Source organism: Xiphias gladius, chromosome 13 (assembly GCF_016859285.1).
Source record: "Xiphias gladius isolate SHS-SW01 ecotype Sanya breed wild chromosome 13, ASM1685928v1, whole genome shotgun sequence".
Taxonomy (NCBI): Eukaryota; Metazoa; Chordata; class Actinopteri; order Istiophoriformes; family Xiphiidae; genus Xiphias; species Xiphias gladius.
In genome coordinates this window covers 13,958,713-14,102,891 of record NC_053412.1, presented here as the reverse complement: position 1 = coordinate 14,102,891, position 144,179 = coordinate 13,958,713, and the positions used below count along the sequence as shown (strand labels likewise).

General features: G+C 39.5%; 6 protein-coding genes and 1 long non-coding RNA gene across 9 annotated transcripts; 3 read left to right on the top strand and 4 right to left on the bottom strand.

Moving 5' to 3' along the window:
* Nucleotides 1-36,497: 36,497 nt before the first annotated feature.
* LOC120798134 (chloride intracellular channel protein 4) lies at nt 36,498-40,561 on the bottom strand. Its single transcript, XM_040142198.1, has 5 exons — nt 40,472-40,561; nt 38,921-39,046; nt 38,005-38,111; nt 37,158-37,339; nt 36,498-36,994 (listed from the first exon to the last, which is right to left on the bottom strand). The coding sequence occupies exons 1-5, from the start codon at nt 40,525-40,527 to the stop codon at nt 36,833-36,835; spliced, it is 633 nt and encodes a 210-aa protein (XP_039998132.1). The 5' UTR covers nt 40,528-40,561; the 3' UTR covers nt 36,498-36,832.
* A 15,022-nt stretch (nt 40,562-55,583) lies between these two features.
* Nucleotides 55,584-82,240, top strand: LOC120798013 (calcipressin-1-like). Of its 2 annotated transcripts, none has more exons than XM_040141908.1 (5): nt 55,584-56,223; nt 56,372-56,523; nt 76,826-76,999; nt 78,236-78,395; nt 80,211-82,240. In XM_040141908.1, the coding sequence occupies exons 2-5, from the start codon at nt 56,401-56,403 to the stop codon at nt 80,393-80,395; spliced, it is 642 nt and encodes a 213-aa protein (XP_039997842.1). In that variant the 5' UTR covers nt 55,584-56,223; nt 56,372-56,400; the 3' UTR covers nt 80,396-82,240. The 2 variants fall into 2 exon arrangements, with proteins under 2 accessions (XP_039997842.1, XP_039997843.1); XM_040141909.1 differs by lacking the exon at nt 55,584-56,223 and adding an exon at nt 72,905-73,693 and having other exon boundaries at nt 56,434-56,523.
* Nucleotides 82,241-91,434: 9,194 nt separating this feature from the next.
* LOC120798307 (CD59B glycoprotein-like) lies at nt 91,435-92,398 on the bottom strand. The gene is made up of 4 exons (XM_040142519.1): nt 92,363-92,398; nt 92,132-92,201; nt 91,758-91,883; nt 91,435-91,589 (listed from the first exon to the last, which is right to left on the bottom strand). Exons 2-4 carry the CDS (start codon nt 92,178-92,180, stop codon nt 91,483-91,485), a joined length of 282 nt encoding a protein of 93 aa, XP_039998453.1. The 5' UTR covers nt 92,181-92,201; nt 92,363-92,398; the 3' UTR covers nt 91,435-91,482.
* Nucleotides 92,399-94,556: 2,158 nt separating this feature from the next.
* On the bottom strand, nt 94,557-95,518 carry LOC120798299 (CD59B glycoprotein-like). The gene is made up of 4 exons (XM_040142508.1): nt 95,465-95,518; nt 95,234-95,303; nt 94,909-95,034; nt 94,557-94,740 (listed from the first exon to the last, which is right to left on the bottom strand). The coding sequence occupies exons 2-4, from the start codon at nt 95,280-95,282 to the stop codon at nt 94,634-94,636; spliced, it is 282 nt and encodes a 93-aa protein (XP_039998442.1). The 5' UTR covers nt 95,283-95,303; nt 95,465-95,518; the 3' UTR covers nt 94,557-94,633.
* Nucleotides 95,519-99,725: 4,207 nt separating this feature from the next.
* On the top strand, nt 99,726-113,589 carry LOC120797997. Of its 2 annotated transcripts, none has more exons than XR_005708607.1 (3): nt 99,726-99,900; nt 100,616-100,830; nt 113,533-113,589. It is a non-coding gene; the product is annotated as an uncharacterized LOC120797997 (long non-coding RNA). The 2 variants fall into 2 exon arrangements; XR_005708606.1 differs by lacking the exon at nt 113,533-113,589 and adding an exon at nt 107,038-107,852.
* On the bottom strand, nt 109,460-138,219 carry arhgap1 (Rho GTPase activating protein 1). Its single transcript, XM_040141869.1, has 13 exons — nt 137,932-138,219; nt 127,445-127,683; nt 126,676-126,774; nt 126,322-126,409; nt 123,322-123,453; nt 121,746-121,832; nt 119,284-119,382; nt 118,906-119,013; nt 117,714-117,787; nt 117,486-117,563; nt 117,218-117,346; nt 115,854-115,957; nt 109,460-115,764 (listed from the first exon to the last, which is right to left on the bottom strand). The coding sequence occupies exons 2-13, from the start codon at nt 127,566-127,568 to the stop codon at nt 115,597-115,599; spliced, it is 1,290 nt and encodes a 429-aa protein (XP_039997803.1). The 5' UTR covers nt 127,569-127,683; nt 137,932-138,219; the 3' UTR covers nt 109,460-115,596.
* Nucleotides 138,148-141,412, top strand: arl6ip6 (ADP-ribosylation factor-like 6 interacting protein 6). The gene is made up of 4 exons (XM_040141871.1): nt 138,148-138,941; nt 139,537-139,590; nt 140,171-140,297; nt 140,450-141,412. The coding sequence occupies exons 1-4, from the start codon at nt 138,668-138,670 to the stop codon at nt 140,541-140,543; spliced, it is 549 nt and encodes a 182-aa protein (XP_039997805.1). The 5' UTR covers nt 138,148-138,667; the 3' UTR covers nt 140,544-141,412.
* The last annotated feature ends 2,767 nt before the right edge of the window (nt 141,413-144,179 follow it).

Below are 144,179 nucleotides of genomic sequence, written 5' to 3'. Positions count from 1 at the left end.
TAACAGTTTGCGTTTATAAATTATCCTTAAAAGTAAGCTTTCTGAGACAAAAACCTCTCCAGACGGGAGGGAACTAGTGTGACTATCTAGGTCATCTTCCTAGTCTATTAAAGTCCTTGACAACAATAATGATATTGTGGTATGCTGCTGATACTCGGCTGTTAATCAGAATATTTCAGATTAAGTGGGTCCCAAAAACCAACCAGTGTAGTATTGATCAGTTCTACAACAAAAATGTAACAGTTGCAATTTACAATAAAAAGCCAGGTTGAACTCTATCTATTGGGGTTCAGCCTGTGCCATGTCATCTGTCTGCTACTTGACAAAAAGCAGAAAACAGAAATGTGAGACATTCTATTTATCTTCTGTGGTGTCTCTAAGCACATTTGCAATTTACAGTTACAGTCACACTTCTAACAAGGAAATTAAAAATAGGAACTGGCAGACAAAAAAAAAAGAGCCCCACCCCCCACCCACCCACACACACACACACACACACACATACACACACACATACACACACACACATACACACACACACATACACGCACACTTTCCACTTATCTCATGTTTTAAATGGGAGCTGGCAAACATTTGGACATCCCTCGCTCTCTCCCTTTCTCTCTCAGTCATCTTCTATCTCGCACACCCTCAATCTCTCTCAATTACTCCCCCCACCACACCACACCCCCATCTCCATCTGTGAGAGATTCAATTGGATTGGAAGCCGATCAATCACGGTGAGTATCGAGCTGTGATTGGATTTGGCCAGGGCTGACGAGGTGAGGTAGGTGGGCAGAGGGGGGGCTGGTTTGATTTTAGCTCTGCTTCAATGAATGTAGATCTGATGTATTATTGCTATGGACATACAGACAGGGATGGCTGTGTGTGCGTGTGTGTGTGTGTGTGTGTGCGTGTGTGTGTGTGTGTGTGTGTGTGTGTGCGTGTTTGTGTATGTGGCAGGGTGTATGGTGTGTGTGATTGTGGATGACATGTGTCACGGTTTGAGGTTTTGAAGCCGTGCCAACTCTGACTGATGTCTGCAGAAGTCCAGCTCTGCCTATCTGTCATATAGAGATGTACTGTACTCTCCCGGTTCTCATGTTACATTTCACATTTCAAGAAAGAAGCTAATATGATCAAGAATGAGTGTGACCGCAGAACTGTAAGATGGATATTCTACATTACATACTTTTCAAGAAAACTGAAAAGGGGAACAAAAGTTAGAAAAATCATTATAGCTTGATAATAAATTAGAGCCTTACACAGGTACATTGCAGTAAATTTTCTTGCTAGTGATTTTCTGTTTGCCACAAATTGCACATTGTCATAACAACTGAGCCAACTCTATCCACAGATGAAGACTGTCAGATGTGGTAGCAAGCTCCAGAAAAAGGGTAGCAAGTAGACCCCGAGTTCAGATTATTTTGTCAAACTACTATTTCCAAGTTTAAAACAAAAATGAATTCTTGACCTTGGAAACCGCAGTACAACAATCGAACCACAATGTCCAAGCTGTCCCAGAGCTTTCAATGATTTCACATGACCTTTCTCAATGGTTGCCCAGTTGTCACAGAATTGTAGATGATCAGACATCAATTTTTCTGAGCACTTTCGGGACTTTTCATCAGTCGTGTATAATTTGAACATCTAAATTTCCTTGGTCAACCTGAGCCATGGATTGGGCAAACTCAATCTGCTGATGAGGACCATGGAATGTGGTTGAAAGCACCAGAATAAGTAAGTAAGTCGGCCTTGAGTTGAGATTCCAAGGTCAAGAATGACATGTCGAGCTTAAAGACAAAATAGGTCTTTTTGGTTTAAAAAGACCCACTTACTAGTTTTTCTCGAGCTTTCAACAGCATCTCACAGCCTTCATCAGTGAATGGAGTTTACTCGGTTGTTGGCTGGGAAAGAAGCCGGGGAAAGAGCTGGAAAGTTACGATTTCCAAGGTCAAGAAGTCCAAGAAAACTGTATGTCATTTGTCACTGTCTACTTGTTTATAGGTTTAAAGAGGAAGATTATAGTGACAGCAAAAAGAAACCACATTAACTATTGGTAGAAGAAATAATACAAACCTCAAGTCTTTGGTGTCAAATTTATCCGCATTGACATCCTCCTCAATTGACTGATCATACACAGAGAAATCAGTTTTTCTATTGGCAATTCCAGATACGGTTATTCAGACAAGACAGCCGCATCCTCAACAATGTTGACAAAAAGAAGAGGAGACTAACATGGAACCACAATAACAAGGACAGTATGGTCTGTTCTGCATTAGAGTTCAGTGTTATAGTCTTGATCAAAAATACAGTTACAACATGTAAAATACTGCTCCAGTTATATAGTAAAACAAGCTCGCTACTGTTTTTAATATATCTTTTTACAGCGGACGTCAGGGATCAGACCATGGAGCTGCTCAAACTAAAATGTCTGCTCTGCCAGAAATCCCTCCATCAGTAAATTAATCAGGCAAATTCATACAACTCAAACTTTTTGTTCAAAAAAACTTTTTGAAACTATGGTTCCAAAAGTTTTTAAAAAATCTGAAAGTCTTTTCAGTGAAATGTTGGCAATGTAACAAAAGAGTAAGGTCATACCCATAGAGACTCATCACACTCCTGTGAGACATTCTAATCTGCTCTTTAAATTTTCCATGCTGGACATTTTGACACTACTTTCACATGGGAAAGATCTTAAACTAAATCTGAAAGTCTTAATTTCAATGAAACTAAAAACAAAAAAAATCTCAGAACTCCCCAGATAGGTTTAGACAGGATTTAACCAGTCACATGTGTTTTAAGGAAATACAATCGAGTTTTAAACAAAAGGGGAAAACAATTCTCTTGTAATCTCTGAAGTGTACTGTACTGAGAAATTCTGAAGAAATGTCTTTATTGACAAGCCCATACACCTGCTGAGGCAATCTGACATAATCATGTGGCCGATATACATTGGAGGAATGGGGGGTTCTTTTTTTCATGATCTTGCCCTGATACCTTAATACAACACTACCGCCACTGAGTGTAACTCTGGGTCGGTCATTTCTCTCTTCCTGCATTCTTTCCCCCTTTCTCTCTGTCACTGTGTGGAAGTCTGCATTCCAAGCAAACAGAGATTTATCCTCCTTATAAAAACTCTCAGAAATGACAACCCACATGCACACGCACACGGACACACACACACACAAATGAGATTCCTTACCAGTGTATATGAATGATTGCTGCATTAGGTCTGTGGAGAACCTCTTCTATGACAGTTATGATGCTAAAAGATCTCTCCCTCTCTCTCTCACACACACAAACACACACACACCAAAAGAATTCACTTTAAACGCCATTAAAAGTGCAATTACAGTTCAGGAAAATTAAAACCAGATGGATTATTAGACCATTATTTTTTTTTCACAAAAATCATATTATTGTACACGCGTGCATGAGACATATACATATTTTAGCAGTTCTGACACCAGTGGCAAGCCGTAGCCACAGATAATGCTGTAAGAATCTGGTCAATACTAATTCACTTACCCTAACCTGCTTAGCACTGACCAGTTACTCTGCATGTGTGCATTTGTGTCTGTGTAAGTGAGAGAGGAAGGAGTGTGTTTGGATGTTTTCCTTTTCTGTGTAAGTGTATGTGTATGGGTGTATGTGACAAAGTATGAGTATATATGTGTGTCTATGTGTGTGTGTGCCTAACAACCTGAATGTGTCTATTTTGTATGTGTGTGTGTGTGTGTGCGTGTGTGTGTGTGTGTGTGTGTGTGTGTGTGTGTGTGTGTGTGTGTGTGTGTGTGTGTGTGTGTGTGTGTGTGTGTAACCCATTTAGTGCTCCCCATACATATTTCTTTGTGTAACATGAGGAGCAGCTGTAGACCAGATCAATAGAAATGTTTCTTTGTTAATGAAGATGTGTGTCCTGTTTGTGTGTGTGTGTGTGTGTGTGTGTGTGTGTGTGTGTGTGTGTGTGTGTGTGTGTGTGTGTGTGTGTGTGTGTATCCAGTGTGTATGTTGGGTGGTGTGGGGGGTGGCACTTAAGCTGACCACTGTGTCTGACCACAGTGGTCAGTCAGTGGACGATTTATACAGCCCACAAAAATTCACCACCAACGCACACACACAGACACACACATACACAGGCATGCAGTGTTGTCATTCCAGGTCAAGGGCATCTACCTGAAGTACAATCCCTTAATATTATTCTACCAGTATAGTAACAATAATATACAAGTATAACATAAAATACAAAATAACAATGTAATGGAAATTATTATCTTGTGTTTTCTTTTTTTGACATTTTGTGTCACAGATTGTTAACTTCTTCGATATATATTATTTTAAATTTTTGAATTTATATAGTTAAGGCTGGAAAGAAACTTTTAATAATATAATAGTATGCAAGATGTATATTCATATTGGAAAGACTCTATACTTATGTCAAAGTATTACACAAAAATTTAAGTAAACTAAACCTCCTGGTTCTTGTAGTGCCCCCAAAGTTTCCAAATCTCAACATTTCCCCCCAGCTCATTGATGATGCTTTGAAATTCAACTGCACAGATGAGTGAAAGTGGTGTCAGGGCTTCAGAGGAGTAAGAGGCATAGTTAATGAAGATATCAGTTATGTGTGTCTGTATAAAGACATGAGTAAAAACCAGACAATAAAGAAAAATATGAGAAATAAGTACTTGGAGTTTCTGTAAAGTTTCGGAACATATACAAGGTGGGTTTCCATCCACCTATTTTTATGCACATTTGCAATTTCCATATAAAAAACCTGATCGGAACAGCCTGAAATTTTTACAAATCTCAAAATATCGCAAAAACGTTTCCACATCAGGCTGACGTGGAGAAGTTGGTGTATCAACAGAAGCAAAATTCAACAAAGCGCAATGAAAACAAACTTACCAAATAAATCATGACATACACAAATCATGTGACTTAAAATCATAGAATCACACACACAGCGCACACTTTCTGGCAATCTCTCCTCAAAGGCATGTTGGTAAAGCAGTATGGATTCTGTTCACTCAAATATACAGCTTAATACAATACAGCTTTAATATGAATTGTAAAAGGTATATAACAGGATCAGCAAAGTACACGCAATCCATAGTTTTAATACAGCTTTCTGAAAATAGTTGTAATATTTAACAAGATCTTACTTTCAAGATGTGAGTCTTCTATAAGCTTCTAAACTAACCAAGAACTTTATTAGCAGTTTTTAATATTACCCGTAAGCCTGCTTATTCTTGCAATTATCCCATCAGCAAATCACGTGGCAGCATTGCAACACATAAAGTAGTGCAATACAGCAGTTCTGGGGATGGAAACGTCTTGTTGATGAGAGAGGTCAGAGGAGAATGGCCAGATTGGTTGGAGCAGACAGAAAGGCTACGGTAACTCAGATGACCACTCTTTACAACTGTGGTGAGCAGAAAAGCAGCGCAGAATGAACAACACGTCCAACCTTGAGGTGGATAGACCACAAGAGCAGAAAACCGTGTTAGGTTCCACTCCTGTCAGCTAAGAACGGAAATCTGAGGCTGTAGTGGGCACAGGTTCACCAAAACTGGGCAGCTGAAGACTGGAAAAATGTGGCCTTGTCGGCCTTATGTCAACAGTCCAGGCTGGTGGTGGTGGTGTAATGGTGTGAGGAATGTTTTCTTGGCACACTCTTTTCCCCTTAATAAATTTGAATGGCACAGCCTGTCTGAGTATTGTTGCTGACCATGTGCAGCCCTTCATGGCCACAGTCTCCCATCTTCTAATGGCTACTTCCAGGGGGATAATACACCATGTCACAAGGCAAAAGTCGTCTCAAGCTGGTTTCATGAACAAGACAGTCAGTTTAGTGAACTTCAGTGGCCTCCCCAGTCACCAGATCTGAATCCAGTAGAACACCTTTGGTACGTGGTAGAACAGGAGATTGACAGCATGAATGTGCAGCTGACAAATCTGCAGAAATGTGTGATGCAATCATGTCAACATGGAGCAGAATCTCGAAGGAATGTTTCCAACATCTTGTGGAATCCAGGCCACAAAGAACGCAGGCTGTTTTGTATGCGAAAGGAGGCCCTACCCAGTATTAGTATGGTTTTCCTAATAAAATGCTCTGTGTTTGTATATCCAGACAGACTGGCAGGGAGGTGAAAGAGCGGATGGGATTTGTTTTTGACTTCCAAACAACTTGATTCCCTTCCTCTATATCATCATCATATCTCTTACTGACAGTCTGTGCAGCTTCATTAGCATATCTAATTCATACATCACTCATATAAAATGATGAGTATGCATGAATACTCTGGGTCAATATTTCATTTATGCTCTATTTGCACAATCACTGTGTTTGTGTGAGAATGCAAGATGTGTAGGTGTAATTTGTGTATACTGTGTATATGTATATGCAGTCATGTAGGTGTGTGTGGGTGTGATAAGGACAGTTAATGATTAAAGTATGATTAGATTTGGATCAGGGAAACTGTGGATGTGCTAATTGCAGCAGGCTGGAGTTCAGAGTTTAAAGACCAAAGTCACACTTGGTCTCACCAGCACCAATTTATCCACACCATAAATCTTACATATAGCAACTGTTTGCTGATCATTGATACATCAGTTATTATTTCTTTCATAAAAAGAAGAAGGCAAGAAATATTTATACCCACAGTTTGCACTGGGCAAGAGTTTTGTAAAAATACAGCAAAACACATCTTATCTTATTCAGAACCACAAACATCAAACACCATGGTGGCACCAATAAAAACACCATGGGGAATTACCAGAGTGATTAGGATACATCACGTGGGAACTATATATATATATATATGTCTCAAAAATGCTGTGCCAATTCATGCAATACTTGTTGAGATACTTCAGTCTGGACCAAAGCAGTGGACTGGCTAGCCAGTTGTCATTCCCTAGAGCCCTGCCGTTAATGTGGCTAAAAAAAATCAAGTAGCTCTTTGTGGCCCTGGAAAGAGGTGGACCACCATTTTAAAATTTGTGTTCCACACATGCTAAGGTTGCAGACCTAATTGAGTGTATTAGGCCTCTTCAACTGTAATTATTTGGTTCATGGTGGATCCCGAAACAAAGAAAGTTCTGAACCAAGCAGTTTGCGATGAATATTACTACACCCTTAGCAGTTAAAAAGACAGGCCCGTTTGTCTATTCATCCAAGGTAAAGTAATTGAGAAATTTTGATATCCATTGTTTGAATTTTCATGGACCCAAATATCAGTGAGATATAAGCAAGAGTAAAGGGGACTGATGAGGCGAGAGTAGTCTTCTACTGTCCTCTCCTCCTTTTCTTCCCTCCATCCATCCATACTTCCCTTACATGATGTACAACTGTGGTTGTAATGTGTATGTATGTGTGCGTGGGACAGTCTCCATTGATCCCCTGTCATCCTGATCACATTACAACCCCCCTCCGATTAGATCTACATTTTTAATTTTCCTCCATGGATGACAAAAAAGACATGAGCGCAGGATGGAGTGATGGAGGAATGAGAGGAGAATTCTAGATGCGGATGAATATGGAGACTTGAATGGGTCATTGGAGGTCAGCTGGGTGGGACGAGAGAGACAAATGAACAGAGGGGTGGCAGTCTGGATAGACAGCATATCTTAGCATTCGCTGACTTCAAAGCCTCCCACCGGTAGTTTTGCATGCACTATTTTCCAAAGTAAACCATTTGTTTTTAGACTGATTTCCTACCCTCTAGTAATGATTACTCTCAGTTCATTTCAATTCACTTTTAAGATCAACTTGCATACATTTGAAACTTGCTTACAGGTAATCCAGCACAGTGAACATTTAATAACGTTTGTCTTTTTTTTTAAGTTTAAGTTCTGCTATCGCTGTGTGTTCTATCCAGAACATACACACAAGCACTAACTAAACTTATCTTGTCAAACTTAAAGAGATACTTTTTTGATTTTCTTAAATGTCCAAATTTAAGAATTTGGTCACTATAGCAAATTCCAGAAATGCATCTTCAACCAATCTAAAATCTTTTGTCTACAGCTGCTGGTGGTTTCACAAGGTGCTTTCAGATAGTGTGTGAGCGCTTACTGCTGCGTCTGCCACATGGCAGCGTTCTACCTTTTGAATCGCCGTCAGCAGGGGAGTTGCTGCCCACCATTGTGATGCTCGACCATATCTGTAACTTTACAAACGATCTGACATTCATACCCAATTCACACCGCCATTGGTCATCTCTGAGATGAGAAAGGAGCCAAGGCAGGTGCATTTGTTAAGGTGTTTAGCACCTTTCAACAACAAGGCAATTCAAAGTGCTTTACATAAGACATAAAAGGCAATAGGACATAGTAGAAGACACATATGAACAGAATTTCAAAATAGTGAAAAAAAATTACAAGATAAAACAAGCAAAGTAGAATAAAAATAAACCAAAAACTAAATAGAATAATCAAAGGTCACGGTGCAGTGTGAGAGAATGAATAGCCTAAAATTGAATTTAATTAAAGGCAGAAGCAAAGAAGTTTTAATCGTTAAGTATATGTGGTGCATAGAAACTAACTGCTGCTTCTCCAAGTTTAGCTTTGACCATGGAGACACTAAGCAGAGCTCCAGACTGCTTGAGAAGTTTGGACAACCATAACATAGCAGCAGTTCAGAGCAAAAACCTGACGATTGTTCCCTATGCTCTCCATTTCAGAATGGATTTCCAATCGTGTTCTTAAAACTTTGTTTTGCTTAAGAGTAAGCAAAAAAAAGTTTGCATTTTATTTTCAACACTATCATTAGCTTTTTTAATTCAAGTTTACTATCTTACACTAACCAGGAAGCTGGTAAGTTCATATAAGACTCATTGTAGCCTAAAAAATGACATCAATAAAAACAATGAATGAAAAAATTGCACCTTGGCAACTTTACAACATACAGAAATCCAGCCTGCATGTATGAGCATATTTATCGTATTTGTGTTTTTACTGGTTTGTTTGTGTGTTTGTTTTTTTCATTGTTTCTATGTAGAAATGAGCTTAGATTGCAGTTTTGGGTCGGAGCAACAGACTGCGTGAAGCAGCGCCAGCCTGTGCTGATTTTAATGGCAGAACTCTGAGAGACAGATGGTTGTGGGCTGAGCTGTGAAGGACACATCTAAAGTACACCATCTCTCTGGGGTAAACACATTTCACTTTAATGTTATTAATAATCATATTTATTATCATTACAGTCTGCGGCCACTCTAACCCCCCCCCCAACATACACACCAGCACATACAAGTAGGGGCAGCAGACACAGTAACTGATATAGATTACAACACTCGTCACTCCTTGAAGAATAAGAGTCACAACCTTGGATCAAATGTCATTAAGGAGCTGGAAGTCTCTCTCCATTTTTGTCTTACATCCTCTTAACCTCTTCTTCTTTTCTCCTTTTCTGCACATCATGCTTTTTTGTACTTGTTTAAGTATGCTAAGCCCGCATTTATTAAAGGTGGATGCCTTGAATGTCATTGTACTCAATAATGATGACAGTAATGATATTCAAACACTGTTGTAAAAGGCTATAAAGGAAAAAAAAGACTTCCAATATAGGGTTGAATTAAAAGGCAATGAAAGCAAACCAACAATCTTAAGTCTTGGAAACCTGACAGAGAAGTGATTGCTTCTTTTTTGTAGCCACAGTAGGGGCATGGTTTATGGATTGCAATGACATCAGGCCACCACTTTGCTCTAGATTGAAATATCTCAACAACTACTACATGGATTTTCATAAAATCTGGACCAGAAATTCAGTCCAGAGTCTTGTGTTTCCCTCAGGATGAACTGTAATAACTTTGGTTATCCTCTGACTTTTCATCTAGCACCATCATCAGGTCAAAATTGTAATGTGTCCTATACTTTAGTTTATGACCAAATACCTGCAAAACTAACAACATTCTACATCAACTTGAACTCGATCAACCTCGGCTGTACTTTGTGTTTAGCATTAATTAGTGGATTTAATTAGCATGATACAAAGTTAAGCTAGTAAACATTATACCTGCTAAACATCAGCATGTTAGAATTGTCATTGTGAGCATATTACCATGCTGAAGGATTAGGATTTAGTTTAGAGTACTGCTGTGTCGATGTACAGTCTCAAAGAGCCCCTAGCATGGCTATAGACTTTAGTCTTGATCATTTAGCCTTTGGAACAGATAGCGGGAATCTTTGGTTTTTTTATCTGGAGCTCTAAACAGCCATCTCTTACATGTAGGCTTTGGTACAGTCATTAGAAATATGTTTGGTTTTTTTTCCAATGAGTTGGGAAAGTTGTTTAGTGTTTCCACAGAATGATCCTACAAATAATATGATTGATATGAAATAGTAAAATGATAAATGGCTGCATTTATATATCCCTTTTATCCAAAGCGCTTTACAATTTGGCTTTGCAATTTGGGGTTCGATGCCTTGCCCAAAGACACATCAAGATATGGACAGGAGGAGTTGAGGATTGAACTGCTAACCCCATGATCTGAGGACGGCCAGCTTTAGCTCCTGATACCCTTTAATTAGATCTACCAACTAAACTTGGAATTGTAGTTTCGATTTGGAGATGTGATGACCATGGCCTAGGCATAAAGTGGAACTGATGCCCTTGACTTACTATATCTACAATATATATGTATGCTTCTTCTCATGAAGTGTTTACAGCCATAACTTGTAAATAACTTTTCCAGTTACTATAACAGAACACAAAGGTGCAAAATTAAAGAGATGAGAAACAATTTCCCCAATGCATCTTGACCCCAAGAAGTTCAATCTGATACTAATGGCTATGGCAGGTATATAGTGGAGAACACTATATACTTGTAGTTTACTTGAGTATTTCCATCTTCTGCTAGTTTATATTTCTACTTGACTAAAATTTAGAGGGAAATGTTGTACTTTTTTCTCCACTGCATTCATCTGACATAGTTAATAGTTACTTTTAAGATTAAGATTTTGCTTAAAATATATAAATGCTATAAACAATATACTTTTTGACTTGTCACCTCTTACAATAACGTTGTTTCTCTGGGGGGGCCTCTTGTCACACTTCAGATGTCTACGAGTTGTTTGGAGTTCCACCAAAGACACATTTCCCCTCTAAGCTTCTCAAATGGCTTTATTTAAATAAAAGTTTCAGGCTCAAAGATGCTGAAGAAAAGAAAGCCAAAAGGAAATTCTCCAACATTCGCCAACATTAAAAAAAAGTTTACAGAAAAGTCCAAAAAAAGAATTAATCTCCCATTAATCTCCCATTGTGCATCTGACTACAGAAGCCTGTACCTACATTCATATTTACACATCGTAACATGCCTATTTAGGCGACTTTTTTTCAGTTGTGTACTTTGGAATTAGTGTATTACAGCTTCACTCAACTTCAATTCATTTCTCGTCACTTTACTTCACTTCATTGACACTTCTTGGAATACTGACTTTGTAGCAGGCATTGAAAGTACAACAAAACATACACGCATACGTATATACATCAACACAAAAGTGAATAAAATTACCAAAAAACGACCTTCACTGCGTAAAAAGCGTACAAACATTCAAAAAAATGCAGTGACAACTTTTCTTTCACATCTTTTTCTTCCTTCACCCTAGCTCTATCTCACTTTATTTCACAGTATCCTTACTCCTCCCTACAGATAATCTGTTGCTCTTCCTCTCCTCTCCCTCCCCTCCCTCTGCCTTTCTCCTCTTCCTTATTTCTCCATCTGTCTCATCCTGGCAAGGCCATTAACTCATAAATCCAATACAGGCCACCTCAACACTATCTGTCTTCTGCCGATGGAGAGCAGGATGGGACGGAGGGAGCAGAGAGGAGGATCAATGGCTCCCCTGACTGTCAGTCCACTCGTTTTCACATCCATCTACCCATCGCCCCCCCCCCCCCCTCCGCCTCCTCTCCCCTCTCTCCCTCCATCCCTTTTTTTTCTTGTTTTGTTCCAAACCCAGTGGAGTGTTGACCGGGAGACCAAATGCTGACACAGCATCTCCACACACCTGTAAATATTATCAGCATGACTCAAGCGTTGCAGCATTTAACTCACAAGAAAGAAAATTACAAACTCAAAATCACTTCAACCTGCTAATCCACCATGTTATGACAAATTCAACTGTGAATGACAAACATCAAACACACAACATGACAGAACTACTGGTTATATATGTACTGTAACTCATGTTCTTTTAAATTGTGAATTTAGATGGACTGGCACAAAATTGGGTACAGATGTTCATGATTCCAAGAGGATGGATCCTCATGACTCTAATGGCGGTTCCCTGACTCTTCCTTTAGCACCACCAGCGTGAGCGTGAACATGGGAAAACATGGTCAACATCGCTCTGTATCACAAAGTAAATGAAAGAGCATAAAAACAAGTGCTGTGGGAAGTATGTAACACCCAATCACATACGGTACATCCATCCAGCGTTGTGGTGGTGACACCAGTGGGTGAAATCTGACACTGAACTATAAATCAAACGTACACTGTAAATTTGATTTATGGTATTTATATAGTATATATTATAGATTATATTTATATTTATAAACTCCTGTTAACCCCTTGCATCAAGCTTAAATCCAGCTCTAATCTTATCTTATATAATTGTGATACTGTTTCTGATACATTATTGTGATACTTGTGATGTGTAGATTTTTATACACAAGATGTGATTTTAAGATTATTAGGTTAGCGAAGGAGTGTGTACAATGAGGGTCCCTGAAAAGATAGTCGCACTGGTGTGAGTGGGTGTTTGCAAGCTTTACATAAAAGTATTCGGACTGACGGAAGGTGAAGAGTAGCTTATGGACAAATGCAGTATCTGTGTATGTGTGTGTGTGTGTGTGTGTGTGGCCGGCGACTGCGTTTCAAGTACCTGAGGAGAGACAATGATTGCTTGGGTTGCCTCCACTTGTCTGCAGGCACAAGGAAATATTGTTATACACACGGAGAGGACGGTCAATGGCCTGTGGCTTTGGCTCGTACACACACACGCGCGCACACACACTCAAACACACGCTCACACAGTGTGGTTAGAGTGTTTCAGCCCCGAGTGAACCACACTGGCCTCTGGTGAGCCACAGAATCCATGAGGTGTAGAGTGACAAGCTCCTTCTCCCTCTCTTCCACACACACACACATATATATATGCAGAGTCTCATTTATTTTTCTCATAAACTCATATTTACACTTTCAAACGCACAGAAATGCAAACATGTAGCCTCATACTGACTGAGTACATATACATGCACTGTGATAGCCCGGTTACCGTAAAATCCATGATTCTGGAACCATAGCTTACTTTATTTTAAAGTATTAGGGTAATGTAATGTAGTGTAATGACTGTAATGAGAGAATATATCTACATTTTACACACAGTCAAAAGTGCAAGGACCCTTACGGACCCTTGGAAAACCTACTCAAACCCTATGTGCTAAATTAATTTTAAAAAAAGAATGAAAAAGGACCTGAGGATAATCAGACCAGATCGAAGTAAACCCAAGTCCAAAACGTGGTGGCCCAAGTCCCAAGACGTGCGACAGTGACGACAGGTCTGACTCGTTAGACTGAGCATAATTTGGACCAGGTCTGACTCACATTCCCGGTTGGAACAGCAACAGTGGAAACCGACTTATTTAGACTTCCAGAGATGTCACTTTCAGTGTGACTAGGAACTTAGTTAATTCATATGCTGTATTACTGTGTGTAACAATCTTTCCTTTCATCCTGCCCCACTGCTTTCACATTTCCTGTCTGAAGTCTTTGAAATGCTCATGCTCACATGTAAAAAACGCTGATTAGATATTGGGTTATGTATATACATGAATATGTATATACATGGCCAAGAAAACAGTATTCTCCAGGAGAAATTTAGCAGGTGAAATCAGGTTTCTCTAATCCCCCGCCCTGATTACAGAAACCAAGTTCCTCATATACTTGGCGATTGACACACATACAACTGCTCAGACGCGATTAGCCGTTGACTTGGGAGCTGCATGAACCAAGTCCAGTCAGTTTAAGGTGGAAACAAACATGACTCTAAATGAATGATGACGTTGATCCGCTAGATGTGGAAATAAGCAACCATTTGCTTCCAACTTTATGAAGTATTATAATATGTCAGATGTTTTTTCTCAGCTGCCAAAGAAATTGGTGAAAAGCCCAGGTTCAATGTTTAAGTGACGGGGCCCTGAATGCTGGCTCACTGGCATGGCTAAATGAGCCACGTCAATGGAATGGAACCATCATTAATGTAATTTATCACATCTACTGCTGTGAAAGGCCTCAGGTTTGCTCACTTTTAATTTGACCTCCAAATAAAGTGGTGCAGATAATCTGGATAAACTGCTGATGATGTGTCTGAGAGTCTGAATATTCATGTTTCTTGTTTCATTGGACCCCATGTTAGGCAGTCAGCATTAGCCTGTCTGCTGACACTGCATGAAAAACTAACCTTTCTTTGTAAAGAATGAGATCATGAACATTTTTTTTTCTTTCTAACGTAACTGGCCACCGGCCACGCACACATAGAGACACACAGAGACACACACACACACATACACACACACACACACACACATTGCTTTCTCTCTACAGGCTACTCTTCACCTTCCATCAATCGAAATGCTTTTATCTAACAAAATGCAACACAGCCATCACAGCCATAACATCAGTTGCATTAAGGTACAAATGCAAACACACAAGCACACACACACACACACACTTTTACAGTATCATTTTAATCAAAGCAGGAATGCACATCCACAGTCTCTCTCTGTCTTACACACACGCACACAAAAATACATTGTCATATCAAACACACTGATGCGCTCGCAAAAGCAATCCACACTTTATCTTATTCTCTATATCGCTCTTGGTCCCTGGCACGCACACACCTACGCACATACACTCACACACACACAGTCAGGTCGTGCCCTTCTCGTATTTCCTTTGACACATGGTAATAGATTCCGCTGTAGCTCTACGCCTCGGCTAAGTGGCCTCACCTTTCACTGAAAACAAATCACTCTCTCACTCTCCCATTCACAAACACACACACACACACACACACACACACACACACACACACACACACACACACACACACACACACACACACTTCTTCTCCACCACCAGCTCTCTCTTTCTACACACTCTCTTCCTTTCTTTCCATTTTCTCTTTCACCCTCTCTCTCCTCTTCATCCTCATCTCTGACCTTCCTCCTCTCTCTCTTTCATCCCTCTCCCATGGGTGCTCTCCTCTTCCTCTCAGTCACTCAGCCCCCCATCCTTTTTTCCATCCTATCGCTCCTTTTCTATCCTCTCCTCTTTTTCTCACTCTCTTTAACCTGCATTTCTGTCACAGATAAGGTTATAAGAGTCACTGAAATTATTCATTTGTAATTTTTTTCTATTAATAAAACAAATGAATACTTATATGTTAAATAAATTGCACAGTGCTGACAAAGTCTATTTTTCAGTTGTTGTAACTGTATTAGAGTAGTAGTATATTTAGTAGTAATAATAGTATTGTGTGTACACGATAGACAAATGTGTATTACTTACTCATTGTGTTGGATTTTCTCATTGTTTTTATCTGTTTATACGTCTGGGAAACACTCTGTAAATTAGTTTTTTTCAAAAGACTTGTATCCATAAAGATTATTATAAAAGTAATTATGGTCATTACCATTATCGTCATAGCTGTACCATACAGATTGTACAGTTGTATTGAATTTTTCTATTGCTGTCATCGTCAATCTTAATTTTATTTGTAATTTATATTGCATTTTAATTAATAGCTCTTGAGAAACAATTGTTTTTTATTCATAATTTATTTTGAAATGTTATCTTAATATAGTTCAAGAAATGCTTGATAGTTATTTTCTTGTTTTATTTGGATGGTATTTTGGAGTATTATGTTCTTCTTTTTAATCACTTTGTAAAAACAATTATCTTCTTTGATTGTGATTTTTGGACATCTTTATTAGCCTTCTTCTTCTTTATTAGACTTCTTTGTCCCATCAATCAATCATCCGTCGCACAAATTCCCTTTATTCTAGTTTTGAGAAATGTTTCCATTGTTTTCCCCTTTTTCGGTCCCCGTATCTTAAAGTATCCAGCTCTCCATTCAGTTAAATCTTCAAACCCAAGTCTCATTTATTTTAATGCCTGCACCATTTCATCGAGTAAAAACAAATTGAAAGTTAGTGTAACAAAAAAATAAAAATGGAAATTGCCTTATTAATTATAATCACATTTAGTATTTGTTGATAGAGACCTCAAACTTTGATTGATGTCCAGCCATAACATATTTTAGGGAGAATTTTGGCTATAAAAAATAGCCAAATTTTTTTTTTTTTACATGTTTAGAGTCTACGGTGTGAAGGAGTTTTCTGTATTTTTTAAGACCTGAGTAGTGACTGCAGGCTTCCCCTCGGGTTGCATGTCCAACTCTTCTTGTATATACTGTAGCCTGAGAGGTGAAACCCAAGGCAAACGAAGGGTCAACTAAAGTTACAGTCGTGAGTACGTGGTAATAATTGAAGGCGACTCAGATTGGTGGATCAACATTTTTATCACCTCAATTGAACTTTGGTGAGATTTTAGTGCATCACTAACTCAACTATAAAAGTGAGGGGGGGAAAAACTGGATTTGGAAAGTCCAGTGTCACCCAGTGGGAATGACACCCTTTGGTACTGTGTATGGAAATACATTTTCACGTTGCGCAGGCCATGTATGGTACCTACAAACACACAAAACTAAAACAGTGATTAACAACAATAAACTTCATTTATGTGGCACTTTTCTCGACCAAGTGCTTAACAGCAATAAAAAAAATAAAAATACTTATACTGTACAAATACTGCACTTATTTTCAATATATGATAAACTAACAGAAGTTTTTAAAATGATAAAAGAAAACTAAAAAGTGTCTTTATTTGTCATTGAATTTGAACAGATGTGTATTTTTTCTAAAAGATTAATAGATTAATTTGATATCTTACCTGTTTCTTATTCATCTGCAAGCTGCTTCCTGTCAGATTGTTTTCCTTCTTTGTTTACGTAGACTTTCAGAGTAAAATGATGGAAGAGAGGCAAAAAGGTGGACCGGAAAAGGCTGATATTATTATCATTATTATTATTATTACTATGATTGTATTTGTTTATTTTTTATTTTTATTAAGAACAGGTCTGGTCGATAAGGGCAGTTTGACTGACTTCATGTTTATTGTATAGTTGATCAGTACTCAGTAGATGATGGTTTATTTTTCTAAGTTTTCTTGTATGTCAAGATGTTCGGATTTCCAGTAGAATCCAATAGCATTCGTAAAAATTCAAATATCCTATTACACTTTATGTCACCTCTGTAGGATAAAAATGTTGATTTTTGGTTCATGTATTTATTTCAATACCACTGAAAATCTTACACTTTTCTGTTGTATTTCCGAAGTCTAGAAGGACCAAACTTTTTCAGATTGCCCACATTTCTTGACATGTAAATTGTCATAAAAAAATTTATTAAATATCAAAGATGGAGCACTCCATTTTTTATAGATGGCAATGAAATAATTTTATCGTGAAAAAGCTTATCAACGTCGTAGATATACTGTACATCCACAGGCTATCACATCATTTGCAAAATCATGTTGTTTTTATTTTTTATTTTACTTTGTTGTTTTATTTTTTTATTCAAATCCCGAGGAAGCAGAACTATGTCCATTGACCTTTTGTAGGGTCTCGAAGTAAATATGGATTCATGTAAGGTTGAATATCTCAGCAATTGTATTATATTTATTGTATTTAAGAAAGAATTCATAAATAAATTAATTAATGCAGCTTGACGACCCCACTGTACTGTGCATCATCTGCTTCATGGTCAGGGATTGACCACGCTAAACGTCTGTAGCTCTGAGGCGAAATATAGAGGGAGACTGCCCTCTAGCGGTAACTCAATAATGTGGAGGAGGCTGCGGCCTTTTTTGAGCACAGCTGGAAATATAAAAGGAAAGATCTGTACTGTACTGTATGATTCAAGCTTAATGCTCACTGTTTGTAGTGGTAGTATAAAGAGTGACAAAGTCTGTGATAGGAGGAGGAGGTTGGAATGAGTGGATGGATGGATGGGTTGACAAAACACAGGATTTTCACACAAGAGATCGGTGTTCGTTTCCTGAGTGAAACCAATCCGCTGTCCTAAATATTTACATAGTTTGAAGTAAATACTGACTACTTTTAAGATCACCCTTCTAATACTATTGTGTTCATGGACCGACTGTCTGCCGATGACTCAAACTCTGTTCATGTCTTCCCAGAATTTTGGGCTGGCCTTACTTTACCTGAAAGCTTGTCATTTGTATTTTATGTCCCCAATTGTTCAAAGGTTGTTTTATTACCTTCTACAAGAGGACACACTTCAGAGCTGTTTACAGTACAAGGTCTTCTTGTACCAAGAATCACTTAGAAAAAATGGGCCCAGTAATAGAAAGAAAAACTAGAGAAAATGTGAATGAGTTGCTGATGATAGAAAACTTTGTGTCAACAGTTTGTTTGTCCCTTTTCTGTTTCGACTTGACAAAGCCAGATTCATAAAGAAATGGTTTTGCCCAGTTTGATGTGGAAGAAGTTGACCACATCCAGCATCTTTGGGATAAACTGAAATGCTGACTGTGAGCCCGGTCTTATCACCCAACATCAGTGACCGGCTTCAACCTGGAAAATCTGAGATCATAAGAGTGGAGGCATATTATTTTCCTCCAGAAAAGGAAATGCCACTGGTTGAAAGGGAAACAGCCACAAATATGTTGACCATTGAAATGACTAATAAAAGCTCTGTGTTTGCTTATTTTGCTGGCCTTTCCTTTCTTTTCTGCGTCTGGATGAGGCAGAGAGATGGAAGCAGGAGACATATATCCAATTGAAAGAACCAAACTCATCAACAGTATAATGTAACGTATGCAGAGATAATCCAGAGAAAAAGCTTTAGTTTATCCTATGTGAATGTGACAAATCAGATCTGAGCTCTCTAGGTAATACTAGTCCCATTTTAGGTTTATCTTGTGCAGTTAGTTTTTCATTTTATTTGTCCAGGTTTTGACATAGCTCTCTCTGAAAGACTGGTCTCCACCTCAATACACCTGAGGTGCCTTTCTAGAAACAATTTTTCACTTAGATAACCCTCACGCCTCAAAAGGGACAATTGTCATTGCAAAAACTGTTTATAAAAGAAATAGTCCCAATAAAAACTGACAGTGAAATCTTTGGCTTTAGCAGTGGTCCCCAACCTGAGGGTCAAAACCCCACAAGGGGTTGCAAGATAAAGTTGAGGGGATGGAGATGATTATCTGTGCAGGGGGGGGGTCCCAAGAAAAACATCAGCATCACTCTTTTTTAGCAAATGCCCAATGTTTACATTAAATCACAAATCCCTCCAGTAGCCGTGCAATTACGACTTTTGTTAGTAAGGAGCAAAGGAAAAGGAGGAAATAGCATGACACTCTTATAGAGTGACAAAGTCCACAGAGGGAGGACGTCAAGGTGGATGCACTTCCATCACCAGGATTTTTACCCAACCACACAAGTAGTTATTGATGTAACCCAAATCAAGATCTTTCCCTAACCCTAACCAAATCCTTTTTCAGCCTAAATGTAAACAAACTTTCTATATGTGTTGTTCTAGAGGGCAGTTACAACCATTTTTTGCCATGGAGGACTTGGAAAAAACACATCTAATACACAAAACGATGTCTACTTTTTCTGATTTTCAATTCATCTTTTCCCTTTTCTTGTGGATAACAGAATAATTTTCCTCTGCTTTTCTTTCTTTAAGTGAACTGGTCACAAAAAGACAGTGACAAGGCGTTGCCGGCCAGAGGCTTTGGCCAAGGCGTTGCCAGCCAAAACGGGTTGGGAACCACTGATCCAGAGTAACCAGGACATGGTTTCTGCATGGAAACATCTGTTCCTGTTAAATTAATTAAATGTCATTTTGATGAAATCTCAAAGGTTTATATCTCAGAATCTGTTCAAGTTAAACCAAAAGTATCTGCATGAATAGAAGCCGCCAGTGGGAGGTGAGAAATATGTTTTTCTGCACTTTTTTATTATAAAGGGCTTCAATGTACCTGAGAATACTGCAAAAATCGAGTTCTTACAAGAGGCTGCTGACAGGAAAGCGGCAGATTCTGAAGGTCTTTTTTTTTTTGAAGGGAAAAGCAAAGGATTAACAAAGGAAAGAAATAGATAATGAAAAAGAAAAAGAGGGATGTGTAGAGGCTGAGAGACAGACAGACTGGGGTTGTAGAACAGAGAAGATGGATGAGCTGGAAGAAAGAAGAAAATCTTTATTTACCCCAAACCCTCAAACTCCCTCACTTCCTGTCGCTCTCCTCTCATACATGTGGATACACACACACACACGCACACACACACACACACACACACACACACACACACACACACACACACACACACACACACACACACACACACACACACACAGTGTATTAGCTTCAATGCTCTGCAGACAGACAGAGAGCAGTAATGAATGAGTGGATGTTCTTAAGCTGAATTCTCTTCACCCAGCAACTGACAAACACGCACACACTCTGACACACACCTCATATCAGTCTTACTCTTTGCAATGTTCAGTATTTTGTCGTCTCAACCCCTCCTTCACAAGGGCTTCCAAATTCATTCATCTTAATTCAACCCTCCATCACATGTGTTGGATGTGGGTGGGTATTTGTGTTGGTTATTGGGAAGGTGGTGTTCCACCGTCATTCCGTCAACTTCCTGTCTGTGGGATTAGTCGTCACAATGAACAACAAAGGAAAAGGCAAAAACCTTCTCTTGGTCTTTTGTCATTTGGACACGACTTCTCGGCCTTTCTGTGCCCTTTGATGTGCATACCACGCTTCTTTTTACAGTCTGTGTGTGTGTGTGTGTGTGTGTGTGTGTGTGTGTGTGTGTGTGTGTGTGTGTGTGTGTGTGTGTGTGTGTGTACATGAGTTTGCCATGTCGTTTTCTGTGTTTGAATGTTGTATTTGTGAGTCTTGTGTGTCTGTGTGTTTGTGTGTTTGTGTGTGTGTGTGTGTGTGTGTGTGTGTGTGTGTGTGTGTGTGTGTGTGTGTGTGTGTGTGTGTGCAGTCAGTACGGCTCCAGGCCCTCATGCGTCAGAGGGCCTTTCTCTTTCTGTGGCCCCTGAGCAAACATATTAAGAACTACCTTATCACTGCTTATACAGCCAGGGCCACACACAAAACACATACACGTTAAATACAAGCCTAAATACACACCACATTCACAAAAAGATAGATTTGACTCCAAATACACAAAGCTCGCCGCCAAACTCCCAAAATGTCACAGGTCCATCGAGAGGTGGGAAGAGGCAGTGCTGAAAAGCCTTTCTCGCCAGTCATTGGTTGATCCTTAGCCATCAGTCAAATGTTGAGGGGCAAATTCTGGTTTATAAACACAAGGTTGGTCGGGTGCATTAGGCAGAGGAACACTTCCGACACAGTCTTGACAAGCCTTCTTCAAGAGGCGCATCCATGAAAAATGAACAAATTTTCTTATACAAATAAAAAGAAAGATATTTAGCTGTAAAGTTGTTGAGAAGACGTGGAGCTGAAGTAGACGAATACCAATGTCTGGTTGAAAAACAGAAGAAAAACTTCTTGACCTATCACAACTGAAGAGGATTCTCATTGTATCCAATTTTTTTTAATATTTTGAAATCAACATACTTCAAAGAACAAGTAACTAAAAGAAGTCAGAAGATCAGAAAAGGAGGGCTAAACAAGCTGCTTGATTTGAGATCAACAGACCAACTTTAAAATCATAGCTACTGTCCAAACCATCTGCAAGATCTCCAACATCGGCTGAAAGGTTGACAAATCGGACGGATAAGTTGAGTGTAAGGAGAAACAACACAGATTGAGAACCTGCATACAAGACGTCTTCTAGGAAAAGAACCCTGATTCTGAGGTCGAAACTTCAGAAGAAACTTAATTCATTGTTAGTGACAATAGGTCTGTGCTACGCAAATAACTTGCAGTTGTTTTCAAGTGCTCAATTACAGCCGCAATGCTTTACAGAGAAGCAGCACTGCCAGTGATGAAGGTTGCCGTGATGATGCTGATGATTCTTGGGATGGGAGTGGAGACAGCACCCACTGAAAGAGGTAAGGCAGCTGTTGAGATAAAAGGCAAGAGTTGCTAATTCTGATGACACAGGTGGTCTTAGCTGGATAGAAACACTATTATGCTTTTCACTGTGGTAAATGAGATTAGTGTTGCTGGTAGACCCTACCCTACTGCAAAACAAAACACTAATATTGGATGATTCTGACAAACCTAAGAATTGTGTTCAATGAAAATGTATTGTAAAGTTCAGTGCCTACATTTTCAAAAACATTTTTTAACAATATCTTGAACAGCAACAGCGGCATCGTCAAAGTTAGGGAAAGATCCTGGTTATAGCAAATACAGTGTGGTTAAGTCATGGTTAAGGTTAGACAATCAAAACAGTTAAGGTTAGGTTAGTTAAAGATTGTGGTTGCGGTTTGAAAAGACAATAATAAATTGTTGGTCTTTGACAGCACACAAACTCCAGTATCAAAAGTTTGTGTCCAGTCAAAATTTTATTCATAACCACTCATAACAAGCAAGTATTTAGTTGCCTAACACTAGCCATACTTTAAAATTAAATATATTTGCCATAACCACAGTCTTTCAGTTACCTTAACCATAGTGCAGATATTGTTGAATTTGAAAACATTGTCAGTGAACATAAACCATGGTCCATCCTTGCAGAATCATCCAATATCATTGGTCTTTTCTGGCAGTGGGGTTTTCTTAGCTATCAATTATCAACCATCAACCCCAACTATCTTTTCATCTTTTTTTTCAAGTATTTTTGCCTTTATTAGATAACAGGCAGACTTCACAACAAATGAGGGAGGAAAGAGATGGGAAAGACATGCTAAAGAGGTTCCTGGCTGGACTGAAACCAGGGACATTGGAATTACATGGTCAGCATCTTAAGCCCCTTGACCCTGAACAGCAACAATCTTAAACTGATTTGTCAACAGGGGTTCATCAAAAATGAAAATTAAAAAATAATTAAGTATACGGCAGAAAATATTTGCTGATTAAAGCAATGTGTACCAGACACGAGTTCCACAACATAACTTGCTCTGAAGCTCAGTTTTTTGCTGAAATTTCACTGAAATAGTTGTAAATTTGCTGTTTTCAAAATCTAATTCAATTTCAATGTAATTCAAAAAAAATTATGTAAATGTCTTCAGAGTAAAAGCAATTTTTTCTGAGTTGTGTTAAAAACAGGCATGTTGTTTGTTTCGTATATGATAATAGTAAATGATCCAATCAAATCTTGAACTCATGTTATTACTCCATCTCAAATTATATCATTGTAGCATTACCACAATGATGCGTGTTTAGCTAGTAACTGCGGTGGCTATGGCTAGACCTGCGTACTAGCTTAAAAACAACCAGGCTAACACAGTGATTTATGTAGCTGGATGGGCCTTAAAATTTCTATCAAAGATAAGAATTTGATTTTATATGTTAGAGAGAGTAAACATTTCCACCACTTGTTTAGAATAGTCTGAAATTCCACATATTCAGTTACTGTACATTAAAGGTGTTGCTGTACATTAATGTATTTCTATTGCTCATGGAAGAACAGAGCACTTTCCTAAATTACAGTAAGTATGACCTTCTGATATAACCTAACATAGCCTGACATACATGTATTATTTTAGAGTAAATGCTAATATGTGCTAATGCTAATAGGTCCTACAGCTAAAACTGGCACATAATCTGTGCAACTATAGAACAAGATTAAAAGGGGGTCTGCAAATTATTCCAAACTCAATGCCCATGTGCAGAACATGGTTTGAATCAACCACTGTTAACTGATCAAAAATACTGATCCATACTGTATCTGTGACATATTTGTCATTCACTTCCGAATATCTTTTGGCCAGAGATGAATAATATACAGTAGACTTAAAAGGGACAGAGAAAAGTATGGGATTTTGGACATGTTAGAAAGTTGTGTTCATGTTATTACGCATATTTAAAATACAGGTTGAACAGATGTGGCTTAAACTGGATTGTTAGTGCTCAAAACATCATTAGACGACAACTTGAAAGCAACAAGTTTAGATGTTGGTGCTAAGTTAAATTATTAAAAAGAGGTTTGCTGTTATTGAATTACTTTTTGGTCCAGCATGACCTGTTGACCATGACCATGATATTTCTTTCATTCCTAATAAAAGAACACAATGCAGTTCTCTCACTCTGTGTGTGTGTGTGTGTGTGTGTGTGTGTGTGTGTGTGTGTGTGTGTGTGTGTGTGTGTGTGTGTGTGTGTGTGTTTGTTAATGTGTGACACTGAGCTCCATTGTTACAAAAGCACAAAAGTAATTATGCACACACGTAAACACAACTCATACATCTCTTGAGTCACCGTTGAAGGTCCCATGGCAACTCTTCTAGCAACCAGCAAAGTAGTGGCATCCTACAAACATAGTGCCCGTGTGCACTGTGTGTGTGTGTGTGTGTGTGTGTGTGTGTGTGTGTAGGACTATTTGGGGGGGCATTTGCATGTAGAGTCTAGACCAGACTAAGAAAAGACTGAGACTGAAAATCTGAAGATGTCAGCAAATTAAAGAGACTGACGTCAGACAATCTGAGTTAGTGAAAGGGAATGGATTCCTCTTGGAACCATACACTGTAGAAACACATGCAAAAAACCTAGTATACTCTACTAAACTATATCTCTAGACCAGGTAGTGAGCTGCCACTACCATGCATATACAGTGCAGACTCTCCATTATTAAGGGTTAAATCTTTAGGTCTGCTAGCTGTATGTCAAAAATTTATGTCTTTTAAAGTTACGGTTCAAAAAAATTGTCAGAAAGGTACCCGCCAAAGTAATAGCTGAGGTCTGGCAACATTGGGACATTGATTAATAGAAGTCTGGCAGGTAAAGAAACATGTGCAGTCAGACACAGACAGGTTGTAAGCAAGTCAACACAGGTCCCACTGAAAGTGAGTGCAACAGAGATGTCATTAATATTCTCTAAACTATGATGGATGTTTTTATTAAACAGTTATTACGTTTATTCACCCATCGGAGTGTGTAGTGATGTCTCCGTGTTACCAGATCTAAACAATTACTTGGTGACAACACGGTGACCAAAACAATACTAAAAATTTAATTCCCCAGCAATGTCACTATATTTTTTCCTTCTGTGAAACCTCCAGATCCTCCTCCCAGTCTCATTCATGCATCAGCTGTACCAGAGAGGTCTCCAGCGCTAAATCTGAGCCAATATCTGAAACAGTGGCTCCTGAGTACCAAAGCGGCTGGAGGGGATGGGACAACAATCGCTGCTGACATCGGGCCGCGGAGATTGAGGATCAACCCTGTGACAGCTGGAGCAGACAAACAAGCCCAGATGCTGAAGCTGATCTCAGCCCTGGAGAGGCTGCACAGGACATTTAACAGCACGCTGAACTCACGGATCACCATCATGCCACGAGGTACTGGAAATATCGACATGTTAGGTTTACTTACCGATGGCATTCTGAAACTCCATGAAAGAGTTTATGGATGCCGGTGACAGAAGAATATAAAACTTAAACGTAAGTTCAGATAAAACCAGGGGAAAGATGTGAAAAGTTGCAGAACGATGCTTGAGACTTGTTGCAAGTTAATTCAATATAAATGTTTCTGGCTTTAGAGTATTTTAGCTTTTATTCATTCAAGGAAGTTTCACTGAGTCAAAATGTCATAACTCTGACATTTGTACTTCCCACTTGGCTGTATTCAAAATCTGGGTCACTGGGGGTTGAAATCTTGCACTGTGCAGAGGGTCGGTAAACACCCTGGCCAGGTTTATCAATGAATCATCACATTCACGTTCACTTTTGCAACATTTAGTGTCTCTTTGTCTTCACATGAACCCAGGACTTACCAATTTGCTGGGACTTTTTTTTTCCTTAAAGCCTGTTTTGTTTTTCATTACAGCAAATGGCAAAAATTCAGGAAGAAAAAGTAAAGTGGTAAGTTCATGTAAAAAATTTGCACTCATATTATTTTGCACCCATACTTTGCCTTGATTTTTTATTTTTATTTTTCGCTGACTAGTTATGCCAGAAGGGATATTTCAAGATTGTTTATATTAAGTATAAACTAATGTTTTCAAGGGTTTACAGATTAAACTTGATTAAACAGTTGAATGGTAAATGGTTAAATCATGTATCAATTGATGTAAACAAATCTTATAAACTGATTGTTTGGAACCTCATATCAATTTTGAAAACTAAGCTTCGAAGAACTTGTGAACATGTGGAGGAGGGGACTGCCTTCCAGTCGACACTCAGGGACAATATGTCTTCTGCATCAAATTGACCCATTTAGATCCAAAAAGACACCAGAAAAGAATGACTTGAATATGTAATCAAGTAACGATACAACAGTAGAAACACAAAAACAATGTTTTGTGTTTTTGCATTTGTGGAAGGTTTATAAGGATACAGGCAGTTCAGCGTTCTTGGTTTCAATAATCACCTCCTTGTCGTTCTTTCTGTTGCTGCTGTGGTTGAAGATTCCCCCTGCCGAGGGAGGGGTAAAGGCCACCACTGTACCCCCAGCAGCAGTTGACAGCACTGCGTCCAGAGCAAGTGCAGACGCCATGGTCCCCAGCCTGACCGGTCGAAACTTCCGGAAGTCCGTCCCACCGCAGAACAAGAAGACCAACAAAAGAGGTGAAAGTAAAAGGCCTAAACTTCGCCTTACTTTATCTTTACAAGGAGTTCCAGCAGGGAGTGCTGCAGCAGCAGTGTGGAAATGCTTTGTGGGCAGTATAACAGATCTCTTCTGGCAGGTGTAAAATTTGCAGCCTTTTAACCTCATGAGCATTGGACGGGTTGCAAGATTCATATGCGCTGTTCCTGGGCGAGAAAGAAATTCCAGAAAACCAACCAATAAATTCCAGTCAGGCACTTTGCACCCTGTGCATTAAACTGATACTGTTACAAATAAACAACCACCTCTCTATAGCCTCACTAGAATTAACCAGAAAGATGACAAAAATCAATTAAACAAAATGACTAACAAAATCATATAAAATACACAAAAACAAATAAAAAGCATGGACACCGGGAGCCATAGAGTTTATGTAGCAACATTAAGCTACATGAATTAAACAGCTTGCCACAGCAGAAAAAGCAGACAATGTGGAAATGTGTAAACAATGTAAAGTCCACAGCGGCTGCAGCCAACAAACACATATTGAAAAAAAGCAAGAAGAAAAGGTTTTGTACACAGTGTAGCCCACACACAAAAGGATAAGCTGCTGGGCAAAACACCTGTCTGAACATCATCCTCCACAGTCTGCTCTAGGTTCAACTTCTCTATATGACCAGTCCGTTCCACCTGTCTCTCATTTCAAACATTGAGCTGAATGAGCCCTGCAGTCACAACATGGATGGTCAAAATGAAAGGTGGTGCAAACCTCACTGAAGTTTCTACGTGAATGTGAGTGGAGGGTCCACCGTCACTATTTTAGCATTTACAGACCCAATATGCACCTGTTGGAAACACAACGTCACAGGTGTATTTGATTTGATCACTTGGTGTGCTGGCTTGGTGGTGCATCAAATCAGTGATGAATTAAGGTAGATACAACTTGTTTTTCAATCTATGCCAAGGTAACGCTAATCTTAACTACGGCCCCATAATCACACGGTTCTTGATTTTACTGCACTGTTGTGCATTTTTCATACTGTTCACAAACTGCCAGGCCTGGCCCAGGTGTGAACGCACCACTCAGACCCCGACACTCACATAGACAGCAGAGAATCTATGATAGTTCTAGAGACAATTGTCACATGAGAATTCATCTAATATGGAGGTTAAACCGCAGCAGAGAAGAAGCTGCAGCTCCTGATGATTTTCTGAAAGTTTGACTCCTTTCATGTATTTCATTCTCACACAGTTAATCATTATCTTGCTCATCATGTTCATCAACTTTTGTTTTTACCCTGTAACAGTTGCAACTTCAAATGTAGAGAAATAAATTACTTGAGATTTTTAAAAAAAACCTAAGTAAGAGTAAAACAACTGATTTTCAAAAATACCCAAAATAGTACAAGTATGCAAAAGTGCCTTTGTTACAGAAAGGGGAGTAAACAGAACTCATTACTTCTGCCATCCATGTTCTGCTACATAAGCAGAAAGCATAGACTGTCTGGTTAAATGACAAAGTGGAAGATGACTCCTCAGTGCATCCTTGCCAGGCATCAATCAGAGGATGTGAATTATTGTCAAAATATTTTTAAAAAAGTGTTTATTGTGTCTTTTCATATACGACAATGTCTTTTCCACTTTCATGCAGGTATGGAAATTGTTTTGTAAACCCCTATTCATTTCCTCCTTCTCCTTTTCTGTCTTCAACAGTGTGTTTCTGGAAGTACTGCTCCCAGAACTGATCAGCTCCCGGCCCCCTCCACACGCTTCCACCTTTTGGACCTCCTCCCCCACCTATCATCACCTCCCCATCCATCCAAGTCAAACTCTCTAACATTTTAGTACAGTTGTACTAAAAAGAATGTAACAGTTTCTAACCCCATTCAATTAGTCTAAGTCAGACTGCTGAAGCCTCAGATTGACTTCAGCTAAACTTTGGTTAGCATTTTTTGCACAGAACAGACAGTGGATTTTGTACACAAGTTTTTTATGGTGTGGTCAAGCAAGGAAATTATCTCTTCACAGCCAGTATGTAAAGGAAGAACGATTGTAGCGACAAAACATACACACACTGTGGCATGTCAGTATTGTATTAAGATAGACTTGATATATCAGAAGCTCTCCTGTATCCTCTGAATAAAAAGTGCGTTTCCTTGGTTTATTCATGCGGCGAAATGAACAAAATCGGCTCTGTTTTCTCCTTGTTGTTGCTGCAACTGCAGCTCTCTTGGCTGGCATGAACCTTTACACGGCAGACCCTAGCCGCCGGGCTCTGGTACACTGTCAGTGACGACAGCTGTCTTGCGTTGTCCTCTGTACTCTATTGCAGAGAGATTGCCCATAGAGTCAGAGGCCAAAGAGAATGGCTTCTTAAAGATGCACTACTACTTTAAGATTTGCACCCGGTAGCTTGGGGGCATTATGGAGGTATCAGGGAGTAGAGCTTACATCGCTGATGATGGCGTGAACTAATCCAAACCATGCAGAATTGAATTTTAGAAAATTGGTTGGTTGGTTGGATTTACTACTATGAAAATGTGTAAACATAAACCTAACAGATCCAGCCTAAACTATCAACATCAGTACAGGCCTTCAGACGCTGATATTGCTTGAACTTTAATTTCATCCAACCCATCTCTACATCCATCCCTCCGTCCCTTCCTCCAGTCTCCCTTCCTCTCCTCAGTCTCTCCTCTGACCTCTGAGTGCTAGGAGAATGTTGCCATGGCATCAGGAAAGCCCAGTGGGCCCCAGAAGCCCCCCCTCCCCCACACACACACACACACACACACACACACCGGCACCATCCTTGACTCAGACCTTTTCATTCACTCATTAATTAACAAGACTGACCAATCAAAGAAGACGATGTGTGCTCGTGGTCAGCACATGAAGACCTTTTAACTCTTTCTTTTCCTTCTGAGACAGACACATTTTTGTATGTGTGTGTGCAAACTTTGAAATAAAGTTCATCTCTAGCATGGCAAAAACCCAACTGTGACAATAAAAATGGATATCTTATTTTTCTACAATTACACTCTCCTTAGTTGTTCATTATGTAGACAGACACATACTCAGAGGTCACCTGCTGGGTCATGTCCAGTGAGAACGAAACAACTTCAACTCCACATGAAAAAGTCAGCTTCCCTCACAGCAGCACCTTCGTTTAGTTTGACTTCAACTCTACATTGCATACATCACAGACTCTGTGAACCATGAGGAGGTTTCATTGCTTAAAGAAGATTTTTCTCTTGACATTTTTATCCAACCTGAGGAACAAAGCCTGGTTTCAGAAACGTTCCTGAAATTAGCGTGGTGTCTTCGGAAGTGGATCACATAGTGACTGTATGGGGGAGTGGGGGTTCTGAAGTGCAAAACACAACATTTGGTGTTTAGTTCATTTATTTTGGAAATGTTGTTGCTGGTTTGTTGTTTTTGACTCAACAAGGTTCAAGTTTGATTCTATGAATTTGATTTGTAAAAATATAGAAATAAGAAAATGCTAAATTTCACAAAACACGCTGGGCATTTTTAGAAAACCTCTTTACTAAAGAAAAGTAATGGTAAACTTATGAATTAGATACATTAAAATCACTTAAATAAATTTTCCACATTTGCACAGGAGCTTATTTTGGACATTTTTTATGTCACTTTTTCTTCTATGCACCTGTTGGTATACAGGTGTATCGAGATTTCTTTTGTAAATTATAAAGTAAAACTGTTGTATTTCGCAAACTAATGTGTTTTCACTGTTGTTAATTTGTGAAATTTCATTATATTTTCTGAGTTCTTATTTTGTTTTGTAAATTTGTCATCCTGAAATGGTGTGTTTTAGCTCTTGTCCAATGGTTTTATGAAATATGTTTTGCACATCAGGGCCACCACTGATGCAGTTGAAGATCCTTCATCAGATCACATTCTATGAGGGATTTTAATTTTTTGCAAATGAATTCGAGGGTTGAAAATGTGTCTAATTTGCAGTATTTTCACATAATTCACCACATGGTAGATAAAGATCTGTAATTTAACAAATTTTGTGAGTTTGTGTTAGATAGATGCAACATGGACCTTAATGACACATCACGTACCACTGGTTGATGTACTGAAATCAGTTTATCTATTCAAATATAACCTGCAGTTTCAGAGTACATCATACTGCCCCAGGACTCAAAGACTCAAAGATTGGACATTGAAGGATGAACTTTGGGTACCTAATTTATTTCCCAAACTGTAGATATATTGTGTTTTGTACTACAACTCTACAGTTATAGTATTTGAAGTGTGGCTTTACACAGTGTTATTAGTCTCCACACAGTAAGAACAGCGGGACATTCTTCCTCTGGATGTTTCTATGGTAATTGAGCTGTATGTGTTTGCTGTCTGAGTGTGTAAACTCTGGGTCATTACATTCAGAGGGTTTCAACAGAGGTCACTTATCACTGTTGCCCCGGTGACGAGTGCGTGTGTCTGCACATGCTCGAGCGTTTAGACGTGTGTATGTGTTAAATATACTTGGTCTTGCACATACAATCGTTTTGGAGTCTTTAAGCAAAGACTCATGACATATGGCTTGAGCAATTTTAGTAAAAAAAACAATTTTAAACTAAATTTTATACACAGAGTTCAAAATAAAACTACAGTGGAATAACAAATTCTTGGTAAAAGCACAGCTAAAAAAGGGGGATGTTATTATCTGCATAAAGCCTCATGTACTAAGTCTAGAGTGTGCCGCCAGACTTGCCAGACTTTCATTATAACAAATTAATAAACAGACACATTTACAATGCGTTATGTGTTGGTAGGAGTTTGTGTGGGGTCAGATCAGCAGCTGGCCAATCAGACCTCTTGTTGCTGTTCCGTAGGTATGACTTCATTTAATTTTTTTGGCAGCGCAGTGCATACACACAGAAGGCAAACTGTTAATATTAAAGTTGGGCAAACATGAATTCTAAGATGGAATACGATAGCAAGACACATATATAAATGAAAGAACAAGTGAAATTTTAAGTTTAGGTTGCAGTTTTAGGGGGAGTTGGGTGCTGGAACTATTTCTGAGCGAACAGTCGGGTGCCTGGTGAGGTAACTGTGTGCATCTTCTTGAGGTCTTGTCATCACAGTGAGGTTGCCAGGTTTAGTACCACTGCACCTGTGCTGGAACCTAAACATACACTATATCTGTCCAGACATGCGGTAGCTGGAAATGGTGCAAAGAATTGCTCTTGGTTGAACCGAGAGACATCATGTTAACCGCGCTTTAGACGTTCTAGAGGGTGTATTTTTAAACTTTAAAGAGAGCCAGGTTGGTTGTTCGCCCAGTTTCCAGTCAATTTATTATCTGGTTATAATTAAGTACTGTAAACGTCTATGATTACTCCATTGGCACACACCGGCCTCCATACAACCGATGTTGCTTTCAGATCCAGAGGGTTTGAGTCCTAAGGTAACTTAGCCCTCTATGGGACTTATTAAGGATATTAACTGACAACAATTAATTTTAAGCGTATTTAGGCCCAAAGTAAATTTCCTGTGCTCAGGTTCCCAGAATGACCTTTGAAACTCAACCAGATAGTACTTTTTTGGTGTGAAGCACAGGTGTACATCACACTTCCTCCACTTCACTTATGTTTGGTGTCATTGTATATTTTCCACCAGCCTTGCTTTTCAGTGGGGTAAGGCCAATGGGCAATGCCACCCTTCCTGATCTCCGGATGTGGGAGTGACTCTCTCTTCCTTTTTAGCTGCTTTGGGAGAGATTCGTTACAGCTTGGCTGTCCATGTTTGACTTTGTCTGTGCGTTCTGAGGATAAAACATCTACAACGGCTGAGTTCCCCTTTGTGTGATTTACCACATCTCACTATCTCTACAGTACAGTAGCCATGTATTTACACAAATCGAGTCCATATGGAAAAAGATGCAAATGTCTTTCACCTTGCCATGAAACTTACAAACATCAACCTAATAAAGATTTATGTGCAAACTTTCCAATTTTCTATATGACAACAATAGAAGAATAGATGGAGTCATTATGGAAATTTCTATCCACGTAATAGGATTTTGTCAGTTATACATGATGGGGACTTTAAGGTTTTAAAGACGAAATTTTAGAAATCCTCATATGAAATGACTAAAAGTGTTTGGGTTATCTAACAACATTTTTTTTAGTAAATTATTTTATATATTTTATTTTTTTAAATTACTTAGCACCATGCTACTCCTGCATGTGACTCAACAGGCGCTCTTGTCTCCTTCACTTCCTTGTAGCAACAAATGCTATAAACATATAAAATGACCTTTGATTATATTGGTTAGAGGGGATGTCATGTGACACATTTTTGGAACAATATTATTGGTTATGAGTTTAAGTTAATTTTTGTAGCAGTTTTCCTTAGCATCATTTATAAATGACAAAATCCCATGGAGGTTAAGATCTAGGTCCAGTCAAGCTTTGAGATTTGAACTTTTTCTTGTCACTCTGCAACTACTCCACATTAGAGTGGAAATTCAAAATCACTTTGGTGATTCCATTGAGTAATACTGTTGAGTAGTATCTGCAATATCACATTATGACTGTTTCTGTGGCATTCAGTCTTTCAGTGATATTTAACCAGGAAGCAAACAACTGTGTATCACAGCTGAGGCGATAACAGTATTTTCAGTCACCACTGAGAGGAGGTCCAATGTAAAAGGCTGTTAATTCAGTCAGTGACACTAATCACTGATTATAGCCAGTTCAGCTTGTGAATTTGGTGTTAAAGATTTGTTCTACACGTGATGAACGCCTCCACTCAACGTAATTGTTTTACACTGCATTATATCAACTGCTTTAAATGCTGGCAATAAGTGTTATTTACTATTAAATAATACTTGCTCAGAAATCCCATGAAATGATAGCGACAGACACACAGACACAAGAGAGGCGCTGAAGAAAATCCACACAGTGATAAAATCAGTTTAATAAAGATCATCCCCCCAGAGAGGATATAAGGCCAGAACATAACATAGAGATGTCAGAGTTGGTCAATGGTAGACTGTCTCAGTCAAAGTGGTGATTTGGTGCAAAAACATACCAAACCACTTCTGTCCAATAATTAATCAAGGGATTTTACTGAAAAAATGCTGCATTCAAGGGAACCTAGAAAAAATTAAACACTTCTGTTTTCTCCTGAAGATAGGGAAATGAAATTGGATAAGTTGTATTTCAGAATTTGGGGTGTGGGGATGGACACTGATTTCTCTAACTTCCTGTATTCTGACATCCACAAAATGCTTTTAGTTAAGTGTACTGGATGCCAAATTAATTAAAACACAGCAAAAAATGAGCCATTTTTATCTCCAAAATCATTTTGTGATTACAAATTCTAAATTACCATGGCGGGAGGCACTGTTTTTAACTGATAAAGTTGATTTTTGTATGACAGAAATGCAACTTTTTCTCCTATGTTGGGCTGAAAACACTGGATGCTGACAAGCACAACACTTCTACTACAACTGAAAATATAAGAGAGACATTGGATAAGTGATGCAGTATTACAGTGGTCTCCAAGCGAACTACAAAATTTACTAACTGAAAATTCATCACCAGCAGATAAACCAACCAGCACCATGGCCTGCCCGCACTCAGACAGCCCGTAACATTAGATACGAAAGAAGTACTGTAAAAGGATAATCACAAAATGAGTAAACAGTCTCATTAAGTCTGTAGAGAGTAGTAGTTGACATGAAATGCTTTAACTTTTCATTTCAACCTATGATTCATCGTTAACATTCAGACAGAGGTAATCAACTAAAAAAATGGAATCAGAAGACATGTTTTATACGCGGTATGACTACACTTCCAGTTGGAGGAGTTAATTGGACTTTGGGAGCGGGAGGAGCAGAGTCTGAAGAGCCACTGAACACTTTAAGGTCAGTTGTTTTTCAAACTATGAATGGATGTCATCAAGTAAGGATTAATGGATTGTTCTGGTATGTCAGCAGCCACAGGCTAATGCTGGCTAGCTAATGTTTGTTTGCTGATTACTTAAGCTAAAATGTTTGCTGGCATTGAAATCTCCACCTGCAATGTTTCTCTCACTTTGTAATGGTAACGCTTCAATGGTATTGTAATAATGAAGTTTATTAAAGCTTTGGGTCGTATTTTTTGGAGTTCTGACCTTCATCTCTCTTTCTGTGATAATAACATTGCATTCCCCAGTTGCTGAGATCTGGGAACACAGTGAGATCATTTCAACAAAATAAATGCAGGTAAGGAAACACAAGCAGTGAGATGATCAGACAGGTTGTAAACAAATCAACAGTTTATGCAGATTGGTTTAACAATTTATTTGAAGGTCAAGCTGAAAGTCAGCACACTGATATGAAAGTTAAAGCAGAAGTCTTTTTATAAAAGAGAGTTTGGGTAATAATTTTACTAGTCTCATTCATCTTCTCATTCTCTTCCAAATAAGTTTCAAAAACTGGCGCTTGTTTTAAACCTGTCTGATCGTCTGACTGCTCATGTTTCTCCACCCATCAGACTTCCTTTTATTGATTCCGCCATGTTCTCACATCTCAGCGATTAACTTGTTCATGTTCAACATGTTACTATTACTAATACAACTGATAGTTAAAACAATGAAATTAAGAACCAAATTGTAATAAACTGGGCATAACCTTTTTCAGTGGGGTAAGGCCAGGTCAGTACTCTGACATTTTCGGAAAATGCATGTTTAATTTCTAATCAAGAGCTGCATAACAAAACCAATAGGATTTTAAGCTCATAAATAGATAAGGCCAAGACATTTTTAGCCTTGCTTAGCACAAGCTCCTAAAGGAAGGGTTAATAGCTAGCGGTCCTCCATCAAGTATGTTTGAAGAAACTCCAGAACTGCAAAATGTACATACTTTATCCTCATGTATTCAACATGGAGAAATAGAAAACAGGTTAGGTTAATTGGTGACTCTGAATTGCTCGTAGGGGTGAGCCATCAAGGATAAGTAGGTATAGCTAATGGATGGATGGATGGATGGATTTTACATGGAAAGGTCCCTCAGCCTCACTGGCTCCCAAAACCTATTGGACAAATATTTAGATAGTAATAATTATCCTGACATATTACAGTTAAAAAGGAAACCAGATACACAATGGTCAAGGCCATAGTATTCATAACATAGTATAATGGCTTTTATACCAGTGTTCTGTGACTCAGACAGGTACTATAGATACGTAGATGCATACTATTAAATGGTTGTAACTGATGTGTGTGTTAGGGTTTGCTCTGATTGGAACAATGTTTGGCGAAAAGTTGATTTGTGATTCCTAATACTGTAATACTGAATAATACTGCTTAAGTATGTGTGCTATTTCTTATGTTCTTGCAGTGAACCTGGCCCTGCCATCGTCTGAAAAGTGAATAAAAAGAAATCAAGAATTAATTCTGCAAGTAAGTCTCTAATTTACACATTACTTGTAGAATGATTAGCATAAAGATACAGGAGATCACTGTGCCACCCAACCTGTGAGAGCACGCGCACACACACACACACACGTACGAGCACACACACAAACACACACACACACACACACACACACACACACACACACACACACACACACACACACACACACACACACACACACACACACACACACACACAGTAGAATCAGAATTCCACTTGCTAATGCAGAGATATCAAACTTAAAAAGGAGTTAATGGATTTTTTAGTGTTAGGGTGGCTTGGGTGTGTACCTTTGGGTTCTCATTCCTCATTTAGTCATCTCCCCTCTTTTCCTTCCACTGTTGTGTTTTTGTTCTACTTTTTCATCTTTTCATAGTCCTCCTCTTTCTTCATCTTCATGTAGATTAATTAGGCTTCATCCAAACACCGAACAGCTTTATTTCTGTCTGTACTACTTTTCCTTATTTCTAACTTCTTGACTCTTTTCAAGTTTTCTCTTTTAACTATTTGTTGAAAGACCTAGTGCTTTTTCACTCCTCTCTTTTTTTATCTCATTTATTCACCCCATTCTTTCCTTCTTTTCCCACTCTTGCTCTTATTTGATTCGTTTTGCAACATCCAGATAGGCATATTCGATCTCCCTCTCAGCGGGGCATGTGCTGGTGAACTCCTTCCTCTGATAGGCGCAGTTTAAATACTTCCACAACCCTGTCATCTCTGCCGGGATCTCAAAGCCACGGTATTTCTTGGCTACGACCTGGAAACAGAAAAATGTGGATAGAGTGGAGGTGACAGGGGTTGGGAACATTGGTTGGGCTCATTTAAGGGTTTCAACAGTCCAAATAATTTCAAAATCCATATAGATTTTCTTGATGTAGACCATTCTTTTCCCTGAACTATGAAAATGAGGCTGAATGAACCTTAAGGATATGTAGTTTAGGCAGGAGGTTGCAGTCAGCCAGAGTGAGCTCAGCCCCATCTAGGAAGCTCCGGGAGGACTCTGGCAGGTCGCCGGAGGCATAAGCATCAATCTCCTCAGGCAGGGGAGTCCTCAGGAAGTCATCGAGACGCCGAAGAGACTTCAGCAAGGCTTTCTCTAAGGCTGCTCAGACAGATGGAATCGCAGTGTTACAGAGGGAAAGACAAGTGGACAATGAATTGATAGATCAATCATCCTAGGTCCTCTGACCTCAACCACACCGAAGCAAACGATAAAGCTGCAATAATTGATATGTTGGGCCACTTGGCGCCAGCAGAACAAGCTTACCTTATGAAGCTTTATGACTAGTTTTACGTTAGCCACCAGAGCTTATTTACATGTCAAGCAGACACAAATCAACCTTAGCATTTATTTGGAGTTATATTTGTGTCCACCTGATAAATATAAAGTCTAATATTCACTGTTTTAGCTCTGTTGTTGTCCTTAAACAACTCCTGAGCAAAATATCTGACTCTTTAGCTGCTACATGCTCCACTGTATGTTCACCAGCTAGTCTCCGTTACTTGACATACTGTTTGCTAGTCTGCTTTTTGGTGCCAAGAGGGTAGTGCTCATTGGGTTTATCAAAGCTTTTTCCACCTTAAACAGTGCTGTTGGAGATTAGGTTGATGAGAACAGAGTTAATGGGCCAGAAAACTAAAAGAGCTAAAAGAGGCAAAAATGTGCTGCAGAGTTGGCAAGATATCTGAATATAGAAATATTTTTTAGTACAGCTTTAAGAAAAATACGCCACCCCTCTCTCCATCCTAACCCTAATCTTCTCTTACCGTCGTTGGTGTCTTTTCGTGGGTTTTTGATGTAAGCTGAGAACTTGGCAAACACATCGATGCCTGCTGTGTTGGCTTCGGGATGTATGGGAGCCAGTCTGGGGTAGCTAGTATTAAAGAGACATTAGAGAGGTCAACTGAATCAACTTTTTTTTTCTTTTTTCTTTTTCTTTAAAATTGATGCTCATCTACCGTATTGACATTTCTATGTGTTTCTCCAGAACATCCAATGGACATAACATATTACATATTAAATATTATTCTAGACAATGTGGTTTCTGAAGAAATTGTGGAGAGATTAATGGCTGCTGGAAAACTGATTTTGAGCTGCATTTCTAGATGGATGGCTGGGAGCTAAACTGCATCACTAGCTTGATTTTGTATGACGGAGCAGCTGAAGGAGTTGGAATAATAGGAAAGGGATAAAGGGGTCAAAATACGATGCAAGCAATGAAAGGTGCTGAAATGAAAGTTAATGTAAAGACTTAAATGAGTTTAAGTGTGTGAAGGATTGTAAGTGTCATTCAAGTGTCTCAGTTGGTATGAGGGGAAAACAATCAGCTGAGGTCTAAAAGCACTGCCGTGTACAAAAAGGAGGAGTTCAACCAACTCCAAGGCCAACAAGTTCTCCTCTGGCCCAACTTAAGCCCTGGATGTGGATGTTGCATTCGGAAAGTTACATAAATGGTTGACACAGACCCCCCTTGTCCGATGTTGGAAAGGTGTGGGGGGAGGGGGTTTCCAATACCCCCGACCCTACTTGTAATGGGGTAAAGCAATCCAAGTGAATCATATCAATCTCAACTTTAAAAACAGACCAGAAAGGCCCATAACCCTACCTTTTTTTTTTTAACCTCAATTAATTAACTAGGCCTCCTCTGGCTAATTATATGGCAGTGAATGTGTGTTTCTGTACCGTGGTGGGTTCAGTTTCTCCTCCAGGAATTCCTCTATCATGTTGACGTCTACCTTGACCTCGCCATTGAAGGTCACAAAAGGAGGGTTGGTTCCTGGAGCGAGGTCCTGCAGGTCAGCTGGCTTCCTGACAACACAAAACACAAAATGTAGACACTGACAAAGTTTGCAATGAAGATGGCAGCAATCGCAAAGTTTACTGTGGTAAACAGTATCACAGACTCAGATCATTTGGACTCAAGTCAGACTCGATGGTCATGAATCTGATGACTTTAGACTCCACTTGATAAAATCAAAAGAGACTTGCAACACCAGTGACTCATGACTTCACTTCCACTTTAGCCCTTTGACTTGGGATGACTTGATATCCTCCCTATGCCCAAATTTTAAGAGTGTGGATACAATGGATACAATGAATTAACCCTACAGCAGTCAATCAGGCTGCACAAGCAGGAAAGAAAGTTGCATCTGGCAGTGCACATATTATTATAACATTGAGACATGAAAATATTCAGGTAAGAAGAATTCTATTTTTATCCTTTGCCAGGTTTAACAGTCAGTCTGTGATATTGTATATCTATTTATAAATTCTGTCAAACTGTGATGACATTCCCCTCTGTGCACATGACTTCAGCCAGTACGTCAGATTAATTTAACGCAGCATATAGCGACGCCTACCATTGTATCTCACCACCATATGCCTTAAACACGGGCAGCTGGAGGTGCCCCCAGACGCTCGGCAACTACAGTACATGCCGCTGCCACTATTTGCACCTGCTGTCAATCAGAACAACACGATGCAGGTGTGACACCAGCCTGAACAAGAAGTCTCTCTCTCTCTCTTTTCTTTCACTCAGCGTGACCTCTCCTCTCCTCTCCATAATTTATACAAGGTTATTTCTCTTGTTATGCATTATTCATAGGTGCAGCTTAAACTGTCATTGATATTAAATCAGTATTTTAAAATGATCAGCATCAGGACTTTTAATATTTGGTTCAGTTAGCTTGTGAAAAATGAGGTTTAAAAGTCAGTAGGCTACAGCTATTATTTTAATGTCATATACATATTGAATCAACATTGAATATCTTCTGCTGTTCATTTCATGTTCTGATTTTACCATGGTTATGATGCTACTCAATACTGTAGCAACAAAAAGTACAGACGTCAGTTCAATCTTGGAGTTTTAGATATTTTTGACCTATGTTACAAATGTTGATCTGACGAAAAATGGATTTAATACGAGGTTGAAAGTAGATTCAGATATTATAAAATGTTATCTAACACAGACCTTTGTCACAGGAATAACACCTTTTTCTTTTTAATTGATATTTTTTGTAATTGTTATTTGAAAATACATTTTTTTAAACACATTCATTATTTCTGTACTATACTAATTCCTTATAATTATTACTATTCAAAATTGCAATAATTTGGTGAGTGGCGCATAAACACAAAGTTTTTGACTTGGACGTGTTTTGCTCTTGACTCGGGACCTGAGTTGGAACTTTATGTTCAAGACTTGAATATGTGTAAGTGTGTGTCGTATATTACCGTTTCAGGTCAACAGTGGTGACGTTGAAGATGACTCCTTTGAGCCACAGGATCATAAAGAGCCTCTGGGAGAATGGACAGTTACCAATGCTCTCCCCGTCACTTCCCGCCTACAAACACACATACGCGCATGCATACACATAAAGGGACACACACACGCCAGTGCAGAAATGAGAGAATGCATTAGATCAACTACAATATCCTGAGTGAGAGCGAGCTGCAGAATAATTACAAACTCACAAAATCATTTGCAAAAACAATGCATATACTAATATATTCATGGGATTTAATCTGCACTCCCACAACAGGTGATCCCACAAACTATTAAATATGAATTATGGTTGCATCATCAGACAATAAGTGGGGATCCATCAGCACTTAAAACAACACTTAAAGATGAGAATAATACTGAAGAAGAAAATCTGTGAAAAAAGACTTGGTTTATTATTGCAGCTGAAATGCAGAAGGAATTCATTATTTAAAATGATGTAGTTTTTTTTTTACTACTGTGTCAGCGAGCTGTGTCCTCTTCATTACCTGCTACTTTTCTGAACAGACATTCTGAACATAGTTGGTCTTAGAATTTTGCTGGCCGACTGACCCACGCCACTAATGAATTTTAAGGGAAAATTCATTGTTTATCGAACTGTGAGAGATAGGAAAAAACTGGAAAGAAGACTGAAGGGATCCCTTAAATGTAGTTTTCATCGTCATCATTGGTCCAATCCCAATGTGTCAAGCCTAAACGGGAATGTAAGAATAAAGAAACATGGTAGGTTGAGTTAGCAAGGCGACCAAAAACAGGCCTACTGACAACTTCAGCCATCTGTGTCGGTCACATGACCCCCGCCAGGTCACAGCAGCCTGTTGATACTCTACCAGAGACGGAGCCTCCTCTGAGAGGAAGTCTGGAGTGGTGTATGTCGTCATCATCATGACATCACATGTGCCAGCTGTGGGGAACACTACATCAGTGAAACAGCAAGGACACTGGACAAGAGACTGAATGACAGAATAGGCAGACAACAGACAACATGCGCTGTCTGTGAATACCAATCCGAAACCGGTAACAGCATCCACTGGGCACGGGTCAAAGGTCGTCTACCAGGAGTCAATGGATAACTGGAGAAAGACCAAGGAAGACATTCACATCTGACACCAGAGACCATGTCTGCCCACAGATAGGCGTTACCATCTTCCTCCATATCCTCCACACTTGTTATCAATTTATGTCACATGATGAGACCTGGGCCAACTCTATGACAACTGAGTAAACGCCATCTGCTGATGAAGGCCATGAGATGCAGTAGAAAGCTCCAAAAAAGCTAGTAATTGGACCTTGAGTTAAAGTTATTTTGTCAAACTACTTTTCCCAAAAGGTCAACAATGAACTTTCACACTCGGAACACAGATGTATTTGCCTTCAGCACTGGTGTCGACATCTTATATCAGTCAAAGCTGTCAATTCTAATATTTAAAGCTCCATTCATTCATATTTTTATATCAAGAAGGAATCAAATCACGATGTGTAATTTGACAGGCGTTGCTCAAAGTAATAAATGCAACTATGCACCTTTACAGATAATTTTGTTTTATGGCAAATTCACAGCTTCCGTTCAGTATGAGCGATCTCGTGAACATTGTCCACTACCTGCTCAGCGGCAAACAGCTGACAGACACAGTTAGAGACTAGCTAGTGAACATAGTGGAGCCTTTAGCATCTAAAGAGATTAAAAGGAGGGTGAATATTGGACTTAGATTCATTAGGTGGACAGTTAAGTCACCTAACCTCAACCATACCCAACCGGCCATGCATGGATACTGTAAAAAAATAAATAAATAAAATGAACGGCACTGACAATGAATGTTCAAAAACATTGCATCTGTGAAAATAATTGGGAGGATGCAAACGTTTTTCACTTACCTTTACAAACAACTCAATGGTAGGGAAGCCAAGTTTTTTAACTGCAATGTCATACCAGGACATAGTGAACAGTCCAGGTCAACATTCCATGTGGTTTGAAAGGTCGCATGAAAGCTCACACTCCTCTAGAAACACTAAAAAGACAGTTTCTTATCCAAATAACACAAAAAAAAATAAAATTATGAATTAAGTATAATCCACAGTTATTCCATATCAGCAGTTGGGTCATCTTCCAACAAAGCCATGACAACCACCAACCAGTGCTGTGTCTGTGTGTCTGTCTGACTATTCATCCATTCTTCTTTCTCTGGTATGTCAGTATGTCCTCCACACACAATCCTTCTTTGTCATATTAACTGTAAAGTGTGTGTGTGTGTGTGTGTGTGTGTGTGTGTGTGTGTGTGTGTGTGTGTGTGTGTGTGTGTGTGTGTGTGTGTGTGTGTGTGTGTGTGTGTGTGTGTGTGTGTGTGTGTGTATTTATCACATCACACTGTGGGGACAAAAATCTGTTCACACAGTCACATTAGGGGAAATATTCAGAGAATATTCTTTTTTTCTTAATTTTAGCCCCCCCCCCCCCCCCCCCCAGCAGTGCCACTAGAGGTCTAGAACACTATCTCTCTGCCTTTCTGGTGTCTGTTTAGAGGTCAGTTTTGTGTGAAGTTGAGAGGCACAAAACAGAGTTCTTTCATTTTTCTTAGTAGTGGGTGGCAATGGAATCTCTGTTCCAGCACACATACACACACACACACATAACCGGATGAGTGTGTGTTACAGCAGGAATGGAAAGATCTTTTTCGCACCCTCAGCACCTCTTTTATTTGTGCTTTGAGTTTATCCGCCATGGAGTTTATTTCAGGCTGATACTGATTTGTTATAAATGTACTTTAAAGCTGTAAATAGTTGTAAATTAGACACAGAACAACTCCCAAAGAGTCAAAATCCAAAAGTGTGAGAAGTATATCACATTCACAATCAGCATCAATGAAGCTAAAGTTCAGTAAGGAAGATCTTCTCTCTCTTCCCCTTTGTTCCTCTATGGGTTAACTTTGGCTTTATACTACAGATCTTTTTCTCCCCATCACCTCAACTTTCCCATGTTGACAAATCCTTCCATTCACACCATCACCATATCTGACCATGTTCCTCAGGCCAATCAATCAATGAATGTCATTCTTTGAATGTCACTGCAATTCTGCCTCTCTGTCCTTCAGACCTAAGTGCTCTGCTACTCTACTTTCAGCTGTTTCGTTTCTGGCAGTGTTTTTGTGGATGCGGCAGCTAACTCTGAGGAAGATCCTGCTCATTCATGTGTCAATGGCGGGTCTCGAGTTTAAGATCTCACAACATCAGCCAAAGCCTGACGGCATGAATGCTGAGCACTCAGCCATCGTGTTCTCCTCGCTATATTTTCCTCTGGCTTCTGTCACCTCTGCTTTGGTGCTTGTTCGTCCATCCCACAGGCGGCCAACATCTCTCCAAGACAGCGCTCTTAAATCTTTCAAGGAAGGCCTACTAGCCAGAGGCTAAGTGAACACATCACTACTGAAGGCATCCTAATTCCCATAGCAGTAAGTGAAGGTATCACCAGTCATATGCACTTCAGTATGTACAGCCAGTAAGTGAATGCATCACTGTTCAGACACCTCAGTACATACAACAGTTAGAGAAGATATCACCATTCAACGCAATTCAGTACCGACAACATTAGGGAATGGATCTCTGTTCATACATCCCCACATTCAGCTCCGAATTTGAAGTCTTTCAGTCTGTTGCCCTTCAGAGTTGTTCCTTCCGGTTCATTTCAAAACTAACCATACAAGCACAGCACACAAGGTTAATAGGTCAGCGGCCTACTATTTACAACCGTTAGCAACATATTGGGAATCATAGCTGGGGGGGTGGGCCCACTACCAGGGATGTTTTTTTTACAGGTGGTTAGCTATCTCAGTTTCTTGCTCCATCTCCTTCTGCTCTCTTGGAAATTTACTCTGTTGTCCTATCATGATATGTCTGGGGTCAGTGCTGGAAACACTGGCCTTATTCTGTCTCTCAGTCAGCATGCCACTTCATCCCATTTTAACTGTGGTTTCATTCCTTATTGCAGTTATGTGAAAAACTAAATATTAAAAGTCATATATATTTGCAAGTAGGTTGCTGGCATTTGGTTTTTGGTAAAAATTTTGTTAAGCAAGGTAAAACTCCATGTCTAAATCCTGGTTCAACCATAACAGGTGCTTTTAAAAATGCGGCCTAAGCCCTCAGTGGTACTGAGGCCACTCCTTTAGGTTCGGTGCTGCACTGCAGGGAATTTCCATCTACATACTCTTTGCTCAAATTTCTCTCAGGTCTCATGACCCCTGGGCTAAGTCATGCATATCACTGTTGGCAATTACTCATTTACAATCCCTTCACAGTTCCTTAATTTCTTCTACCCAATGCCTCCCTCTCACGTACTGCTGGCTCTATCATCTCCTCCACTCTCCTCTAAACTTCATCACAGGCAAACATCTCTCTCTCTCGCCACTGGCCTCCGATGGCCTCTAGCCTTCATCGCAGGTCATCATCTATCCCTCTACTTAGGTCTTCAGCCTCTAGCCTTCATCGCAGGCTGATATCTAATCCTCTCGTCTGGCTTTCAACAGCCCCCTAGGTTTGTCGAACATTAAATTCTGTCTCTCTCCCCTGGCCTCCTCAGCCTCTAACCTTTGTCGCACACTAACATCTCTCTCCTCAGGCCTTCGATGGCCCTCTAGCTTTTGTCTCATGCTAACATCTGTCTCTCTCCTCTTGCCTTTGATGGCTCTCTAGTTTTTACTGCACTCTAACATAATCCTCCTCTGGCCTCCTACACCCTCTAGACTTCATTGCAATGCAACATCTCTTTCACTGGCATTTGACAGCCTCTAGCCTTCTTTCCCTCTCTGCCCCTTTTGCATCGTACATCCTAATAAGTTGTTCCCATATAGGTGAAATGGATTATCATTGCTCACTATGATTAGTGTTTGATTTTCTTATGCATTATGTTTTCATGATTTGCTATTTCTACCTCCTCTCAGGGTGGAATGCGGTAAGACTGTTTTTATTTATTTTGGGGTCCTGGTAAGGGGGTAAGGCTGAGTGCAGCGCAAAGGATCAGCAGTGGACTGACTGGAAAAGGAATTTTAATAATAGTCCAATATCAGCCTTATGTAATAATAACCCAGTAAACCTTGATGAGTCAAACCTTGGTTCTTGTTGAGCTTGTTAACTAGCTGCTAAACATAATGTAAATGCAGTATTTAGTTTGTGTTTGTGTGAGCATGTGTTGTTTCCAGCACCGCTGTGCACAAAGCTCTCAGCGCCAAACAGCAGGCTAATCAGCTTGCAGAATGAGAATGCAGAGATTAACCCTGCCTGCTTCTAGGGGCAGCATAGCACTGTTGTACTATCTACTCATTAGTGCCCTAAACATGATTTTGTAGTCTGTAGTCTGTATTTTATGATTCGTATGTCAAAATTAAAAGTCATTTGGTGTATTAAAAGAAAAGAAAATCTTTCCTATACATTTATTGACTAGTTGGCCCATTGTCTCCGTGGAGGGGAATGAAGCCAGTCTGAATTGTGTACATCAAGTGCTATTGAGCCCAGCAACACAGAAGGATGCTTGAACCTTTCCATAATATTTCCATTTACCTCAGTCTGTGCTGCCAACAGAGTCCCTGACAAAGGAAGCCATTGTTTGAATGTGAGCTCCCACAGAGAACAAGCTTGTTGGGTGTATGTCTGAAGCAGATCTCAGATATTAGTGCATTTTTCTTGGCGTTAAACCTCTCTGCTGGCCCTCAGACGGCTGCCCTCTTTCATTCTCACCTCAGTTAGGAATGTGCTGAGCAAAACCTCTATGTGTGGGCAGGTTAATATATACATTACAAAATCTGACCATTATAAACGTCACAAAGATCACATTTTGAAAAAAGGATATTGTATTGGCATAAATTATATGATTATGATAGAGTATAGTGTGTTCCTATTACTTTGTCCACTACCTTTAGAACTGCATGCATGCAGCAATGTAGGCTACCATGCCTGACGGATTAGGATATCACTGTCTTAATGGGATAAGTTAAGCAGATCAAGATAGGGTTCCTCCGTCACTTGCTCTCTCTGTATCACACCCACACACACACACACACACACACACACACACACACACACAAACAAACACACACACACAATTGTGAAAGGATAAAGTATAACATTTATGTTAAAATAACAGTGGATGTACTTAATAGTACTTAGAAAAAAAAAAGATTAAATATTTTGAAAAGTACTTAACATTCTAAACAGTTTTGAGTTTTGCATGGATGTATGCATGTCAGAAAAGCAAGCAGTCTTTATATCAAGAACACTAATATTCAAAAAATACATGAAAGCTGTACAGTATTTAGTTTCAATGGTTAAATGTCTTGCATTCTGTTGCCTTGCTCTGTTGTAGGTTACAGTGACTTTGTTAGCCTTGTCTTTCTTCCAACAGGACTGCCTGCCTAAGCTTATGTTTATACGACCATAGCCACAATGGCTTGGCTGAAAGGCACCCTAATTCTGGCATACATGTTTGACAGAATTAGTTATACCCGTCCCCTGATGAATGGTGCTCCAAAACTGGTACAAGTGCGTTGGTCCAGTGTTGCTGATTGGAGCATTTGTATTGTCAGCTCGAGTTGGCCCGGGCCATAATGCAGCCATGTATGGACCAGAGCCAGCTTACATTTGGGCCTGTAGTGCCAGAACATTCAAGCGCACTGACACTCAGTTGCCTTACTCAGCTGGCTACCTGTGTTCTGTAGAAAAAAATATTAAGTTTCCCATAGTCTAACTGATGGCTCGCACTGATGGAATGTGTTCAATAGAGTACAAGTCGAGTGAAGTGAATCTTGCATTGACCCCAGTTTTTTTTTCTGAGTCAATGTTAAAGTCCCTAACAGTTAGTAGGATTTAAGACCAAAAATAGAGCTACATTACAAAAAATACAAGGTGCTGTTTCTTCAGCTTCCAGTGAGATGAAGAAACACAAACTAGGAAATCCAGTTTTAGTAGAGGACCACAAAAGCCAGGAACATGTCATCGCGCTTCAGTATGGGTGAGCTTGTCAATTGTAAGTAACAGTGGCAACAGTGTAAGCCCAACATTCATGTGTGTCAGCTCTTCAGAAAAGGAGCAGTTTTATCACATTTGCTCCCCAGAATGGTATCTCGCAGGAACTATTACCTTCACTACTTCTTCTGTTTGTATGACACGGTCTGATGAGTGCTATGGACATCAACTGAACTTAAATGCTATCACACATTAAAACAATGCAAAGTGATTTATAATACTATAAGACAGGAATTTTCAACTCTGGAATGTTGCATTTTATCCTCCACCATGCATGGTATATAGTAGAATTACAGACTTAGTTTAAGAAACTACCAAAAATGTGGTATTGGATTGGCCTTTGTAATGAATTGTTAAATGATGTTGCATTGCACTGCAACAAAAGTTGACGGAGGCTCAACCTTTTTGCCAGAAGACCCTGTTTTTTGTCAGAGGCCTTTGAATTGGGACCTCTGTTCTACCAGTGCAGTGGTCTCTTTGACGTGCATGAGGAGGCTGTGTTGACTATGTGTGACTCTTGTCAGCCTGGACATGATGTTTTTATAAACTTAATAGATAATAGTTCATTGTCATCTATAAACTATTGTCTTCTTTTATACTGTAGATCGTTTTTTTATCACAAGGTTGTGTTCTGAGTTGAGCTCCCCTGTAAAACTAAAGGTTTAAATCTCTGTAAGGTCATTTTGTCATATTAGAACCATTAGAGCCTTTACGGACTGTTACTTTGACTGAGGATCCATGGAGGAACCCTCATTTTCACCATGTATATGGAGTGTTGTTGACTCAGGGTGTACAGACAATATGTGTACGTACAATATGTGCATGCTGAAAAGACTGTGTGTGTTCAAAAGGCTAATTACCTTGACATAGAGTGCGATCTCATACTCCTGGTCTTGGGATGTTGTGCTGTTCCTGTGCACAGGAGGCAAAGGGCTCTCCACTCTCCTATGGCAGATCAGTTTCACCTCTTCTCTCTTCTCTTCAGTTATCTCCTCCCGCTGGGGGATGTATGAATGGCAATCGTCCAACAGAACCACTCGCTTTCTCTTCACCTGCTCATCTTTTTTTTTGGGCAGGGATTCATCTTTGATCACTGACTTCAGCTCCTTTAGCCAATCCTCCTTCCTTGGCAGACTTTTGTCTTCTGGCAAAACTTCCTTCTTCACCCATTCCTTTTTCCCCCTTTCGGTTTCCCAGATGTCTTTTTTCACAGACTTCAATTCTTTTCTCCAGTCTTTTATTTCTGGTTCTCTCTCTTCCTCTTGATGATGATTTTTAATCCAGTCATTATCTTTCCTCCTTGGTGACAGCTTTCTTGCTGTTCCCCATCCTTCTTTCCAGAGTGGTTGTGGCTCAGGACACAAGATCCCATTCTCCATTGCTTGCTTCATACCTTTAACTCTTACATTTATATCCGACTCTACCTCTCTGTTGTCATCTTTTGGCTTCTCGTCCTTCTCTTCCTGTCCTTCTCCATTTTTTTGTTGCTCATCTGTCTCTTTACCAAGTTCAGCCTTCTCAACTTCTAGCCCTTGACATTCTTCATCCTTTGTCTCCTTTATGCCGTCCTGAGAAGGGGCTGTAATTGTGAAAGGCTTGTGTTCATCAAGTTCACCAGTCTGATTCTCCTCTATTTCTTCAATCACATCATCTAAAACAGTCACAGGCTCTTCTGCCATCTCTAGATCTCCCACCATCGCTTCTTCCTCTGCTCCTCCTCCCCTCTTCTCTTCTGCAAGGATGTTCTCTCTTGGCTGTTTTCTCAAGTTATCTCCCCAGTCTGCCTCTGCTTCTATGAGGAGCTGTGAAGGATGTTCCTGCAAATCACCACCATTCTGCGTTTTGGACTCATTCCCCTCTGATGTGACCTCACCTCCTTTCTGGTCCAGTTCAACTGCACCCCCATGCTCCTTTTCAAAGGCCTCCTCCATCTGGTCCAAATCCATATCTTGCTGTGTGCCTAAAGGTTCCTCCTCTACAGACTGCACCTCTGGTTCTGGAGGACCTACCAAAGCCTGGTTTTCAAACTCAACGATAGATTCTTTCTGCATTTCTTTATTACCTCTTCCTTCTTGCTCTTCGTCATCCATTAACTCTCCAATAACAAAATCAACTGTCTTCCCCGCCTCTTCCATAGTTGTTCCTCCCCCATCCAGAGCATTAACCCCAAACTGTCGCACTTGCTCTTCCTCTTGCTCCTTCGGAATGATCCCTCCCAACCTTGTTTCCTCAACCCCTCCCTCTGTCTTTGACTGTTCTTCAGAAGGTACAAAGGCCAACTCTGGTTGCTCTACCTTTAGATTTGCTTCACCCCCTGCGTCTACACCATCATCAGTAGTGGAGATTACATCCTTCATGAACTCCTTGTTTCCCTCATCCTCAATGTTTGCCTCTATGGAATCCTTCTGTTGCCACATGATGTTATTATTAGTTGGCTCAACCTCCTGTTTGCTGAATTCTGAGTTGTTTCTCTCATCAGTGTTTTCCATTTCATCGTGATTCTCACTGGTTAATTGGTTCGTCTGATTGCCCACCACTTCAATTGTACCAATTGTACTGAAAGGTGTGCCACTATTGCTAACAGCTGAGGATTGGCATAGATCATTTTGAATGTTGACTTGTTCATCTATCCCTGTGGTAACAGGGGTTGCATCTGTTGTTGGATCCTCTGTGGTTTCTGTCACCTCTCTATTACTGAGAAGAATAACAGCTTCTGTTTTGTTTGTGTCATCAGTAGACAACTGTGTATGCTTTCCTGACTCCTCTACAAGAATAGTTGATTCTTGAATAGTCTCTGCATCATCAGTGGTGGACACTATCTTGTGTTCTTCTAACCCATCGTCTCCCTCATTAGTCTTTTCCTCCCTTACCTCGGTTTCTGAAATTGCTATCAATGCCTCTTGTTTATTTTCTTCACTTTCTCTGTGTTCCTCTTTTTCTCCATGGCTGTCTAATATCTGGTCTTCATCTCTCTCAACCTTCATCAATGCCGAAGAGTGACATGGATTTTCAGTCACTGTCTTTGTGTCTTTTGACTCTTCCTCTCCCATGTCTTTATCCTCTTTCTCTCTTGTTTGTTTATCTATCTTTTCGTGCTCTTCATCTGCCATGTCTTCTCCACCCTCTTCATTTTCCTCCAGTGTGTCACTTCCTCCCTCCCCCTCTCTTACTACTCCATTTGGTAACAGGTCCAATTGTATAATCCTCTCTTCCTCCCTTTCACCCTGCTCTCCACTTTCTCTTTCGGCTTGACCCTCTCCTGCTTCAGCCATCATCAAAACATCCTCCCCTACCTCCTCAGCTAGTTCCACCTCCTCATCTTCCTCTTCTCCCTCCTCATCCTCTCTTCCTCTCTGGGTATCCAGGTCTGAACAAATACCTAATGGGCTGTGGCCAATGGCGGTATTTGATTGGTCTGGGTTTGGGCAGGGGCCTGATTGAGCCATGGAAATGTTTAAGGAAAAGATTGGACACTTACTCAGGAAGAATTAGGGCCTAAGTTTCCAGGATCTGCATGCAGTTCCACAAGATGTGATTTTGTGGATGGATTTTAGAAGCACAAAGACTAAAATTGCAGAATGGTTCCAGTTCCCTGATTAGGTCCAAAAGGGAATCTCAGTGTGTTTCTGAGGACACCAAGGTTTAAAAAATAGGAAAATAAACCCTGTAATCCAGAAAATATGCAAAAAAGATTTTTCAAAGCAAGAGACGAGGAACAGAAAGAGAGTGTTTCCAAGCTCTTAAAAGGACTAAAATCCTGGAATAGCTCCTAAATTGCTTCGTGAATGATGATTTTCGATGGAGTCCAGTTTTCCAGAACAGGTCCAAGATGGTTTTTAGAATATTTAAAAAGCTCTGAAGATCATGAAAGGTCTGTACGAATCCCAGAAAGTTCCAATTTTCCAGGCAAGGGAGAGAAAGTCTGGATTCTGAGATTTCAACTCCAAAGATCATACGATGATGAGTATTATTCAGGCATACAGGTTTAGGGTTTCTAAGCACACACTCTTTTTATTCGTTGCTTGTGGCTATAGGGCTCTCTAATCTGTCCTGCACCTTAAGCACAGTTAGACATCAATAAATACAATCTCTCTCTCTTTCTTTCTCCCTCTCTCTCTTTCTTTCTTTCTCTCTCTCTCTCTCTCGCTCTTTCTCTCTCCAGAGGATTAAATGGAGGCTGATCCCCACATGACCAGGAGCTTAAACCCCTCTGCCACTCAGGGACCAGCACCACTTGAGGTGAAGTTCCTTAAACACGCATACACAAAAACACACACATATATATTTACCATTACATAAAGTCCACATACCTATGCCAGACAGACACAGGCGCAAATACAGTTGTAGTTCAACTCCAAATTTCAGGTCTGTTTACCCTTCAAAAGTTTGCTTACGGCACTGGCTTATAAATAATTTGTGCTTCAGAATCATTTTCAGGCTGCAGGAAGGTGATATGCTGGAAATGAATAGGGAAACTATTGCGCTACTTGTTCATGTATATACCCAATTACTTTTATAATGCAAGGCTAATTTCTTTCATCTAAATTTAAAGTTTTCTCTTTTTATTCTCATGCTATTAACTGCACCAAAAGTGTGTGCGTGCATTATGACACTTTGGCAGAGCTCCGAAAGCCACAACTACATTCAGTGAAGCTTTTTTTTTAATATTTTTGGGTCACCAAGTCAAGTCTCCAAGCTTTTTGCCTTCAAGTCTCAAGTCAAATCCAGTATGAGTGCCATAACACAAGTGTCATAGCAGAAGAGTCCATGTCGAATAAAGTCCATAACTCTGCAAGATAGATAGGCCTATCTTCAAGAATTTCAATGTGCTGGAGGTTTCCAGCACTTACCATTCCTTTGTATTTGTCTTTTTATTCAACTATTTCCGACATTTATTACCTATATGTTTTGTATTCTAGACTGTGTATATTTAATCAATAATATTAAAACCTTTAAACTTTCTTTTACTCTTCAGACCGTAAACAAAGTATACATTCCTTGTACATTAGCAAGAGGCTATTTATTATCAAAGAGGATATTATATGCAATATTATATGACTTTTTTTGTGATCAATTTTTTATTGGTTGACCTTTTTTTGCTATTTAAATTCATTATGGAGGAGACATTAAATATTAAAATCAAGTAACTGAACTATTTCTTTGGCATTTCATAACACATCTACAACTATTCACTAAGGTAATCACATTTACATTTGCATAGTGATATGGAATGAAATAAAAAAAAATAAATGGTGTGGATAATATAGGAAAAGAATGTATACTGAGAGCCAACCAAGATAAGCACATGGGTGTGCTATGCCTTAGTCAAAACTTTCAAATAAAACTCAATCACAATTTATTATAAAAAATGTTCTCCCTCAAATTAAACCTAGTATGATCCTAATAACCCACTCTGGACCCTTTCCCTCCCGTCCGTCTTTTTGAGCCTCTCCTACCCCTCCTCAGTGACCTCAGTTCTAAGTTCTTTCAATCTATAAAATTGTAATTGGATTTTATATAGTTATTATTTCCCCTGTCTTATTGCATGTAGAATGATGAAAGCGAATGGTGTATATTTAGATCATGTAGATGTTTCCATCTGATTACTACCATTTCTTTTGCTGCTGTTATTCCACAGAACAATGTTTTTTTTTATTTTTATGGGTTGATAAAAAAAAGAAGAATCATTCAATAAAATAATGCCTGAAAGGCAGGGTACAATTACATCCATCAATTCATCCATCAATCCTTTAGCCATACTGCTTATCCTTTGACTCACAATGCCCAACGAACAACTCAGTTGTTGTTGGATGTTGCTACAATACTTGTCTGATAGGTTTATAAGTTTTTCTAATTGGATTAAAGGTGTCTGCAAACCATCCTGACAATGGACGGAGCATAAAAGATAAATAATACAATTCAAAATTTGGGACATTCAAACCTAATGATCTATTAATCACACTGGAGTATTATAGTTGTAATCCTTGGTTTTTGTCCATTCCATATAAATTTTGAGACAAGATTCCAGTCTATTCCAATAACCCGCTCCAGGGGCATTTGCAACATTTTTTAAAAAAAAATACTATAAAAAATAACCCTTAGGAATAAGTTCATTTTTACAATAGAGCTTTGGTTGGCTATTGACAAATTTGACCATCTATCTAAATCCTCTGTAGTGGATTTAGAAAGTTTTATTTGAGTCTTTTTCACAGTTGTGTCCAAAGAAGAATAAATATCAATTCCCTTTCCTAAATTGATTTTATAACCAGGTATTGAAGTTGGATCAATATCTGGGAATTCCGTGTTTTTTGGGCTAACAGTTCTAACAGTGTTGAGGTTGGGCACCCCTGACAGGTACCCCGTGCAATAGCAAACTGTGGAGAACACTGATCGCCTTTTATGACCGTAGCCACACGATTAGAATATAAAATTTAAACATATTTATGAAATGTTCCCAAAACCCATGTGCTGCATTTTGTACCATAAATAAGACCACTGAAGTAGGTCAAAGACTTTTTCCACATCTCCAGACAGCACAGTGCATGGTGATGATAAAGTTTGCCCTAAATGATAAATAATATGCAGATGTCTCATTTTGTCAGCTTTATGTGCCATGGAGCTAACAGCGTAGGGAAATAAAGAAATTATTATAAAAAATACAAAAGCATGATACATGTTTTCAATGGATTATATTCATGTGCATTCCCAACTGCTCAGTGCACATCTAAACCTCTCCCAAATCATTAACTTTATGTCATTGCATTTTACTTATACATTTATATACATTTTAAGATATTAGCACTCAGTTATTATGCTGGAAAATTATGCAATGATTATGTAAAAAAGGCATCACTAGTAAAATGAGAGTACTACTTGCAAATGTTAACTGGCAATATCGTGTCCTTTCTTTCTTGTCTCTCACACTTGTCTCTCCCTTCCTAGGACACTGGTGAGAAACGCTTTCAAAGACATTCCTGTGATCTGCCTTGAAACTGGCCCAAAACCTGGCTTCTCCTTACCTGAACCAATCGAAGGCAGGGATCATCTTGGAAGGCAGTGTTGTCAGGGATGAACTGAAGGCAATATGCCTCCTGTCCAGCCCGGTTAATGGCCTGCACCTGGAGAACCCAAAGTTCATCGAAAACATTTTAACTTTAATCAGCAGGTGATGGTGAAGCTGGGTAGAGGTGAGCTGACACCCAAAATTCAAAATCCACAAAATCTGCTTCCAAGTGTTTGACTGGCCCAGATGGAAATGGTACAGTGAATGTTTTGTATGCATATGTGAACAACAATGTGTATTTCATTGCTGTTATTTTTTTCAAATACATTTTTGATAAATGACTTGCATTGTGCATTTATTAGTAAACAAGACACACTTTGAATTTTCTCAACTTAAATATTTTCAGCACAAATAACTTAAAATGTTACTTCCAAATTATTCAACATTTAAGTCAATTTCACTAAAACAAATTAGTTTCTCCAATATCCATTACTTAAATTTTTTTAAGGGAACTGGCTGTCCTGTTGACAGTTTCTAATGCTTGCCCACCACTAAATAATCAAAAACATCGATTTACCTCTTGGTGGCGCTAATATAACAACTTACCAACTTAAAATTCAGTTTTTCCCAAACTATAGTCAGAGCACTCGCCTCATTACCTCAAATTTCATAACATAAGCCATTTCAGGCTCAAAGATGCAACATTTTATTTGAAAACTCCGCAAAATGATAAAGTAAAATTCCCTGATTCTTTCTGTGCTTTCTCTTTACTAAAAAAATTTTTTATTTTATTTTACGTCCAATGTGATGTAACTTAAACATCAAATTAAAGAATTAAGCCATCTTCATTTCTTTTAAAATAGCTTTATTTCATTTCGAAGGATACAGGCCACATGTTTTATAAAATCTGCAAGTGTAATTTGATTAATCCCATTCCACTTTATTCATTTTTGAAGTGTTCCGTTCAGGCATCTTATTTTGAAAAGGGGACGCAGTCAATGTGTCTCCTTGTGCTAAAGTCGCCGAATCGGACGCGTCAGTTAACGGCGTCATAATGCAACAGCTCTCTTTGAAACGCGCGAAAACAGGATGAAGTCACTAGCTTTTACCCCGTCAGTTCGCTCTGGGTCTTTTCAAGCATTTATCGTAAAGCTCAGTATAGCCTACAGGCGCACCCCAGCGTCGGGTGCCGCTGGTTTGACCCCGGCAAAGTGAATCACGGTTGGCTTGACCGCAATAAAACAAAAACAAAATACTGTTAAAAAAAAGAAATGTTAAGATTAGTGCCGCAAAACCGGAAACACACATCAGCTGCTGTTGGATTTACGTCATCTCCCTTATCCCCTGCGCCATGCTAACAAAATTATCCGAGGTTTATTTATAGTTAATACTATAGAATATTGTGCTGTTTCAGTTTATGACAATACCTACTACAGAACGACCGCATCCACCCTTAACAAAGCGAAAGAAGAAAATCACGGAATATTGTGTGCTTCGCCTGTTTTAACACCCATCATTTCACCTTCCTAGTTAGCATAACTTGCTAGCTAGCCAGCTTAGTGCAGCTTGTAAGCCAATACACCCGAGCAGCTTTGAGGCTTTTACTTCTGTTTGCCGTTTGATTGAAAACATCGTACACAGAGCTGTTGGCCGCCACACTATCATGAACTAACGTCTACGGCTTTGCTGGTACGTATGAAAGGAAATGTACTGTTTGCCACCATGTTGACCGTAACAGATAAAAGGACTTGGGTGATGGACGGTAGCCAACTAAGCCTTGTTAATTTCTTGTATGGGTTTCTGCGTTGCTAAAATTCCCTCGGTCCTGTGTTTCCAGAAAAACACACTAGATATTCGTGAATCGTCATGCAGCAGGCAGAGAGTGGCGGTGAAGAGGAGGCCACGGTAGATGTCCAGTTTACAGATTTACCGAACGCCCTGATAGCCTGCAAAGTGCCGGAGGATTTGTTCAACGAAGGCAGTCAGAAGGTAAGGACAAAATTTAGTATATTTGTTCTAAATAAACTAAATCTAAATAGAAGGGTTGAACATGTACAAACATTGTGATTTTATGGCGCGGCGTACGTTTTGGTGTACTGGATGAATGCCGTTGGTAAGAGTGGTGCTCTTGTATTTGTAAAATATATATAGCAATGTTCTGTAATTTGCAGTTTTGCAGAGAAACGCTGGATCACCTAATTTTTTCATGGGGTTTGTTTCCCCACTGTGCAGGTCACCACACGTCCTGTAGGTCTCTTTGAGTGACAGCGATATCAAGTTGTGCGTTTTCTTCCTGCCATCAATCCACTAAGTTTAGTAGATTTAGACCACTAGATGGAGGTAATAGTTAAAGTGATAGGGATGTTATTTGACTGAGCTGTCAATTAAAAAAAAAAAAAAAAAAATCACATTTCCTGCTTCCTTAGTCATTCAGAGTTACTTAATACCTAAACTTTCCCATTTTTAATTTTATCCTACCAGATGAGGCACAAGAATGGCATCAGACACAGATGGATGAATCATTTGGAGGTTTCCAGTAATGTTCAGTTGGCATTTGCTATTTGCAGAACAGTAGATTTGGAAACAGACAAATAAAAAAGACAGAAACAAGGCAAAACAAATTGGTATCTAAAAGCCTTTGTCAAAAGAACAATCAACTTATTTTTTACATGAATCCTTAGTTAAACACTATGTGATGTATCTTCACCACAATGGAAGCGTAAAGTCTGAATGTCACTACTGTAGGGTAGGGTGGTGTTGAAAATAAAGATGTGCCATTTGAAAATATAGCAACTGAAAATTACATATCTCCTCATCCCAACCATTAGGGCCTAGTATTAAAAATCAGTTATTTTTGTAGTACAGACCTAAATGTCTGTCACATAGATCTTAAAAACTGTCATGTACCAACACCTAGCATTTAATTTTTGGTCAGATTCTTGCTCTTGTTTGTTTATTCCTTGATCTTATTCTTCCTAATTTAAATCAGATATTGCTAATGTTATACTGTTTATTGAGGCAGAGTTCATGTACTGCTGCTGTCACATTTAACATTTGAGATGGATTCCTTTGGAGGAAAAGCTTTGGTAGAAAAAAAGTTCTTCTTAATGTAAGGTATCAAAATTGTATTGTTTTGTTACTGATACCAGCCCTGTAACCCATGGTTTCTGAACAATAGCTAAACAAGCTTAAGTAACAGTCAAGGACAATTGAATGTCAGTACGCATTCACAAACGCTGCAATTCACTGTAATGAGCCTGTGAATGGAATATAGTGGCAAGTGCAAGTAATGGAAATTGACAACTCATTGGAAAGTGACAATGGAGCACTGCAATACAGCTAAAGCAAGTTTCTATAGACAGAGTAAATTCCATGACTGCAGCAGTGTTTACAGTAATCACTAGACATTGGAAAATTACCACCAATATGTCAAAAGGTTTTACAGGCTTGGTAAAATAGTGATCTTGTCAGCATCAGGGTTACAAACTCATCTACTCTCAGCAAAAGCCATTAAATACTTAGTTACTCTTTACATATCAGCTACTTTCTCAACCTTTAGGACAGTGGCTCCCAACTGGCGGGTCATGGGTCAAAAGTGAGATCACACAATGGACTGAACACAAGAATACCACAGAATGTGTGTTTTACTTAAACTGAAAAGACAAAGAAAAAACAAACTAACATAGAGTCAACGGCAAAATAGTGGCATGAAATGTAGTTTGAAAACAACTCTTCTTCTCTTTTTTATAATTTGTTGAATTGCCCCTTTTTCAGGCCTATCTAAATGGTGTTCTGTAGATGATACAAAGAGTCGTCATGTTGCCCAACCCTAATTGAACCACAGTTCAGTTCAAAGCATCAACAGTGAGCTTGAAAGATATTTGGGGTTTCAAGGGTTTACTCAACATTGTAAAACAAAACAAAACAAACAAAAAAACAGGTAGTGTATATAGAGGTTTCAGTAGCCTGGATAAGCTTGAATTAGTTAAAGGGAAAGTTATAGTCTGTGTAAAGGTGGGTGAAATAAAATTAAAGGGTATCACAGGGGGTAAGTGCTGTCTTCTCAGAGCAGTAATAAGGTCCTGGGTTTGAATCCTTTTCACAGACATCTTGGCTGTGTTTTACTTACTGTGTTTTTTAAGTTGGTCTGTGTGTGGAGCTAATCCCCATGTCTTTATATCTAAAGGAAAATTTGGACCTTGAGGCTACACCAGTTGGGAACAACTGCTGTAGAAAATGTATAAGTTTCCAAAGCATTTTTCCACAGTTTATTACCTCTATATAAACTGCCTGTTTTTTCCAATGTTGAGTAAACCCCTGAAACCCCAAATATCTTTCCAGCTCACTGCTGATGCTTTGAACTGAACTGTGGTCCAACTAGGGTTGGGCAATATGACGACTCATTGTACCATGAGAAACATGTCAACTGTCAGATATTTTGCCATACTGTTTGTACTATAGTAACTCTCCTTTTTAATATCTCTGTTAGTATTAAGCCACCAGTGCTTTATAGTAATACTGGATTTACAAGATTTTTGCATTAATGTGATGAAGTTAAAAACATACATTCAGATCTGGTTATTTTAGCTACGAAGGCATTCTCACTTGAGTTTTGAAAATGTACTATATCTTGATATATTTTGATATCATAACATAAAATTGCATGTACTGTGATAGAAGAGTTTATCCTTGCCAGCAGCTGCTGTTGTGAATTGTACCTAAAAATAAAAAGCTGAGAGGAAACTTGGGGATTTCGGCGTGTTATTAGGGCAAGGAAACAAAGTTAGTGTGTGTATCTTCGTATCTTTAATCCTTTGAATCCAGGCATACAGTCTTCATTTCATTTTAGACATCTTTGAAAAGATTGTCTCATGGTTTGTTAGTGAGATGGTGCTTAGTCTTGTAGTAAGTTCAGTGGCAAAATCACTGAGAATTTTTTGTTTTTACGATGGAATACCTTCAGTAAATGAATTCCCTCTTGCTATGACAATAACTTTCGATAACTTTCACAGTTGAGTAGTTTAAGTAGAATTGAGTCGATGCAGCAGAGTGGGAAAAGGGGGGGTTAACAGTGACAAGGTTGGTGTGTGTGTGTGTGTGTGTGTGTGTGTGTGTGTGTGTCTGTGTGTGTGTGTGTGTGTGTGTGTGTGTGTGTTTGTTTGTTTGTTTGTTTTATAGGCTACTTTTGGGGGACAAATTTAAGACTAAAAACCAGTTAATTAGGGTCAGCTTGTCCAATTGGGGACAAAAGCCATGGCCCTAATTTGAGAAAAAGCTGATTTTTGGGTCAGTGGTTAAAGTTAGGGTTAGGGTAGGTCTCCAGGAAATGAATGCAAGTGTATGTAATGTCCCCAAAAGAAACTAAGGTCTGTCTTTGTGTGAGTGTGTGTGTGTGTGTGTGCGTGCAAGGTAACAGTAGAGGACAATAGTCAGAATGTGGAAAAACATCTTTTCTTCATTTCTGATTTCTTGGTTTTCTCTATATAAATTCTTGAGTCCCAAGGCATTGCCAAAGAAAAGCCACCATAATATTCAAGTCTAAACTGTGAAAGGATCCTGGGGGGACTAACAAACATGACAGCCCATACACACATGCATACAAACACAACCAGTTTCTGATACACACACATGAGCAGCTTACCAGGTACATGTAAGCACAGTGCAGCGAGATGAGCCAGTGTTTCGTGACGTGCTATAGGGGTTTGCTGACGTTGATGGAAAAGGAAAACCAACAGAGGAAAGGGGCAAAGAGCACCTGGTGAAAAAATGACTCTTTTTTTTCCTTCTTCCATGACCCTGCTGCTTTTCCACCAAGTATCTGCAAGGATTTGAAGGTCAGCTGATGTATCGTTTGGCAGAATATTTCACTGAGGGTGTGTGAATGCTTCTTGAATTCTTGAAAACACTCAGTTGTTTTGTTTCTGTTAAGGAAAGGGTGTACTTCAGTGGAATGATTTTAATGTTATGTAAGAGGGGCGGGATCATTTAAGGATATTAAGGATCAGCTTAGTTGTAAACAGAAAACACAATAATACCAACAGGTTTCATTGTTCTTCACAGGACTTAGATTATAATAGGTTTATTTATCTATTTAGTCATCTGTATGTATGACAATGGCAGTATTTAATTTTCATGCTATGATTTTTGTCTGTAAAAATATCAGTGTAATTGGTATTATCAGAGTAGTCTTCAAACTTTCCTGAAATACCAATAATGGTGCTAAAATGCATTCGAATCGCTTTACACCATGTTTGCCTTGTGTTTCACCAAACTAACAGTGAACAGTAAACTGTTTGATGTGACTTTGTTGGACCCCCATACACCAAAAACACACCATCAAATAAAGCAGGTTGGTTATTATATGCATTCCATTTAAGTTTTCATACATTTTCTTACTTTTTTAATTTCTTTTTGGTATTACTATTTTTTACAGTTGGTAATAGAGTTCTCATAACTGAGTTCTTTTTTTTTTTTTCTTCTTCTTCTTCTACCAAGTTATCCACACAGCACAACAGAAGTCACTGTGGGCTAAACTATGGAGAACTTCACTGCTTTGACAAAAAATGCATTCAGTGACCACATTTTTCAGAATTCGTGTAGTGTTTTCTCACTCAAACTCAAGCACCACCAGAGTTCTGTGTATTTACAGCCCATTTTGCACGTGTTTACATGCTGTTGTAAAATCTGTTATACTTATGTTCAAAACCAAAAACATAACACAATTACTGTAACTAAGACTGCAATTTGCTACATTTTGCTACATCTACATCTAAAAAGATATACAACTGAGCGCCTATTTTCATTCTTGATGACCTCTATGAAAGATTCGTACTAGATGAGGAAACGGGGCAGGTGAGGCAGAACGATAGACTATATATAAAGATGGATGACACTACCTGTCACCACTTCCTCCCCCTATGCAGGGAGTGAAGCCAAAATATTGCAAGTATGAGCGCTGCGAACTTGCTTTATTGATGCATTTCGAACCAGAGTCTTCAAAGTAGAGTTGGTTGGCAGGATGCCAGTGCGTGGGACCCCCCCCCCCAAACTTGATTTAAAGCTGGCTTGCCGCCAAAAACCAAGTGACCCAAGACCAGCCAAAACTAGCTGGTAAGTAGCTAGCTACAACCTTAACCATTTGGACATCAGAATAACAACATTTTCACAGTATTTCAATAACACAGTTATCTGGGAGAGTTTCATGAACTTTAAGACATGAGACTTAAGCAATCTTTGGAAAAGATTTAGTGTTATATGCTTTATTGAGGAATAAGCCATCAGTTTGCAATTATACACTTTGTGTCATTTTAAATTTAAATTCCCATGCATTTCATAGTGATTTTTTTTACAAACGACCCACTAATATTCATATGAAAATACGTTTTAATAGTTTGTATAATTTTTGAGTACTGTCTGAACATCTCAAAATTAAATGCATAAACAACTACAGTTAAATTATCCTACCAGGCTGTGAGTTTTTCAGTAGGTTATGGTTGCCTAGCCAGTTAGCAGACAAATATTACCAACTTTGCAAAAAAAATGCAAAGAAGATCCCTCAGAGTTACTGTAAGAAGACGTTACTGCAGCATCAGGTCAGTTTAAAATGCTAATAGTGAACTAAAATTGAAAGGGTAAAGTAAATAGCATCTTCTTTCAGGCACAGCTCGGCCCACTCTGATCCACTGGGGCATCTGATGGAGTTTTGACAGCAGCTGTCAATCACAGCTTTCAGTCATTCCCACATCCTTTTTTATATAATCAAATAACTCATTGAAAACAAAATTATGTATATAATGACCACTTGAACATACATCAGCATGATAAAAGCAACATAAAATGATAGAGCCAGCCTTTGGGAAAAATTTATTTGACGTGTACTTGATATGAATTTTTAATTTGGCTCATGTCCCATCCGCTAATGTGGGGGGGGTTGTGTGTATGACCTATCTGCAACTAGCATCCAGGAAGCGATCAATATATTTTGGCTTCACTTCTGGGGAGCTGTCATGTGGTCCATCTTTATATACATTCTGGGCAAAATCTAGCACGTTTTGGTTTTTATGGGACAATGTGGCGTTTCACCTTTTTAGTCACAAAGTGACTTACACCCCCCCCCCAAGCATGGTTTTTGAACATCAGCCACGGGATCAGATGTCCCTCTTGGACATGGTGGATGGTGGATGTCTGGACATACATCGGCAGAATATTGCCAGGGTGGCATGCAAAAAGATTCTTTCCTAGGTGTGTTGAAGAGAGGACAGAAGGTGTGATGTGGTTGGAAACTTGTGACCAAATGCTGAGGACAGGGGTTGACTAGTGCTGCTGTACTTCTATATCTGTAGCTATCCTGAATGTGAATATGAATGAGTGAATAGGTACAGCTTTGTATTGCGTTAGTAGAATTACTTGAGTTTCTTTCTGTGCACTTGGAAAATTGCATAAAAAAACCTATTGAACCATTTTGGCGCATTTCTGATTCATTTATGTGCTGTGGAACAATCCATAAAATAAAAAGTTCCATCCCTTTTTATTGTAATGGAGTCTTGGTTTATGCTAAATAAAAGTAAGAAGCATCAAAGACAATAGTGATGTAACGCTTCTTGTTGATACTGTTTTAAGGTCATTGTGTTCTGAGTGTAAAAAGTTTCTTCTCGTTGTCAATGTTCTTGTACAAGAGTTGATCCTGACATTTGTATCAAGTGTTTTGGTTGCATTCACGCATTCTGGATCTTAGATTAATTTTTGTGCTGAGCTGCGTATTCTTAAAGAGAACTGTGTGAAGAGTTTTGAAAAAGTGAACTCAGTATATAGAAATGTGTGTTACCAATTCTAAAAACTAATAGTTAAAATGAAATTAAATGTTGTTAGTGATAAGTGACCAAGGTACTGTAATAAATAATGCAGGCTCTGTTCTTCAGGCTCTGTGCCTCTGCAGATTAAATTTGAAATAAAATAATGGATACTACATTGAAGTGCCAAGTCACAGCTTTAATTTGAATCGGTTTATGTCAGTATTACAAGAACTGTGTTTGATTATATAGCCCTTTTAACACATAGTGCCCAACTTGCAGGGGCTCAAAAGTAATTGGACATTTGGTTACTTAATATTCTTGGGCAGCTGTGTGTCGTTTCAACGTTAGTCCATGCATAAACGAGCTCACATGTGGCTCAGAGCTGATTTAGAGTTGAGATTTGCCATGTAGATTCAGGTGGAGATGTGTGTTACATTAAGGAGCAAAGGGATGACCATGCAAGTGAAGAAAATAATAATGAGGCTCAAAAAAGAAAACATCAGAGAGAGATCAAAAGAGAAGACTTCATTACCATAACCACAGAGGAATTCACCAAGATGCAAACCCCTGGAAAGCCTCACACACAGGAAGACCAGGCTGCATTTGGCAAAATGCCGAAGACCAGACTAAAGGCAGAGACCAACCAACAAGGAAGAGCTGAAGGTAATTACAGTGAAGGCCTAGGAACGCATCACCAGGAAAGATATATGTCAGTGGGTCTAAGACTTCAGGCAGTCAATGACTTCAGAGGATTTTCCACAAAATATTAAATATGATGATTTTGTTTCACTTCAAGTGTCTTTCCAATTACTTTTGAACCCCTAAACTTTGGGCACTATGTGTTTAAAGGGCTATATCTCCCACACATTTCTTTTAGTATTGATTTAAACCTACTCAAGTTAAAGCTGAGACTTGGCATTTTAATGTAGTATCCATTATTTTATTTCAGATTTAATGTGCTGAAGTACAGAGCCTGAGGAACAAAAACTATTTAGCTGTCCTAATACTTAAGATCTGGACTGTATCTTTCGCCTGATAAGAAACAAGAAATGTCAGTACAGGAATGAAAAAAATTTCAATCATTTAGTAAGTGTGTTTCATTTCGTCTTTCAGAGAACAGAGCAAGGTTTATTTTTAAACTGTAAACTTTCACTCGCTACATATTCTTTTCACGGTTAATAACCTCATTTAAGGGACCTTTACCAAAAAATGATGTTTGAATGATTTAATTTTTTATTTTTTCTCTTTCCACCCACTCTCGAATTGATATTGGCATCTCTGAAATGAAACCTATGCTTAGGTAGAGCAGAAGCTAGGGTGTGAGTTTAACTGTTTGAAGGGCAACTCCTTATGACTAAACAAAATTAAACTTTTATCAAAGACATGAGTACTGTGCTCCCGTGCCCTATAAAAACAATGGCAATTTTGGTAATCATGTTAATAGAAACTGTTGACCGTGTTGTTACCATCAGTATATTTCATCACTGATGCTGACTTTATGTTGTTTCTGTATTGTTTGGCTGTAAATGCTAAATTAGTAATTAAACCATATGGTAGAGGAAGTCTGAGAATATATTCTTTTGAGAGAACAAGGAATTTTTTTTCGATAAGGTCGTTTTACAGGAATGAAGCAAAATGTATTTTCCACTGTGTTGTGCAAGCCCAACTTCCACAGAAAGCTGACAGCATTAATAAACCAGCATGGAAGAACAGATTTAGGTCAGGGAAACTCTGTAGGTCTGGAAAGTCAGGCAAGTTTCATTGATTTTTTTTTTTTTTTTTTTTTTTTTTTTTTCCAGCAGGAAACACCCAATTTCAGATGTGGATGAAGTCATCAATACCTTAGTTAAAGATTTAATCTAAATCAAATCTCAGTACCATTATGTTTGATCGAAATCGAGATAAAATGTGTGTGATCATCTTCTAGCACAGTGATTAGCATTATTTGTCTTACACAACACGATATGCAAGTTAAACAAAGATCGATGGTTTGAATGGATGGATAAGAAGCATGTTTCCAACCACCCTGAAGGAAAAACGGTGAAAACTAACTTTACCAGATCACTCTAAAATAAGTTTTAGGCTAAATGGAAAATCTGGGCACTTTTGTTTTGTTGAACATGCACTGACTCACAGTTAGTATTAACTAAATTTACTGTTGTTATTCTGAAATTGTCCATAAGTTCATTGGTAGGCAGACAGAGCAGGAAAAGGCAAGGATGTGTCACCATGCTCCAGGCGCTCTTTTCCTGCTTGGATATGGAATTTTGTGAAAGCCACAAGGAAACAGCCTGTCAGTGGAGTCATGCCTCCGTAACTTGATACCTGTCTGGATGAAACTTGGTTTTGTGGCAGGACAGATCACAGAACAGTTCAGAGCTAACGGATTAAAAATAAAGATGGTGTCATTGGAATTTTGCATAGAGAAACTCAAATCCACCTACAAGTAACAATGAAGAATTTATTCTACATCTTAGTGGTTAAAGACATGAAAACAGACAGCACTGAAAGGGCTTGATCCACAGTTAGACATTATTTGGTGTTTAAAAGTTGTAAGAACAATAACACCAACTTAAAACTCATACAGTATAAAGTGATTCATAGAACACACAACACTAGGGAGAAACTACACAAAATGGTTTTACAGAACCAGATAGTTGCACACACTGCTCACAAAACAGAACTGACATTTACCTGGATGCCACCCGTAATTGCTTGCCAATCAAGCACTTCTGGCTCCAATTTATAGATCACCAATCCCTTGTACTGGATTGTCAAATCCCATGCCATCTCCAGAACTCTGCATCTTAGGTGACTTATCAACATAATAACTTCACAACACTACTTCTGGTATTGTCCTGAGCCGTAACTATCGCCAAGAAGAAAAACTTTTTAAATTGGAAATTGAAAAATAACCTAAACATCACACAGTGGAAATAGCTCTAATAGACCATACAGTATATCCCTGGACAAAATATCCATTCAAACATAAAACAGTCGAGTTTAATAAAATCTGGTCCACAATAATCAATCTATTCACTTCCATTACTGTGAAATCTCATACCCACAATTGTATGCTATTTATATGAGCACACACACATGCACCCGTTCACAATCAATTCCTAGCTCAATTTTCTGTCACACACATAAATTACATCTTTTACTCATGTAGTTAACACCAACTCCTTTATTTTAAATGTATTTATTTATTCTTATTTTAGTTATATATTTACTCTTATTTATTTCCCTCCATAAAAACCTCCCTACTAATGTACAGTGGCGAGCCGCCAAGGCAGTTCTCTGCCTTGCTGGGATGTGTTGATTTGGGGCACTCTGAGGGATATCTCAGAGCTGACAGCATGAGGAGGGAAGTCTGTTTCACCTTATCCCTCCTCTCCGCTAAGACCACAATGTCATCCAACTGCCGACCTCTAATAAACAGGCCTCCTGCTTAGAGTTTGGGAGCGGTCAGCTCCTTCCTGTCAGGGTTTTGCGGCGATTCAAAGCTGAATAATATCAGTCATAACATTCAAACACAAACACCAATGACAATAAGCAATGTTGGAAACAATGTTGGACCGTAACAGAGCATTACCATAAAGTATTTGTATTTTGTATTTTTGGTAGCAAAAGCATTAGTGTTTTTTATTTTTTCCACTCCATAATTATCCATAGCTTACCCCCTTCATTTCTGTCTCCCCCGCCCACCTTATATACACTTCTTTCCATACTGACAGTGTGGAACACACACGCACTTGTATAAACTATCACCAAATCTGTAGTCACATATCTTAAATCAATAGTCATATCTTAAGTCCCTCTGTTCTTTTGTAATTGTATTTCTTATGTATTTCTCTAGTAATTTTCTGTCATTGTTTTGTTTTCCGTGTGTTGTCCTATTAATGTTCTGTTGTTTGTCTTGCAATTTTAAAAAAATTACGTATCCAATTATCACATATTTATATATGTCCGCAGATGTACAGAAACTACTGTACATTACTGTACATTACTACTTTTTTCTACCCAGTTTTATATTCCCAGTTTCTGTGGTCCTTGTCGAATGCAGCAAGCGAGGTTAAGCAGCTATCTCCTGTTTATTTCTGTAAGAAGTGGCGCCTCCTGATGAGGAGAGTGATGGGATCACAGGCAGGCGGCACAGACATCAAAGTTAAGTGTCTTACCCCTCCACTGTTGGCCCAGAGAGGGTAAATGGCCACATGTCTTTTTCAGTAAACACATTCTCAACTGCTTCTCTTCACCTGCCATAGAAGAGGTCCTCCCACAAACATTGAAGCACACAGCCGCGCTGGAGGTACTGCTAACTCTTTGAGGTTTTTTAGTCGCCCATAATAGGAACCAAGGGTGATGGATTGCACTTACATAGCGCTTTTCTAGTCTTATTTACCACTCAAAGCGCATACACTACATGCCAGATTTACCCATTCACACACACACATACTGATGGCACAGCCATCAGGGCAATTTACGGTTCAGTATCTTGCCTAAGGACACTTCGGGGATCAAACCATTTACCTTCCGGTTAGCGGACAAGCTGCTCTACCTACTGAGCCACTGCCCCCCCCCTCTGTGATATCAGTTTATCACAGATATATCAGTATCAACCTAAATGTCAACTGATAACTAGCAAGAAATTGGTTTATACTACTATAAGACAGGATTTAACTACTATGGAAAAAGTATTTCATTGGCAGTTGTCCTCCATTGTGTCAGTTGCCAAGTAAACAGTAGAATTACACCTTTCACATTACCAGTAATCTTAAAGGAATGTGCGCTTGCATGTATTTGATTGGCTAGCACACTGTGTTGCTGGATGATGTTGCGTTGCAGCAAAAGGTTAGCAAGGTTCAACTTCTTTGCTGGAAACTGCAGCATTTTCTCACACAGTGCCATCAATGGAGACTGTGAAATGTGGAAAAAGCTAGTGACAGGACCTTGAGGTTTTTTTTGGTCTGGATTTTGTAACTGCTTGACAGAGGATGACTATCTATTTCCCTGTTTCCAGTCATAATGCAAAGCTGAGATAATCAGCTTGGTAAGAAAGTGAAAAAGCAAATTTCCCAGTATGAAAAACTCCTTAAGGGGTTATAAATGTTTACATTGTATGTTTGGTTTATATTATCAGATATTTTTTTACTATTAGTATAACTTGGGTAATACTATAACTAGTGTCAGTATTGGTCATTGCCTCAAAAAGCCAGTACAAGTGTGTTCAAGTAACAGCCTTTTATCAATTGTTAGTTGAACCAACTTTCACTTCAGCAATGGAAAGAGGAGCATGATGCAAAAAAAATGTAGCAGCTGGCTAGTAACACAACACTTTGTCCAGTATGTGGTAGGCAGTCAAGATTTGTTCTTGTGTACACTGTGCATGTGCACACCTGTCTTTATGTGGGTGGGTGGATGGGTGGGTGGGTGGGTGTGTTGCTTGCCTATCTGTCAAGTGAGGGAATGGAAAAAATGGGAAGATTAAAAAAAAAAAGCGTGATGGAAAAAATGCAGGGCTGAGCATGCACGCTCTCTGACACTCAGCCACACACACTCACATAGTGGCCACACCGGGGTGAGGTTGAGGTCTGGAGATGATTACCACCTACACACACATACTCACACATAATGTTTAACATCAACAAACAACACTTACATGAGAGCATCAGTTTTACTGTCGGGAAGCTTTTCAACATTATACCCCTTTATTTTCCACATACATTTTCCATTCAGCGCGCACACGCACGCACAGGACACCGCTTTTAGTCATTTCACTGTGTGTTAACACCTGCACTCAGTGGGCCACAGTAATCATCTACGGTATGTCGACATGTTAGTCTAATAGTTTATGATAGGCACGTTCCAACCAAACCACATGCCAGATGTCACTGCCTGTACATGGCTGAGATTTACTGTAGCTTCTAAATAGACACAGTGGCGGTTAGGTTACTGCAGTCTGTGTTGGCTGGAACCTTACGGCCAGAAGGTCCTGGTGTAAAACGTCACTGAGGCTCTATGTGTTTCTGCATGGGTTTCCTCTAATTGCTCCAGTTCCCACAAACAATCCAAAAAGCAAGCAAATGGGTACGCTAACAGGCCTACAGGTCTGAATTTGAGTTTTGAGTACAAGTGTTGGTCTGTTGCCCTAGCTACCAGTGAAACAGTGCTGGTTAATAAGGTCATTAGAATAAAATCAGGATTTTATTTAATTTTCCAAGCTTGTCGATGATTCACAATTTTAACCTTTTTTTTGTGTGTTTTTGTGAAATCATGATTCAAACACATTTTTTAGGACTTCACACACAAGACAGTTGAACATAAACAATAAAAGTAGATGTGATTAACGAATTCACTGAGAGATGGACAGAGCCAACTAGCCGTCTGGAGTCACTAAAAAAGTCCAGTAAACTCTAGCAGCTATCATCTATATTACTCTTTGACTAAAAACCTTTTTGTGCACATTAATAATAATACATTGAAAATAGTAATACATTGATTTCTATGATGTAGACATTTTATACATTGTGAACAAAAAACAAAAATATATCTATAATTCATAAAAATTTATTTGATGTATTACACAGCCCTACAGTGAAATATGATGAGCCAAGGCCAGTTCAACTGGATCCATGAGTTTAAAGGCTTATCAGATGCCAAAACATTGAGTGTTTCATAATGTTATATGGCAGTATTTTATCAATAGTTATCAGAGTGGCAGTCATTTGTTCCCCATTGTGACTAATAGACAGTAGACAGTAGAAATACAATATTCTAGATACAAAGTAATCCAACGGAAAAGTGAATTTACTTGTATTTGATTGGCCCACACCTTGCTGGATGATGCTGCATTACATTGTAGTAAAACTTGCTACTTTTAACTTTTTTGATAACCTTGTATCAAATCTGAATCTGGTATTGAATATGCATATCAAAGCTTTCATTTCAAATTCTCTATTGAATCTGTTTAGTTGAAACTAAAAATTCCAAGAACAGATTACTGGAAATTTCTAGAGTTTGCAGCCATATCTTGTGGCCTTCAACGTTGGATAGAGTTTACTTAGTTGTCAGAAAGTGGTATCACGTGGCCAAATAGTGGAACTTTGGCCATGTTATACCAGGAAGTTGTATATGGGGGAGAGGGCAACCCCTGTCTCTGCTTTTGGAATACATCCTTACTGGCAACTGTCCACAGTGTACACTGCCTTTCGGCCAGTGCAGTGGGGATGTGCTCCAGCTCCCCATGTGTCCTTTTTCACAAAGGACAGTTTGACATGTGACAGTAAGAAAAGCTCAAGTGTTAATAATCAAATGAATTGTGACTAAGTTCCATTTAGCTGCTTCACATTCAGGGTCCTAGTATTGTGCATACCAGATCACAAAATGTCCAACCCACCAGTCTAAATGTTTGACAGTGGGAGGGCTTGCATTCCTAGCCTCAAAATTTTGGTGGCACTAGCAAAAATTTTGGTGTGAAAAGCATGCTGGATGAAAAAGTGATAGCAGGTAATGTTTTTTTCAGCTTTGACTCATGATTACACTGCTGATTATGAGGAACTAATTTTTGTGCCATTGATGAGTCAGATCATTTAAAAGCAGAACTGGACCATGAGAATGAAGATGCTAGCTCAGACGACATGCGTTCTGAAATGGACAAAGGTCAATGGAATCTCATAGTTATTTCAACTGCATTGACCTTGCTGCAATAAACAAGCAATTAGTTTTCCTGGCCAAATTTCCATCTTAGGGTGTCAGAAGAGCGAGAGAGCGAGAGACTCTCCTGGAGAACTTTGGCCTTCAGCTGTTGTGACCGTGACTGGAGAAGGCGAAACAACAGCAAAACACAGGGGTAGTCTGTGCTTTGTGCAATAACCATGTTACAGTAAACACGAGCAAGGGACTGTGATTAGTGATTACTGTGCTGATTAATGTGGGCTTGGCAGGTGCCAGTCTATGAGAATTTACGGTGGCCAAAATATGAAGTTTAAGCATAAACATGAAATATAACAGGCTACACTGAGAAGTATTATTGAATTTTAAAACAAGACTAGGCCAAAACCTAGTGTATCGCTGGACTGCCCTTTATCTGTTTGCTTCTCTCCCCCTGTTTGTGCTCACATATACAGTATTTTAATGCAACCAAATTCCCAATAAAGCTGTTCTCATTTACATGTTTTTCTGTTTCTGTTGTAAGACAACAGAAAAAGTATGAAATAGTGACTGAAAGGCAGCCCCTTAAGAATACATATTAACCAGCATTCACTTTCAAGCCATTTACAGCTGCTGCTCTGCACTGCTAAAATCCTGATTTTATAACTGTGACGTCACCTGACACAATCGGCATACAGATCAGTTAAAGACAACGGCTTTGCTGTGATTTCAGCTTTATTTACTTGTAAAATGATCACTCAAAGAGAAAGATAAAAGCTCATTCATATCTGTGTCAGCTGCCGTTTGGTCTGTTGAATGAGACGCATAAAGAGGTGTGCCTTCAGAGTGAAGGCCCAACCTCACACTCATCGAGCAATACTGGCGACTCGTCTACAGAAAGTAGCTCAGGTCTGTCCAAAAAGTCGCTAGGTATATTTGTCAGAAAAAGTCGCTAAAGGGGTCTGAAAAGTCGATAAATCTAACAACAAATTCCCTAAGATGGCTACACTGCCTGTAAACACACCCTGACGACGCAGTAGAAACTGTTGGCACCAATTTATTTTGAAAGAGGCAACGATATTAGTTCAGCAAGTAGAATAATATGATGCTCTGTGTTGTTGTCAAAAAGTAAAAGCTGGATTTTATCTCCTAGATTTTAAATGTGGGACTATGTAGAGGGTTAAATGCAGCAAAACAGGTCTGAACAAAAATATGTCACCCTCTTCTTCACAACTAAGAAGTGCTTAAGTTCTCTAATACACAGGTGCAAATGTTTGTGAATTGGCTCCACAGCCTTATTTTTCCAACTGCTGACTGCACACACGCACACACTACCCCTCCACTTCAAGCTCTCTGCTATTAATACCTCATAAAAACATGTTATCAAACTGCATACTTTCCATGAGTGCCAGCTCTTGCCCCCCTCTTACTTTTTATCCCTTCATCCCTCCATCCTACATTCTTCCTATCAGTCGTGTCCCTCTTACTCTTTTCACTTTTTTCCCTTCCCGTCTACCTCCCCTCTTTGTCAGCTGTCCTCTATTTCTCTCTTCCTTTGTCTGACTCTGTCTCTGTCTCTCTTTCTGCTTCATCCATGTTTGCTGAGACTGATGTATTTTCCACATCTTCCTCTTTGCCCTTAGGAGTCAGATGATAAGTTTTTTAGTATGTGAGTGAAATCAAGAGATGAAAGGCTCATTGTCACATATTTTCCATTCAACAAAGGATTTTTTTTGTCTGATTTTAAATGCAACAGAAAGGAGATCATTGCTTTCTGTTTGCTTATTGGTGATGTCATTATTTTCCAATCACTCTTTACACGCACATACTGGCGTTCTTTATGTCTGATTAGTCAGCATTAGCTAATATCTGTCAGTAGAGCGAAAGGAAGGAGAAAAAACAGGCTGTCCCTCCTCTTTCCACAGGCGATTGGCTTGCAGTGAATGAACGGCTGAATGACACCAGGAAGAGGAGGGGGATGGGATCATGGGTAATGCGTCATCGACTGGCAGGGGCTCATTTAAGCAGCTGTGTAGCAGGAGGAGGAGAGAGAAAGAGAGAGCGAGAGCTTAGAAAAGGGCTTAATGACATTTTCAGCTCTCCACACCCAAATCTCTGGAAAATTCCTTTAGTTTGCAGGCTGCTGCAGAGCTCGCTCACTGAGACCTACTGAGGGAGACAGGAAAAGGCTGAATATTAAGTGGTTGAATTTTGGATTTCGTCTTTTACTTGCAAGTGTTGTTGGAGGTGACTAGATAACCTTGGAATTTGGGTTTGAAGGCTGTTTGTTGTCTGAGGTTTCCTGAATGTAGTGAAGTGTATCTGTAACATTGTGGACTGGTCCACTGTGAAGACAAACTGCCACTTTACGGCTACCAAAGAAGATCCATGTGTAAGGAACCAGATCTGGATAAAATCTGACCTGTTTCCTGTTGGAGAGCATCTATTACTTCCTCTTGTCTGTCACGCTGGGGAAGGCAACGCTTTTCCGACCCCCCCGATTCCCCCCTTCCTCTTCATCATCTCCCTCATCATCCCCACCACCGTTGAAGTCTGTTTCAGCATCTCGTTGTACCCTGACCTCAGGTATCAGTTGGAAAAGGTTTCGGTTCCCAGGATCACCCATCATGCACATCAAGACTACTAAGTGTAACCGCTTCTGCCTGGTAGCCTCAGTGACTAACCAGGAAGTGTTTACTCGTCCCGAGGCACAGGTAAGACAGTGGTCAGCTTCTGGTGCTATTTTTGCCAACCAGGTTTTCTTGAAAATGATTTGTATTCAACACTGCACTATGTTGTTTTTATGGTTCAGCTCATATAGGTTTATCTAATCCAATCTTCACTAGTATCATGCCAAAAGTTTTCAATAAAAACATTTTGTTTTTCTTGAACTGAGTTTTTGTCAGTGCAAACGAGGGCTGCAGTTGACTATTTTCATTGTTACTGAATCTATCTATCTTATTTAATCATTATTATTATTATCTATTATTTAAATTAAAGGGTTACCCCAGCAATTTTGGGCTGGGATACTAAAAATATATACTAAAAAAACTGCTTTACAAACTAGGGGCCTGAAGTTTGAAAGCCATGGGCATTTAACAGGCAGGAAGATGCTTTTGGGCAGAGTCCTGCACGTGTCCAATTTTGCAAATCCTTGCTGGCAAAACCTCCTGAAACAACATTTGGACCATCATATGACCAGCATTACAGGTCTCCTTTGAAACATTTAATAGTAAATTTGGGGTAATATAATAAATAACAAGACAATATTTGTGTCCAGTGTTATCACTGTGTTGCTGTAAAATCTTTTCAATAAAGCTTTTAAAGGGACAAACAGTGTAGAATTGATCAGTTATACAATATTAAATCACCACACTTTTATTATACGTGTGTGTGTGTGTGTGTGTGTGTGTGTGTGTGTGTGTGTGTGTGTGTACGTGTACGTGTACGTGTACTTGTACTTGTATCTTTGTGAAGACAAGTTTGAGTTATAGACTTTATGGAGTGAGGGCATTTTGGCTGGTCCTCACAAGTCTAAAGGGCTGTTTTAGGGTTTGGACTCGGTTTTAGAGTTCAGGTTAGAATCAGGTGTTGGTTAAGGTTAGGGTAAAGGTTGGGTTAGGCATTTAGTTATGATGGTTGAGGTTAGGGTAAGGGGCTAAGGAATCCTCACAAGATAGTACAGTAGAAGAAGTGTGTGTGTGTGTGTGTGTGTGTGTGTGTGTGTGTGTGTGTGTGTGTGTGTGTGTGTGTGCGTGCGCGTGCGCGTGCGTGCGCGCGTGTGTGTGTGCAAATGTGGAAATCAGTTCAATTCAATTTTATTTATACAGTGCCAAATCATAATTCATTATCTCAAGGCACTTTACAGAGTGAGGTCAAGACCTTGCAATATTATAGAGAGAGAAACCTAACAGTTGCCACCGTAGGAGAACACTTGGTGATAGTGGAGAAGGAAAAACTCCCTTTTAACAGGAAGAAACCTCGAATAGAACCAGACTCAAGGTGGGCCTCCATCTGCCTTGGGTTGAGTTGAGAGGAGAGAAATGGGGGAGAGAAGGAGAGGGAGTCCAGGAACAATTCTATATAGTGTTGAATCCAAGCACATCAGATTGTTGTTACAATAATAATAGTGATACTTATAGGTGTAATAATGTTATTAACAGTAATATTAACATCAATGATAGCAGCACCAATTAACAATAATAATAATAATAATAATTAGCTCTTTTTTTAAGCTGTTTTTAAGGTAATTAAGAGACGTATAAATGCACCGGTTCAGTCTGTACAATAGATACCTAGATTGAAAAGTGCGATCTGTATAGTCATTCATATACATACTGTTAGGGGTCTTACTTCTATCATGTTTAATTATTGTGATGTTTATGAACTTTTAATTTTCCTGCAGAGAGCCTTCTCAAGGATTCTGGTGAGGGGAATCTATTGATATAGACAAGCAACGACAGTCTGAATTTCACAGAAAGCAGAGAACCACATGGTGTTAGGTCAAAGTGTCTTGTGTGTTGTGGGTTTTGTGTGATAAAGAGTGGCTTGAAGACCTCCTAAGCCAGGCAGAGTACATACTCCTTCCTCCTTTGACTTCCCCATGACTCACTGCACAAGTCCATGGTCAGTGATTTCTCTTGTGTTGAATTGCAGTCCAGTGGGTACAACATGCTGACTGATCACTGCAGGAGGCAGGGATGACTCGTGAAAAGCTATTTTTATCCAGATAGTCAAAATGTGATGACTACAACAGTATACCATTTGTCAATTTAAAGTCTCAGTTGCAAGTCTATGAGGTCCACCTAGCTAAAACTAATGCATTCTAATAAAACAGTCCTGCAATAAATGCTACCTTCATGAAGGTTCTTATCTTCAATTTGGGTTGAAAATGTTTATGTGGCTGTGTTGTGCAGACAGCATCATTATGGCCTGGGTCTGCTACAGCTCATCTATTTGTCTTCTTGTGTACACACTGAACTAATGAGCCTCAGATTGAGAAGACTGAGTTGTCAGAGTCCAGATATTACCTGAAAATGGTTTGCTTATGATATAGTTTCACTGTTGGTGTGGCGTGTGTCCTCTTGGAAATAGTAGCCCAAGGTTAGCTGTCTAGTTATTTTTTATCTCTCTTAATTAACTTCTGTACAATAATTGGCCATCTGAAATTGAGGCTAAAGCTCTTCCTTCGTGATGCAGTAAACACACACACACACACTCACTCAAACTTGTACTTCTATCTTTGTAAAGACACTCTTCGAGATAATGTATTCCCTAGCCCTTTACCCTAACCTTAAACTTAACAACTGAATGCTTAACCCCAACCCTTACCCTAACCGTATCCTAAACCCACATTTTAACCTAAACCCTAAATCCAAGTCTTAACCCTCAAACAGCTCTTTGAAGTCGTGAAGACTGGCCAAAATGTCCTCACAATGGTTTCAAACCAAAATTTGTCCACACAACGGTAGAAAGACATGTGTACACACACACAAACACACACATACACACACACACACACACACACATTGTCAGAAATAATCAGGCTACAGGCTGTCTTGAGCAAAGAGAAGCGACAGATATAGTGTCTGGTAATAGAGGCTATTTTTATCAATTTTATTCATAGCGACTTTGAATCTTGTTACTGTATTCATGGCTGCCTCTGGCTCACAGTGTTCAGTATTTTTAGATAAGAGAAAGAAGAGCTGAAGGGAACAAATTGTGTGGAACTAGAGGAAATGGTGCAGAAGCTGGTCTAATTTTCCTGATTTCAATCATCATTTCAGTCTCTTTTCCCTGTTCTCACCCCCCCTGCCTCCACCTTTGCTCTACTTCTCACTTTCCAGGCCAGTTTTGAGACCTTGTTCCGTTCGTTTGACCCAGAGGTGCAGTTCCAGTACTTCAGGTCTTTCCGGCGGGTCAGGATCAATTTCAGTGATGCTCTGGCTGCAGCTGAGGCGAGACTGCGACTGCATAAGACTGACTTTAATGGCAAAGAGATGAGACTCTACTTTGCCCAGGTAATGTCTTTGAGATTTCTCTTTTTCCTGCAACTACATTCAACTAAAAAAGCCAGCTGAGTTCAGTCACATGCTTTAGTCTCTAATGCTGTCCCCTGGCATAAAGAATTACAAATCAGCTGGGGCCCTTTTGAGTTTACTAGTATCACCTAACACAGTGCCTTTGTGTTGAAACTTTTTTCAGTCACCTCTGGCTGCAATTTTGTGTGGAGCCTAAAGAGTTCAGTATCAAATTAATAATATTTTAAGTATGAAAGAATCACATGAATAGATTGAGTTTATGACATAAATGAATGAATATTTTAAAAATAAATGGAATATTATGAAATGTTCATCATTCTTTTTTTTTTTTTTTTTTTTTGATTATGGAAATATTTATTTCAAAATGACAATTATTCACTTTTCATGACAGTGGCATTGTCACAGCCCCACACCTTTCAGCCAATCACATGCCACTAGCTTTGCTTTGAAAACTCAACAGCTGTTACCAAATATAGCCAATTAGCTTCTGTTAGCTGGAGCAACAGTAATACCAAAATCATTTTAAACCAACCAAATGGAAGTTGCTGCTGTAATTAAACAGTATAACCTCTCCTTTTACGGCAGCGGAGTTTTGATTCTAAAGATGTTCGGTCTGTCTCTGTGGTTGCTCTAGACAGCAGCAGCTAGCTAACATTGCTAACGCTGGCACTTCGCTTTGATGCTGAGTAATAGTCCAAGGATACCACCCAGCCTAGCTATTTGCCAGATAGGTATGAAGTATGCATACACTTATTAAGCTAAAAAAGGAGAGATTAGTCAGTGTGTCTGTACAGCAGCAGCCTCTAGTTGGATGATTCAGAATTAATCTGGCATCGTTGTTGCTCTAGCTAACAGGTGCTAACTGGCAAAATTTGGTAGCGTTTTTTAAAACTGTTAACAGAGGCAGAGGCATGTTCTTGGCAGAAAGTTGCTGACTGGTGACAGCAACTTTGGAAGATAGTCATTTGGGGATAGTCATAGGAATATGTTACAGCAAAAATAAGTTGTGAAATATCTTCTGCGTTTATATATTTCACACAACATATTCATGTGATTATTTATTTCATAATGTCTTTCTATTTATTTAATATTAAACACTTTGGGACTCCATATTTTTGAGTCACCTACATTCAAAGTTGTGTAGCGTATTTTCAATCAAACTACCTTTTCTACTAAACTGTGACCAAGCCCCACATTTGCCCTTTTGTTCTGTAGTCTGTCCATATAGGGAGTCCTCGGCTGGAGCCTCCCAAGCCAGAGAAGCAGTTCCTGATCTCCCCCCCTGCCTCCCCTCCTGTTGGCTGGGAACAGTCTCAGGACGCTACACCAGTCATCAATTACGACCTGCTGTGTGCCATCTCAAAACTAGGACCAGGTACATTACACAATATAACAGAGTTCCTTTTGATCACACAACATCTTTGAATTTTAAAAGCTATATTACATCTGTCTCTGTGTCAATCTGATAACGTCAGGGAGTTTTGTGAAGTGCACAGCCTGTGATTGTTGCAGCTGTTAGTTACAAAGTGAAGGCACATTAAAAGCCCAAATCACAGCCAACATGTACTATCAAGAGTCAACATCAGCCAAGACTTAACAGAAATAGAGCATGATTAACGAAATACTCCACTGCGTTTCAACTTTATCTCAGTTTTTTTTATGGATAGGAGTATCGAACAAAACATGATGTAAAATCCATCAGCACTGTCTGTCTCCACGGGAAGCAGTCCAGGCCACTCAAGACTGTCATCAAAAACTACTGCTTAATTCTTTCCCAGTGTTTGTTTGATTGCTAATGGGTCAACAATAGCTAGTTATTAGGATTAATTTGGGGATAGTCATTGTTTTGATTGCCTTATCCCGCTGGCATAATATTAGCGACAGTTTTGGTTGTTGTGAATCATAACAGTACTTGCAGTATTGTGTTGGCACATTTATTAAAACAAAGTAACACTTGGTCCAACACAAATATTAGAATTCTAAAATACTAGCCATTCAATACCTACCTGGAGAGTCTATAGCTGTGCATCATGGCATGTGAGGGGGCTGCATGTCTGAACACAACATCTGCAATGAACACTTGGTATTGTAGAATAGTGGAAACAAATAGGAGTTTGCCTATAAGCAGGCATTACTTGTGTGTTTGAAGGATATAGTATGTGCTTTCATAAGTAAAGTAACAATCAAGGTTGGCATAACATCCACAATAAGCTGGATATTACCGTGGCAAGAAAAAGTATGTGAACTCTTTTGAATTAACTGATTTTTTTTTTTTTTTAATTGATCATAAATGTGAACTGATCTTCATTTCACTTCTCAGAATTAATCCTGGAAACTTAAATTTCTTGTACATTCAAAAAGTGAGCAACACTGTTTGTTCCTTGAATATAAAATTGTGCAAAGTCCACATTATTGGCTAAATAGTTAACATATTTCCTGGTTGTAAAACTGTGGAGCAAGGGTTAATTTTGCTTGGCAAATGCAAAATGACTGTGTAAAACAGTTGAGTAAGAAGAATAAAAAAAACCTGCAACACTTACAAGAGCATCATCATTCTGCTTATTTTTAAAAATAAATGCTGTCCCATAGAGCTCCACATGGACTTTCAGTAGTAGATGCTTCAACTAAGAGCAGCACATCCCCGTTAATGATCACTATGAGAACAGACAGGAGAGAAACTGGAAGTCTGTTCACTAATTCATCTGAACTGTTTGTGCTGACAAGACATCAACCTGATACCTGCAGACAGCTGTTAGCTAGTGTTCGCTCCCCGGTAGGGACAGTCTGGATAAAGTAGAATCCGTACGCTTATCCTTCGACTTCCACGGCCTCAAATCTCATTGTCAGAGATGATAACATCTTCAACAAAACCCAAACCAAGTCCCGATCAGTGTGCAGAGTCTTTTTTATCTATCCCTCGCGAAGATGCGCAGATCACTAGATCTGCTACAATATAGCCAGAATGAGCAAAACAGCCCCAAATCATGATGCTCCCTCCAACGTACTTCTCTGTTGGGATGATGTTTTCCAGCTACAATGATTCTTTTAAACCTTTAACTGTTTTTAATTATATAAATCTTAGAACTGTGATGCACTTAAGACCAAACTTTTGATCTCGGTGAGTTTATACATACTAGCCCACATCTGAAAAGTCTTGCAATGTGCCTTTACTTCTATGTGTGATTCCCAGGGGACAAATATGAGCTCCACACCGCCACACCCACCACCCCCAGTGTGGTCGTCCACGTCTGCGAGGATGAGCGCGGCGATAGCTCGGCCCCTGATGACAGCGACCAGGATGACAAGCCCCGCCCCCCGCGTCCAAAAATCATCCAGACACGACGTCCCGACTACAGTCCAGGGGTCAAGCAGTGAGCAACCACGGGGGGGCGGCAGTGTGATGACTGTAACATTCCATCCTGAAGTGACTGGTCAAGAGCTGAACACACTCTCTGAGCTTTGAAGGTTTAGGGACTTTGGGCAGGCACCCAAGGGTGCTGCGATCTCCCGTAGCGGAGGATTTCATAAGACAGAGAGAGAAAACATAGTGTCGAATGCTGCATTCATGTCCCATGGGAAAGACAGCAGATATGAACTTCCTAGTGGAAAATACGGTTCAGTTTAGCCATCAGATGATATGTGCTGCTTGTGAATTTGAGGTTTGGAGATGGTACTGAAAGGAGATGTTAGTTTTGAACTGTAGAAAATAATGAATACCATTTTTTTGATTGTAGTGTTTAAAATATCTTGACAGGAGACTTTGCTGGATTTTTGGTTTGTGGTGATATTTTTGCCAAAAAAAAAAAAAAAAAGACTGAAATGTACCATGATTAAGTTTGTGTTTTTGTGAGATTAACCTGATCGGGTGCAAATAAAGTCTGTCAAAGTGAATTGGATGTAATTCCCAAATGACATGAATGCAGCATCATTCTAAGAAGTCATGTTTGTGTTTTCCTCATCTAGAGTTCGGGATGTAATGGAAAGACTGTAGAAGGAAATGATTCATCAACTTTCCAAGTGTTGATTTTTTTGCTAGGGTGTTACATATTTCTGTCAGTCAGCTGTAGAGGTTGAATATCTACAGGTTACACACCACTGGCATGTGCTTTTTCAGATCCCCTTTGGTTGCGTGGTTATAACCTAAGAGGTCATGTTGGTGCTGCAGCTCCCTTTCACTCTTCACTATTGTTTGATGCTGTTTTATGGTGGAGAAGTCAAGTCAAAGCTCATCTTACTCACATTTACAGACAGGCTTTGGTGTTTGCTGCTTACATTAAAACATAATTCCAAAATGAGGAGATTGCACCAACAGCGTTCCAATAATGACTTCTAATAGTGTTATTTGTGGATTATTTTAGTTTTGGTAATCTGTGTGTTTGTGTTTTGGTTGTAGTTTAGCAAAGAAATGTTGCTATTTGACATTTAATAGAGCTAAAATACAATGGCTTTACAGGGCTTTTTATTTTTGAATTAATTACTCATGCCAAGCCCTTCATCTGAGGGCTTCAACTACATCAACCATGGTATCTTGTCGGTTAAAAAAAAAAAAAACAACAACAAAAAAACCAGGGCTAACCTTTTTTGTGTTCATACTTGGGCTAAATAGTATTCTGAAAGAAAAGTCTTTCTGCAAATCTGTCTGAGAAAATACAAGTGAAGCATTGTTATTCAACCTATGACTCAGGGCCCAGTGCGCTTTCTGGCCTCTTCTGGTGGGTCCCCATTTGATAAGAATGCTTGTATGTTTTAAGGAGATTAGTGCGTTGCCTATAGTTAATGTCTTATTGTATTCCTACAAGCTGTTTGCATGTATAATAACAATTGTACGTCAGAAAAAATGCACCAGAAGTGCGTATGTGTGTGCGGCTGTTATTTCTGTTCAGACGGGTGTGTTAACTGTTGCTTCCCCATTAGCAGTGGAGTCGCAAGCGTGCTGTGCATACACTGTTGTTGAAACTGCTCTCTTTATTGTTACATTACAGTTACAACAGAGGTGTGCAAGCGTGTCACAGACCTTCAAAATACTGACAGTAGTCCACAGACTGCCATTTGATACAATATTATTATACACCCATTTTTTCCTTTCACTTAAGATTTGTAAAACATTGTAGAAACCTAAGTTTTTTTTTGAATACTTCAGTGAAAACAGTCCTCTGAAGGTTTTTTAGGAAACCCCAGTGTTAACAGATGTCTGTTATTAAATGTCTTCTACGATGGTCATTAGCTTTTCTGTTGTACTCTCCATCTGTCGCTTCATTAGTTTCAAGCTAAATCTTAGCACAGTCTCAAAAGTTGACTGTCAACTCAACGAAAAAAGTGAGCGTAAAATGGAGAGACCAGTCTCCTAACATTCCGTTCTACATCTTCTCAGACACTTTTTTTTTTGGCTTCAGTGGTTGTAAAATTTCTCCGTGTCCCACTACTCAAAGCCTGAACAAAATGGAAATGCCAAGGCTGGATTTCCAACTTGCTTCCGGTTAACCCTGTGGTAGTTAGTTTGTGGTAATTCAACTAATTGCAAATTGTGTTTGTTGATTGTGTGTGACCCACTAAAGCTCATTATAAACTGAAATGATCAGAACTGTTACATAATCTTGAGGCTCTGAATTGTTGAGGGGACCTAAGTTAAAATGTAGTTTTGAGGCCTTTACTTTTTTTCAGTTTATATTGTGCTCGCATGGTGCATTTTGCTAAGTGCTAAATTTGTACTTTAAACATACACAATACACACAGAGCAGGGTTTGGGTTTGTTCAGTCCTGCACCAATAAATAAATGCTGCTGACACGGAAAATCGCTCGTAAAGTGTTGTGAGTTTTCTGAAGAGGCTTGGATTTTTCCTTTTAAACAAATGCTAAACTGTCAGCTTAGTTTAAAAAAGGCAGAAACACTCAAAAAACGGAAATAGTCTCATGTGGCAAATGAAACTGGGTCTGGAACCCTGCTGTTTTGTAGGTACACAACCACTCCCTCAAACAGTTTCACCATGCTACGTGGACGTAATTGAAAATAATAAGAAAGTGAAGGTCAGCATCAGGTTATACAAGAAAAACCTGAGGGCTCAGCACATTGTTCATGATCGGAGCTAGTCTAATTATCTTCAATTGACCCTGTTTGTGGTATGAGTGAGAATCCACTTCAAATGTGTAGTAACATGGCTCTTTTCTTTTTCTGTGGACAGTATTGACTGTTATCTTGGCTTGAAGATGCTTCATTTTTCATTTTGGGGCTAGTAGTAGCATCTTATAATGGATTAGATAATGTCATAACTTGCAAGAGTGGATTAAAATGCCACTTTAAATGGGTTTAAATGGAATAAAAGCTATTATTTGGTCAATACAACACTTCTGTTTTAGTTGTGAAGCTTGAAAAATGTTTGTGTCAAGTTTTTCTTATAAACGATCTTCGTTCAGGGCAACTGGAGAATGTTAGCTTGTGGAAGCAGCACTGTGAAACACGACGCACTGCCAGCAAGTCGAACAGCTCATCTGTCCCACATTATACAATTGGAGGTTGCATATGGCTCTTTCAGTTTAGCTACTTTTGTACTACTGGTATTTTAAGTTCATTTATATTAAAATAAATCCATTAACATTATTGATTTGCCATTAAAGAAAGATTTTACCATCAAAATTCATGTGTCTCTGCAATTTCTTCATTTAAATGCAGCACCAATTAATAAAAAAGATTACTGATAAGTGTGTATCAACCTACTATCAGGATCAAATGATATCTCGTCCATTTCAGGGTTTTTTGTTTTTTTGTTTTTGTTTTTTTACTTTTTTTTTCACAGGATATGTCACTGGATACAGATAGTAAATAAACAACAGTATCATATTTGATACAAAAAAGGGAATCTGTACTGAAATTCGACTTACTGGATTACTTCCAGAGCTTTCGACCACATGTCGTTCAGCAGCAAATGCAGTTTGCTCAGTTATCATGGCTTTGGTTCAGAAAGATTGAAAAGACTTTGTCCTCCATCTGTTGATGCTGAGCCCAACGTGGCCAATAGCGCTGCAAGAAATCTGCTAAGTGGGTCTTGACTTAACAAGAATTAAGAACAAGCTTAGAATTATCATGGTCTTCTAAAATAATTTAAAACATTTATACATAATGTCAACATGGAAGGTATTTATTAATTTAAAAGTAAAAAGCATACTCTGTCTTCTGACAGTGTCCAAAGAAGAAGCATCAGCACCCTCTGCTGAGAGAGACGTGAAAAGGTTTACATCCAAGAACTAACGAGGACTGACCCTGCTTAGTTATCACAAAATATTCAAACATCCATTGTATAATACATAATTCTATAAGTGCTCAGTGCATAAATTGAATATCAATAATTAAAATACAACAGTAAGAGAGAGATTACACCATAACAGTATGAGCTGAATAAAACACTTAATGAATTGAACAAAATGAACAAATGGAAAACTGGTGCTGAAATTAATGAAACGCGAAATAAAATAAAAACCCTAAACCTCTACTCCTCTATAAAATTAACATATGACACCTATGCTGGAATAATTTAACCCAAAATAGAGGAAATATCTAACCTTACAAGACGTTAAACAAAGTAACCGTCTATGTTGAAATAAAAACCCAAAATTAAAGGGAAAACGTTACCCCTGACCAAATGCAAAAAAACCCCAAAAACAGACACGATTTTTCCCTCTTACAGTGCATAATTTCACTCCATGAAAGGCACAAGGGTGGGACAGTCCAAATGTTGTCCAGATGTGCTCAAGTGTTTCATCATGTGAGTTGCAGATTATACGTGTTCTTCTGTGTGCCTTCTCATTGATTTGGGCCGATTGTTGGCCCGCTCCAGGTAGATGTGATACCAGGTTCTTGTGGTTATTTCACAGGCGGATTTAGGAGTAGCCGCTCAGCAAAGGGGGAATCTCTTATGTGTGAGTGTTGGACTTTTCCTGAATGAGATGTTTTTGTCCTTTAATGTCCTGATTACCTTTCTGCTGTCTATGTTGCACCTGGAGTTTGCAACGTCCCCCACACCATGCATTTAGTGGTAGTGTCCAGATTTGTTTAGCCAGTATTGAAATGTGTCTTTCCAGACATGTTAGTTAGTTTGAATTCATTTTTGAGTTGCCTATGTCTTGGATTTTCAACCTGCTATGTGCACTGCTATATAATAATGAAATGCAATTGATAAAATGTTGTCGAAACCAAATCTGTGGAGTGTGAGAAATAGGAAATGATGTTCGCTGTCAAACGCTTTATGGAAGTTGACTTCGGACTTCCTAACTCTACCTCCTTGGAGCATTGTGGTGTGTATTGTGTCCTTAAGAGAGAGGATGGTTTTGGTGATGTCTCTGCTGGGTATGCTATAGGTTTGAGTGTTAACAACGATGGTATTTCTTACAGTTTTTGTTTCTGTTTGCCAGTATCATTTTTGTAGAATTTTGTAGTTCCAGGATTTGGCCGTCCCCTCTGTTCTTATAAACAAGAAGGATTAGACCAAGTGTCAAGGTTCTGGGAGGGCCTCGGCTCTTTTGCGTAGGCCATCCGAACTGGGACTCTTCTTCGTATTGAGTCCCCTGATGGCGGTCTCCCATCTCCTGCAGAGTGAAGAGGGCGTCGCAGTACTCTCTGTCGCAGACCTCTCATCTAATGCTGGAAGAAGGTGTGGGCCAGACAGTGCAAGAGTAAATGTTCGGGTTCTTCATCTTGTACATTTTATAATGGACGTAGTCTACTTCATTTTCTTTTATACATTCTTTTGTTTATTTGTTGCAGGACGATGCCCATGAAGACTCTTCTGTGTTTGATTTTGAAAAGACCATTTAAGGATTGATCGTTATTTAAAGAGGCTATATATGTTTTCTCTGTCACTGAACATGGTTCCTTGCCGGGAGTGGGTGGTGATGGGGTTCACTTGCCAAGAGCTTCAGCCATAGTTGCATTTACGATAGGTTATAATACGCCATCTGGGCAGGGCTACTTCTTAAGGGAAGCCTATATGCTGCAGTGAGTCGCTATCGGAAAGGAAAGTAAACAGCTGTTAATGCTAACACTGGCTATGTAGCGATAGCAAAAACATACATATAGCTTTTTTAAGTTACAGCGCATGTTATGCCAAATTGGGGTTGTTTCCTCGATTTGAAAAGTGTTTTTCCAGTCTTTTTCCTAGTCTGGAGTGAGCGCTATTCTTGTTTCTCACAAAAGATACCAATCATTTTCTTCGTATATGTCTGTTGCTTACATTTGAGTTGGTTCAGTATCTTGTCTGCCCTGCCATTCAAGTGACTACATCTTTACTTTTGTGAATATCTGCAGCTTCCGTGTTACTACTAGAAAATGTTAGGATAGGTTAATTGGGGTTTGCCAAATATCGGCTGATTCATCACCTGTGCCCTGTTTGTGGTTTAACTGCTCTGCCCCAGGCTTTTCTTATTTCCAGATAAAACAGGTTCAGATTTAGCCTCTGCCCTCCGGGGATAAGCGGGCAGAGGTTGAATAAACTACATTGTCCACAAGAAATTACAGTATCATAAAAATAATGTAGGTGTATCGATCACAAAGAAATTTTTGGAAAAACTATCTTTAATCTCAGTGCCCTCTTTCTTTAAAAATCAGATCAATTAATATCAGACTTCCATTCTTGTAATCTGCTGTTAGCATCTTGTGTGCTAACATGTTGGCTTCCCCTCTCCAGAAAACATGAGCAAAGGCTGTTCAGTATGTTAATGGGTAAGTCATACATATTAATGTGCATTAATTAGTTTGGAAATCTTCCACAGTGACGGTGATTTCTATTTTTTTTTTTAATTTTGGATTTTAAAGATCTGAGCTGATCCACGGCAACTCCTAAAGCCATGTCCGAAACCAAATTTCTCAAAAACTGGGGGTGGAGCAGAAAAGCTTTTTGCGGAGCCACACCTAAAAGATACCAATCGTGTCACTTTTATTGCACCCGGGTATGCTATGTGCTTCTGTGTCTCAAGCCTGTGACTGCTTTTAAATGTGTTGCCAGGAGTTTCATTCATATTTTGTAATGAGTGTAGAGTAGACTAAAGGATCTCTAATTTTCAAGGCTGTCCCTCTTTCCTCTGTTCTTATAGATGAGTGGTATTAACCTGAGTGTCAAGGTAGTGCATGTACAACCGCTGCTCTGTATGCTATTAAATAATGCTAACAAGGCTGGAACTAGCGGACCCTTAAAACATTGGTAGAACTCACTAGATAATCCATCCATCCTTGGACTCTGATAATATAAGCAGGGTGTCTCACCATAACCTGTCTTCTTAATTTAAACATGTGCCTATGATCTCTAAGGGTTCCTTCAAATGATCTTTATTTATGTTATGATTTTCAAACTGTTCTTTTTAGATATTATGTACAGTGTGCAATATACTTGTTTAGTCATTTTGTATCTCCCCATTCTTGTTTTTGAATTCTTCAATGTGAGTTCTGCTCTGTCTTCTCTTTTCTAGCCCTAAGCGCTGCAGAATGTGTCTCACTCTACTCTTTATAATGGCACCTCTGCTTCGGTCTCTCTCATAGGTCTAATTAATTTTTTAGCGCAATGTACTTTATGCAGTTACACTTAGGTAACAAGTCTAGTTTCTTCTTTTCACCACTCTACTACATCTACTATAAAGGCGACTTCTTCAAAAATGCTCTGTAAGAATTTGCCATTTTCTTCTAAATGTCTCATCCTCAATCAAGCTAGCACTGAAATACCAGATACCTCTATTTTTAAACTCTTTCTTATTTGGGTACATTATCTCCTGAAAATCCACTAGATTGTGGGTTTTCATTAATTCAAACAGAGCCACTCTGCTAGTGTCACCCTTAAAAACATTATCTGTAATATCAATCCATGTTAAAATTACACTCCAATCACTAACAAAGATACAGTTGGATGTAAACCATTGTGCTACATTTTCAAACATTACCTTCCTTTCAGCTTCATTATTCGCTGCATGAATGTTAAGGTAAAGTCTAATTTTTTTTATTTTCACATACAGTGTAGACTCCATAACCAGAACCCTGCCTGCGTTGTCATTATACACACAAACAATATCTGACACTACATTCTCTTTTATCATTAATTCACAAGCAATTGACGAAGCATAAGAAGCAATTATTTTCTTTCCACATTCTTGTTGCAAGGTTTAGCACATTCTGATCCAACCTGGAGTCATATAATAATGTGCCGACATGTAGTGTCTTTACAAGCTGAAGAAAAGAAAGAAAGAAAAAGTGCATACCAGTCTAATTATTTATTGTCTTTTTTTGCATTAGTTTTCTTACTGTTCTTTTTTGGCCACCATTCAGTAGGTGGACGTTTTCTCATCAAACTGGCAAGAAAAATGTCAATGTTGGAGTCAGAGTCATTGGTGTTTGACAGGAGCACAAGCAAGGATCCGACAAAACGCATGATAACAAACAGTGCAGTCAGGTTCATCAAGTCAGATGAGGCAGGTAGGGCTGGCAGCGCGAGTCTTTCTCCAATCCCCAATCCTCTTCCCCTCCTCAGCCGCATCAGCCATCAGCAAGTTTTGGCCACATTCACCACCTAATGGGTGATGTTGCTGACATTCCCCACCCGATCGATTTTTCTGGTATCTCAGAGTCTTTGAGGTAAGCTGTTGGCCCCTGGAAATTAGACTGTCAGCTGATTGTTTGATAAAACTTTAACAACACTTATGCAGTACACTTGTACTGCATATTTTAAAGCCATCTATAAGTCTTTTTTGCTCATTTGGGTGACTGTACTAATTTAGTGCTACATACCAACATGCGCTACGGTGAGTCGCTATCGGAAAGGCTAAAGACGGGCTGGCTGGGCCAGGGCTAGCTGGTTAGCATGCTAACCACACTTGAAGAAAAGAGGTGATAGAAAGCAGCTGTATATGTGGAAAACTTTTAATCCACTCAAAAAGCAAGTTCTGGAATTGACAAAAAAAATCCATTTGGGGAATCCAGATTCTTGATATAAAGGTATTCAAAATTGACACCTTTCTTCTGGTAAGTGGACAGAAAGGTTCCCAAATAACATACATGCCCATTTGGAATACTTTTGAACCGGGTACATGGGTTTCGTGTGTGGACAGAACAGAATAAGTTCTTTAATTACAAAAGACTGGAATGCTGCCACTTTGTACTGAGCTGTACTGGACTTTACTGTGATAGTGTTGGTTTGTCCTCAACAAGCCCATTTGACTGTATGACATCTGGATCCAAAGCAGTCAAGTGTGTTTTATCTATATAGCCCCACATCATAGCAGAAGTTATCTCAGGGAACTTTTCATATAGAGCAGGTCTAGACTGTACTCTTTACAATACTGGACTGGACTACATCTGGACAAACACTGGCTTTCCTGGATTCAGCCTGGACAATGTAATGCATTTGGGCCAAAAGTGGCCTAACATAATTCAACAGAGGCAATTTGATGCATTTGGAGAAAAAAATGATGTATCTGGAGTCAACTGGGACAATGTACTGTACCTGGACAAAAAGTGGCCTTTCAGGACTCATTATCTGGACAAAAGGGTCTCATTTGGAATCATTGTGTTCCAAGTATACAAAAAGGCTTCCATTTGGGAAAGATAATGTTGGCTCAACACCACCCCAGAATGGATTGGACACTAAAGCACAGTCAGCTCCCAAATGGATAGAACTCATCCCCAAAATCGTCCAAATGGCAGTCCAGGTATTGCCATTGTCCACCACATTGACACTGTGGTGACTTTTTGCAAGTGGCAAAAGATAGCCCATTAAATTTTGCTGTAATTTGGAAAATAAGTACAGCACTTTTACTTTAAGATAGAGACGGTAGCTTTCCTCAGTCTTGGGTGTCCGCATTCCTCTTTCTCCCTCTCTCCACCCTTGTGCATAATTGGCGATTTATCCAAACACAATACCCATGTACTTGCCCGAGAAAAACGCCAAGAAGACGACCCTTACAAAAAGGAAAAACAATAAGACAATAAACATCAATCACTGGTCAGATATTCTCACAAAACACAAAGAAATGGAAAAAGACTAGACTCCGTTTATAATACATCTCAATTTAATTTCAACTTTGGCAATTAGTGAATGCCACTAAATCAGCCATACTGCCATACTCACACCTGCTCATACATACACATGCATACATTCACCCATTATACACATAACATTACCATTATATCACATTTACTACCTTGTCCCTCAACAACTAACCTTTTGCTCATTTACAAAAACTTGTTTATTACAAGTGCGCTCCCTTGCCCAATATCTCTTTTTTCTCTCTCTCTGTCCTCTCCTTCTTCTCTCTGCTTTCCCCCGGACTATTACTTACTTACATTGTATAACATTGGTGATAATTTTTTTTCTTTGACAACCCCATCATCACCACCATCGAAACGGTATCACTTCTCAGTTACCCTTACATTTATCCATTAACTCAAAGCTGTCATTCATTTACTCCAGAAGCTGAAAGATCTAAAAAAAAAGCAAAGCAGAGCTCGACGTTGCAGGGATTTAAAAGGTTTCGCAGCACTATAACATCATGGTACTTGCTCCTTTGCTTCTGAGGTAGGAAAGTCATTACTCATGTGACCGCAAATGGTAGCTTGTCAGGAAAATGTAAGCATAGGTTTACCCTACAAACATGTTTTGAGCATTTGAACAAATAACCTATGCTGTCATTTTTCTGTTGAGGACTGTTCCCACAGTTCACACTCCTCCTGTTGCTCCCACCTTTACAGCTCGGCAGGCAGTAATTCAAAAGAGATTCATTCATGACAAAGGAAGCAGTATTAAATAATTAACTGCTTGTGTTTCCTTTATGTAAATCTCCATTGGAAGCAAGTGTTCTTGCAGAATAATTTAAAGCCTGGTTACTGTAACTACATCTCAGTATGATTGTTGTGTGTGAAAAAGCTGAAATCCTGTTTTAACCGCAGCCCGCTGGGCCGCAACTTCCCTTTGTGTGCTACCACTGTTTGACCAGAGAATGCACAAAGGCAAATGCTGACTTTAAAGCTGAGGCAAGGCATTGCATCCAAACACTCTCTCCTGGTGCATGTCTGGACAATGGTGCTGGATCAAATGTATCAGTGAGGTCACAACTTCCTGAATTGTAAGGATAACATGATTGTGGCTGAGATTCCACCCTTCTTGTGGCTGTACAAAGCATCCTGTTAGGATGTAGGAAGCAGGATGGGACATAGTGTAGCTCCTATTTTAACTTTGTAAATGCTGAATCTTAGTGTATGTCTACATAACTTCTACAACAGTCAAATACGCCAGACCCAAAAAAGAGAGACCATTTAGCATAAACTACATGTTGGTTTCAACTTAGTTTGCCAGTCATCTTTGGTACCATAGGAAGTTAGTTTTATTTCATTTTATTTTGCTTGGGAAAATACAACTCAACAATAAGGCTTGCTTCACGTTTTTTATTGTGTTTTAACCGGGTTATGTAAGGTATCTCTTGGTCCAGGTGGAGTCTTATTTGTTGCAGTCGTCCCAGTTGCAGCAGCTGACCTGCAGACCCTGAGTGAATCCCAGCTTCAGACACTCATTCATCTTGAAGCAGGACTTGTGGAAAACGTTCTCTGCAGAAAGAGATTAGAGCATTAGTGACAAAAAGTAGTTTTTCAAAATGTACCGTAGCAATTTTGAGACAAAAGTTTGTAAAATGAATATACCAATATTTCAATTGTAATGTCAGGGAAAATTATTTCTTTTGGTTTGTCTTTTGATAGTAGGTTGACAGTACTGACCATAAGGGGCAGGGTAGGTAATTTTGGCGCAGGCGTCCAAGTCTGGAGGACAGGTTTCCACAGTCGGCACACAGTCGGGTCCGTCAGGAGTCTGACGGACACAGTTCTGACACTGCAGGGCCTCACCTATGATTCATGGAGACAAACAGGACTTCTAAAACACGTTGGAGGCTGCAGACAGCTAATATTGCTTTGTCAAAAGCCAAAAATGTGGAAAAGTTCAGATACGTCCGGATCAAAACCAGATGCTCAAGTTCAGACTTTGCTGACCCATTCATTGACCCGCGAGGAATATAAGAGGATGCATGATTGATTTAATCAGTGCACAGCTAAAAGGACCTTCAACACATTTCTCCCAATAATTCTGTATTTACCGTAAGTGACGGCCACCAGGAGCAGAAGAGCAAAAGCAAAGACCTTCATTTTCTGTGTTTCTTCTGGTTTCTGCAGGAGAAGGAAATAAAAATCAAAAGCTAAATGAAGCTAAATCCTAAATCAAGTTACCGCTTTAGACTACCCCTTCCATAGCCTTTTTTTGTGCTTTAATTCTTTAAAATTATTATTCTATGTATAAAGTCATGGCCGTATGTCTGAGTGACACTTACCTTCTAAACCTGTGTAGGTTGCAGTGTGACTCTCCTTTGCCTCGTCTCTTCTTTTATACCACTTCATCGACCTGCACATCACTGATAATGGTCACTGCTGTGGGAAATGCCCATATTGTAGAACCATCTGTACCCGGTGCAGAGATATCACACGCGGTGGGGAAAAAAAACTCTGCTGGAAACATTTCAAGTAGTATTGGAAAATTACACTGATGTTAAAAAGACCAAAAAAAAGAATCACTTTTCATGGAGGTCTCAACTGTAAACTTCTGTTATTAATGTAACAATTTTTAAAACAACTGTCTATTTAAAATTTCCTTTCAGCCGATACATAAACTCCACATCTACGAAAAGAAACTGCAAAAGACTCCTGACTAATTTAGGTCTTCTGATTTGCTTTTGACACACTCAGTCACTTAAGAATTTTTAATACAACTGTCTATTTAAATTGCATGCGTAGAAATTCCCTGAAGACCTTTGTCAAGAATATAAGTTGCCAGATAATCAGGTTTGGCGTTATCTCCAAGTTCAAAGTCTTTTACGTCATACATTTGGCATGAATGTTGCCCCTCCAAAAATACAGCCATATTCTGAGACAGTCATGAAGTATCCAGATATTATTCTCTTTTAGCAAACAGTTTCTAAATGGCATGATTAGAAGCCATATGAGGACATTATTTGAATGTTACATTTGCAGACAATAAACAGTCTAACATATGCTGAATAAAGTGGTGTCATGGAACATATAGACTAGACATATGTACATTAAAATCTTTAACTATTTCTCCAGGACTCCTTTATAGACTCCCCCATATGCTGGAAGAGACATCCTTACTTGTGCATCTGTCTGTCTTCCCCCGGATTATTACTTACTTACGTGGTATAACATTGGTGATAACTTATCGTCTTTGACAACCCCATCATCACCACCATCGAAACGGTATCACTTCTCAGTTACCCTTATATTTATCCATTAACTCAAAGCTCTCATTCATTTACTCCAGAAGCTGAAAGATGTAAAAGGCAAAGTGGAGCTCGACGTTGCAGGGATTTAAAAGTAATAGAATACTTAACTGAATTCTGAAACAAAGAGGACAGTGACTGTAATTCAGCAAAGGCTGGAGAGATACGGTCTCCACTTCTGTAAGCGGAACATTTGCCGCTGCATTCTGCACCAGTTGAAAACAGGCAACTGCTTGGTTAAAAGGACACTGACTCTTAGGAGATGGAAAATGAACGTGGTGTCTGGTGTCAGACTCCCATGCTTTGCTGACTCGAGTGTTGAACCAGAGCTACTCCCCAAGAGGGTTCGCAGCACTATAACATCATGGTACTTGCTCCTCTGCTTCTGAGGTAGGAAAGTCATTACTCACGTGACCGCAAATGGTACCTTGTCAGGAAAATGTAAGCATAGGTTTACCCTACAAACATGTTTTGAGCATTTGAACAAATAACCTATGCTGTCATTTTTCTGGTGAGGACTGTTCCCACAGTTCACACTCCTCCTGTTGCTCCCACCTTTACAGCTCGGCAGGCAGTAATTCAAAAGAGATTCATTCATGACAAAGGAAGCAGTATTAAATAATTAACTGCTTGTGTTTCCTTTATGTAAATCTCCATTGGAAGCAAGTGTTCTTGCAGAATAATTTAAAGCCTGGTTACTGTAACTACATCTCAGTATGATTGTTGTATACGAAACAGCTGAAATCCCGTTTTAACCGCAGCCCGCTGGGACGCAACTTCCCTGTGTGTGCTACCACTGTTTGACAAGAGAATGCACAAAGGCAAATGCTGACTTTAAAGCTGAGGCAACGCATTGCATCCAAACACTCTCTCCTGGTGCATGTCTGGACAATGGTGCTGGATCAAATGTATCAGAGAGGTCACAACTTCCTGAATTGTAAGGATAACATGATTGTGGCTGAGATTCCACCCTTCTTGTGGCTGTACAAAGCATCCTGTTAGGATGTAGGAAGCAGGATGGGACATAGTGTAGCTCCTATTTTAACTTTGTAAATGCTGAATCTTACTGTATGTCTACATAACTTCTACAACAGTCAAATACACCAGACTCAAAAAAGAGAGACCATTTAGCATAAACTACATGTTGGTTTCAAGTTAGTTTGCCAGTCATCTTTGGTACCATGGGAAGTTAGTTTTATTTCATTTTATTTTGCTTAGGAAAATACAAGTCAACAATAAGGCTTGCTTCACGTTTTTTATTGTGTTTTAACCGGGTTATGTAAGGTATCTCTTGGTCCAGGTGGAGTCTTATTTGTTGCAGTCGTCCCAGTTGCAGCAGCTGACCTGCAGACCCTGAGTGAATCCCAGCTTCAGACACTCATTCATCTTGAAGCAGGACTTGTGGAAAACGTTCTCTGCAGAAAGAGATTAGAGCATTAGTGACAAAAAGTAGTTTTTCAAAATGTACCGCAGCAATTTTGAGACAAAAGTTTGTAAAATGAATATACCAATATTTCAATTGTAATGTCAGGGAAAATTATTTCTTTTGGTTTGTCTTTTGATAGTAGGCTGACAGTACTGACCATAAGGGGCAGGGTAGGTAATTTTGGCGCAGGCGTCCAAGTCTGGAGGACAGGTTTCCACAGTCGGCACACAGTCGGGTCCGTCAGGAGTCTGACGGACACAGTTCTGACACTGCAGGGCCTCACCTATGATTCATGGAGACAAACAGGACTTCTAAAACACGTTGGAGGCTGCAGACGTCCGGATCAAAACCAGATGCTCAAGTTCAGACTTTGCTGACCCATTCATTGACCCGCGAGGAATATAAGAGGATGCATGATTGATTTAAACAGTGCACAGCTAAAAGGACCTTCAACACATTTCTCCCAATAATTCTGTATTTACCGTAAGTGACGGCCACCAGGAGCAGAAGAGCAAAAGCAAAGACCTTCATTTTCTGTGTTTCTTGTGGTTTCTGCAGGAGAAGGAAATAAAAATCAAAAGCTAAATGAAGCTAAATCCTAAATCAAGTTACCGCTTTAGACTACCCCTTCCATAGCCTTTTTTTGTGATTTAATTCTTTAAAATTATTATTCTATGTATAAAGTCATGGCCGTATGTCTGAGTGACACTTACCTTCTAAACCTGTGTAGGTTGCAGTGTGACTCTCCTTTGCCTCGTCTCTTCTTTTATACCACTTCATCGACCTGCACATCACTGATAATGGTCACTGCTGTGGGAAATGCCCATATTGTAGAACCATCTGTACCCGGTACAGAGATATCACACGCGGTGGGGAAAAAAAACTCTGCTGGAAACATTTCAAGTAGTATTGGAAAATTACACTGATGTTAAAAAGACAAAAAAAAAGAATCATTTTTGATGGAGGTCTCAACTGTAAACTTCTGTTATTAATATAACAATTTTTAAAACAACTGTCTATTTAAAATTTCCTTTCAACCGATACATAAACTCCACATCTATGAAAAGAAACTGCAAAAGACTCCTGACTAATTTAGGTCTTCTGATTTGCTTTTGACACACTCAGTCACTTAATGATTTTTGACTTGATAATTTTAATTGATACTAACATCCTTTATGTCCTTTGCATACCATTGCTTGGTTCATTATAATTAGAAACATTATCATCATAATGTTCTCTGTTGTTATTCGTCTATTGGCTTCTTTGGTCTTTCCATTTCTGTGTCTGTCCCCCAAAGCCTGCCTTCTTCTGCTATACATTTATATGGAGTGTGCAAAGTGTTAAAAAGATGAATTCAGTTTGGTCCTGTGACTCTTCTGCTGTGAGACTTGGCTGCTGTAAGCCTCAACGTGACTCAAGACTTGAAAGCCAAAATGTTGTTTTGGACGAAAAAGCCTAAGGGTGAGCTCATCTAATACTGACTGCTGTTAAACAACATGGTGGACAGGTAAAAGATAAATCTGGTGTTAATATTAACTTAAAAATACCCTGTCTGTGCCTCCAGCTGGTACTGGATTTGTGTTGTGTAGAACAAACTGACATTTAGATTAGAAAATTGAGGGCATCAGAAGCCTGTTTCCCATGGATCAACCTGTGGATGAGAAAGAGGCTTAGCTCAGCAGAAAAGGAATTAAATACAACAAGAGGTGTAATACTTTATTTGCTTCTCTCTATGTTCAGAATATCCTGGCTTTGTAGCAACACAGTTCATGCTCCCCCACAGACTGCTGATGTGCTAGTTTCCATATTGATTGACTATTGACTATTTTGTCTCTATATTTTGCCAGGAATTAAAAAAGCCACTAAAAAGTCACCACACTTCTGATACGACTTACTAGTGCTGCTACTACTACTTAACTAATTAGTTAAAAAAAATAATAATTTGTACCATCAGATATTACTAATACAATCGGTATAATAACACATGATATTACAATATTCATTTCTGCTCTGAAAAGCATGAATTTACCACATAAACTCACATAAACACACATTCAGTTTCCAGACATTCTGCATATCATACATGCAGTACAGTCACATGACGATACTTTTTTGCTCAGCCAACATCATCATTGGAGAAGCTTCTCTTCGTCCACTCTTTAATGGAATATTTGTGTGTTCCATCACCACGATACATGGGGTGATCCTATAATTAGGGGTACATTTCACATTTTCCTTGTTGCTATCATTTGGACATTTTCCTGCAGGTTACCTTCTGTTGCTATGGCAGACTCCCAGTCTTTGCAATTGGGACACATGTTGTACGTGCAGTCCTTTGAGGTTGGATCTGAGCTTACTGGTTAGGTCATGTCTTGCAGGTCTATGTTCCTAATTGGAAAGCGTGTAACTCTCCGGAAGGAAAGGTACTCGTGAACCTTGCGGAATGTACTAGAGTAATGATGGCGATGATCAATATCTATAAGACCCCTACGTTTGGGAGTGAGAAGTGCTCACGGCCATACCACCCTGATCGCCAGATCTCATCCAAACTCGGAAGCTTGCATAGTATTTTGATGGGAGACAGCCTCGGAAAACCAGGTGCTTTAAGTTTTTTCAGTTCTCTCTCCCAAAGCCCAGCCCTAGCACTCTCTCCAAACAGTAGAAGGTACTGCTGCTCTAGAAGTCAAGACAAATATAAAGAGAAATGTGAAGGGAAAAAGAGAAACAATAAGATCTTCAATTATAATCATAGCCATTCTGTCTTTTGACCCAACACAAACTGGTGAGTGGTTTCATAAATGGATGTTTGAGGGCTTAGATGGATTAAAATTCAGAAATCATGAGAACAGTGGGAAGATCAGCTACAAATGGCAGTTCACCTAATGTTGAGCCGGGGTGCCACTCAGGTCCAGGTCTGACAAAAGTGTTATTACCAAGGATGCCTGCCCAAATACAAGACCCTTGGTGCAACCACAATCTAACAACCCTATGCCCATAAACAGACACATACAAAATGCAGGTAAGGAAGAAACACCTTTAAATTATTTCAGTCCACCACAGTGAATTATACAAATGTTGCAGAGTACATAACCCCCGGTTCCAACCCCCCAGTCATTTACTCACTCTTTCGATCAAGACTCCTCTTCAGGATTCCACAACAAAACAAGCAGGGGCCTCAAAATTACTCCAGAGAAATCCCCCTTGCCTAACAAACCGCTATGTACATTTTTTCTCCAGAACCTCGAGAGTTACCTCCCATAGACTGGTCCATAGTCGTAGTAAGCTCCCAGGAATGGACGCAGGGATGACAGGTGGGTTGCCGGCGGGTTAGCGGCGTGTAGGTTGAAGTGGAGAAAGGTCCGGTTTGAAAGGACGGGTAACCTAACGAAACAGCAGACGTTTTAGCTCATTGCTGGGTTTGGCAGACTCACAGTCATCACCAGCAGGTGGACTGGCCTCTTCCGAGAGTGAGTATAAGCAGGCCATATTGTGGTTTAAACCTGATATGCTTATTGTAGGTGGGCATGTGTGTAACTCAGGGGCGTGTGTCCTTAAAGGCACCGATTGCCACAGTGTGAATTTCCTTTTGTAATCCATACTTTTGAAGGATCCTCCCAGTTAAAAATTGGGCCATTATGTGTGTGTTTTCTTTTTGGTGGTGGCAAAGGTGTCTTTGATGTTGGCCATGAGGGCACGATGGACAAACAGTGATCTCTGCTCTTTGGCAGGAACAGGGAAATTTTTTAGCAGTCACCTTGTTTTTGATGCTGCGGACCTCAAAATGTCTTTTGAGCGTTTTGCAAAGTTTGTCTGTTATTCTTTTTGTTTGTTGAGATCTTTCAGTTTTTGAATATCTCTGTGTAATTTTGAGGTTTCCCTCCTGACCTGTTTTTCTGTCTGAAATCAACAAAAGAAAATCAATTTACTGATAATGTATCGTGTGTATATGAAAAGAAACCACTTACTTTGTTACATAGTTTTCTTGTTGCATACATAAACCTGTTTCTCTACCTTGTTTCCTCAGGTTGTTAGACTTGGCTGTCTATTGGTGTGGCCTATGCCTATGCTTTCTTTCTATGCTTCTCTGCTATACTTGAAGCCCTCTTGCCTCTTTTTCTCTCTCACTCATCTCTGTCACTGTATCTCTGCTGTTCCTCAGCTGCCGGCACCCATTTAAACTCATAGGATTATTCAACTTGCAAAGAAACAATATATAGTCAATTTGGTCAATTCTGTGAAATATAATTTTGATGATTCACTCACACACACGTGTGTTGTGTTTTTTCATCCTCAGTCTCCTCTGACAAATATAAATCTAAACTATGGATAAACTACATACCAACTTGCGATGGGATCACACCGGCCACAACAGCCATCAACATGTTGACGTTCCAACCGATGAGTTCTCAGTAGTCATTGCCACGTTAATACATGAGCACTCAGGACTCATGGGTCAGACCTCAGCCATCTTCAATCTCGGCCTTCATTTTGAGCTCAGCTACACACCTGTAAAGTTTTGTGACTGCAACTTGCATGGTTGTGACGCCATCGCAGTGACAAAATCTGTCCACAGAAAGACGAACAGATAGACAGAAATATAAATACCCGGCAAAGTATTCAAAACCACCTCAGTGGTAGTTCCCACTATAGTAGGAGACTCCAGGACCACATTTTGCCACGATGACACGCACACACACACACACACAAAACAATACTAGCCCTACTGTTGCAGTTGGTAAATAGAGCTTTGGCAACTGATCCATTACAATCAGTGGACAATGTTACCTAGTAGGGTCACGTCAACTATTAATGCTTTCAGCCATGCACTGCAACCATGCACTTATCTAGATGTTACCCACGTTGTGATAACACAAATGTCCAAATCAGTTGGGCCAGACATTAAACCAATTTCACCCTGCCAGTTCCCTAGTACAAAGTCCGTGTAATGTCCGAGTGAGCCTGTGTGTGAATGGAGCAGGTTATTGTCCGGAGAATTCACGCTGAGCAACTGGGTGTGCTGGTGATGTTTCTATCATGCTACTGGCACAAAACCACAAGAATACAAACATGAAGAAGAAGAGTCACTGACACGAAGACGCCAACAAAAACATCTAACTGGAGAGACAACGCGATTTGGGGACTTCTATCGGTAAGGGCCGACGCTGAAATGGTCAGACAAATTCAACATTATCATTTCTTTATGATAATGTTGAATTTACTTATTCATTATTTTGAAACCAATAAAAAATGATATCACAAAAACTGTCAGGACAGTTTCAAGCTAAATGAAACATAAGGTGCACAGAATTTTTGTGTGATATTAAAATATGCTTTCCCCAGATAGGTAAAATATATTTTGAAGAAAATGGTTAGAAAAATTTCATTATCGATGGACAGAAACTGTACCCCAGGGTGTGAGGTGAGGTGCTTCAACTCTAGTTTACTCGACTGGTGGTTTCTGCCTTGGGGTGAGTGGAATCTGATGGGCTAGCAAGCAGCTGGATATTCACGGCGATTCGCCTATCTGGTTCCCTAACTCACCAATGACCTCACGTAACTGTTGTGGAAAACTGATGCTCAATTGCAGGATTGTCAGTGACCCAAACGGAACTTCATAATTTAGCACTGTAGTTTTACATCCAACTGCTCCATCTGTTTTAAACAAACTCTTGCCTCTTCCAACAACTGGAGTCAAAATACTAGAAGTATGCTGTCCTTTTCCATTACATAACTCACACAGTGAAAGAACATTTGAGATACAAGTGAGCAAAGAAAAAAAACAATTATGCAGATCACATGGAAAATTACATATTGTGTCAATATGACTCTAATATGACTGTTCATAAATGCCTGTGCTTATACAGAACGACAACATCCATCAAGTCCACTGACTTGGAATCCGTCACAAGCGTACGGCTAAACCTCGGCGATCAGTGGCCGCTGACCAGAGGATCTGGGTCACAGCACCAGTTTTATTTAGTAGCCGTAAACTGGTCGCTCACAACGCTGAAGAACACCAGACACACCGGAACTCAGGATTGGCATTGTTATTCTCCACAACAGAGTAGCATGGAACAAGGTCAGTCCACACACTCACACACACACACACACACACACACACACACACACACACACACACACACACACACGCAGTGGCAGGCTCTCTCCCAGTCCCCCCCACAAAGCTTTTGCCAGGAATCTGCAGCCACATGTTCATCTAATGTGTTTCTTATTCATTAAAGCCCCCCCTGCTGCAACAGGTAAACAGGAACTATAACACACAGGAAGGGAACATATTGACAGTAGCTCAAATAGAAATTGGCAACACACAAAAATAAATGTTTTTAAATCTACATCAAAGAATATCCCACACAGTTAAGTTTTGGGAAGTTCAAAAAAATAAAACAACATCATTTAATGACTCAGCCCCACAAGAAAGATGTCAGTGCTCTTCCTGAACCAGTGCTTTGCTTCATTCCAGTTGGAGACATGTACCTCAAGGAATTGAATATTTGTAGCAAGTGGTTAAAGAGTTAGTTTTGGCGGAATAGGCTCTACTTTCTGAGGGAGCTCTCTATGAATCTAATCAGCGATGAAATTTCTGCCAAGAGAGCTACACACCCTCAAAACAAAATGATTGCTCCCTGCAATTTTCCTATAATATTGAATATTTTCAGATGAACATATGGCAAGATACTAATTGTATCTTAATCTTAGTCAAGGGAAATATTCGAAACTAAATGTACCTGACCTATGCGAAGCAACAAGCATGTTGCTATTCCCCTTGAATGCTAGCAAGCCCTTCTCATCCGAGAAGTGGCAGTACGCCTCAGATGAACATTTAGCAAGATAAAAACAGTATCTCCATTCAAGGGAGGTGCAAGTCACATAATGGCGAGTCAAAATCCAGTGACTGGGGCCCCTGAAAGAGTGGTCACAAACTGACACCAAACACAGGAAAACTAGGCCTCTGTCCTACAGCGTTATGAATCGATGGCTGACTGGCAACCAGCTGACCACCAGGTCAGAACGTGGACAGCTGGCAGCAGAGTGCAAAATGAGAAGTACAGCCTGTGTCAGGTGAGCTGTGGCCACATGAGTGGAATCAGGAGAATAATAGCGATAAGTGTCAGGTTGTGGGGTACATTGCCAATTTCTTTATTTGATGGTTCTCTCTTTACTTGGTTGATTGGATGGCCATTCCAGAGCGAAGGTCAACCTGGGGAGACATGAATGAGGATGCACATTGACTGAAGTGGCGAGACAAACACCTGAACTAACTCAAGAGTCTGATGCCGTTCAGTGATAACACATTTTAATTGTCTATTGCCATTTCCATTCAGTCACATGTGAGGATGAAAAACCTTGTTCATCTGGTAGAAATATAGCTTGATGCAAGACATCTTTACATTATTTACACTTTGTCTAAAAAAATTGGGCTAACAAATTACTTCTACAAAACATTATAAAACATTATAATCATAACCTGGATTATTGAATAATGAATTTACAAAGAGAATATCCATAAATTTGCAAATAAATTTGAAAGACACGTTGTTGCCATTAGAAATGGTTTGTGTGGCTTTAGTGTATGAACAGTGATATCCATTTACACACTGTGGTTTGACTGATCTGAGCACTGTATAAATATGTGTGCAGATATTTGTCAAACAGTTTAAAGATATTCAAACACAGAAAGACCACTGCACCAACAGTTGCCACAGAACAAAGCCAGCTCATCCAGCTGTGATCCAGCTGTGTCGCTGTAGACGTTTCCTACGATCATGCCTGAGAGGAAAAGAAGCCTTGTTTCTCTTAAAACCTCTTTCCTAGATTCCTCTCCCCAACCAGCTGATGCCCATACAAACGTGACTTCAGTGCTCTGCCTGAACAAATACTATGCTTCATTTGTTGGAAATGTTTTATGACCTAAAGGTCCTCCTTTAGGATCCTTTAATTCAATAATGATAATAAAACATTTTATGTATACATTATTTTGAAAGGCATAAAAAGCTATACCAAAAGCAAAGATAAGTTACACATAACAGCAGAATTAAATGTAGGGGGGCAAAAAGGAACAGATACAGAAAAGGGAAAAAGCTAAAGGAGGTATTCCCATATAAAAGCATCAGTGACAGAGCTGCGCGTTAGTTAAAAGCAACTTCTAAAGGTGAGTTTAAGCTCAGTGCACCCCCTGATGGTGGTGGCAGAGCATTTTAATGTCCATCGGGAGAGAATTCCAGACGGTGAAGGTAGTGATGGATGCAGAGAGTCAGAGAAGGTCCTGCAGAATGGGGGTAATGTGGTCACGAGAGTGAGACAGAGTGATGAGAAAGATGGCAGAGATTTGGACATGTGGGAGTTTATTAAGAAGTTTTTTGTGTGGTGTGCTGATGCATGCTGTTGCAGTAATCAAGTCTGGATGTGTTAAAAGCCTAGATGACTGCTTCTGTGGCTGAATGTAACAGAAGGTTGAAGGCAGGTGATATTTTTTTAGATGAAAGGAAGCTATTGACTGTATGGTTCATGTGGTGTTCGATTTAAAGTGTGAGGTCAAAGATGAATCCAAGGTTTCAGATCTGGGAGAAGGGGAGATCGATAGTGTTGTCGATGCTAAGATATTGATGGACTTCGTGTCCGTGATGTTAAGTCACGTTTCCAGACGAAACAGGAGGATGGAGTTATTGATGGTATTAAATGATGAGCTTAGATGAGGATGATGAGGATTCTGTGGTAGCCGGATTCAGCAGAAAGCAGGTCATTGGTAACCTTGAGGGGTGCAGTTTCGGTTACTGTGTTATGGGCAGAAACTGGACTGAAACTTTTCGAACAAGTCATTGAGTTGAAGAAGGCTTTAAGCTGAGAATGCAACTACACATTCCAAGATTTTGGACGAAAAAGGAAAGTCAGAGATGGGTCGTAAGTGGCTGGGTGATTAGGGGTTGAACCCAGGTTTTTTAAGGATGAGGGGTTAAAGAGGCAAGTTTGAGTCTGATGGCAGGACAGACATGACTTGAACGGAGGGAGGAGTTCACAGTTCAACTCATGAGAGTTGGCAGATGGCTGGAAGGCAGGCCTTTACAAGGCCGGTAAGGATGGGATCATTGGGGTTGGTGGTAATTTTCATTCCGGTCATGATGTGAGAAAGGTCAGCGGGGGACAGTGGTCTGAGAGGTTGAGGTGTCAGGAGGGGCTAGTAGGTAAAGTTCAAGTTAAGATGGCTGTCAAAAAGTTGTTAAAGATGAAGTAAATATTGGTCTGAAAGTATAAAAGAAAGGTTTTATATTGATCAGCTGTAAAGTGCTGGGAGAGGTTATCCATGGGCTTGGCCGGCTTGGATGTGTACTTTGAGTCCAGTTTTTATGCAGAGCCACTCCAATTGATGCTTTCGGGATTTTATTTGGTGAAATTAAGTTGTGTCCCAGGATGCTGAAATGAGGCAGACTGTGTTCTAATGGGGGCCACTTGATCGAGAAAGGAGGGGAGTTTCGTTGTTGTAGTTGACACGTTCAGTGGGGGAAGCAGATGCAGGAAGAAACACTTTGTTGTGGACAGAGGAAGAGAGTGAGGTGGGTGAGATGTCATAGTCTGGTTTTTCTTTGATAGAGGGTTGGGGAGGACAGGGTCATAGGCAGATAGGTTGTGGATGGTTAAGATGGTTCAAGAGACAAGGCTCAGAATATGTCAATTCAATTCAATTTTATTTATACAGCGCCAAATCATAACAGAGGTTATCTCAGGGCACTTTTCATGTAGAGCAGGTCTAGACCGGACTCTTTATAGTTATATATACAGAGACCCAACATTCCCACATGAGCAAGCTTTTGGCAACAGCGGCAAGGAAAAACTCCCTTTATGTCAATATGTCAGTATGTCAATGTTTGTGGGTAGGAAAATTGATATGTTGTGTGAAGCTGAGGCAGTGCAGCAGTTCCAGGAATTATTTCGCAGTTTTACAGTCGGCGGAGTCAACCTGGAAGTTGAAGTTGCCAAGCAGGAGAACTGAGGGAGAGATGAAACGCAGCTGAGTCACGAAAGCAAACAGGTCAGAGCGGAAAGAATGTATTGCTTCAGGGGGTTGGTAGATGACTGCTGTGACTGGGCTGGAGAAGTTATATATGAGATGTTCAAAAGAAGGAGGTGGTGTGATAGAACATGGGAGTTGTCTTGATATTTTTCCTATAAATGACAGTAATTCCACCTCCCGGCCTTTTAGCCAAGGTTTGTCAAGGTAGGTGAATCCAGTAGGCGTAGTCTGGTTCAGTGTGTAATAGTCTGACAGTTGTAACCAGGTGTCAGTGAGGCAGAGAAAGTCCAGGTTATTGCTGGTGATAAGTTCATTGAGAATGAGGATTTTGTTGTTGTGGGTGTTAAGGAGAGTCACTTTGAGAGAGTGTTTCTTTCTGATAGGTTTGTGGAGGTGTGCAGCGTTGCTGCAGGGAGCCATGGATGACGAGAGAGCTCTTAATGTTAGCGCTCATTCGATGCAAGCAGGACCCTAAATCCCAGGAGAGAAGCAGCGGTGTAGTCCACAGAAGAACGTAAAGCATATAGCACGAAGACAGCGTGGTAGTGGCTTGCTTGTTAGCGGGGCCGCCTGTCTGACAAGTCCCCAGTCCGTCCTACCGAAGATCTGGTAGCATCAGATCCTGTGCTGCGGCTGATTCATGAGCTGTTTCACCTGTGTGTCTGGCCAGTCGTCGGTGACCTGCGCGGAGATGGAAATCCACGACATCATAGCAAAGTGCGTGGGATGCAGATCGAACGTTGGAGTGAAGCAGCGGCTTAGACCGAAACACAAGCTCAATAGCGGAGTGGCACCCAGCGTGTGCCAGCATAAAACCAAATGTAGGAAAGATTATATTAAATCCTGCAGAGAATTTTACATTTATTAGCTTTTCCTCTGTAATACGTTTTAATTTACATTATATTTTATGATTTGAATGCATCTTCACATCATAACATATATCCTGCTACATGCTGCATTGTATATATTGTTCATTAATCCAACTAGTCCAAACCACGGATGGAGAAACAGATGAGACTGAGTCCCTGATTGCCCTCAAACCGCACATCATCAGTACTGCAACAAGCAGTGGAACACTTCAGCCGTCTGCTGAGTCAGCGGCTTCCACTAAAACTGTGAATGCAGCAGGTGTGCTTCAGGTCAGCAGGTATACGAGTTACTCATTAAATCTCACCTGGCAATACAGAATATTTGATATCACAATTATATCTTCACAGTTGAGGTGAACATTGATCTACAAAGCGTGTTGCTTTGGAGATTCTTAAGATGAATCCAAAGTTTAAAAATTTTAATATGACACTTCACTGATGCTCTGTTTTCTCTGTTTGGTGCTTGGCCAGGCAGGAAATGAAACCTGTTGATCGGGTGGATTACTGACCGGAGAGTTCAGAGGACTCAAATCAGGAGGGCCTTGGCCTCAGCGGAGAAACATAGGTGCATTGTACACATTAAACGTGAAGAGGCACAGATTCGGTCGTTACGAAAAACATTATAAAAGCAAAGCAGAAAATGTACCAAAGTAAAAAATAGAAATAATAATATAACAGGAATTTTAAAAATAAAAGGACATATATTTATCTGAATACAAAATCCTAACTAAAACTATATGCAAGAAGCCATGGTTTTTCCAGTTCTTTGTTTTCCCTTTGTCTTGCTGCAAATAGTAGGGGTCCCGGCCATGGTCTGTACTCTCTGTAGACCACGGTCATTACATATCAAAGAGTTTTTATAGGCTACTTGATGGGAAAACAAGAGGGTCATCTCCACATCTGCGTCCGTCTTTGACAAAGATTCCCCTGGCGTTTCTCTGGGGTTTATAGACTCTACGACAAGGTCTCACATTCAGTTTCACATTTCTGAACCCGAAGGAGTCACTCTCATCCCTACAGAGTAGCCCATGTGTCAAATCATCAGTAAATATTTATTTAAATGGCAATATTTTGAATTGGTTACACTGACATGATGGGTTGAATGCAGCTATTATTACAGATTACAGACACTGATATTAAAAAATTCACACACAAAATGACAGTTTCACAATATATGGTTATTTATTTATGTACACGTGAAAATCGAATGCAAAGTCAAACTGAACTTTATTGACATTCAAGACCACACAACAAGTGCACAGCAGGACGAAATTGTGTTTCTACTCACTCTCAATGCAAAGGATCCACCATGCGCACTTTAACCAGACCAAGCACACACTGGGTCATTCACCAAGGCCATGCTTCAGCATGTGTCACTTACTTTTTACAGAGAACGCAGAGTCACCTCTCTGGACATGGGGCTGCCTTATCCAGCGGCCGCAGACCCACCACCAGCCTTTTCTCTGCTGCAGCTGTTGATTTAACACCTTTCGACCTCATCATGTGACTTGAAATGTAGCAACATACAATACTTGAGATACAAAATGCAGAAGTTGAAGTAAAATTACAGATGTTTAAAAATACTCAAAAAGTGCAAGTACACACACAAAAAAAGCCACTTTTGTTATTGTAATAAGAATAAATAAACCCTACAAAGGGTATTGAATATATAGAATTGCCAAGAGGGGGAACATAGAAAACAACTTTGTAATAAAGTGTACGGCTGAGGAAGAATCTGCCAAAATCCACCTCTCAACCTGAACTTGTTTCTTCATTCGCCGTTCAGTGGTTCAGCACGACAAATACCTTTGACAGCTCGTGACTGGCTCGTTCTCTGGCACTTCACAACCACTTCCTTGTTCTAGCGCCACCGTCGAGCCTCTCCTTGGTCATCAGCTCCACCTAGCGCCCGGCTGCAGACTACCCAAAGAGACGCTCACCTTGGCAGAAGTAAAAACAGTCTCTCTGCAGAGTTCCCATTACAACAGTCTTTGTCAAAGAATCTAACACTACTAATGGATACACACTTTGGGCTCTCTAATGTGGGTTTAAATATAGACTCATTCTACATAGGGAGTTTGATGATATTTGAATGTTGTTGGTACTGGCCTTTATGATGGCTTTCCCAGTGTTTCTATAAGAATTGAAGACTTGGAGTTGTATGTGTGTGTCACATACAGAGGTTTTCTTTGTGTGTGTGTGTACTGTGAAAGTCATGTTTTTATAAAAATAAAAAGAAAGAATTTTGCGCAGTCATCTGTTGTCTTAAAAAAAAAAATTAAAACCCGAGCTTTCATTCACCATTTGTTTATTGTTTGCACACATTGATATTACAGTATATTACCATTATATCATACATATATAAGACTAAGATCCACAACATATCAAAAAGTAAAGGATGAAAAAATTGAAGACTTAAGAAAATAAGATCACTAAGTATCAATAAACCAGCCTGGAAACCAAATTATTTCTCCCACTGAGAAATATTGTTCACTGTCACCATGACAACAGTTACAGTACGAAGATCCATAGATTAGACAGGGCTGTAATCGATCAGCAGAGTTAAGGAGAAACAGTGTCATAGAAATGAAATAAACAAACTGTACTTGGTTGCATCTACTGTAAAAATTCAAGACACGATAAAAAGAATGTCCGACACGGAGTTGGATATAAAGTGAAGACGGCTATGCAACATTTGTGTACATCTGAAAAAAAAAAATTAGCTGGTCCTAGTTGCATAATGACGAATAATAATTTGATTGATAATCTGAATGCATTTGTGAAATCTAAATTACTACTGGGTTAACTTGATACTGTAGAAATTCTGAACATGCGTAGCCTCAGAATGAAAAAACGGAACCTAACAAGAAATGATGAGGAGTTTTCACAGAAGACTGGTAAATTCCAATGTACCAGAAGAGGATTAGGGCCACGCTGAGTTACGAAAGGTTCTGAGACGAATCGGAGAATCCCAAGATTCAAGAGAGACCGGTACATGAATTTTTTTAAAAGTCAGTGATGATCACCTCTGACTTTATCCTCATTTAAATTGAGCAACTTTAAATCGCCGAGATTTTTGTTTTTTTAATATATCAGAATGTTAAGATTTATTACAGAACTCGTGTTAATGTAGCTTTAATCCTCTTCTGAAGTTTCTGAGGTCAAATTTCTTTAAGCCTGTGATTGTCCATTACAGCTGGGCTGCGTTCAAACAAGCTGAGGAGTTTAGACGGAAGCTCAACCGTCCCCAGTGTGTTTTGTCTTCAGGACACCTTCAGCCGGTTTAACATGCTGCTTTGAACAGTGTCTAACATACAAACACCAAAGCTTTGTTGAACGAACCTTGTATTGTTTTAATCTATGGCAGAACGGGCACACTGGCACTTTGATGGCTAATCACATGATCACTTGGGGGAAACAAATAAGGCACGAGCATGCACACACACACACACACACACACACACACACACACACACACACACACACACACGCACGCAGGCGCACACACGCTGTACATGTTGCTGTTGTCAGATAAAAAACTTGTATCTCCAAGATGTAAATCTCACATGAACTCATTTTTCACTTTATTTTTGGTTTATTTTTCAATTCGGTTGTGAATGGCGTTTAAGAGAATGGTTGTAACGACCCTGTCAATCTAACGAGATCATCTTTGTCATTATTTCAAATAATAAAAAAATTAAAATCACAAAAATTGGAGTGACCGGGTTTTCACCTAACAACAATAATACACACACACACACACACACACACACACACACACACACACACACACACACACACACACACACACACACACACACACACACACACACACACACACACCTCAACTGACGGAGCCCTAGTTTAATTTTGTATATTTTTAAACCTCAACAGTTAGACATATTTTGCCTATTCAAATGTGCTGGGTCTAGATGAACGAGCATTTACACACAAATACACACCTACACAAGCACACACCCATTTATACACCGATAGCATGTCAATTCCCATGGCATTGACATGACAGAGTTACGACAGGTAAACAAGGATTGTTTTTTTTTGTTGTTTTTTTTGGTTTCAGCTTCAGTCAAACTAAATCTCTGATCTTTTGGTGCCTTTCAGCATCGTATTATGAGAATCTTAACAACATTACAACACTATTATTTACTGACTGCTAGTATTTTGGCCACTGACAAAATGAAATACAACTGATTCAATAGCATTTGGCCTGTTGAAGTCTTTACATAAACTGCATGACCACAGCAATGTAACAACTGATCTGGGCCACAACGGTCAAACGGGTAACTGTCACTTACAGCCAAAGTTATATATAACATATACCCATTAACAACTACAGGTCCAAAGTACACAGAGCTTCTTAACCCAAAGTAATTATTTTAATTTGACACAGAATGCAATGCTTTGGATGAGCTGAATTTGGAGACAGATGGCAGATTATCAGGAAAGTTTCTTGAAATCAAGGCTTTGGAAACTTAATGAAGACCAAAAATAAAGCTTGGAGATGCACCTCAGAGTATAATTAAGATAGGATAATTGAAGAAATACTAGTTGAAAAAACGGCAGGACACTGCTGCTTCTGTAAGCTGATGCTATTTACACAGTTCTTCTCATTAGTCAAATGTAATCCCTCGTTCAGGATATCGATAATGTGGATAGATGAAGTAACTACATTGGGTGTACATGAAGCTTTAACAACAGTTACACAAAAACAAAAACTATAATGTAAGGTAATGTTTAATCTTTGTGCTAAGAGAAGATATAAAGTCAACCCAAGCCAAAAGGTTAAAGTCCAAGTCATGAAACAAAGTCGAGTTGCAAGTCTTTTTTGACTTTAAGTGAACTGTTACACTACTAGAAATATTTTGCAAACTGCTACATCTGAACTTCCAGCTAATTGGGCTCCTGCTGCCTCCTCTCCACAGTACGGCTGCTCCATGCCTGCAGTGAATTAAAGCGTGTCTCTCTTAGATATGGAGACTACAGAAAATACTGGTGTCTTCAGTATCAGTAACAGTATCCTCATTGCTGTTCTATATTAACATTCAATGAATGAATGAACAATACTTGAATGACTGCTGGTACTATAGCGGCAGGATAATCCAATCAAACCTGTCCGGTTATAAATACCGAATGCACTCTGGGGTAATAAACCCCTGTCTGTTATTTTTGATAACTGCACAGCTTGCTGTGGATTATAAATCACTGACAGACCTGACGACCTTGCACCATAAACACAGGACAATTATGACAAACTCCATTAGTGGCACAGAATACACCAAAATATAAGGCAACTAAGGATAGAAATAAAACTTACATCACAATAGTATAAGTAATTTAACTTGTTTAAAAGGCTATTCTGTGTTATATGAAGGGAAGAATAAAAAAATAAAAATAAAGAGATGTGTTGCCTTCCAAATTGAATGATCCAGAGTGCACACAGAGGTGATGCAGCTAAAGATGGCAGCCGGAATTAATGACAACAAACAAACTATAACTACCCAAGATGAAGACTACAACACTAACTCCTTTTACCACTGTCAAATTACCAAATGCACAAACCTCTTTCAAGTCACCTCACACAAACACACACAGGAGTACTAAAGCTGCACTGGGCAACACTGGACCTGTGGTTTAACAATGCTTTAAATGTCATTACCCAGAAATCCCCCAGGGGTGAAGACAGCAACGTATACACTGAATGCTCCATTTGGTGTTTCATACCAAAGGATACTATGGGGGGTTAAGATCCACTGCTGATAAGCAGTCGCCCATGTTTTTTCAATTCATCACTTCCTGTAATGAGCAGCAACCATAGCAACACAAGAATTTAAGCTGGCTAAGTCTACACTGTCTCAGTTAACAGATACATGAAGACTTCTTTTGGTGTTATTGTAGCTCAATTTTGTGATGTACACTGATTAGATAGTTGCATTTTTACATTAAAATCCTGCCAAGTCCATGGCACTATACCAAACAGGGTCATACCAGCACTCTGTTGCTCTCACTTTTTCTAACACAACTACTACTTTCATTCACCCGTTAACTCGAGTCCTTCCACTTTGCTGATTTTCTTCACCCATATATGCTGTGGTCACTGACCCTCAATACTTCCTGCAAATCTTTCAGATTTAAAGCCTCCCAATATGGGGAGGACTGGAAGACCTTTACTGTGTAAAAATTTACTAACGAAATATTTTACTCAGGGAAAGATGGCAATTAATCAGTGAACGAAATTTATGAGTGATGAGTATGACATGACTCTGTTGTTGTACTGATGGAATTAGAGGGCATTATGCTGACAACAGGTAAACGTGGAGCTGCTGTGTTTGCATTAACTGACAATATGGGAAATTGAAAATAAAGACCTGCTTCTCTCTACCACTGAGGTATATAAATGACCTTCACTATTTAAAAATTGATGGTAATGACATGCTGAAAATTTTGTGCATCTCCTTGTATTTTCTGTTTTTGTGCTACTGAATATTAGATTTCATTGTATGGAGTTATGTCAGCTGTTTATCCCGTACCATTAAAAAAACAACAACTACATATTCTGATGAGCTACGATGGGTCATGCCTAAATCAGTTACTATAATGACAATGGAGTTTAGCCAGTTGTAATGTTATGACAGTAGAAAAAGTTTGGAAATCCCGAGATAACATTATTATTACAATATTAAAGTCAAATATAATAAGGAGAAAGCCATAAAGAATCGCACATAAACTATCAGGATATAGTACAGTATAGCAGCGTGTCCTCTGACAGCAAAACCACTTGAAGGTCCAGCACTCATTTCATTCACATGCACAGCTGTGTTTGGGCACTAACACTTAATGCTCTGCTACTAGAATCACACAGCTCCTATTCCACTGCTTAATTTAATTACAGCATTTCATGGATTGTCCACAACGTTTGGTACCAAGTTCACCGATTATAAATTAACCTGAGACTTTCATGGAGACTCAAGCGCACATCTCCATTTTCTTCATCTCTCCACACTTTAGTTTGGGATCATAAACCTAGAGGGAATGTTAAATAACTGCCCTGTTTCATTATCTGTACTTATTATACATTATGTATTACCACACTGCTCTCTATGCATCTTTCTGTGAAAGCTGGAGGCCATTTTTTGCTACTACATAGAAAGAAGCAGACAGACTGACAGCACAGCACACATATACAGAGAAAGACTGGGGACGTCTAAGTCCAATTGCTATTATTCTTCCTATAGAGATAAAAAGATGATGAACCAGACTGTGTTCAGGTCACGTCTGAGACACACTTAAATACAAGTATAAACACATGCATTTAGGACTGGAATATCTTAATAGTTGGTTGGGTGTGATGGGGTGGTGGTATATTCAGAAATGTACTACAGTGGCAAGAAAAAGTAACATCTGCTGATGTGCTCCCAGTTTCAGTCATTCCTGTCCACTCTAAGACATTAGGTAAAACTAGAGACCATCTTGTGATTGGACCACACCAGCCGCGATGCCTGTCAATAATGAAGTAATGACTGCTGAGTACTCATGGGTCGGCACGTCAACATGCTGAAGGGCGTTGCGGCCGGTGAGATCCCATCGCAATACGGTCTCTAGTTTTCATCTCATTTTATTCGTTTAGTCTAAAATCAGTTGGGTGAAATCTAATTCGAAAGCAGTTGAAGCAGGTGAAGCTTGAGTAAAATGCTCATTCTGAAATTCTCTTGTTCTTGACTAAAACTACACTAAAATGTTTATCGTTTTCTTTGACTAAGACGTGACTAAATTTTCCAGAGTTTTAGTCGACTAAAAACTGACTAAAAAACAAAAAGGATGAGATTGACTAAATATGACTAAAACTAACACGGACTTTTGTCCTCAGGACTAAGACGATACCTAAAAATGGCTGACGAAAATAACACTAAAATGGAGACAATTTAGTGCTGTGGCTACTCTTCCTAGAAGTGGCTGCTAAGATGACTCCAAAGGCACAATGCAGAAGGTTCAATGAGGTACAACAGAAGCCCAGACTGACAGCTAATGGCTTAAAAGAATCATTGGAGCTGTTTAACATTTTTGTTCACAATCTACCATATGGAAATCATCGTTCATGGTTGCACGGGCATGGTGTCCGTGGCGGGACATCGTGGAGGAAGCTGCTGTTCTCAAAGCAAAAGTTTGCTGAATAGCAGCTCGACTCTCCACAACACCTACTGGGACAATGTTTTGTGGACTGATGAAACTAAGGTTGAATTGTTTGGGAAGAACTATGTACACTATGTATGGCAATGCATATCAACATGAAAACGTCATCTCAGCGCTGAAGAGCAGTGGAGGGAGCATCATGATTTGGGGCCACTATGCTGCCTCTGGGCCTGGACAGTTTTCCATGTACTTTTTCCCACAGCACTGTCAATGTCTAAGGGCGTGTTCAATAAAGACACAAATCATTATAATTGTTTTTGTGCTATCAGCTTAAGCACATTGTGTTTGTCTATATGTATGACTCAGTTGAAGATCAGATCACATTTTATGAATAATTTCATGCAGAAAACCAGGCAGGATTTGAATTACTTTTTCTTGCCACTGTAGATAACAGAACTGCAGGTTGCTTGTATTGCGGCCAGTGGTTGTATTTGACCAACCCTGCATTCACACTGGGACCAACACAATTAATAAATCTACTGGAGTGCATTTATGTCCAGGAAAAGAAACTCTGCGATATGTGAGAGCTCTTTATAGTGAGTTAGCCTGATAATAAGACTGAACTGCCATTTCAACTTCATTACTCAGTCTGGCATCGTGTTCATGTGAACTGATTTCTGCTGGGGGTTCACATGAAAACTTTAGTAGTGGTTGCTCGACAGAAATATGTCTAAATAAAGGGCAATTTCACCAATTTTACAAGCGGAGATCATTTTACTCATCAGGGGTATCTCAGCTCTACTTGAGACTGATTATTAAATAATAATCTCATTTATAACTGAAAGCCTGTCTTATAAACTGGGGGCGTGGAATTTAAAAGACCAGGTTTCCTAGGCAGGGGGGGTCTGTTGACAGACTCCATTGAGGTGCATTATGGGAAATGCACAACAGGATCCAGTCGAGCTCGACAAAATGGGACTAAAAAGTCAGGATATCTTGGCCACTGCTGCTTCAGTTCTGACCAGAGTTTTTTTAAATCTATCTCTTGTGAGACTTTATGGAAGTGCAACACTAAAATCACTTGAGAACCATTTTACGAGTTGTAATTTGTGTGAGTCAACTAGGAACAAACTTTTGCAACATATACAAGCAGAAAGAAATTATAGAATTTAGTAGCACAATAAAATGCAATATCAAAATCAGGGACTCGATCTTTCACCTCATGGCAACTGCTACATTATTAGAACTTGGTAGGTAGCTCTGTTGACTTGTCAAAATTGCAAAAAGCAATACCAAAGCAGCAAAAATACATGACTTGCCCATCAGACTTTGCCACTGCCTCTATCAATAGGAGTTAAATTGGTGCCTTGGGTCTTCACAGTAAGATCAATGTGACTCAGCGTGGATAGAGGGTAAGTCGCCTACTTATTAGGTGCTGAATTCTGTGCTATAAGTTGTTTATAGAGGGTTATTTGGCTGCAGTCTAATGTATGTACCATTTCCATCCACAACCACTCATGCCTGGAGTCACACTGAAATGGGAGTCAGAAGTTGGCAGTAGTCTAGGCCACTCGACAATTACAGCGAATCAGAATGTAAAGACTGGTTGGAGACTAAATGAAATTCAATTGGTCCATAGGATCTTTTTAAAGTGTATGATATTTGAATTGAAAAGCAGATGAAGTTGGCTTGTCTAAGAGAAGTACCCTGATGAAGCTCCTGATTGGTCAGTAGCTGGGGTGAACTAAAGACTAAATGTCGTATGAAGAGGAGGGTCACAGTGGGGTTTTGTTTGGTGGGTTTAGGTGAAGATCAGATGCTGTTGGTCCAGCAGGGTTCTGGTGAAGTTGTTGATTGGCCCAATGGCGCTGAGCGACATGGCGTTGTCCCGCCCCCAGAGTAAGTTGGGACCGAACACCACCGCCAGATTACTGTTGGTCATCTTATTCACCTCACTGTTGGCGGATACCTAAACACAAACACACGCGCATGCACACACGTTGGTGACAGGCAGACCGACATATAGGCCTGAAAGGTTTTGAAGTGTATCAGCTATACCTGTGCCAGGAATGTGATGAGGTATCGCAGTGATGCGTAGTTTTCCCTTGGCAGTGATTCTACCAGCGTCTTCATGGCTGTCACTTGGCTGTCACTGGATACAGCTGGAACACACCAAACACAATCACCATTGTGAAGTCGAGCTCCTTTAGGATGTAGATGCTGTAGATGTAGTAGTCAATCAGTACATTTACATGCAGAAGAACACAGATTACTGGGAGAAATTAGGTTACACAGGAATTCAGATGGGTTTACATTTACTGTAGTAACCTGGTTACTGAAAATCCACATATACATGCTTATACCAGTCGGTTAAATTTAAATTCATTCTGGTGTCTATGCACTTATATATATATTTTTTATATATTTTACATAGCTCTTATCTGCACAAATGTTGATAACTGTATTCTTTGTTTATCCATATTATTTGTCCCCATCAGCCTATTCTGCACATTTTTCTTACCTCTCAGGCTGATCTAGATATCTTGTGGTTTTTATCTGTTTTTATCTCTTTATTTCTTGGACTCTGTTGTATAGTGATGCTACAACATGTGAATTTCCGTCAGGATAAACAAAGTGTCTATTTATCTGTGTATGGCGCCCTGGGAAGATACACTCTTACAGCACCAATTTATCTGAATTTTACGGTCAACTGTTCCGCTGTGGAAACTGATGCATTTACACTTTTACCCCTTTCAAAGACTCATTCATGAGACAGCTGTCACGGTGGGTTGTCTCTGTTCTCAGGGACTTTGCGGGGACTGTTTGCAGGGATAGTCTGCAATGTAGGTTATACACTTCACTGTGTCCACAAAATTACACTGAACTACATCAGGTAGTTACCATGTATGTTCTCGCTCTCTGTCTCACTTGTCTCTCTGTGGCTAGATACCGAAGACCATCATCAAATTTTCTTTAATTGCTTAAACATCTAATGTACAAGGTGTTTATGAAGTCGGATTACTGCAGAAAGCCCACTGTAACCCAGGTACTGAAGTGCATTTAAACTCGCTGACTGTCAGAAGACAAAGTGCTCATCGTAAAAAATATAAAAAATTTGATTTTTAATCAAATTTGTTGATGGAAAAGTGAAAAAGTTGTAAAAAAAAAATGTTATACTGCATGTAAGATATTGCGGAAAATTTAATTTCTAAAGTGCCAGTGTTTTGATTAGAAGTAAGGAACCTGAGAGGACTTAAACTGATCCTAGACTTGCTTCCTCACGACTTGAGCGAAAGCACAACTTCATTTGTACACTAGATTTTTTTGTTGCCTGAATAGTGGTAATTTCCATATAATTCTTATCTAGAAAAGAATGAGATTTCGACGAATTGTAATCATAAAAAATTACTGTTTGAACATACAGGTGAAGTTGACGATGTCATTGTAGAGCTGGTAGGTCATCAGAGGTTCAGGTAGTTCCCTCAGGAATGTTTTCAGAATCACAGCAGCCAAGTGGACGTCTTCCATCTCTCTGAAATTCACTGTTTCGCCTATGAAACACGCAAACACAAGTGCAATAAGAAAAGGAAATCCGTCCTGACTAATAATTAGTCACTGATGCAAAACACCAGGGAGCAGAGTAGTGAGTTCCAGATTTATAGGCTGGTTAAACAGGCCTGTTGACCACACCTGAGTTGTATTTGAGCTGGACCTCCTTCACCAGAGTAACGTTGGCAGACCGTCTGAAGATCCCCTCAATCTCTAAACCTGAATCACACACACACACACACACACATACACACACACGGTAAAGAACAACAAGACAGTTCTTAACTGAGGAAACTATTTAGGAAGGGAAATACATTAAAGTTCATTAGTGCATTGTTCTTGTGTTTTTAGCGCCACAAAAAGAGTTACCTTGTTCTGAAAGGAAGCTAATTGTGTCTCTCATTACCACAGGAACTGGATCACCGTCTGGACCCTGTCTGAGCCTGATACACACACGCAGTGGTTAGGACAACAGACTTAGACGTAAGGTTTCCAATACAAACAGTATTATCATACATTCACTGAGCACTTTATTAGGAAAACCATACTAATACTGGGTAGTTCCTCTCTTTGATCTCAAAACAGCCTGCGTTCTTTGTGGCCTGGATTCCACAAGATGTTGGAAACTTTCCTTTGAAATTCTACTCCATGTTGACATGAGTGCATCACATCATTTTTACAGATTTGTCAGCTGCTCATTCATGCTGCCAGTCTCATGTTCTACCAAATCCCAAAGGTGTTCTACTGGATTCAGGTCTGGTGACTGGGGAGGCCACTAAAGTTTAGTGAACTTCATGTTCATGAAACCAGCTTGAGATGACTTTTGCTTTGTGACATGGAGCATTATCCTGCTGGAAGTAGCCACTAGAAGATGGTAAACTGTGGCCATAAAGGGATTCACATGGTCAGCAACAATACTCAGACAGGCTGTGGCATTCAAACCATGATTTATTGGCAATAAGGGCCCCAAAGTGTGCCAAAAAAACATTCCCCACACCATTACCACCAGGAATGGAACCTGACATGGTCTTCTGCTGTTGTAACTCACCCACCTCAAGGTTCAACATGTTGTTCATTCTGAGAGGCTTGTCTTCTCACCACAGTTGTAAAGACTGGTTATCTGAGTTATTGTAGCCTTTCTGTCAGCTCCAACCAGTCTGACTATTCTCCTCTGACCTCTCTCACCAACAAGACATTTCCATCCACAGAAGTGTTGATCACTGGATGTTTTTTGTTATTGGCTTCATTCTGAGTAAAGAACTGTTGTGCATGAAAAATCCCAGGAGATCAGCTGCTTCGGAAATACTCAAACCAGCCTGTCTGGCCCCAACAATCATGCCAGAGCCAAAGTCACTGAGATCACATTTTTTCCCCACATTCTGATCTTTGATGTGAACATTAACTGAAGCTTGTGACCTATTTGCATGATTTTATGCATTGCACTTCTGCCTCATCGCTAGAATTCATGCCTTAAACATTTAGAGCAAATGTTTTCTATATGCACTGATGTGAGTAAAAGCTGCCAAAGCAGAATCTAACAGACAGAGATTTAGTCACTTACAATGCAAGTGGCACCCCAAACACCTGGTTGGGGAGCGGAGCACTGCGAGGAGGAGAAATGGGAGGCTGGGCGGTCGGCTTCAGAGACGCTCTCAACTTGTCGTCATACCTGACACAGAGACCATGTTAGATTATAAGCTGTTTGGGATTTTAAAACACAGCTTGTCAATTAGTTAAAGATATATACTATTGTGCCTGAAAGCGAGTGAATATGTTAAGCTTTAGATAATTTCTGGGTGGAAATGTACTATCAGGGTGTAACAGGATACAGAGGAAAAAATAGCAACAGTGAATGTAATACAACAACAATTTTAACAACACAATGTATTAAAATCTATGTACAAAATGACCTCAGTAGAATACAGTAGGAAGCTCTTACTCTTTGACACGGGCAGGAATGAGCAGCTGCTCACACTTTACCACATCCTCCAGCTCACTCAGATAGCTCACATAGTTGATCTTCCTGCCAAACTTAAAACTACAGTGGAGAGAGAGAGAGAGAGAGAGAGAGAGAGAGATTGAATCACCTTCAAATTAATCATTACCTTGTAATTTTGCTGCCTTCACACAACCAATTGTTGTAAATGTGTTAGTTTTAATTGGAGGATGACAATTTTTTTTCCACAATTTTTTTTTAATGGGATACAATGTGACCATAGCTTCACAGATTGTCCTCCTCTCCAAGAAAATAAGTTTACATTTCATAAAAGGATACTGCACTGAGTGAAATGTGTCTGGAGCACAAACCCTGAACTACTGAAAGTTGACAAAGACTGTTGGGATAGAATTCATAATCTTGTGAACTTACACTGTGATAGAACAGGTCTTGATTTCAATCAAAACTTTGGCATTTTTAGGCAAAAGCCAATTTAATTTTATTTTTGTATTTTGTTTAGACAGTGTTCTTGTAGGGCTGATTGTATTTAGACAACATTTAATATTTGACACTTTGATTTCTTTTGTCAATAAAAAAGGATTTTGTAGAAAAACATTTTTAAATTACTTAAAATAAAGTATTAAAAAAGAGTATTGTTTTGCTATCAGTTATTAAACTTGGGTATAATATCGCCACTAGTCCTGACAACACTTAAAACCATCTCCAGCCCTACTCCCAGGGCCCCCGGTCTAAGGACTGGACGCTTTGTTTAGAATAAAAATCAGTGCAGAACAACTTAAGACTGTGAAATACATAATTAATGGTATACAAGTGGCATATTATTTGTTGTAAGGGTTAGCATGCCGCTTATATTTGCTACACATCCCATTTTACAGTGTCGCTGTAGTTTTCTACAGTTGCCACTAGATGTTACTACAGCTATTTCTTAGTGATTTTGTCAGTTATTATAATGAAGTTGCCCTAAATCCATATGAAATGAGCGTGTTCCTAATTTAAATTACTTCCTTCGATAGATGGTCAATATTTCTGGGAAATCACAGGAACTCAAATATCATGTCAAAGTAACACCTTCGTAATCCATCTGGTAAACACAAACCAAATAAACTGAGTGGTACTGTGCTTTTGTCAGTGTTTGTTGGTTTAGTTTTCTCATCAGTTTAACTGGTGCGCTCTATGAGAAGTGCTGGCAGTGGACACATGCCAGTGACTGTCCAACAGAAACGTTTTTCCCACGGTGGAAACAGATGAAGAACTAACGAGGGAAAACCACTAATACAGTACTGGATGTCAGAACCGCTCTCCTTATGACTGACAATCTCATTTACAATTTAAAATCTATTTACAGTATAAAGTAGCATCCACATATCCAGCATAGCATAATTTATGTTACATCTGGCATTTAACAGGGGCCAGCCACCATATATTGAAAGATAAGGGGCATGAAAAAGGGCTGGGTGACACCATGAAATGTGGTTGCGACATAGCAAGTACTTCCGAGGACAGAATTAACAGTATCCGTACCAAACATTTTTATTATTAACAAGCAGCTATTGCATTATCATGCTTTATGAGTTTAGTGCATTATTAATAGTCTTTTGAATACATTTTTATCACCACTGAGTGACCTGCCAAACATTAGGCATTTATTTTTACTACTCTCTACTAATTACTTAATCGCAGGAACGTTTTTAATGGTAAATAAAAATGTTTCCTGAGAGAATTCTCTGAAAATGCCATGTGCACGAACACAACAGCAGAGTCCTGAAGCTCCAGGCTGCATTTAGCAAATTCAATTTCTGATTAACTATTTAAACTGCAAGTTCTGTGTAAGTTTGTTCAATATCCACGTTATACAACAGCTTGTGTGTTGTAATGTTCTAAATAACCCTCGCAGGCTGCTAACAAACCAAGTTACAGGATTAGATATTGAAGGCTACAGCCACCAATTTAATGAAATATTGTTGCAATTTGGCCCCACATTGATTTAACTGGGATAAAACCTATTGAGAATGCTTTAATCAAAAGGTTTTATTTCAATCCTAGCAAGTTTTAATAGCAGTAGTCTGCTCACAAACCAGATTCTAAGCAAAGACATCTAGGCCAAATTCATTAGTAATTTTAACCCAAGCTGGACTTCTGCAATATTTGAAAAAAGTTGAAAAGTGGATTTAGGTGAAATGGTGCTAAAGTGGTGATAAAGTGCTACACTTTATCCTTCAATTTTGTCCTATATAGGACTAGTCACCGTGTTTACAGAACATGCAAAATATGTTAAATAATAAAGGCTCACACTTTAAAGGTGTCAAGAAAACCTCATGTTTAAAATCTCACTAAAAGCTCAAATTCCAAAAATAAAATACAATCAGCAACTTATAGCTGAATGAGGTTCAGCATCATCTGCAAAAATATGTTCAGTAATTGTAGAAAAAATTTAAAAAAAGAACCTGATGATTGGTTTGAAGAGGATCAGCAGAGTCTTGATGAACATGGTGGGATGGACGATGTACAGAGCCTTGATGTTCTTCTTATACCTGAAAACACATACAGCAGATATTCTTTTAAAAATGAACTTCGCAGATAGTAGAGATAAAGTCTCTGGAGCAGTGTGTGTGGCTGTGTGGTTTGATCTACATTTTAACTGAGGCATACAGTGTTTTTCACTTGTACTTCAGCTCGATTAACTTTAGCTTGATTTAGCTGCTTGGTCATGTATTTTTTTTCCTTTCCTTTCCATACATAAATACAACTTATTCAGCAAAAATGCAGAATGAAGGCACATATTTCAATGATTTAGAACATCACTAGTACATTTCAGATTGTAGTATCAGAAACTCAAAATGAAATAGAAAGTTTTGTTTACTTCTAAAGCCATTTGGCAGTGATGGAAAACAATCCTACAGGGAAGATGGAATGGACAATGCAGTCAAGGCAAGAGAAAATCATGGGTATATTGATATTTTTCACCCATTAATAACTCATCCATATAAAGGACTGTGGATTTGATGTCATTTATTTCAAGTAGGATGATTGTGTTTTTCTCGACACAGAGAGGAATTAGTTCTATCCCCTCCAATAGATGCTCAATTAGCCAGTCTTAGGGCCCTATTTAAACGAGCAAGCACGACAAATGCAACGCCGTGCGTCTCGGTCGCACAGACTCTGTGGGCGACTCAACCTGCTATTTTTGGTTCATGTACAGTGGTACAGGAGGTATTCAGACCCCAGAACTTCACCGAAGCTGCACAGTAAATTCAAAATGGCTGATTTCCTGTTGGGTTTAGGGTATGCTCCAAAGGGGTTCTTTTGAAATCTGAACTTTGTACATGTATGTGAAACATACTGCGAGGGCTACTTCATTGAAATTTTTTTGGGGGGCGCAATCAAGCCATTTTGCCATACCCATGCGCAAGACCCATAAAACGTACATTATTACCCCGTCTGATGCACGTGCAGAGTGTCGTGAGTTTTTGAGCACCATTAGCCCCTAAAAAATGCAACTCATTTTTGTGGAGAATAATAATAAACAGCATTTTCAAGTGAAAAAGTTTGGTCAAGCAGTGATTATGATCGAATCAAACCTATTCTATTTCAGTCATAATGCTACTGTATTTCACGTTGTAAATGGTTACATTATATCTGTATGGATATGAGTACAGGGTTATAATGGACCAATCTGATGTGCATAGAGGTGTTTGTAGTTGTTCTATAGCTGCCTGGTGTCATTTGCATGTGATTTAATGAAGGTAAGCACAGTGGACAGCCATGTGTAATGGCACTGCACTCTGATGGGGCACTTCTCAAATCAGATGGTCACAGCCAATTTCATGGTCAGGAAAGTACCAAACTTTCCAAGCATTGCTAACGCTTGTCGTTGCACTTCCATGAAAACAGGGCCCGTAGTGTTTATTTCAAAGAGAGCCCAGTGAAAAATTGAGGCCACACTAAAGCTTTCATCAGTTATGATATAATGGTCTGTAAGGCCTCTGTCAGTGCCATTTCCAGTGATGTTATTTAGCTTACTTTCTGTCAAACTCCCTGTATGCATCTCGTAGCCAGCTGAGAGATGGTTTGTTTTCACTGGTCAGTCCATGATGGAAATATATCAGCGTGTAGTCACTTTCCACATACTGATCCAGTGTTCCTTTAAGATACCTGCAAAAAATAAAACAAATTTATTGTCATTCAAATAATATCCATGGGACGCCATATTCTGGTCCAAGTTTACCAAGGAACCACATTTTCACCAAACATCTTAGTGTTTAAGCATCAGGTAATGTGGTGAAGAAAAAAAAACAAACTGAAATAGCATTTTGCTTCGTTCCATGGAAGTTATTGAGAAACTTAAAACAAAACTGTTCTATTTGAAGACTTCTGAGAAACATGTTTTGTTTCTTCATACTGGGTCATACAGATGTGTCCTGCTGAGCTTGAAATCTATGTAACCACAATATCCCTGGTTTGATTCCAGCCAAGGACTTTTACTGTATATGACCTCCCTCCACCTACTCAAATTCCCTGACACTCTCTACACCCCAACAATCAATGAATTCAGAAATGCCTTTGTAGAAAAGCAGAATTGCAGGAAAAAGGGGAGTCACCAGATTCATTTTATGTCACAGTTGACACAAGGTTCACATGGGTGTGGTTGGATAAAAATGTGAACCATTGCAGAAGACAGATTCATCAAACTGGTGTTTCAGTAAACCTATCTAACATCTTTCATGCTCCTACATTGACGCTGGTGCTTGTGGCTTCTAAATCACAACATTTTCATCTCTTTCTATGGTTCTAGACCGGTTGTACAGTTGAAAAGCAGGATTCATTTAATCCAGCAGAAGAAAAAAACTTAAACAATGCTTTGAAGCTGCCTCTAAACACCACTTAATTTCCCACTGGATGGCTTGTTACCACCCACAGAGCCAGCCACACAAAAGCAGGGACACTGACACAGTACACGGTAGATATAAAAGACTGTACAGTGAATAGCATGTGATAGAAATGTCATTCCAGTGTTTCATGCCCCAGTGTTTATCTCTCACTGAATAGAAGTATTATTGTTGCACACCGTTTTGGTTTATTAATCAATGTTGTTTTGGTGACTTTTACAAACATAAGCAAAAGTAATTTGGTGACCTGATTTTTATTTGAATTTTATAATTGTGTAATTTGTTAGAAAACCAGCTGGTTGTGTGCATGACATTAACAACAAGGCTACGAGTCTAAAGCTCTGTTAGCATCTCCTAGAGACATGAAAAAGCTGCATGGAAGAAGACATACTGAATTTTGCATTAGAGAGAGAGAGAGAGTGTACTTTGGGACCTGTGGACATCCACAGCAAACCTAAAGGCAATATAAGCTTTTTATTTCAAGATGCTTTGGAATAAACTGATAGAGGGGAAATATTTTACCTAATGATGGTGTTAGATGACAAGACACATCCTCTGGGGACCATGAATATGTACAAAAATTGCATGAAAATTTGCTGTCAGGTTAGAAGGTGTTTTTTTAATGCAATTTAAAAGGACACAGTTGCTAAATTAAAACCATTATCAAGAACTTAAGATATTTGCCTACTAGATTTCTTAAGGTGGTTTTTGACTAAGTGGGTCCAACTATCCAAACCATTGCAAATAGCTCTCTTTCTACTGGTTATTTTCCCTCCTGCCTTCAGCATGCAGTAGTCAACCCAATTGTCAAAGCCACTGTTGACAGTCAATTTAAAAAATTTTAGAACCAGCAAATTACTATTTTTAGAAAAACTTTTAGAAAAAGTGGACTCCTATCACTCCAACGCTCTCTTACTAACAGCTGATTCTGGTAATTGTGCAACTTTAATTCTGCTTGATCTTAGCTCAGCTTTTGATAGCATCAATCATGCAATTTTGTTGGATCGTCTTGAAAACTGGGTTGGCCACAAGGATACTGCCTTAGACTGGTTTAGATCTTACTTGATCTGACAGGAGTTTCCCCAATAGTTGTTGGTGGTGCCTCTTGTTCAGTGGCTCCTCTGAAGGGAAAGCCATGTAATGTATGTTCTGCTCTCGGAGTGGCCCAAGATTTGTGGGGAAAACTAAGTTTGCCGACTTCACCACAAACTTTAAACATCAAACATTCGTAAAGCACAACAGCAGCATGAGGCATAAACTATGCAGGAACAGAGGCACAGATTGAATTGGAGCGCCTCTGCCAGCAGCATTTCGAAGGCAGGAAGTTCAGCAGAAATCAGAAATAGAGGATATTCTCTGGGGAAAGGGGGAAGTGAGGGGAAAGAGAGGCATATAAGGCATATAATTCCTTGTTTACATGTTTTGCTGTGGTTGTTATGCTGTTATGACAGTAATGTACTGACCACATACCTTATGTTTACATTTGTGAATTGATAATTTGGTGTCTGTTTAAAACAAAAAGCAATATTTAACTTAATGAATTGTCTGTTTATTACCAAAGCATTTATCAGTAGTACAGTTAAAATGGAAAAAATCTGAATGTCCATTTTAATTGGTGCTCCTAAATTTTGTGCTCCTAGAGTTTTCAGTGGGGAGCACCAGTGGTACTACTGGAAATAGTGACATCATTTTAAGAATTTCTTAGACTCTAGCTTTTTTTTTAAAAAGCCCTTTACTAATGTCATCATTTGTTTTACTTTTTTTTCCAAAATGTTTAATATTTTCTATTTTAATTAATGTACCTTTTTGTCTAAATTCTTAAATTTTATTTTATTGTTGGGTATTTTATTGATTCTCTCTTATTCTACTTTTAGAAGTCCGATTCCAATTCATTTTATCGTACCGATTTTCTTTTTTTTGTATTTTCCTATGTAAAGCACTTTGTAACTCTATTTTTGACAAATGCTTTGTGAATAAAGTTTATTACAAGTTTTATTATTATCACTATTCTTAGATCGCACAACCTGAGACAAAACATAATTGTGTAAACTGCAGAACCTACTCAACCAAAGTGAACACTGCTGAAGCAGTTTGCTGTGCTTAGACTGCTCATTGAGGTTACATTAGTACTTACAAAAGCAGCCTTTGATGGTCCAGCTGATGCTGTGGGGGCATCCTGCAGGCATTAAACACTATCACCTTCCTGCCGAAGTTATCATCACCTACAGACACACAGAGAGACAGAGGCAGGGATTCAACATCACCTATATTAAAAAAAAAGATTACTCGGATTGTATAGAACTCTTCCTACTCTTAAAAAACGTGACAAGTAATCCAAACTCTACAAATGGCCCTACGAGTTTTAGTCTGAAGAAACATTGGTACGAGACAAAAGCAAAAGAGAAACTTAATTATTACTGTCACAGATGGCAGTGAAGAGAGGAGTCAAACACCAGCCAATCACCATAAGAGGTTTGTGAGGACTGACCTGCCACTTCAATGATCTGATGCCTTGCGATGTCATAGAAGGGATCGTCCCAGGGCAGGTGGGGAGAGCCACCGTCGAAGCGCTGGGAGATGTCCGTCTCTGAAACACACACAACGATACATAAGTAGTACATGCACAATAGTACATCCAACAGAAAAAGCACAAGTTAACAGTAACACATTGACATATCACTGGGGGAGTCCTGAGTACATAGTTCAAAGGGTTTTCACACGTTAGTGATTTTGTCTGCAAGTACAAGTTTCCTGCCAAACACCATTAGGAAGCTTACTGTTAAGTGAGTCTTCCCATTGTTTTTCATTTTTTTATAATTATTATTATGAGGGTTGACACAATGCAAATGAATTGGAGGGTATACTGTTCCTACTGTATAAAATCCCTAATATCAATAACAGAATCTAACCCAATTTTGATAGTGGTAAAGGCTAATCCGGGTAGAGCTCAATAGAAAAAGATAACCACCTGCTGACCACTACATGAAAGGAAGGTTTGGATTTTATAAATCAAACAGTTATGGTCAGGTTCTACACAGAACTTTTTCAAACAGGAACATTTGAGTCTTCTTTTTTTTCCAAATGGATGTTCGGTGGGTTGAGACTTTTGTATGGTTTTAGGGTTACGGTTAGACATGAAGTTGTGGTAGTTAAAGTTAGCCCAGGGGAAATCATTATGTCAATAGGGGTTGGTCGAAGTCTATGGGTACAAACATGTGATTTTGTGTGCAAGTGTGTGTTTACAAAATCCCTCTCACCTGACTTGCTGAGAGTAGACTCATCAGCGGGCCACTGCTGGTCTTCTATCGTAGCTAGCTTCAGCTGTCCTAACTGTGCAGTCGCAGGCTCTTCACCCAGGTCTACCAGCAGCTCTGAAGACATTACACACACTGCAGAACGGCGCTATACGCACCCACTCACACACACTAAACAGTGATGTCTCAGATAACACAAAAACACACAAAGCTGCAACCTCCACACAGTAGCAGCCAGAGTCCTGTAAGAGACAGAGAAACCTAAGGTCAGCTGGGTTTGAAAAATTTCAACTACTGCGGAATTCTCAGCAGCCTATTATTTGCATGAGTTACACAACATGATTGTTTCTGTGGCTTTTGCAGTCTTTTATTATGATTTTAATGAGAAAGTATCACGTTCGAGCTGATAATGGTGCTTTCAGCCACCAGTGAGGAGCTCCGCTGCTAAAAGCTACTGATTTGGTCATTAATGATAGTAATCAAGTATGGTCAGTTCACTTTTAGGATTTGTTGATAAAAATTTGTCCGTTGATGTACTGAACACCTCTATTTTTCAGTCAGACCTTGTTGTCATTCATGTTACATCATGTAATAATGCACTGAGTGTTGAGTGATAATTACTAGATAAGTACAGCAATGTAACATCAGAAAAGATACGATTGTTAGAGAATTTCATGTAAACTGAGAGACGAGACAGAGCGAGAGCAGGAAAGATTTGACCTTAGAAACACCAGGAAACAAGCTTAATGTCACTGCATATTTATGGACTAATTATCTTAATGGTTTACAACAAAGAAAGCACATATGACAGAGTAAGGTTATACTCAAACAGAGATCTGATCCAACCTCATCAAAAATCAAGTGTTTATAGCTGTTATGAACGGCCACACTCAAACATGAAGTGAAAAGCAGCCCATCATAGAGAGGGGGAAGATGAGATAGCGTTTAAATATGGAGTTAACAGATCACATTTTTCGGAGAGTCTCTCATTGAAGACATTCATGGTGTTGCACTCACTTACTCACATGATAAATGATAGATGTAGTTATGTAAGGAATGAAAAGAGAGAGCTAAGAAAAGCCTGGCTCATTTTGCACCTCCACACAGCGGACCAGTCACAGTGTGAGGTGGGTGTGAATGTCAGATCATCAGTTTGGGAAAGTTACCCTAACCCTCCTGATTCCCAGCACCCCCTGCCTGTGGTACGGCTCAGAGGATAGCTGCCGACTCCGTTATGCTCCCATTCCAAGCCTGCGGCACATACTGACTAGTATCTCTAACTCAGTGTCAATTTCAGTGGTGACATGACGTGGTCCTGCAGAAGCTGGCAGAGTTCCTGGAGGCACCCACGTTAGAGGCAAATGACGACAGTTCGTCAATGCCACCGCAGCTGATCCGCTGCATCAGACAGGGAGGAGGGACACAGAACATCACGTGAAGGAAGACCTCAGCCATAACACCAGGGCGCAAGTGGAACTTGAGTGTTAACTTCGACCAGCAACTTAAGTTCCCAGTAGATATCACCACAACCTCTCTGCCACCACAACACTGTCCTATGGGACAGTGAGTCAGGGAACAACTATCCCATAGGAGAAAGGACTGGAGGCAGTCTTTGAAAAGGCCAACTACACACTGTTGAGGTAGGCTGCAGAGGCTTCACTGGAATGTCTACACAGAACATCCTTCAGATTTTGGGAGTGACTGAAGTCAAGCACACAAGTTACTGGCCGAGGAAGCAGAGCAAGTAAGTTTCTGGCTCTGGCAAAAAAGCAAAGATAAGAACATGGGGAAAAGAAGGGTGGCAGTAGGGAGACGTCCTTCATGTTGCTCCACCACCTTGAGATGTTCTTAAGGGAGATTAAGGGAGCTAAACATCCAAAAAAAAAAAAAAAAAAAAGGTGGCTCCCAGCTGATGACCCTGCTGCCACCGGACACGGTGGCACTGGCAGAAGTGCGACAGGCAGCAATACCCTGGTAATTGTACCTGTGCTTTCATCTGGTGTCCCTCAGTAGTAACACCACTGTGATAATGTGGCAGACAGTACTATGTACTATACTGAGCTGATCCTTATGGTTTGGATTCTCATCATTAGCAGCATAATAATTTTACAATTAATATGTTTTATGTGTCAAGCATTGACTTTAATTGTTTTAAGGGTCAGTTGAACCAAAACACTACTGTCTGTATGGTAAGGTACCACTGGGGTAAATGAGAAAATATGTTTTCTTGTCCTTTAGTTTAACTTACCCTTAAAAGGTCTTCGTTATAATGTAAAATTTTATGTATAATAGTGTAAAGAGTTAGCCTGGTTCTAGACCTCTGGCACACTGCACCAGAAAAACTGCTACATAAATGTTGACGAGTGTTGACACAACTGTTAGCAAGTTAGCTTACAGAAATAACAACACTTACACTGGCTTTTATTTATTTATTTTTTTGACCGATGTGAAAAACTTTAGTGATGGCTTCTTCACAGCTTCTGTGTTGACTGAAAATGATGTCGGCAGGGCATTGGTTAGGGCAAAACAAAATAACTCCCACTGATGTCAGAGTAAATAATGAAGTTAATCTTATTATCAGGTTAGTGAACAACTGTTGTTGGTAGAAAACACATTCTCATTACTGATGCTAAATCTAAAACAGTACATATTCTCAGTACAAAGTAACAATGTTTGGAAACACTGTGCTCCCGCAGGTTGATTAACCATATAACATATCATAACTTTAATTTCTAGGAGGTGAAAAAAATCAAATCTGTCAGGTTGAATTCTGGTAAATATCTATAAAATGATGCACAAATCAGCTAGACTATTTCTATTTGATGAATTGCTGTCGACATAAGCACCTTAGGTTTATTTTGCTTACTATAACAATTAGGGTTGGCCAATCGATTTTATTTTCATTTCCTCATGTTGTCATTACCAGAGATCGCCTATAGATCTGCTGCCACCGGACACGGTGGCACTGGCAGAAGTGCGACAGGCAGCAATACCCTGGTAATTGTACCTGTGCTTTCATCTGGTATCCCTCAGTAGTAACACCACTGTGATAATGTGGCAGACAGTACTATGTACTATACTGAGCTGATCCTTATGGTTTGGATTCTCATCATTAGCAGCATAATAATTTTACAATTAATATGTTTTATGTGTCAAGCATTGACTAATTGTTTTAAGAGTCAGTTGAACCAAAACACTACTGTCTGTATGGTAAGGTACCACTGGGGTAAATGAGAAAATATGTTTTCTTGTCCTTTAGTTTAACTTACCCTTAAAAGGTCTTCGTTATAATGTAAAATTTTATGTATAATAGTGTAAAGAGTTAGCCTGGTTCTAGACCTCTGGCACACTGCACCAGAAAACTGCTACATAAATGTTGACAAGTGTTGACACAACTGTTAGCAAGTTAGCTTACAGAAATAACAACACTTACACTGGCTTGTATTTATTCATTTTTTTGACCGATGTGAAAAACTTTAGTGATGGCTTCTTCACAGCTTCTGTGTTGACTGAAAATGATGTCGGCAGGGCATTGGTTAGGGCAAAACAAAATAACTCCCACTGATGTCAGAGTAAATAATGAAGTTAATCTTATTATCAGGTTAGTGAACAACTGTTGTTGGTAGAAAACACATTCTCATTACTGATGCTAAATCTAAAACAGTACATATTCTCAGTACAAAGTAACAATGTTTGGAAACACTTTGTTCTCAAGAGGTTGATTAACCATATAACATATCATAACTTTAATTTCTAGGAGGTGAAAAAAATCAAATCTGTCAGGTTGAATTCTGGTAAATATCTATAAAATGATGCACAAATCAGCTAGACTATTTCTATTTGATGAATTGCTGTCGACATAAGCACCTTAGGTTTATTTTGCTTACTATAACAATTAGGGTTGGCCAATCGATTTTATTTTCATTTCCTCATGTTGTCATTACCAGAGATCGCCTATAGACGATCTGCTCGCCACCAGCGGCGGATGAGGGGGTTGGAGAGACCCTCTTACTACCTCTGTCATCACTCACGGTAAATGGCAATATACCCAATCTCATAGCACAGCTGCTGTCATTTTTGTTTTATTTCAGCTCCTACTGTGAGACAACATAGTGATCATAAAAGAGTCCTTTTGGCAGCTCGGCTTCTCAGTATGTCTATCTGTAACCAAAAGAAGCAGTTTTGCTGTATATATGTTATGACAAAGTCACAACATGCACTAATACACAAATGAAATGCCTTATTGGAATTTAATTTGGAGTCAACCGTCAATAATTACAGGCATTCATGTAATGTAATCAATGTAATTTGCACAAGCAAATTTGACACTTGTCACTGGTGGCTCACGGCAGCGTCTCCAGCAACTGCAATGGAGCTGAAACGCTACTGGGTTAAATGCTGTGGATATTGGTGCGCAGATAAAAGCTTTGTTGAGCAGGCAACGGAGATATAAGGTTTTGTCAGATTGCACAGCACACTTCTCAGGATTGTCAGATGGGAAAAGGGATGGCAGATGGGTTGCTTTAAATTGAGGCGGAGCTTCACTGTGCTGATTAACAGTGATCATCATGACCGTTTCTCAATAGTTGCAGGAAAAAAAAAAAAATTTAAAAATCGTTCACGTCTTCAATTTCAGTAAATCTCATCGCAAACTGGCTCAAACCTGATAACAATCTTATAGTATCAATGAAGAGTTGGAACAAGTGGACACAAAATATATTTCTGATACTGACAAACTATCTTGGTGCCTTAGACCTCATCACAGTTTACAGCACAACACGAGCTGGGTAGAACATATTCGTATTTTTAGGTGCTATAGCAAAATCAGGGTTTGTATTTTTAAAACCACCATGTGCACAATTTACAAATTTCTGACTGTGGTGCCCCCCGGTGGCAATGTGATGGCACTATGGCATGGCGTGTACTCATTTTGACACACACTGTCTCCAAACAAAAACTAATGCCATCAGAATTATTTGAAAGATGTAATGCAAATCCCACAAAAATCCAATGTATTGTGGTTGCTGGTTACCATCAGCCCCATTATACCTTCTACAAAGTTATACTGCAGCAAGGAGGAAAAGACAGAAAAGACATCTCTAACACAGTCTGACTAACTGACCTGAGATGTGCAGAGCAGAAATATCAGTGTGAGACATTTTGGGGAATTATCAAAGAATGCTGCTACAATTTTGATTTGTCATTTCCTGTCATGTCTTACATTAGCTATGTCTGTGTTTATTTATATGCAGTACTTGTGGTGCTAGCGATGATGAAACTGCCCTCTCCTTTGTAGCTCTGTGTATACTGCCGAGATGACCGTAGTTTATATTCAAATACTGCTCTAACGACAAACTGCAGAACTCAGTAAGCCTGAGCCAGTAGCATAATGTAACTGCTTCAAATGAATGACTGCATCTCTTCCTCCTCTCACATATTAACTCTCTCCCCATTTTCTATACTCACACTTCCTCTTTTGTCCCAACCCCCACTAATTTACCCTGCTCTCTCTCTCTCACACACACACACACACACACACACACACACACACACACACACACACACACACACACACACACACACACAACCCACACCCACCCCTGTTCTCTCTCTACCCTGTGATGTTATGCTGGTTGACAGCATGTTGCTTTAAATAAATATTGCTACTAACCAAAAGGCACAGACAGCCGATTGCTGCTGACCAATGACACACACACACACACACACACACACACACACACACACACACACACACACACACACACACACACACACACACACACACACACACACACACACACACACACACACACACACACAGAGAGAGAGAGAGATAGTGAAAAACAACTGTTAGCACTGAGTCAGCCTGTTAGTCAGTAACCAAGAAGCTGTCAGGGAGGACACTGGGTAGGATTTTGGACGATGTGGACAAAAACAGGTTCCTCTTTTCTTGCTTTGTGTGTTCCTGAACACAACCCCATTGGGTCAGCCAGTGTAGGTCACAGGAGGCTGAGGATAATCCACCTGACTGTGAGCTCATCTGTAGACACAAATTAGCTCTACAGTTAATATTCAAAATGGAAACAAGAGAGAACCAGCACACCAATTGAAACACATTCCACTCTGCTAGACTAGTCTGGATGACTAGTGTGAGCTTGTGCAAAAGGACAACAACCAATGATTCTTTCATTATCAGTCATCAGGCCGATACTATCAGTCAGGTAGTTGGTCAGCAGAAAGTGTGGCAAAACAATCTTAAGTTCAAAAGCTATATATTAGCTTTCATCCAAATCTCATGGTTTTCATCAGTGAATGGTGCTGCCTGAGGCGTCATCATGTCACCTAAGTGTGGACATATACACTATGTGAGGTAGAAACCAGCTGTCTGCGAACACATCAAACACATCCAAAACCACTCACTTCATCCACTGGGAAGAGGTCAAAGGTCATCGACCAGGAATCAGTCAATGACCAGAGAAAGATGAAGGAGGATGTTCACACCTGACACCAGAGACCAGAGACCATCTCTGAACAGAGACAAGGTTATCATCTCCTACCATATACAAATGCTTGTTATTATGTGGCTTAAAATCCAAACGAAGACTATTTCGTTTTCACAACTTTCATGTGAAAATAACTTAGGTTCAAATTAGCATTACTAGTTCACTAAACACAGCCAGCCAACATCTGGTAAGGATTGGGACATGTTTTGGATGAGAAAAAAAGCTATTTTTAATGTGAAAAGATGGCTGAGAAGAACAGAAAAAGATGTGCCTTTATATGCAACCAGCGCAATGTGGATGTAGTGTTAGTTCATGTGATGACACCTTAGCCAACTCCATGACAACTGAGACAACTTTAACTGCTGAGAGTGAGATGCAGTCGAAAGCTCTGCATATCACAGTCACAAAGGTAATAAGTGGACCTCGAGTTGAGATTACTTTGCCACACTTCTGTTCACAAGGATAGGAAGAAACCTCCATGCTGAATTAATTGACAACAATTTTGATAATATAGCAAATAAATCATTTACCAGATAACAATTCCAACATTCACAGGTTCCAGCCTCTCAAATGTGAGGATTTTGTTTTCTTTCTGTTTTATATCATTGTTAACTGAATATATTTAAGATCGGTTTTGGACTGTTGGTCAGACAAAACAGGACATTTACAGAAATCAGCTTGGACTCAGGGAACTGGGGTGGATATTTTCCTATTTTCTGATATTTTAGAGACTATACAATTAATCAGTTAATTGACAAATAAATCAGATCAATCAATAGGGAGAATAATTATTAGCTGCAGCCCTAATTGATGTCTCTCAACTGTTCATAATAAAATACCAGAATATGATTGCAAATGCCTGTCACAAGTTCCCAGAGACCAAGATTCAGTTTACTGGTTTTTTCTGAACAGTTAAAAAGGTTTGGCATTTTATACTCAATAAAGGACTTGAAAGATAAATTAATCATTCAAATTATTGATCTGTTTGACCATACAATCTCAACTCAATGTCCACTCAACTACATACGATGATGGGGCTGATAGCCCCAGAAAAAAACTTGGACCTTTAGTTGGGAGTGTTTTGTCATACTGCTATTTCTAAAGGTCAAGAATGAACTTTGATGCTTATTGTGTATTAGTTTTTCGTTTACTGACTAACCAATTAATGAACTAATAGATTCCACTCTAATTGTGCATCCAGTGTGGGACCAAACAGAAATATGGAGACATCTGTGTGCTGGATCCCAGGCACATACCACTGATTTTAAGATCAGTTTTCTGATACGCAGATTTGAAACCCACCCAACGAAGTTAATGTAACATGGGTAGTCAGCTAAACAGTCAGTCAATTAGCTGTTCAGCCAATCAGTCAGCATACTGCTGCTGCTAATGAAATTAAAACAAGTGGACTCCTATCTGTAGCCTATTAGCACAATCTAACTATTCCAATCTCTCCGATTTAACATTCATATCCCAGCAGACAATAAAGCAGCCAGTAAGCTCATCAGACAAACAGTAAAACAGTCTATTTGTTTACAGCAGTGGAGCAGTACAGCATCTGGTGCTTTGCCCAGCCCTGCCCAGCCACAACACCTGTCTTCAGGTGTCAGTGCTTGAGGATCGTGTCGTAATACATGCACAGACACAGAGCCACTGTGTGTACATATGAGCAGTTTGTAGAGGGGTCCAGCAGCAACAGCACCCTGCCCCCTTTGTTTCTCCTCTCTATCACAGTACTGCAGAGCAGCAGAGGAAAGCGGCTTAGTCAAAGTGTCCTCGGGGGGTTGGAAATAGGTTCCCTGGAAAACTGTGCTGCAGACAAAAACCCTCACAATCATTCCATTCCTGTTACCACAGAGATGAAAATAAGTAGAGGAAATGAGTTGCTGTAATCACTGATCATTTCTTCATCTGAAACGCTGCCATATGCACTCTCCTTCCTACATGTCTTTATGACATTGTTGCTTCAATAAGCAGGATTCCACTAGATGTTAAGGGGTTCAGACTGAATGGTACAGTGTGCTAACAAGTCAGCAGACATACCACAATACCATGTTCAATCTATAACTTCCCATGTAGCAGCTTTCACTCACTCACTCACTCACACACACACAAAAACATAACTGCAGTGCCATCTTTGGGTCAAAGATGTTGTAAGATATTTCATTTTCCCAAGTTCTGGCAAAATACACACAGTGCTATCTAAAATACTCCATGTGACAAAACCACCAGAGAGGGACCAGGAGCAGGGCTGCAGCTAGCTATTACCAAGGCTACGTGCTCTGTTTTCTCTAAGAATTTGGGGGGTTTAGCTAGCATGGTTCCATGCTTCTGAATCAGCCCACATAGCTAGTTAACTAGATAGCTACATGGCGGCTTTGGCATTAAGCTGCTGACCATAAACCACTATGCCCAAGGCTTGAAACTGGCTGAGGACCTTTTTATACTTCATGTTTGGTGTCTAATCACATTTTGCTATGAGCAAGTGTACTTTAAGTATTTCTAAAGTCTCGCCTACAGTCCTGAGAGGAAGCCATCGAAAGATTTAATGTCAAACATGCTTTTTGCTTTTCAGTTTGTAGGGAAACAGTTTCCTGGCTGATACGCCACTGAAAGGCCTTATTATTTTTCATATTTAATTTTAAAAAAGGTAATGAAATCTGTGATTTTCTCAGAATTTCTTTTGGAATTTTTAAAAACACTGAAAATACAATTGGAGCAGAAATATTGGGTAATTTCAGGTTGTATTTAACCAGGCTGGTGTTGCCAACTGAAAATTTTCAAGTCTCAAGGAAAAACATAGGGATAGTTTTATACGTTGATAACATATGTGAGGGGCAGGAATTTATTTTTCAATCCCTCATTTAACCAAGGCCTTTTTAAAAGCAGCGATTTCGTTTCAGCATCGCATTTGGAAAGTGCCTAGTAACAGCCACAGCGTGATATGCTGGCTATCATCAGAACAATGTGGGGTTAAGGGCAGGGGTTAAGGGCCTTGCTCAAGGGCACCATCCAATCACAAGCCTGCTTCTCTGACCTTTAGGTCATCACTGCCTTCCTGTTATGAAATGTTTCTGGCCACAATGTCTAGGTAGGCACGTATTTAAAGTCACATTTCTTTCTGACTTTAATGGCACCTGTGGAAAATGTAGCCTCGCGCCCAGCGTGCATGCATTTATTCCCAACTAAATCACCTGGTCAATAGCCCTCTTCTATAGTCCAATGGCTGCACTGAATCTAATGTAAAACAGTCCAATTTTAAAAACAAATGCAATGAGGCGTACATCAGTGCAAGTCAAATTACTGTCATGTTAAACTGGACATTGTACCATTATCTCGATGGTTTTATTGAATGCAGACATTTGAAGTGGAACGTTCTGATTAGGAAAAGTTGATCAAGTATGTTTAATATTCAAAAGGACAAGAAAGCAATGGCACGAGAAACTGACGAACGTTCAAGTGGAGTTTGGCAAATCGCTCTCCCCAGGCAGGAGCCATCGGAACTAACAATCTAGCTTTTGATATGTCCGCTGGTCAAAGCAACAAGTGAGCGGTCAGGTAGCTTGAGTTCCTTTACTACGCACAAAGTCAGTGAAAGGAAACATTTGAATGGTTTTAGCTGTTACTTTAGACACCGGTATTGAGCTAACTCGGCTCCTTTTAGCTGACCAAAAAAGGAAGAAAAAAAAAAGCTAAAACACATTAGCAAACTGGAATGGTTCACACGGACATTTTTTTTTTTTTTTTTTTTTTTTACGAACGCTTACTACGCTGTGAAGAAATTCATAGCTGAAGAGACATACTGATGTCACGATTAGCTAAACCATATCGCCGCAGTATAATAGATCAATGTTACCACAACAAATTAGCCCCATGGTACGCGACTAAGAGCACACAACCACGAAAGGTTCACGCCGTCGTTCTGAATTGATTGCGGAGTCTCGTATAACAGCACCAAAGTTACAGCATAGTGAAACGTTTATTTACCGTAATTGTGTAGCTGCTTTGCAATCACCCGATGGGCTTTGTGGCGTCTGTAGTCGCCGTATGACTTGGTCAGTGTTATTGACAGCAACGAACTGCGTCAACACCTTTTCCGGTTTATTATTTTCAAAATAAGCGTATGCTTTTCTGTCTATGTTCTACTGTGTGTGTCAAAATAAAGGCACTCGCGAGAGTTGTGTGTCCTCTTGTGGCCTGAAAGGGGAACTGCAGTTGCAGAACGCACAGCGTGAGGCCGGGTGAGGGACCAGTAAACGCCGAGCCTGGTGACATGACAACTGCTACAGTTACACTCAATTCAGTTTTTACATGCGGTTTTCCGCTTGCCAAAAAGCGATAGCAGCTCCTCCCTGGTGATGAAAGGCTGATTCTGCCTCAAATTGACTCGATTTCACTGCGGATGATCATTTTTTACAACAGGTTGGCTACAATCTGTCAAAGCATCAAGAGCGAAATCAAGTCGTTTTGAGGCCGAATCAACCTTTCAAGTCGCCAAGTAGGAAATGCTATCACTTTTTGGCAAGTGGAACGCTTAGCCACAAAGAGTAGAAGAAAAAACTACACCGACGGAGCGGCCCGAGGGACAATTTTGTGTGCGGAAGTGCTCCTGGAATAAGGCAAAAGCAGAAACCTAGGCTACATCAGTTCCTGATGCTACTCCAAAACGGTCAGTTTCCACTTTGCAGACGAGGCTAAAGTCCATCTTTTCAAGGGCAGCAGAATGCCGCGGAGTGCGACGGACAGGGACGTTTTGAGGGAACGTTTCGGTGGCTCATGCTCGCCGGGGGCTACGGAAAACCCCGAAGCTCACTCCGTGAGACCCAGTGTGCGAACCGCGTCTGAAGGAGAGGGACCCGGCGGCGGCGCGGGACGGCCGCTGGTCATCCGGAACGGCCCCAAACGGTGGTCCGTGGTCGCGCTGTCCGCACTGGGCTCCGCCGTGTCCGTGGCCGCCGCTGGTTGCGTCTGCGCCCTCGTCTACCCGATACTCAAAGGTAAGCGCGCGCGTGTGCACGTTCATCATTTAGGGGTGTGTGCCTCGCGCACGCAGTGCAGCGGGAAGTGCTGCTTTTAACTATGAAATTACTGGTTTGAAGTTTTCGCTTGTTCCGTGGACACTTCCTGTCAGTTCTGGGGAGGCTTCAAATCACTACTGCAGGAAATAATCCATCATCAAAGGTGTCACTAACCCCTCCAAGCGGCAAAAATCTAACATTTTCTCATCTCATGTCTCGTGACTGTTTTGTGAAATCATTATTTTTGGCAAAATAATCTCAACTCAACGTCCAGTTAGTGTGCCAGTTTAGTTCACTCACCCCATGGGTTATGGAGACCGTGCAGCTGAAGCTGTGCAGATCCAGAACAGGCCAGTAAGTGGACCTTGTTTTGCCCGACTGTACTGTAAGAGTTTGGGGGGAAATGATGACAGAACACGAACCCACTACCAGCACCAGTGCTTCCAGCAGAAAACGGGCTCCACCTTCCCCGATGGTTTGACAAGTGTGGACCGGCAGGGCATTTGCTTTAGCCAGAGGTGTGATGCTGCTCTTCTTTGCCAGTAGTGATACTGACTGACAGTGACTGTTTCAGAGCTACGGGCGGTGAGAGTGAGGGGAGAGGATGGGACTGAAGAGAGGGTGCTGGGTGAGTATCATGACCCGTTCACTTTTGTCCCAGATTCGCTGCTCCACCCGGCAGTTTCAGTGTCATTTTCATGTGCAGTTTGGATTTTTCTGTTTAGCGACATTGATTTATTCAATAGCCACAAAAAATATCGTTAGTATCAATCAATATCAGCATCAATATAATATCAAGTAAAGTAGTGCTTCCATATTTTTGGCAGACAGAAACTCTGAATATTGTAAGGCAGTAACTAACAACTATTTTCACGATCGGTTGATATGAAAATGATTTTCTCAATTCGTCAATAAATTGTTTTTTTTTCTATGAAATGTCCAAAAAATAAGCCAACAGCCCAAAACCTAAAGATATTCAGTTTATTAACATAACTATGACAGAGAAAAGCAGCAAGGGAATGTTATTATTATATTATTATTATTATTAAACGGTTATCAAAATAGTTGCTGATTCATTTTCTGTCAGTCAAGTGATCCATTAATGGACTAATCCTCTCAGCTGTAAACAGAAAAATGTGCATAGTGGAATGGATCCTAGTATCATCCTAGCAGTAGAAAATGACCTGTGTGTTTGTGTGCGGTTGCAGGTTTCTGGAGTATCCTAGTGCTGTCGGTATTAGCAGGATGTATCTGCTGTGTCTTCTCATGGACCCTCACCTACCTTGACTCATACCAGCCTGGCATGGCGCCCCCAACACCGCTGGCCCGCTTCAGGTAACCGTATATCAGACTAGTAGCTACCTTATGGCAACCCTGGTCCAATACAGCGTCTGAACTCACTGGCAGACTGCAGATGGTGACTTCGTCATGTTAACAACGGGAATCCGTGTCTGTCTGTCTGTCTGTCTGTCTGTGTTCTCCTCTAGAGATGTATCTGGCCATGGACTCCACATGGGTTATGGCGTTGTTGTCCTCAATGGCATCATGGCCATGCTCACCGTCATCTGGAGCCTCACCTGACACACACACACACACACACACAACGTCAGTAGAAATGCCCGGGCAGTGACTGGACTAAAACCATGTAAAAGAAGTTCTCCCCTATTTAATTAAAATGAAAGTTTGTAATAATGAACTTTAGTCATTATGTGTTTGTATGACCACCAGACACACAGTTGAGTTGATGCATGTCATTTTTTTTTACCTGCACCCAGTGTGAAAAGGGCTGTGGCTGTGTATAACTCAAGTGACTCTTAATATCTTAATAGTTTCCGCAGTATGCTCAAGGTGTTTTATTTCCAAACAATTACACTCTAGGCAGAAAGAGCAAAACTGGCCCATAACATAGTGGAATTCACAGAATGCTTAATGAGGTAAAAAGAAACCCCAAAGCAACAGCTAAAGGAAACATTGGAGCTGGTTTCCATGTCCGAGACTGCAATACGGAAATCATGGAGCATTGTTGCATGGAGCCTGGTGTCCCTGGCAGGACGCGACGAGGGAAGCCACTGCTCTCAAAAAAATCCCACAACGGAGTTTTCTCTCAGACGCAAGTGACACTGAATATACACTGCTGTGTACACCAGGCTGTTTGTTATTCAAACTCTCTGCTTACACTTATAGTCAAGACTGAAAACGTTCTGATTTTCTTTTACAGGAATATAGAGTCTAAAAATCAAGAGGGAAAGGCAATGTCAGTAAAGGTTGGATTTTATCAGAGGTGCAAACAAACAAAAAGAATAAATCTGGCACTGGATTTGATTTGTCTTCACTGAGTGGTCCTAAATTCTCCTCGTTATCTGATTTCTCTCACGTACCTTGTCTACCAAAAGCATGTCTTGCAGCAGAATTTGGTTTTCAATCCAGCTAACTTCAGTGGCAGGAAAAAGTAGGTAAACCCTTTGGAATTAACTGCACTTGTGTATAAATCTGTCTTAAAATATGGTCAGATCTTCATCTAAGTTACAAATATGAAATAACCAAAATAACACCCAAAGGCTTAAAAGAAGCATTGAAGCTGGTTAACATCTCTGTTCATAAGTCTACCATGCACAATTCACGGTGTATAGTAGCATGGAGCATTGCACAACGGCAGGACGGGATGACGAAGCTGCTGCTTTAAAAAACAAAAAAAAACGTGCCCTAAGTTTCCCAAACAGCATCGTGAAACTACTGGGAAAATATTTTGTGGACCGATGAAACTAAAGTTGAACTTTTTGGGAAGAACACACAGCACTATGAATGGTGTAGAAAGGAAACTGCATACCAGCATGCCAACATCATCCCAGAGGTGAAGCACAGTTGGCAGAGCCTCACGATAATGGGTGTGGTAGAATTTCCATAAATGTATAAAAATAATTGTTAAATCGCAGTTAAACTGGCTTTTGTAATTACTCATAAAGGACACTCCCTGTGTAGATATGAAGGGCTCATTCTAAGCTAACGAAAACAACAATTCTTAGCCTCAGGTGATTTTACAATAACAAAAACATAATTATGAATGTTATATTCAGTTTCTGCCAACAGATCCCCCAACTCCTACACTTTGGCCCCTCAAAGGGCCCAGAATATCAAAGCACCCACTTCACAGAGTAGGAGAGAAAGCGGGCGAGTCACCGAAGCTCCAAACTAGCTGATGTGTCCTCAGTGGTGATGACCAGCTTTACATTTCGTCATGAAGTGACCCCATTTTCTGGCTTTATAGCCTGTGAAATGATATATATTAGCCCTTTTAAGAGCATATTATCAGGGAAAGGTCTCTTCGTGTGTGAGATGTGGTGGGGCCCTGTAGATTAGAAGTTCAAAAGCTAGCTGGTAACAATAAACTTTCAAGGACGGGTTGAAAAAACAGTGCTGTTTTGTTTCTGATTCACAGCCTCACTCAAGCACAGAAAAGTTAATACAACAGTTAATTTGAGAAGGAATGAAATGTGAGGTGTTTCAGATTGACCAAATCCAAATTCCTGGTAAGGATCCAAAACAACCATTAAATTGTTCTGACAGCCAAGGGTCATTTGGTAGATAATGCGGCAGCTTTCTGTGAAGAAAAATTGGAAGAAACTAGAGGAGGAAGGAAGACCAAGAGCTAGTGATACAAAAACATAATGATGGGCACAAATGCAGTATTGAAATTGTGTCCCAGGCAGAGCTGGCTGATATGATAGATAGTACCTAAACCACTGGATAGACGATTGGCTAGAAGATGATCAGTTACAAGTAAAGTTTACTTAAAGTATGAAAAGAAAAAGTATTAAAAGAAGTAAAATGTCCTCTGTGACAGTTACTATTACATATAATATCATTACATTATTATAACTCATGCGTTAATGTGTAACGTGTATGCAGCATTTTGTACAGGTCTGTAAGTAACGATTATTTTTTTTATTAAGGGTTAATTTTCTCATTACTTTCTCAGTTAATCAACTGATTGTTCCTTTTGGCAAAAAAAAATTTTTTTTGAAAATGGCGAAAATAGTACAAGCTGACACGTTCACAATGCTATGTGTTGTAAAACCAACAGTCCAAGCCTGAAAATTATTAAAAATCTGCCTCATTTGTCATGAAATATGAGGGAACAGGCCACACCTGCCAATGAAACTGATCAACTATCAGTTGTCCAATTACCTTTGAGCCGCTGAAAATGAGGGGACTATGTATAAAAATGGCTGTAATTCCTACACAGTTTGTTTTTAAGCCCTTGAATTAAAGTCTACACTTCAATCACATCTTGACGGCTTCGTTTCAAATCCATTGTGGTGGTGCACAGAGGCAAAATTATGGAAATTGCATCACTGTCCAAATAGTTATGCACCTAACTGTAAAGTAAATGTTCTTAGCTCCACGCCACTATTGTGGCAAACAGAAATTTCCACAGGTCAGACACACACGACACAACAGAAGCAGTCTCACAGACAATCTTCGTCCAGTCAGGCCGCAAACCAACACGTACACAGAGAGAAGAGAAGGGATAAATGTAGTAATTGTGGTAGAATTATGCATTAGGCTAAAGATTTAAGAGTCCAAAGTGATTATTACATACTAAATCTGATAACTAGTAAATAAATAGTAAATTTGTTTAAATTTACTATGATAAAGAAAATCAGATAAGCTATGCGTAAATCAAAATCAGAGATGCAAACAGGGAAACAATACCAGCTTTTTGATATAAGCCACTAAAATTAAATGATCTAACTCACCGTAACAGGATCCAATGACAGATGTCTTTCATGGGCAGAGAACATGTATGATGAATGACTCTGAGACAGGTTTATCAACAGTCTCGTTCAATAGAATAGTTGGTTCTTTTAACTCTCCAGTGCGTCTGTTGGGAAGATGCTTTATGTTCACTGAAGGCTCTTATTTACTGTACACCTGATGAAAAACTGTTTTAAGCTACTAAACTGTTGCATCACGAAAAGACACACAAGACAATATTAAGTTTGTTTAAATGGGATTTAAAATGATTAAATAAATAAGAGAAAATTAAGCCAAAATAGAATAAAACATACAACAGGACAGCGAAAATTATAGTGCCGTTGGAGTGCAGTGCAAGATATGACTAAATGGTCCCAAGTTTGATGTAATAAAACACAGTGGCAAGCAGAAACGTCTTAAACCCTAATACACCTACTTAATTGATCCCTAAAGCCAACCAAC

Coding starts and splice junctions, on each gene's coding strand:
- arhgap1 (XM_040141869.1), bottom strand. CDS start 127,568: ATGTCTTCAGAGCTGCTGGTAGACCTGGGTGAAGAGCCTGCGACTGCA. Junction 126,775..127,444: donor GTCTACTCTCAGCAAGTCAG/GTGAGAGGGATT, acceptor TGTGTGTTTCAG/AGACGGACATCTCCCAGCGC. Junction 115,958..117,217: donor TGACATCGTCAACTTCACCT/GTATGTTCAAAC, acceptor GGTGTGTTCCAG/CTGTATCCAGTGACAGCCAA.
- LOC120798307 (XM_040142519.1), bottom strand. CDS start 92,180: ATGAAGGTCTTTGCTTTTGCTCTTCTGCTCCTGGTGGCCGTCACTTAC. Junction 91,884..92,131: donor CCTGGTGGCCGTCACTTACG/GTAAATACAGAA, acceptor CATGAATCATAG/GTGAGGCCCTGCAGTGTCAG. Junction 91,590..91,757: donor TACCTACCCTGCCCCTTATG/GTCAGTACTGTC, acceptor CTCTTTCTGCAG/AGAACGTTTTCCACAAGTCC.
- LOC120798299 (XM_040142508.1), bottom strand. CDS start 95,282: ATGAAGGTCTTTGCTTTTGCTCTTCTGCTCCTGGTGGCCGTCACTTAC. Junction 95,035..95,233: donor CCTGGTGGCCGTCACTTACG/GTAAATACAGAA, acceptor CATGAATCATAG/GTGAGGCCCTGCAGTGTCAG. Junction 94,741..94,908: donor TACCTACCCTGCCCCTTATG/GTCAGTACTGTC, acceptor CTCTTTCTGCAG/AGAACGTTTTCCACAAGTCC.
- arl6ip6 (XM_040141871.1), top strand. CDS start 138,668: ATGCCGCGGAGTGCGACGGACAGGGACGTTTTGAGGGAACGTTTCGGT. Junction 138,942..139,536: donor CGTCTACCCGATACTCAAAG/GTAAGCGCGCGC, acceptor TGACTGTTTCAG/AGCTACGGGCGGTGAGAGTG. Junction 140,298..140,449: donor ACACCGCTGGCCCGCTTCAG/GTAACCGTATAT, acceptor GTTCTCCTCTAG/AGATGTATCTGGCCATGGAC.
- LOC120798013 (XM_040141908.1), top strand. CDS start 56,401: ATGCAGCAGGCAGAGAGTGGCGGTGAAGAGGAGGCCACGGTAGATGTC. Junction 56,524..76,825: donor TCAACGAAGGCAGTCAGAAG/GTAAGGACAAAA, acceptor CTCACTTTCCAG/GCCAGTTTTGAGACCTTGTT. Junction 78,396..80,210: donor CATCTCAAAACTAGGACCAG/GTACATTACACA, acceptor TGTGATTCCCAG/GGGACAAATATGAGCTCCAC.
- LOC120798134 (XM_040142198.1), bottom strand. CDS start 40,527: ATGATCCTGTGGCTCAAAGGAGTCATCTTCAACGTCACCACTGTTGAC. Junction 39,047..40,471: donor ACCACTGTTGACCTGAAACG/GTAATATACGAC, acceptor TTGTGTTGTCAG/GAAGCCAGCTGACCTGCAGG. Junction 38,112..38,920: donor GAGAAACTGAACCCACCACG/GTACAGAAACAC, acceptor CTTTAATACTAG/CTACCCCAGACTGGCTCCCA.